This window comes from Myotis nattereri (genome assembly GCF_964212035.1).
Source record: "Myotis nattereri genome assembly, chromosome: 2".
Lineage (NCBI taxonomy): Eukaryota > Metazoa > Chordata > Mammalia > Chiroptera > Vespertilionidae > Myotis > Myotis nattereri.
Window position 1 is genome coordinate 197,014,168 of NC_138076.1, and position 125,089 is coordinate 197,139,256.

Below are 125,089 nucleotides of genomic sequence, written 5' to 3' on the forward strand. Positions count from 1 at the left end.
CCTCACACAAGATGGCTGCCACAAGATGGCTGGCAGGGGAGGGCAGTTGTGGGCAATCAGGCCAGCAGGGGAGGGCAGTTAGGGGCTACCAGGCCAGCAGGGGAGGGCAGTTGGGGGTGACCAGGCCTGCAGGGGAGGGCAGTTGGGGAGACCAGGTTGGCAGGGGAGGGCAGTTGGGGGTGATTGGGCTAGCAGGGGAGCAGTTAGGTGTCGATCAGGCTGGCAGGGGAGTGGTTAGGGGGTGATCAGGCTGGCAGAAGTGGTTAGAGGCAGGCAGGCAGGCAGGCGAGCAGTTGGGAGCCAGCAGTCCTGGAATGTAATAAGGATTCCTGTGGGATCGGGCCTACACCGGCAGTTGGACATCCCCCGAGGGGTCCCAGATTGGAGAGGGTGCAGGCTGGGCTGAGGGACTCCCCCCACAGTGCACGTATTTCATGCAGCGGGCCTCTAGTCTATACTAATAAAAAGGTAATGTGCTAATTAGACTGGGGTTGACTGGACATCTTCCGGTCGTCCTGCCTTCCTTCCAAAGCCATGGTGGCGGGAGCTGAGGCAGAGGTGGTTAGGGGTGATCAAGCCAGCAGGGGAGAACAGTTAGGGGTGATCAGGCCGGTGGGGGAGGGCAGTTAGGGGTGATCAGGCTGGCAGGGGAGGGCAGTTAGGGTGATCAGGCCAGCAGGGGAGGGCAGTTAGGGGCAACCAGGCCAGCAGGCAGAGGGGTTAGGGGTGATCAGGCCGGCAGGCAGGTGAGCGGTTAGGAGCCAGCGGTCTCGGATTGCGTAAGGGTGCAGACCGGGCTGAGGGACCCCCCCACCCGTGCACGAATTTCATGCACCAGGCCTCTAGTCAAATATAATAATGAATAAATTTAATCAAGACGACACAATACTTGTACACTGAAAACATGAAACATTGCTACAAGAAATTAAAGACATCCTATGTTCATGTATTAGAAGACAACATTGTTAAGATCCAAAGTGGGGACCTACAGATTCAATGCAATTCCTATTACAATCTCAATGACATTTTCTTTTTCCAGAATAAAAAAATTTCATCCTAAAATTTATATAGAATTTTAAGGGACCTCAAGAGTCAAAACAATACTTATATGAACAAAAACAACTCACACTTGATTTAAAAACTTACAAAATCACAAGTAATAAAAACATTGTACAGGCAAAGGACAGAGATTTAGACCAACAGAATAGAATAAAGAAAGCCAAAATAAGCCCTCACATCTATGGTCAATTGATTTTCAACAACAGTGCCAAGATCGGAGAGAAAAGAATAGTCTTTTCAACAAATAGTGCTGGGAAAACTAGATATTCACATGCAGAAGAATAAGTTGGGCCTACTTGACACCATATACAAAAATTAATTAAAAATGGATTAGGGCTCTAAATGTAAGCAGTAACAGTATAAAAACCTTAAACAGGAAAATATTCATGACCTTGGATTTGGCAATAGTTTCACAAATATGCCACCAAAAGCAGAGGCAACAAAAGAGAAATAGATACAATGGACGTCATTAGGATTAAAACTTTTGCACACCAAAATGACACCGTTAAGAAAGTGGAAGACAATCCACAGACTGGAAGAAACTGCAAATCATATACCTCCTAAGAGTCTAATATGTAGAATATACAAAAAAAACTACAACTCAACAACAAAAAGGTGACACAATTTAAAAATGGGCAATGGACTTGAATACACATTTTTCTCCAAAGCAGATATACAAATAACAGATGAAAAGATGCTCAACATCAATAGTTACTAGGGAAATGAAAAAACCACAAGTTCCCATTAGAATGAATCTATATATATAAAAGCCTAAGCGACCGTTATGACTAGATGACCGGCCAGTAGCTATGATGCACACTGACCACCAGGGGGCAGACACTCAACGTAGGAGCTGCCCCCTGGTGGTCAGTGCGCTCCCATAGCCAACCTCCCACGAGGCGGCCCTGATCAGCCCAATCACTGGCCAGGCCAAAGGACCCCACCTGCGCACGAATTTCTGCACCAGGTCTCTAGTACAATAATAATAACAACAAGTGTTGGCGATAGATGAGGAGAAATTGGAACTCTCACATTACCATTGGGAATGTAACATAGTGTAGTTGCTCTGGAAAACAGTTTGGCAGTTCCTCAAAAAGTTAAACATAGAGTTACTAAGTAACCAAACAATTCCAATCCTAAGTATATAAACTCAAAGAATTTGGTAAACAAGGACTCAACAAAAGCTTCCAATGTCCACAGCAGCATTATTCACAATAATCAAAAGGAGAGAAAAACCCAAGGTCCATCAACAGATGAATGGATAAACAAAACATTGTATATTCGTATCAGAATATTATTCAGCCGTGTAAAAAAGAATTTCTGACATGCTACATTATTAAACCTTGAAAACATTATGCTAAGTGAAACAGGTCAGACACAAAAGGATAAATACAATATGATTCCACTTTTATGAAATATCTAGAATATGCAAATTCAGAAACAAAAAGTATATTTGAGGTTACTAAGGACTTGGGGTAATGGGAAAAATGAGGGCTTATTTGATGGGTACAGAGCTTTTGTTTGGAGTGATGAAAATTTTGGAAATAGTGGTAATTGCTGTCCAATATTGTGAATCTAATGCCATTGAACTGCATATTTATAATGAGTAAAAAATAGCAAATTTTTTGTTATATGGATTTTACCACTATTAAAAAGATAGTAAAAAAACCCCACTAAAAACAAACTTTCATAAATTGTCTTGAATCCAAAAGATAATAATTATAGCATGTTAACAAGACTTTAAACATCACCCGATAAAGCACCAATAAAAATCCAGCTACTTCTATATAAAGTGACAAATTCAATGAGTCTATATTCCAGAAAACAACGTCACTTGGAAGAAAAACAAGTCATCCTGTTTCATCTTTAAGAACATTGTCAATTTAAGACAAATCGTAAGTGTTCAAGATTCAAAATTTCTGAGTTTCCAAAAAATTAATAAAGGAACTGCCTTATGACCCAGCAATTTCTGGAACTATATCTGAAGAAACCCAAAACACTAATTCGAAAGAATATATGCATCTTTATGTTCATTGTAGTGTTATTTACAATAGCCAAGATTTGGAAGCAGCCCAAGTACCCATCAGTAGATGAGTGGATAAAAAAACCAGTACATTTACACAATAGAATACTATTCAACTGTAAAAAAGAAGAAAATCTTACCTTTTCCAACAGCATGCAGGGACCTGGAGAGCATTATGCTAAGTGAAGTAAGCCAGTCAGAGAAAAACAAATACCTTAGGATTTCACTTACATGTGAAATATAATGAACAAAATAAATTAAAATAGAAACAGACTCATAAATATAGAGAACAGACTGACAAGTGTCAAAGGGGATGGAGGAGGGGGGAGGTTGGGAGACTGGGTGAAAAAGGTGAAGGGATTAAACAAAAAATCCTCACAACAATTTGGGTGGTGAACACACAATACAATATACAGATAAATATTTTTAGGACTGTACACTTGAAACCTATATAATTTTATTAACCAACTAGAAGCCCGGTGCATGAATTCGTGCACCAGTGGGTTCCCCCTGGGTGACCTGCAGGGATCAGGCTGAAACCTGCAGTCCAATGCTGCCTGCAGCTCCTACCTGCCGCTCCCGCTCATCCCGGCCCCACTGTGCCTGCCGTGGGCTCGCACCCTATCAGTCCTGATTGGGAGAGGCTTGCGCTGCTGCAGCAGTGCTCACCAGCCATGAGCTCTGCATCTGGCGCCCTCCTAAGGGGAGTGGCCTGCAGGATTGGGCTGAAACCAGATCTCTGACATCCCCCAAGGGGTCCCAGAGTGTGATAGGGCACAGGCCAGGCTGAGGAACCCCACCAGGTCACGATCGAGCCAGGGAGGGACTGCAGGAGGGCTCCAAGGTGTGTCCTGCCCATCTCACTCAGTCCCGATTGGCCGGACCCCTGCAGCAAGCTAACCTACCGGTTGGAGCATCTGCCCCCTGATGGTCAGTACATGTCATAGCGACTGGTCAACTGTCTGCCTCCTAGTGGTGAGTGCATGTCATAGTGAGCAGTTGAGCAACCTTAGCATATCATTAGCATATTACACTTTGGTTGGTTGGTCAGTTGTTCTACCGTTCAGTCTATTTGCATATTACCCTTTTGTTATATAGGATGTCACCCCAATAAATTTAAAATTTCAAAAAAATTTCTGAATTTCAATTCTCTTCATTAAAGAGTTTCTAGGATCTGAATGGTACTCAAGTATATAAAAAAAACCCACAACAACTCCCCAAAATACAAAACAAGCAAACAAAAAAATCCCATCAAAATTTCTTAATAAAATAAACATTCCTAAGACTTCCTAGGAAGAAGAATTTTACATAACTACTGGGTTATATTTCTTCACATTTTATATGCAAGAATCAAACTTATGACTATGTCAAATTTGCAACAAATCAAATATATAACCTCTGAAATACAATATATGACACATTATAATTGAATGCTACCCTTTAAAACTACAGTAGAGATTACTATAGTTTGACCAGGACATATATAAATTAAATATTAATGGCATGAGACTTCATTACCTTAAGAATGAGTCTCATAAAAACAAGTGATCCCATCCTACACCATAGCCTTTTCCCCCCAGAAAGAACTGTGACAACAAAACCACATCTTAACAACATGAAGATTTTGTTATTATAAATTTCAAAACAAAAGGGAGGAATTTCACATAATATTTATAACCTTCTAATACATGTCTGTCAGTTAGAAATAACAGCAGTTTGTTAGGCTACAGGGTTTAACATAAAACTTATTTACAAATGTGAAAAGCAGTAGTGGTCCAATATTCACCATTACACATAAATCTGTTTCTTCCAGAAATTTTTTTTAAAAAATTAAAATTTCACTATCATGAAATATTAAAATAACACCCTAAACATGCCACAATCACTATTCACAAATAAAGTTAAAATGAAATATACAAAAATTCACTTAATACTGTTAAATAACAATAAACTACAAGATTTCCTGAACAGAAATGGTAGGACCCCTGAATGTTTTACAGTGAATGAATATCAGGAAGAAAATTAAGTTATGACTATTTTCATGATATATAAGCCAAAAATTTATATGACCACCTCAAAATATACCAATTAAGGTTCGTAGTTTGTAAGATGCACTAAACAAATAGTCCTAAAAGTTAACACAAATGCTTAAAACATTATTACCAACACCAAGGTGTGTTTGTGATGTTCAAAGAGATGCATAATTAAAACTGTAATTTTGTATCTGGTAAACAGATAATATCTACAATGCTTTAAAACAATCCTCTAAGCTCTCTTTTCTCTCATTTGTATTTATCATGGCTCATTTCAAAGACATATTACAGCTTTCAGCTGATTCCAAGTGAATGTTATTAAAATACACACATACAGACAACCCCCAAATGAAATAAATTGTTCCTCAATGATATATCATCCTTTCTAATAAAAGAATTATATTTAAAACAAACAAGACCTCTCATGTTTGGACTTGTATGGTTTCGTCTGAACTAAATTAAAGCACGATGTAAAACAGATAAGTGTATTAGTAAAAAATATCCAATAATATGCAGTAAATATTTCTAAAATGAGGAAAGGTAAAAATAAATAATTTTGGTGCTTTAATTTTCTGGTATCTAATGTGAGATCCCCCAAAATGTCAGGTGTTCACTTGCTTGAATCAACTTCTGCATTGCGTTTACCTAAACATAACGTGCTCATCAATTTCTTAGCTATTCTATTTGCCAATGTTCAATAAAAAAAAATTATGTAGATTATATAGCATGAACTTAGAGTGTTCAAGATGGCTCACTTATTTTACTGTTAAGCAAAGCTGAATTTACATTCCAGAAAACACCGCAGTTTAATTTTAAAAACAAACAAAAATGCAGCAGTAAAACAATTCATGAGGAGAAACAGATGCATTCACATAATAAAGCCACTGCAACTTCTTCAGGCATTCAACTGTTGTGTTAAATAAACAGACAGTAGTTATTTAGCAGCAATAATTCCGCAATAAATAATGCACTGTGTTTCAGTCCTGCACAAAAATTGCAGCTAAAGTTACATCAATAGCTGTAACCTAATGGCTCTAATGGCAGAGAAGACCTTAAAACCAACTGTACAAAAAAATTGTCACACTGTGACAACAAATATAAAAACAATCTGTAGGTCTGAAATAAAAAGACTCCACTGTGAAGAGGACAGTGTAGACAAACGGAGATTCCAAGTCCACCAAAAGAAATAATTGCCTTCAGATCTGAGTCCTTGATTGATAAGAAAGGCTGGGGGCTGGGCTTGAAACCATGTTATCAGACTTAAAAGAGCATGCTCTGTCTTCTGTTCTTCCCATGTCCTAAAATATAAAGTCATTTTATGAGGCAGTTCGAGGTTCAATTTTATCCCACATACAGTATTTGGTGACTCTAGGATGCTAATGTTCCCACCAGCAAAGCTAATTTTCCACGGTAAGAGTGATCAATACTGTCTTAAATGACCCTTTTGTCGATGGGGTCAGTCTACAGCTTCTATGCTTCGAAGTGATGAACCTGATGACTAGGGAAGCACAAGATACGTCTTCTGCCTCAGGTACCAGGATGGCATGTGCAATGATCAAGCCAGGCCACTTGTAAAAGGTTTCTGTGCCATCTGCAGCTTTCAGGATCCCTGACTTGACTGAGTCAGATTTCTCTCTGAAGAATTACTGAGAATGTGCAATGCTAAACATACACAGTTGTGGAATGCACTGTACATTGGTTTTTACATCAATAATTTTACTGATCAACTTATAAACCAAAAAGTTGGTTCCATGCATAATTTCATGATCGACACGTGAAATGGTTTATGACAAACACACCTGTCTCTGGATAAGAAGAATTTCGAAAACCTGGGTCCTTTTGCAACTGAATCTCTTTCAAACTGAATATTGATACACCTAAAATGCATAGACAGGAATTATCAGGTGAGGTCCAACAGTATTAAAACAAATATAAACCAACTATAGACACATGTTTAAAAATGAATATTGATTCAACATGAAACATTTATACTACATTTACAAGGTTATAGCCCTGCTGAAATATTTTCCCTTTTGCCCCAATGTTTTAAGAAAACCAAAAAATAATCTCTCTTTAGGACCCCTCCCCCCATCTCTGCTTTAAATCATGCTTCAAGTATGTAGTTCTCTAAGGAGACTATACATTGATATTTCTAGGACCTACTGGGGTTGGGAGACCTAATCAAAATGTATTGCTTTTCCTCTCTCTGTCCTTTTCCTCCCTCCTATGATGGCATGAAGGTATCAGGTCCTCAAACTGTCTTCAGATTTTTTTAGATAAGAACAAGGATTAGATTTGTACATAACTGCCTACCTTAAACTATGAAATTTGATATTAATGAAATATAAGTATCATCTTAAAAACATCTGTAATTCACCTTCCTCATTTCAGTCTCTGCCAGAAAGATAATATTTCATTAAAAATTATATTGTAAATTCTAAGTGGAAAGTCTTGATTTCAATAAGCAAACTTTGATGAATCAATATTGTCTAGTAAATGAGAAATAATGTAAGCTTTTAGAAGCTCAGTTCCCAAATATTCTAATTTCCCAATCACCTTACTTAATTTTAAAGTAAAATATTGAGGTAATTAAAAAAAGAATGTTATGAGTAGAATCAAGCAGTTACCTCAGGCACAAGAAATGGGATGCTTTAGTAACTAACAGTAGGCTCACTACTGTCAGGGCAATAGTAAAGGAAAATCATCTTTATGTCTTAAAAAGGAACTCTACTTTCACAAGAAAACAATCTTATGTTTTGGTTGTGTTTCATTGTTGTTGTTTTTTTGCCTGAAATCCATTTTTTTAACAACTCTGAATCAAAGCAATACAGACTGGGACTAATGACAATGTCTATCATCAGATGGCATTTTCAACTTAAGTCCAATAAGATTAATTACTCTTGCCTAAGTACTATTGATTTCTTACAGAATAGTGGCAATGTGCTCAGTGTTAAATAAATTAAAACACAGGCAACCAATACATAAAGAAATTCTGATCTAATTACAAGAAGACTAGAATTTTAGGCTTAAAAACCAATAGCAATCTTGCCCTGGCTGGGTGACTCAGTTGGCTGGAGCAACATCCCGTGCACCAAAGGGTTGCAAGTTCCATTCCTGGTCAGGGCATGTACCCAGGATGCGGGTTTGATCCTCAGCTGGGGCTTGTACAGAAGACAACTGATCAATGTCTCTCTTTCACATTGATGTTTCTCTCTCTCAAATCAATAAAAACATATCCTTGGGTGAGGATAAATAAAAACAAAACAAAAAAAACAACAGCAATCTCTTCCTAATCCCCTAATTCACCTCAGTCTCCTACCCTGGACCAACGAAAAGAAAGAAGGTGTGGGGGAAGGAGGAGAACACTAAAATTTCTCTTACTTTCAGGTAAGGCATGTATCCTTGGTCCCAGACTTCGAAAGTACACATGTTTCATGGCTTCTTCTGCTGAGACTCTTTTCTTAGATTCATACTGTGACAAAGCAAAGAATTGCGTCATTAACTTTTTCTCTAAATACTGTTACAGGAGGGAAGTTAACACTACTTTACTTTGATTACTTGATACAATCACTATTTTCAAAGAATCAATTTGGAGGTGCCTCAGATACGCTCTAATTTGAGTTATTATTGACTATATCTCAGCCCCAAATTTCTAAGATAAAGTTGGAGCTTACCTAAAAATTTAGATTCCCCGTATTTTTTGAAGAGATGAAAAATTAAAATACTTGAATTTTGGTGTTACTTTTCCTCATGAACACCAAAGGATCACTGAAAATATATCTCTATGACAGACATTATTAAATTACCTATTCAATACCCATTTCCCCCTTTCCCTTGATAGATAACCTAGATTTATTTCAGGTGTCCATTGCTTCAACTCCAACAGATGGATCATGAATCATGACTGTCCTAGTTTGGGCTAATTATGATAATTCTGCTCCTCAATTCCCAGACTCTCTTATAATTAATGTTCTGGCCAACAAGAGTTAGTTTTGAAAAAAACCTTACAGGGATTTCTGGAAAAGCTTTGACTTTCCAAACACAAAAGGGATAAAGTGGCTGACGCAAGCATCATACTCTCTCTTCTCCCTGCTTTGAATGATGATATGAACGCTATTTGGAGGTGCAGCACCTTGTACAGAAATTAAGTATAAGGAAGGCAAAGAGAACATAAGAAAACACGAATTGCAGAGAACATGGCTGTGACATAGTTGATAGATGACAGCGGCTAAATGCCTCAGACTATTCAAGGTCACAATGAGAGACCCACGAAACACATTATGAGAGACCATAGTATTTTTACTTTAGCTTATACCTTAAGCATGCTAGATACTACAATAAATAATATTATTTAATTGTCATGACAAATTTTTGGAGGTAATACTGATCCCATTCTATAGATGAAGAAACTGAGTCTCAAAGAAGTTGAGGCATTTAACAATTACAACATAACGTGTAACTTACCTGAAGAAATTTTGTTATCAATTCGATTCCTTCAGAGTCTAACCTAGAAACAGCAAAAAACAAGTGGCAGTTTATTCTTTTATCTTAGCGTACAGCAACTTTTCAAACAAAACTACTTTCCAAACAAAACTACTTTCCAAATGTTTTAATCTGTGAAACCTAGTGCTCTAAAATAGCCACTCTTGTTCTTTCAAATAGACCAAAGCTGTCTTATCCTCAAAAGACCAATCTCACCACTTATTTAAGAAGAAACTATAAATAACCGGGTGCAACTTCAAATTTCCAATATTCAAAAACAAATTAGATTATTAAAAACGATAGAATTTTTTCTGGTATTGTTAATCTTCACCCAAGGATATTTTTCCATTGATTTTTAGAGAGAGGGGAAGGGAGGGGGACAGACAGAGAGAAACATCGATGTGAGAGACATACATCGAATGATTGCCTTCAGCACATGCCCCAACCAGGGCTGGTGATCAAGCCTGCAACCAAGGTATGTGCCCTTGACTGGAATCAAACCTGGGACCCTCCAGTCCGTGCGTTGATGCTCTATCTACTGAGCCAAACTGGCTAAGGCAAAAGTAGAGAATGTTTTTAAAAATCACCATTCTGTCTCAAACCAAAGTAACCACTATTTATCAGGAAAGCTTAAGTAAATTGCACCAATTTTCAGTGTTCCACTGAAGGCAAGAGTACAAAAGCATCACTTTCCTATTATATAGGTGACAACAAGGAGAAAAGTGATCCCACTATGTATCACTGTGGTCAAGATAAAAAGGTAGTCTGCTGAGCACGGGGTACTAGGAACTATAAAGTGCAATATAAGGATGTCTCAATAACTTCATAAAACTTAATTTACAGGGCTACAAAACCAATGAATGATACAGTCGATAAAGACAGATAATTATAGCGATGAATTTAATATAATAGGGAGTAGAGGATTTAGGGATTATCTTAATGGGATAATCTCCTGATCAGAAATCACAAGTTCTCTCTTGCTGCCTTTCACTTGCAAAAGCACAATTATGGACAAAGAATATTTTCCCACCTGAAGGCTCCTAGTGAGTATTGTGGATGCTGTGGCCTAGACATTTGCCAGACTCTTAATCCTCTGTAGTTTGCCATTCTGACAAATACATAGACCTTCTTGGACACAGACAAACTCAGTGCTAAGATCATGGAGAATCTGCTTTAAAGAAGAGCTTTAACCTTCTACACTGGGTATTACAATAGCCAGCAATAGATACATGAAATAGGATTTACGCTACTTGGGAAAGACACATACACAAAGTCCAGCACATAATATGATTCTTCCTAAGCAGGAATACTTAGAATGTTATTAGTTACTACAGTAACAATAAGAACATCAACTCACATAAACACTTTAAAGATATTTTTGGTTAGAACTGCATTGCTATTCTTCCATAGCCACAGAATAAATTAAACTAGATCAAGTGTGTTATGTTGTGTGCAATGTGAATAACGTTTGAGTAAAACAGACATTGGCCTTATTTGGTATCTTGGTGCCCTTTTTATATTTTTTTAAGGAAAGATGGAAAAATACAGTCACAGATATTATTCTGCGTTACTAACTAAAATGTAATACATTCTGCAAGTCAAATTTTATTGGGAGTCAGATGGGTCTAGGGAAGGGGTGGGCAAACTTTTTGACTCGAGGGCCACAATGGGTTCTTAAACTAGACCGGAGGGCCGGAACAAAAGCATGGATGGAGTGTTTGTGTGAACTAATATAAATTCCAAGTAAACATCATTACATAAAAGGGTACGGTCTTTTTTTTTTTTTTTTAGTTTTATTCATTTCAAACGGGCCGCATCCGGCCCGCGGGCCGTAGTTTGCTCACAGCTGGTCTAGGGGTAGGTCTCAGAAGAAACTAATTGAATGGCCAAATTGAGGATATGAGAGGTCAGAGTTTATATTCTTCAAATACAAATTATTATGTGATTAACTTTGACCAAAATAATGCTGAGTCACCTTTTGTCAGTGTCAAGATTTTACTTATAACACTATCTTAGGTTTTAAAAAAAGTATATATAGCCCTAGCCGGGTGCTAAGTGCTTAGCATTGGCCCACGGACCGAAGGGTCTCAGGCTCAATTCTGGTCAAAAGCATACAAACTCCCTGGTTGCAGGCTCGATTCCCAGCCCCAGTCAGGGCGTGTGCAGGAGGCAACTAACTGATGTGCCTCTCTCACATCGCTATTTCTCTGTCTCTCCCTCTCCCTTCCACTCTCTCTAAAAATCAATGGAAAAAATACTCTTAGGTGAAAATTAACAAAACAAACAAACAAAAAAGTAGAGCTGATTCTGTAAAAAGCGAAGCAGAAATTTCATCATGGCATTGAATAAGGAATTAATGCCTTCTTTCTGGTAAAGGGAACATCTATATATACTCTAGAATTCTAATATATACGTTCTATATTCACTTTGTATACAGCTCAATTCTGTGGTCACATAATTTGGTGATCCTTGGTCACTGAATTATAAAAATTAATCTGACACAGGAAGGAAGGCTCAATTAAATTAGTTACTAAAGTATTTAAGAATTGTGTATGTGTATTAAATATTGAATCCTTACTGTGAATAATGCTTCATGAGAGTAAAAAGAATCAAGTACATATTCCCCCTTTTACTTAGAGAAAATAAAAAAAAAATACCTGGGTGCATGGTTAATTAGAGGTTGTGGTTTATATTTTGGGAAGTTGTAGTTCTTGAATTCATCATTTGAAGAAACACCTGGCCAAGTTTCCTGAGATGGAGTCCCTAAGTTAAAAAAAATTATATACATATAAATATGTAAAAATGTATATAAATATGTAAAAACTTATATATATGCAAATATGTATAAGTAGGCAGAGCTAAGAAAGTGTTTTAAAGAACAATTTATATTTAGTAGATGATCTGACTTTCAACTGAAACAGAAATGACAGAAATAGTAAACATATGGTCTTTTTTTAGGAATATGCAATGATGCCATAAAAATTATGATGCCTAAATGACACCTAAGCTAGAAATATTTCCTAGTAATATGGTAAAGGTCAATTTTCAATATTTCTCTTTTCTGCTCTTCCACAAAGGTGGAATTCAGTAAGTAAAAAGTTACCTAGAAGGATTTGTATTTATCATAATTATTTAATTTATAATTTCATATAACAAATAGCTCTTTATGTTAGTCTCAGTATCAAATTTTTAAATAGTCTTTAAAAGATTTCTTGTTACCTAGAAGTCGGAAAATTAAGTGCAGTTCATCTTCTACAGTTGATCCTGGAAACAGAGGTCTTCCAGAAGCCATTTCAAAGAAAATGCAACCAACACCCCTTTAAAATATATCATAAAAAATGATGAGTAACCCATTTACATATTATGACACACAAAAATCTTTTTCTTAAGATGGCCTCTCAGGAGAATTTTGTAATAGTCTGCTTTTAGAAAACCTCCTGCAGAGATATTAACATTTATCCTATTTGTCTCAATTTCCATATTGCTATATCCATTTTTCACACATCAAATATCCAGCTATCCTCTGCATGATCCTTGAAGAGTAACAGTAACAATAGCTAACAGTGACTTAATGCTTACTATGTGTTAGGTAGTGGGTAGCAGTGGTAGGGAGAAGCAAATGATTCAAGATGTTTTTATGCAGAAAGCAGATAGAACAGGTAGGTGCAGGGTAGAGAGTGTTTGAGTATGTGTATGTAAGAGAAGGAAGAGAAATGGACGGAGGCTAAATGAATAGATACTCTCTTCTACAATTTGTGTGACTACAGCCCTCCCATTTAAGGAGTCACAATCTAGAACTGTATATAACATTTAATTTTATATATTAAAATGTTATATAGAAAGAAAATGATGGCACCATGATGGAAAAAATATGGTAGTTCCTCAGAAACTTTTAAAATAGAATTACCATATGATCCAGCAATTCCACTCCTAAGTATATACCCAAAAGAACAGAAAGCAAGCCTCAAAGAGGTATTTGTACACCCATGTCCATAGCAACATTATTCACAATAGCCAAAAGGAGAAAACAATGCCAGTGTCCACTGACAGATGAATGGATAAATAAAATGTTGCACACCTATCCAATGATTATTCAGTCTTAAAAGTCAAATATCTACAACATGGGTGAATTTTGAAGACACTTATGCTAAGTGAAATAGGTCAGTCACAAAAGGACTATATAATTCCATTGATATGAAGTACTTAGAAAAGTCAAATTCAGAGACAGAAAGTGGAATGATGGTTGCCAAGGGCCGAAGGGAGGAGGATATAGGGAGCTGTTTAATGGGTATAGTGGGAAGAGGATATAGGGAGTTAATGGGTATAGTGTTTCAGTTTTGCAAGATGAAAAAAATTCTGGATATGGATGGTGGTAATGGTTGTACAACAATGTGAATGTCCTTAATCACAGAGAACTGTACACTTAAAATGGATTAAAATGGTAAATTTTATTTACCACAATTTAGAAAATAAGTTTAAAAAAAGAAAACTGTTATACAAAACAAAATTATATAATTGTTCAACCTAGGACAACAGAAGCAAGTATATGATTTATCACTACATGAAGGCTATAGGCAATGAAATGCAACTGCATTTCAGAGGAAGAAATTGCCACCGGAGGCTAGGTTGTATTCAAGAAGGATTTATGAAAAATTGTGTTTTGAAAGTTCCTAGGTACAGGCCCATTAGAGAAAGAGCAGGCATTCCAGATGGATGGACTGGTGTGAGCACAGCAAAAGTGGGAAAGCCCAAGTTATGTTTCAAATATAATGAGTAGCCCATTTAGCTAAAAGGGAACATCTGTGTATAGGGATCCTCTGAAGTAAGTTGGAAAAGGCAGCTTAGAGACATTTTATAGAGACCATTATTAAGTACCAGGGTGAAGAACTGTACCTTATTCTAAAGGTAATGAATAGGGAAGAAGCAAGGGTGTTTGAATGAAGGGGTGTCATGATCAAAGTGGTGTGTGAGGAAGATGGTTATAATATTTTATTCTTTTTAGATTACCTTAAAGCAAGTAGATTTTGGTGACTATTAAATGACAATAAAAACAATAATTTTGTTTTAAATTACTATGTACCAGACACTCTTCTAAGTGCTTTATATGTATTAGCTCATTTGGCCTTAATATTATGCACAGAACAGTCATTTAAAGTCATTATTATTACTATTCCCATTTCCTTAAATGAGGAAACTAAGGCACAGGTCTATAATCTGAATAAGGTTATTATACAGATCTAAGTGGTAGAATTGGTATTTAAACCTAGGTGATCTTACGTGCCAGAAATCTTAGTCACTGCTTATCTCATGGCTCTTTAATATCTCCATAAAAGTCAAATATCTATCAGTATGCCCTGTATTTATGGCTACATTCTTTCAAAATTATAAATAGCAATAACATCCACATATATTTACCACATGTCAATCTGTGTTGAGTACTCTGAGGAACCGAGAAGCACATCAGGTGGCCGGTACCATAGTGTGACAACTTCATTTGAGTAGGTCTTTGTGGGAACTGACTTGGCTCTGGCTAGTCCTTCAAAGAGAAAGAAAAAAAGAAATAGCTATAATGAATTTCCCAGCCAATGTCCTCACCATGACTCCATCACTAGGATGCCTGAGATGACTACTCTGTAGCTTTTTAAAACTTCACAAAATTAGTTTTATAATTTTTTTTACCTGCGCATGGTGTAAGGGGTCAGCAAATCCTTACATAATTAAACTAAGTAATAGTAATCCCACAATAGGTATTATGCTTACTTTTATGCATATGAATGCACCTGGTACAGTGTCTGGTTTAATTTAAACTTAAGATATTTTCCTGTTATCCATGAATCATGCCAAAATTATTTCCTAGTTAAACTTAAATTAATGCAAAATGGACCAATGACATCGAGATGAACAATTTTATTTCTTATAGCTATAGGCTTTAGTCACCTTTAAACCTGATTCCAACTTTAATTTGCTACACCAATTTTTATCAAAAAAAATAAAGAGAGAGAAGCTATTGGTCCTAAACCTTTTTTTAAATCTCTAAACCTACTTTTTAAATATTTTTTTTTACTTTTCAATTACAGTTGAAATACAATATATTAGCTTCATGTGTACAACATACTGATTAGACATTTATATAACTTATGAAGTGATCACCCTGATAAGTCTAGTACCCATCTGACACCATTCTGTAGAGTTTTATTGACAATTTTCTTGCAAAAATCTTTTTAGAGAAAGTTCCTTAGAATAAATTACACTGCTTTTCTGTACTCTTTTTAAATTTTACGTTATAGGGATAATTTTAAAATAAGACAAACCTCACTGCCTTTAAAGGGTATTATTAATTGTTGTAAATGATATAAAACACATACCATTCCTTTGCTAATTTAATATGGAATTCACTGATTATCCAGAAATAAGGGTGAGTTCACAATTTCCCCTCTTGAGCCATTGGCATAAGAGAGTAATTTTTACTACCTCCAAGCCTCAAAATTCTGAAGAAGCAACTTTAAAAGATGTCTGAAGAAATATAAATTTATTTTAATATATAGTTTATTTCAAACAAGGAATAATTACTTTTTCAGGCTGCGATTTCTGTTATATATAACATATCTGATTAAAGTATTACATCTTTTAAACATCATAAAATGATAATACTTTAATAAACTGGATTAAGTCACTCCAATGAAACCAGAATTTAAAATAATAGGTAGCATTCATTCTATTTTTGTTTGATGGCTAAAGGATATAACTAGAACAATGTTGATAATATTTCATTTAATTACAAGTTTTATTCTACCATCCTAACTTTGAAAAATAAATTCAACAAATTATTTTCCTACCAATTTTGGTAATTAGCAAGATGAGAGCAGCTTTTTGATCGCTCTTCCTGATATGAAGAGTGGTTATATGAGGGCAAAGGACAGGGCCACAAGTTGACTTATTCTATATCCTATGGCATCAAAACAATTGCCAGTTATAGTTTCCTCAGTACCTTACTCTCCTACTCCTGAGAGAATTCTGAACTAGGGTGCTTGTTCACGCAGTGTCCTGGTTCATAATCTGAATTTCAGCATTGGCATGAAATGAAATAATAATCTCTTCCAAACCAAAGTACTTACATGTGATACAGTATTATTATATAAGCCATTTTCTATTAGAGATGAAAATGTCTATAGTAGTACTTACTAAACCTGAATTTCACCAACTACAGCAAAAAGAGTAGAATTTTCACAGGGATAAAAAAACAATTTACAGTAAAATATTCAAAGTTACCTGACCCTCCCCTACTTGCAACCAGTAAAAAAAATATTGGTTTTCCTTTTTCATTAACGAGGAGGTCTGTGGTTTCAAGTTTCAGTGCAACACATATGCATTACTAATGCAACCAATAATATACAACTAAAAGCAAAACACAAAATTGATTATCTTATCTTATGGAACAATCAGAATTTCTTGTTGGCTTGTGGAAGATAAGATTTACTTGGCTTGCTTTGTAGAATTTAGAAGCAAAATTTCAAGCACTGATAGTATTCTTCCCACCAACCTCGAACTCCCAAAGGTAAATTTTTGATGGCCCTTGCCATTCCTTTATGGAATTTCTAATAGGCAAGCTGGATTTCTCTATCATTGCCATTCATTTTGGGATTATAGAATAAAGAACAGTGAATGCAGCTTGGCAAAAAAGAGGAGAGAGTCTGAGGGGGTAATAACAATTATGAGGAAAATAAACCATGTGTAGGAGATTGTGTAATATATATAAGCCTATGCAAATAACTTGTACTTTCTTGTTTAAACACATGACCATTTCCTTTTTAAGGAAGGAAATACAAATAGCAACTTACCTTTCAAACAAATGGTAAAGGTTTAAATAAGTAAAAGTATAGAAATTTCTAGAATTTACCACTTAATAACAGTGAATTTGTAATTTGTTACTAAAAGACTACAATGACTACTACCAGGTAAGTACAGTTTGGTGTCACTGCCTTGATTTATACCAAGGCATTGGTAACATTACCCCTTATGCTTTTGGATCATCAATACAAATATTAATACAGTGAAAAAGGCAAATAACATTCAGTATAAATTTGATAGCATATTAGACTTTTGGAGACCTCCTGAAAGGGCCTTCGGGGTCTAGGGATCACACTTGAGAATGGTGCCTTTTAGCATTTACTAACATAACTCACCTACCAAAGTTTTTGTCAAATATCTTATTCAGAATTTCTTATACAGAAAATTTCCACACCCATATAAAAACAATTACAGTGTCAACGGTTGTTCTAACCACCTAGAACTATTTATAAATATCTCATACATTCCGTACCAAAATCGGCTAGCTTTAGTTCTCCTTTTTCATTAATGAGGAGGTTCTGTGGTTTCAAGTCTCGGTGCAACACTTTCCTTCTGTGGCAATATGCCAAACCACGTAGAATTTGGTATAAAAACAGCTACAGAAACAAATAAATAGAAATTAGTCTTACAGATAATGAGACAGACTTTGGTGTAAGTGTAAGTTATGGTAAAGAGAAAAGCAACTGGCTTAGAATAGCAAAAATATAAAAAGGAATCATATGCTTAAGTACAAAACCTTTTCCTTATATACTTGTTTTCTATTTGAAACATCAATCTATTTTTTTAGTCTGATAGTATCTATGCAAATAAATAAAAATAGCAGTTTCATAAAGTGAAATGAAACTTTGCATTAGAATAGTTTGCTTATTATAGAAAATGATCCTATATAATAAAAGCCTAATATGCAAATTGACCAAACAGCAGAACGACCAGTCGCTATGATGCACACTGACCACCAGGGGGCAGACACTCAATGCAGGAGCTGCCCCCTGGTGGTCAGTGCACTCCCACAGGGCAGCGCGATTTAGCCAGAAGCTGGGCTCATGGCTGGCGAGTGCAGCGGCTGTGACAGGAGCCTCTCCCGCCTCCTCTGAAGCGCTAAGGAGCAGCGAGCCTTACGGTAAGGAGTGAGGGGTCCTGGACTGCGAGAGGGTGCACACCGGGTTGAGGACTCTCTCCCCCCACCCCCCACCCCCAGTGCATGAATTTTATGCACTGGGCCTCTAGTTTAAAATAAACATATCCTTGCCCGGCCTGCCAGTGTGGTCAGTTGGTTGGAGAGTCATCCAATACACCAAAAGGTGGCAGGTTCGATTCCCGGTCAGGGCACATACCCAGGTTGTGGGTTAGGTCTCCATTTCAGGAGTAAGCAGGAAGCAATCAATGTCTCTTTCTCAAACATCCATATTTCTTTCTTTCTTTCTTTCTTTCTTTCTTTCTTTCTTTCTTTCTTTCTTTTCTTTCTTTTCTTTCTCTCTCTCTCTCTCTCTCTCTCTCTCTCTCTCTCTCTCTCTCTCTCTCTCTCTCATTCTTCCTGTCTCTAAAATCATTAAAAAAATATATAAAAAATTTAAAAAACAACAACACATATCCTCGTAAACTTATAGGCCTACCAAGGCTTACAGTTTGATTATGAAATTCTGGCAAAACAACCAACCAAACTCTATCCCAGCCATGGGCAAACTACGGCCCGCGGGCCGGATACGGCCCGTTTGAAATGAATACAACTAAGAAAAAAAAAGACCGTACCCTTTTATGTAATGATGTTTACTTTGAGTTTATATTAGTTCACACAAACACTCCATCCATGCTTTTGTTCCGGCCCTCCGGTCCAGTTTAAGAACCCATTGTGGCCCTCGAGTCAAAAAGTTTGCCCACCCCTGCTCTATCCTCACCACCTACCCTGCCAAAAAAAGAAAACCTGACCTGGGACAATGTCTTTTAAAGGTATTGGAATTGGTAGTTTTACAAAAACTCTGAGATGTCAAACAGAATAGTGCCTCACAAAGCTCTGGCAAATTATGTGCTATAAAAATAACCTAAACCAGCTTCTATCACCTACCTCCTGGGTATTTTACTTTCAGCACCTCCTACTCAGCCTTCAAAATCTGCTATGATTCAGAACAGGGAATTAGCACTATAGAGCTCTAAATAAATCTTTGTAAGAAGCAATTCCTAAGGCTAATGTAGACTTTTTGTGTTGATTTTGGTGGAAAAAGGGATATGAAACACAGAGGGTTTTTGACTCTTTGGGATTAACAAAAAAGAGCCTGAAGTAGAGGACTGAAGAGTGTATCCTTTGTTTACTTCAAGGTGAAAAATAAAGCATTAGAACAGTGATTTTCAACCTTTTTCATCTCATGGCACACATAAATTACTAAAATTCTGAGGCACACCAAAAGATATATTATATTTTGGGCTGATCTGACAAAAAACTTTGATTCATTCACACCAAATGAGATTGTTGTGTTGCCTGTTGGCAATTTTTTATTTGATAACCTAAGGGAAAAGAGATCAGTGTCCCTAACTAAATAGTCAGGTATTGCATGTTTTAACAATTCTTGTGGTACACGGGTTGAGAATTGCTACATTAGGACTCTGAGAAGCCAAAGCAGGTAAACAATACGCTTAAAGAAATTCTAAGTAGCAGAGTTTCTACACTACATATTTATGGGTTGTTTTGTTTGTTTAAAATTACTCTTTCCATATATTCCTGTTACTTTTTAACTTTGGACAAATAAAAGTAGAGAGTTAAATTTGCTACTTAAACAAATAAACAAAATACTTTAAGCCAGACATGCATTAAAAGACATAAACTTCTCAAATCTTTGTCAAATTATAACTAAGGACTTATTTTCTTTCCAATTGTTGCTAATCTGAAAGCAGGGGGGAAAAAAAATAAAAACCACAAAGAGAAATATATGTAAATGAGATTTACAACAACTTGCCAAATAAAATGCAAAATATGATGAAAACAATTCTCAGAGAATGTATATGGAAAGACACTTAAAGCCCTATTCTAAAATTCTTAGCAATGTGGTATCCAATATACTCTGAATTGTCCTTTAGTAGAAGAAACTGATTCTCCTTTATATCTATCAAAATTACAATTTTTTAAAAAATGTAAGTTTAAAGTTAGTATCTACAGAATTGGAACTGTCTCAAACCCACAGCCAAGACAGCCTATTTCCAGAATAGTTTCTCACAAATTGCCCACTAAGTTTGGATAAGTAAATCTTTGCTAAATTTAGCGCATACCACTTTGGTCAAAGAAACCTACTGTAAGAACACAACTGTATCAAATGTTTTTACTTGATTTTACTTTTCCCTTACTTTTGGGTTTCAGCTGACAGTGATTATTATGCCAAACTTTTCTGGCATTACTTGCATCTTTAGATATACAGGTAAGAAAACAGAACAATTATCTCTTCTCCTCCTGACAATAGAGTGGTATTTCCAGCTTACTATTCGTAATACTTGTGCATGTTAGGGAAGCCGAAACTGGTTTGGCTCAGTAGATAGAGCGTTGGCCTGCGGACTGAAAGGTCCCCGGTTCGATTCCGGTCAAGGGCGTGTGCCTGGGTTGCGGGCACATCCCCAGTAGGAGATGTGCAGGAGGAGGCGGCTGATCGATGTTTCTCTCTCATTGATGTTTCTAACTCTCTATCTCTCTCCCTTCCTCTCTGTAAAAAAAAAAATCAATAAAATATTAAAAAAAAAAAGAAAAGCCATTCTTAAATATATATATTAGGGAAGTTTGCCATTTAAAGAAGGGCTTTCACAGAATGAACTAATCATTTGTATTTATTTTAAATATTTGGATTTTTATATAATAGGCTTTTGGTTTTATTTTGTTTTTAAAGCAGATTACATGTGTAAATATAGTCTGTATATCAGTGTTATGATGTGAAAATATATGTCAAAAGTGGTTTTTAAGAGTTTTAAAAGAAAGCAGGTTCTACAAAAAAGTCTGATCTTAAGAAGTAGCGTAGTATAGTTAATAATAAGTTCTGAGTAAATTATTTAGAGGACAATAGCCTCTTTAAAATGCCAAACAGATCATTCTGAAGCAGAACAGTTATCAAGTTAGTATATTTCATTAAGTAATGTAGTTTGTTTATGCTTAGGGTTAGTCTCTGCTTTAAACAAAATTTAAAATTACACATTAAAACATACCTTCACATTGTGCATACTCATGATGTTTCCACAATCATCCATGTACTGTTTTAAGTCTTTATCCTGAAAAAATACAGCACTTTACTATGTGATACCGAGGAAAGATATTGAATGTACCACATAATTTAATTAAATACCAATAACTAAGCAAAAATGTCTCTGGGCCTGTTAGAAAATCCAATTTGCTATGTTTTATTAAAGCAAAAGTAGCCCTGCCCAGTGTTGCTCAGTAGTTAGAGTGTCAATCTGCGCACTAAAGAATTGCAGGTTTATCCCAGGCTCGGTCAAGGAGCACGCAGGAGAAACCAATTGATATATTTCTCTCAATGTTTCTCTCTCTCTCTCTCCACCTCCCACCCTCCCTTCTGCTCGCTCTAAAAAATCAATGGAAAAAATATCCAACAAAAAAGCAAAAGTAAATACTGAATTTTAATTAAATGCTTACCAGATACTCAAACACCAGAGTCAAAGATTTATCTGTGTGAACAATGTCATGTAAGGTAACTATATTTGCATGTTTTAGATCCTTTAACAGTGAAACTGCAAAACAGAAAAGAAAGTTAATTATTGGTCTATGGTAGCCTGTCTTTATAATAACCTGAAGTACGTTTAACATAAATTGATTATATTTAATAATCTCTTAAGTTTAAAACATTAATTCACCAAGGGGATTTGAAGTAGAAATTCTAATAGAGTCAATTTTTTTTCTTTTCTTTTATGATCCTGTGTTTGATATTTTTAATACTTAAAGTTGTCTCCAATATAATAATACTCTGCTTATTATCTTCTGTTTTTTCCCTCAAATGTTGGCTTATTGAGACTTCTAGGATTAATTACATATAAAGTACAAGGTACCTTTTTTCTCCAAATTGCTCATCAGTGCCTCAAACCATTTTCTGGATATCTCTCATTTTTAAAAAATGGTACCATGATAGAAATATATTTACATTCTGCATATACTAACTTATAGCTTTTCCCAATGTGCCATTATATAACAGTTCCCAATGTCAAATATTTGTCTATGATATAATACATTTTACTCACAAAAGATCAAATTATACCTTCTCTTATCGCTGTGCAGGGTGCACCTTCTTCGTGTTCCAATCGGATCTCTTTTAATGCCACCAAATTCTCTGTCAATTTACTTCTCCCTTTATATACTGTAGCATATGTACCCTATAAAATATATTTTTGAAAGACACAGCAAAAGATCACAAAGAGTATATCTATACCACCTACAAAATAAAGAGCACTAACCAAATTTCTAAGTTCTAAGCATATGTTAAATTCTACCTTGCAAGGAAAACTCCACAATGATTAGCCTTGGCTTTCCTACACCTAAAAGGACATTCAGTTCCATATGCACAGATTCCATACTTACAACCAGGGTGCCCTAAAATTATGAAATGTAAGAATATCTAATTTACTTTTTATACTTTGCATCAGATTAATAATTGGAAATCAGTAGCTTTAGAAACGAAGGCATTTTACCTGCAATAGTATGTGGAGATTGAGGAAACTGAACATATTAACTGAAAACTGAAATTCTAACTAACACATTGTTAAATTATAAAAATCTTACTGTTTTTAAAAAAAATATATTTTACTGATTTTTTACAGAGAGGAAGGGAGAGGGATAGAGAGTTAGAAACATCGATGAGAGAGAAACATCGATCAGCTGCCTCCTGCACACTCCCTACTGGGTATGTGCCAGCAACCAAGGTACACGCCCTTGACCAGAATCGAACCCGGGACCCTTGAGTCTGCAGGCCGATGCTCTATCCACTGAGCCAAACCGGTCAGGGCAAAATCTTACTGGTTTTCAGAATTTTTAAACATTAACTCTCCTTTAAAAAAACAAATAGAGTTTTGGGGTGGGGGCAGGCTAGAAGGGAACATATGTAATACTTTCAACAATAAAGAAAAAAAAACCCAACCAGAATTGTATTCTACAGGGGATTGCTTCTATCATTGCCAGGATAGCTCTCAAACTCTCTCAAGAATTCCCTGTTAACTAATTCTTATTTTCTTTACCTTCTCTCACTCTGGGGGGAGACCATTTCAAAATTAGTAGAAGCAATAGCAGCAAGTTCAAGAAAATCCAGGTCTTATTAGCCAAGAATTTCTTTCTGTGACAAGTATCTTTAAGATAGTATATTGGCCCTAATCGGTTTGGCTCAGTGGATAGAGCATCGGCCTGCGGACTGAGGGGTGCCAGGTTCGATTCCGGTCAAGGGCATGTACCTTGGTTGCAGGCACATACCCAAGAGGAGGTGTGCAGGAGGCAGCTGATCGATGTTTCTCTCTCATCGATGTTTCTAACTCTCTATCCATCTCCCTTCCTCTCTGTAAAAAATCAATAAAATGTATTTAAAAAAAAACACATAGTATTTTGATTTTTCACAGGTTTGAACTTATGCAATACCCATATGACAGCAGATTGTCAGGGAGCTAACTAACAAATTGATACCTAACTAACAAATTGCTACCAAGGAAGCTCAATATTTTGTGCTTCAATAAAGATTACAAGGCGATAGAAAATACTATTTTTTTCTCAAACTAATAGGGCAATTTTAAGAATTTAAGGATTTTTTCTTTCTAACCGTCTTTTCATAACAAGATATGAACTTTTACAGAATAATGCTTACATTTTTTTTTCCAGGTTGGGAAAAACTATAGACTAATAGAGAAGTTTAAGTTATAAAAAAAAGTCTTACATTTTTAAAGTGTTTACTTACCTCTCCAAGCTTCTCCAATTTGATGTAGGTTTCCATTTTCCCAAACCCAATTTCTGACTGAAAGCAAACAATCATATATTTAGTATTCTTAAAATTTCAATTAATCTCTTCCTCAATTTCTGAAATTCTCCTGCTCAAAACAGTGTCTTGGAATAGAAAAAATTGATTATAATTAAATTGTTGAACATCTGTCAAGTTTTGCCACATACCTGATTTTTAGAATATTCAAAGGTTCAAAAACATCAAAGTTCACAATTAAAATTTATACAGATTAGTTAACATTTTACTGTTTTAAGACTGAGATTTTAAGTTACCAAAGAATTTTATAAAAACACGATTTTTTAAACAAAACTACAAAATAATTTTTCTATATATTTTCCTTCGCTAATCTTTGTGTTCCCTAGGAATGCCAACAAAATACTATTTGTCTCAGTTTTTCCAACCAAAATATAATGAAAAAGACAACTGCAAGTTACAACCTATTATGGATCAGGAAATAGCTGACAGAGAATAAGCAATTTAAGTTCAAATCTGGGAGGGGGGAAAAGGCTTTAAAAAGTGAGTTTTCAAACTCATTGCTTTTAAACCTTGAACTTGTTTGTCTATTTTGTATGGAATCAAAAAATGAGATAAATGGAATGCACTGAAATATGTAATGGAAATTCAATATTTAAAAACTAAAAAACAAGACAAAAGTCCTAACACAAAAGATCTAGGAAAAAATAGAGAGAGATGGAAATTTAGGTATTGAGAGAGCAAAAATAGGAAAAAAGTTAAGCAGAAGAAGAAAATAAGAATTTTCTTAAAATTATTTTCTAGTACCCTTTATAGATAATGAAAAAGACAATAATGTAAAAAAAGAGAAGCTTCTTAGAGTGGTGCTAATATCCTTAAATAGACAGTAAAAGGACATAATGTTCTTTTATATGTAATCTCAGCAGTAAAAAGTGTATCAATTACATTAAATAGTATGTTTTAGTCAAATTCTGGAGGTTCAAATATGCAATTTCTTCTGGAGGTATTGAATAAAATCTGACAAGCAGATTTTTAACATCACTCACCAAACTTTGAATAGGATAAACTGCCTAAAGTTGAATGACCAAAAGTAGCAGAGGCACCTCAAAGGAACTGTTTTTATACTTTTTTTTTTACAATGATATATATAAAGTTAAAAAGACACAAGGAAAACTGCATGTTCAACAGTACTTAATTCAATTTTGATTAAATAATAAAAACTTTGGTCAGAGGAAGTATCATTGAATTAATGAAAAATTGCTTCTTTTTGCACTCTTGTAAGACCTAAATATAATGTTTCCCAAAAAAAACCTAACTAAAAATGAAGTTTTGGAACCAACATAATCCATCCATCAATATATGCCTCAGAGATATTAAGTCCTTGTTTTCTATTAACAACTATGCAAAACAATAAAGCAAAACTATAACATAAAACACTTTCCAAATACAAATGGAGTTTTTTAACTTTAATGTGGAAAATGTGGCAAACAACACCTGGTACATAAAAGCCTGATTCTTAACAACCTTTATTTTATGTATGATTTTTACAACCTATTTACATATGATTTTTACAACCTATTTACATATGATCTTAAATGATTTTTTTTTAAAAAAGACTAATTGCCAAGGTCACACAAACTGATAGAACATGTTTACTTTCTTATACGTATCTCTGGAATTCAGGTTCTTAAATTCACAAATATGAATTTTAACTCTTGTCATATATTAAAAACTGATATTGAGAATAAATGGAAATTAGTATGAACAAAACAATGACTGTCCCTGAAAAAAATAAAATATCATCATCTAAAACAATGATAAGCACATAGAAAAAATATGACTGAAAGCTAGGAACTTTTTCTTATCAGGAGTTAGAATACTATTTTCTTATTCTTTCATAAGTGAATAAATAGTAGCACGCGCTTAAAACATCAAATATACTTTGGTCCAGGGGTGGCTATGACAAAATGCTAAGGTTTGGTTTTAAGCAGGTGTGCTACGTAGACCACAAATTCAAGACCATAAGATAAAAATATTACAGATATTACTGTTATATAAAGTGTATAAGGAATAAATTGTACAGGGAGTATCAAAAATTAAGACAGCAAAGAGTAACTGTTCAAAGGATGACATTTAGTGAGATCATTAAAATATGCTGAAAGTCTGCTTTTAAAAAAGTAAATACTGTACTATCATTTATACAGCTAAATTTAAATTTTAATAATCCTATATAATAAAAGAGAAACATGTAAATTGACCATCCCTCCACTACGCTCACCAGCCAATCAGGAGTATGCAAATTAACCTGACAAAGATGGCGGGTTAACTTGCATATGCAGGTGTCAAGCATCCCGGGAGGCGACAGTGGCCACAAGCTCCCGGGACCATCGCCGGCCCCAGGAGGCAAGGCTGGCTGCGCCAAGCCACACCCGCTGGCTCCCGGGACCTTCGGCGGCCCTGGGAGGCGAGGCCGTAGCCACCCCCACGTGGGCTCCCAGGACCTTCACCGGCAGAGAGCAGAGCAGGAAAGTGGGCGGAGAGTGGGAGGTTTGGAGGACTTGGCAGAGCAGGAGGCTGCTGGATATAGAACAGAGCGAGAGAGAGAGGGAGGCTTGGAGGGCATGGCTCTCTCTGTCACTCCAGCTTCCTCATCACAGCTGTGGAAACTGACAGCAGGGAGGAGGAAGTCCCACCCCCACAGAATCAGCCAGAATCAGCGTTGGTCAGACAACTCTCAGCGGCCTAACAGCCAGGACTCTAATTCACCTGCATCTCAGACCGTGACAGTAGAGAGGTGGGACTATGTCTAAAGAACAACTGTTGATACAACGTAGCTCTGCAGCCGAAAGATGCCGGTGTCATCGACAGAAAATGTCTAAAGACCAATCAATGTGCCTTTGAAGTTAAAAGAAGGCGGTGACGACGACAGAATATGTCAAGAGAACAGTCATCAACAAGTACTACCAATACCGGTAGGAACTGCCTTCTTAGCAAAAATGGAGTACATGAGGATGCAATTCTCGAACATAGTTGTGGTGGAATGACTGTTAGATGTGAATTTTGCCTATCACTAAATTTCTCTGATGAAAAACCATCCGATGGGAAATTTACTCGATGTTGTAGCAAAGGGAAAGTCTGTCCAAATGATATACATTTTCCAGATTACCCAGCATATTTAAAAAGATTAATGACAAACGAAGATTCTGACAGTAAAATTTTCATGGAAAATATTCGTTCCATAAATAGTTCTTTTGCTTTTGCTTCCATGGGTGCAAATACTGCATTGCCATCAGGAAATGGGCCATACTGTTTTAGAATACATGGACAAGGTTATCACCGCACTGGAACTTTACATTTTTCGGAAGTTTGCTCAACTCTATATTTTGGATACAGCTAAAGCTACAAGTAAAAGATTAGCAATGCCAGAAAACCAGGGCTACTCAGAAAGACTCATGAACAACAACCTCATGCATGAAATAAATGAATTAACAAAATCGTATAAGATGCTACATGCTACATGAGGTAGAAAAGGAAGCCCAATCTGAAGCAGCAGCAAAAGGTACTGCTTCTACAGAAGTAACAATGGCAATTAAATACAATCGTAACAGTGACCCAGGTAGATATAATTCTCCCCGTGTAACCAAGGTTGCTGTTATATTCAGAAACAAGATTTGAATATGCTGTCATATTCAAAATGGAAAACCTCCTTTTGAAAGGGAATTGCTCATTCATTGTAAACCAGATCCCAATAATCCAAATGCCACTAAAATGAAATCAATATCCTGTTTTCTACATTAGATGAAATGACATATCCTATTCTTTTTTCACATGGTGAAAAAGGCTTGGGGAACAGATATTGCATTAAGACTCAGAGACAACAGTGTAATCGACAATATACTAGACAAAATGTAAGGACACGAGTCACACAAAAACAGTATTATGGATTTCATCTCTCTATGCGGGACACATTCAATCTTATTTTAAATGCAGGAAAATTAACTCAGCAGTTTATCGTGGATTCATATTTAAAAATGGAGGCGAATCAATAAATTTCATCAAAGCAAACCTATCTAAGTTGAGAGTTGAAAAATAGAGTGGTTTGATGAATTATCTCAAATTTAGATCTGAAAATGACAATGTGCTGATTGGTAAAATGATAATACTTCCATCATCTTTTGAGGGTAGTCCCAGAAATATGCAGCAGCGATATCAGGATGCTATGGCAATTGTAAGAAGTATGGCAATCCCGATTTATTCATAACCATGAGATGCAACCCCAAATGGGCAGATATTGCAAACAATTTACAATGCTGGCAAAAAGCTGAAAACAGACCTGACTTGGTAGCCAGAATTTTTAATATTAAGATGAATGCTCTTTTAAATGGTATCTGTAAATTCCATTTATTTGGCAAAGTAATAGCTAAAATTCATGTCACTGAATTTCAGAAATGTGCACTGCTACATGCTCACATATTATTGATATTAGGTAGTGAGTCCAAATTACATTCCTCTAATTAATTCCCTTTCAATGTGTGCCGGGGTCCAACACCAGCAGGTCCAGGGGTCCCCAAAGGTGTGGACGGAGTCGGCGAAGAAGGAATGACACGGAGACAGCGTTCAGTTGATCAGCAGCCTAGCCAGGATCTCCAGCCAAGTTCTGGTCCGGATCTCCAGCGAAGTTCTGTTTAGGATCTCCAGCCAGGTTCTGTGTCCATGGTCTCTTGCTAGGTTCTCCAGCCAGGTTCTCCAGGTTCTCCAGCCAGGTTCTGTAGCCATGTTCCCTCTAGGTTCTCCAGCCAGGTTCTGTGTCCAGGTTCTCCAGCCAGGTTCAGTCATCAGGTTCTAGTCAGGTCCTCTTGCCAATTTCTGTAGTCAGGTTCAGTCCAGGATCTTTTGCCATGTTCTCTCGCTAGGTTCTGTCTCTAGGTTCTGAGGCCAGTTTCTGTCCAGGATCTTTTGCCATGTTCTCTCCAGCAAAGTTCTTCTGTCTCTAGAGAACGTTCTGTGTAAGTTCTGTGCCTAGGTTCTGTCTCTCTCTCTGTCTGTCTTCTTACATCTGTATTTATATCAGTTGATTCCAATCCTATCAATCTCTATTACAAAGGTTAGGGCGTTTCTTATCTCCATTCCAGGGAGTAAAGATTATGTAGCTTAAGCATGATTGTTCATAGTTAAAGTGATTAATTACCCACCTGGCACTTAGTTAAGAGGTTTTATTCCCTCCCTAACTTCAGGGGAAAATCCCTACCTGGGGAAACAACCTTTCTCGGAGAGGAGACCTTGGTTAAAACACATAGTGCCAAGAAGGTGAGCAAACATTTTAAGAACAGTATGCCATATATTCCAGGTCCTTTGAAACAGCAAGCATGGACCGGCTCCCGGCAAATGTGCACCGATTTCGTGCACCAGGCCACTAGTTGATCTATAAAATAAACAGCATAACTGAATTCCACCCACGCAGGCAGCCATAAAATTCAGACAAAAGGCAGTTTACCAATAAATTGTCTGTCAGAAACAAATTCAAAGAGTAAAGCATACCTACTTCACCACCTATTTTAATAATTTCAAACACTTAGGATTTTAAAGTTATGTCCAAATATTACTTACTGAGTCTTTAAATGGAATTTTTAGAAAGTTTTGCTTGCATATTTATCTGCTGAACATGACAAGATTAACAATTGATATAATGACTAGCTTGTTGACATGCTCTCCTACAGAAATTATTCAGAGGACAGAGGACAAAGCTCATTTATTCAACATTCACCAAGCACAGTGCTAGGTACTGAGGATACAGTGAAGAAGACAAGTGTGACTCCTGTTTTTATGAGTTCCATCTTAGATTATTTTAGAATATTTTAAAAATTTTATAAAAATAGAAATAGGTAAAGGGATGAAACAACAAGCTTTTGCATTTTAATATAATATAAAAACTCCATTAATTGTGGTTTCTAAAGAAATGAAAATAATTTTATTTTTTTGGATACTTAATTATTCCAAGAGAATACTTAGCTTTTTGGCAGCTCCAAGCAAATTTCTGGTCAGACAGCTCTTACCAGAGTAAACACATAAAAAAAAAAATCCAAAATAAATTATAATTTATAACAGTCTTCCTATAATTCAGTGTAACTTGTAAGTGGCATTGAGCATTATGGGAGACTTCTGATTACTTTGGCTCTGTAATCACTGTAAAACAATTGTAATGATGTATAACATGCTGGCAATGCGGCTCTAACTGAACTTCAAAACAAATGAAGTATGTGCAAAAGTTCAATAGCTGCCATTCTAAAAGTGAATGTGCATATTAGAAACAATAGGGACAAAGGGAGCTTTTCTCAAACATCTCATTTCCCTCCCATAAGAATTACTGTTACTGTTAGAAATGTGTTCTTAGATATGAGGGGGGCTGAAAAGAGATTGAGAGAGCCTCTATTCTATTGGATCATTTTGTCTTAGAAAAAGTGCCATTACCATCATCATGACACTATCTTAATCCTGTAAATAATATGCCAAAGGTAAATTAAGTTGTGGGCAGACTTTGAACCTCATTTTCATACCCCATAATATATAAGGTGTCCCCCCAAAAAATGTATACACACACTTTGAATAATTATTCAAAGGCAATGTTTATTAAAATAGATTTTATTTTCAAAATTAAGTTAACAGCTGTTAAAGTATATATACATTATTTGGGACACCCTTTCTGACAACAGGACTTGACATCCTATTTTCTCATCTACTCTTAGAAACAAAAAGGACTACATACTATCTATAGCAGTAAAGCCATGAACGAGGAACCCAACACTCATTGTTTAGGAAGAAACAGATTCTTAAAATGTGTATAATCTATAATTCCAATACAATGACAAATTTTCATATAAACATTTTCAGTCTATTGAATTTGTATTTAATAGTATCACAAGCTTCCACTGGGTATGTTATCACTCTAATTCAAGAATGCTCACGTGAATCTTGACTACCTGCAGGTGGGCTTTCCCTGTAGTCTAATATTCCTTTTATTATCAAACATAAGTGAGAATTAAATAGGACTTTGCCAACCCAATAACCAGTATCTTTAATATGAGATATGATGACTATATGTAATGAAGTGCTTTAACATGAGATATGATCACTAAATGTAATGAGGCATCCTAGATGGGATCCTGGGGCAAAAAAAGAACCTTAGTGAAAAACTAGGGAAATGTGAATAAAGTGTGGGTTTAGTTAACACTAATGTGCCAACGTTAGTTCGTTATTTGAAATGTACTAAAATAATGTAAAATGTTAACAGTAGGGATAATTGGATATGCGGTATATGAGAACCTTATAGTACTTTCCTTTTCTTTAAATCCTCACCTGAGGATATGTGCTTTTTTTTTTTTTTTTTTTTTTAAAATGGTTTTAGAGAGAGAAGGGGGAAGAGAGAGAAAAAAAAAAGAGAGAGAGAGATATAGACAGAGAGAGGGGGGGGGAGGGAGGGAGAGAGAGAGAAACTGACTGATCAGTTTGCTTTCCATATGTGCCTGGACTGGGGATTGAACCCAAAACCTAGGTATGTGCTCTGACCAGAAATTGAACTCAGAACCTTTTGGTGTCCAGGATGATGCTCCAACCAATGGAGCCACCTAGCCAGGACTGCTATAGTATCTTTTAAGTTTTTCTGTAAATTTGAAACTATTATAAAATTAAAATTTATTTAAATAAAAAGTCAGAGGGAAGGTGGGGGTGAAGAGTAGGTAGGGAAAGATTAACCAAAGAACTTATCCTATATAATAAAGGCCTAATATGCTAAGTGTCCGATCGACCAATCAAAGCGTAATATGCTAATGATATGCTAAGGCTGCTCAACCGCTTGCTAAGACGTGCACTAACCACCAGGGGGCAGACGCTCCAAATGGTAGGTTAGCTTGCTGCTGGGGTCCAGCCGATTGGGACTGAGCAAGACGGCTCGGACATGTTCTGGAGCCCTCCCGTAGTCCCTCCCTGGTTAGCCAACCTCCCGCATCCCTCCCCGGCCCCGATCATGCACCGGTGGGGTCCCTCAGCCTGGCCTCACCCTCTCGAAATCCGGGACCCTTCGGGGAATGTCGGAGAGCCGGTTTCGGCCTGATCCCACAGGCCAGGCCGAGGGACCCCACTGGTGCACGAATTAGTGCACTGGGCCCCTAATATGCATATATGCTTAACTCATGGGCACAGACAACAGTGTGGTGAAGGCCTGGGTAAGGATGTGAGGGGGGAGGGGGATCAATGGGGGAAAAAGGGGACATCTGTAATACTTTCAATAAATATAAACTTTAAAAAAAATGAGAAGGATTCAGCTAAGAGGAAGACCAAATATACATGAATGTATAGGGATAACAAATATTCTAAGCCTCCTGAGGAGATAGGATAGGAAGGTCAATTCCTCAATATTAGAACCAGGAAAGAATAGAATGAGTATAAATGTAGGTAGATTTGTACATTTGTTACTCAAGAAATAATGGCGTCTTTCTTCCTTATCAAGTAGGAGAAGAGACTGTATGCTTCAAGCGAGAGGGGAAAAGTTAACCAGAGAAAGACAGTAGGGTAGCCACACAGTATTTCTGAAGTTGACAATCATCTGTAATAATAAAAGCATAATATGTGAATTAGACCGGACATCCATCTTAATGACCTTCTGGACAAAGCCGGGGCTGTGGGGGAAGCCCGGGTCCTGGGTGCCTTCTGGCGGCTGGAGGGAAGCCTGGTTCCCGGGTGCCTGCCGGTGGCCGGAGGGAAGCCACTGCTGGCAGCCGGGGGAAGTTAGGCCTATTCTTGCACCAATTTTGTGCATCAGGCCTCTAGTAAATTTATAAAAGAACCAATAAGCCCTATTTATGTCTTCTCCAACAGAAAAGAATTCTATGACTTGTTTCTTAATTCCTACCCAAACAAAGGATTTACGTTATTTTTACTAGTTTACTTATCATATATTGCTAATATTGAAAACAAAGTTTTATACTTTTAGAAAGACAAAACTAAAATTTTATCTTTTATCTTGAAAAAATATTTTTTAGATAAAGTGTATATTATCCATAGAAACATAAGCTCTAATACATGTGAAGAGTATTTTTCTTTTTCCATCTCCTTTCCATTTCTCTAACTGGCTCCTTCATACATAAACTTAGGTTGTTAAAGAATAAGAAAAAAAGAATATATTTCAAAAGAAACCACCTTTTTGTAGGTTAGGTGAATAATGAAAGGGATGCATTAATAGAAATCAAAATACACTGGCATGATTAATCTGAAATCTATAAGCCATTTCAGATAAAAAACCAAGAGAGGTGAGTGGGAACACCCAATCACAATAAAAACTAAAGTCACTTGTAACATTTATTAGAGGGCACTGTTTTCCTTAATTTCATGTAGACCGAAAAAAGCTTTAAAAATGATAGCTTTAAGAATTACATGGTGATCGAATCATACTTTTAGTCCCAATCTGAACATTTAATAACTTCAAAATGTATTCTAAGTACCAACCTTGGATAAAAAGTGATAGCCAAAGAACACTTTTAACCAATAATCAAATGACAAAGTTGTTTCGACACATTGATTGGTTGCTTCCTGCATGAGCCCCAATGAACCATACTGGATCCATTCTATCCTTTCAAGCCCTATTCTTTAATATTAATCCACATTTACCCTTCATATCAGTTATAATGATACCTACAATTATACCTTTGGTGGGTTTTATTCTTAACTTGAGGAAATGCTTAGAGAGAGGAAGGGAATGAGGGGAGAGGGAAAGAGAGAGAAACATTGATGTAAGAGAGAAACTTGGACTGATTGCCTTCTGTAACCTCCCAGTCTGGGGATCAAACCTGCCCTTATCAGGAATCGAACTGGCATCCTTTAGGTATATCATACTAGGATGATGCTCAACCAACTGAGGCACTCTGGCCAGGCTATACCACTCGGTTTTTTAATACGTGAAGTTTCCTCTGCTTAGAACACAACCTGACAAATTCCTACCCATTCTTCTAGAGCCAACTTAAGCACTATTTCCTCTATAAGCCTGAGATATGCAAGGACATTTTATTTGCTATTTTTGTTGTCTAATAGCACTTTATTATTACTTTTTAAATTTATTTTTATTGATTTCAGAAAGGAAGGGAAAGGGAGAGGGAGAGAGAAACATCAATGATGAGAGAGAATCAGTAATTGGCTGTTTCCTGCATGACCCCGACTGGGGATCGAACAGCAAGCTGGGCATGTGCCCTTGACCAGAATCGAACCCGGGACCCTTCAGTCTGCAGGCCAGCACTCTATCCACTGAGCCAAACCAGCTAGGGCTCTCACAGCACTTTATATGTACCTCTTCTATAGGACTACAGCCATCCAAAAGAAATCCTCACGTATACAATCACCTGCATTTATGTTGAAGATGACACCGCCCTTTCAATAAACAGTACAGTGGGGCCTTGACTTACAAGTTTAATTCGTTCCGAGACCGAGCTCGTTAAGGAGCTCGTTAATTCAAATTACTCTGTCAACTCAATGTAAAAAATCGGCCGAGAGACAGCTGGTATCTCAAAAAACTCGTTAGTCGGGACACTCATAAGTCAAGGTCCCACTGTACTGGGTCAATTGCTACATGCTATAAGATATTTGCAAGACATATAAGTGACAAAGGTCCTTTATTACAGAATGTATAAAAAATTCCCATAAATCAATAAAAGGCAGAAAACCCAATAGAAAAGAGACAATAGACCTGAGCAGTTAATTCACGAGAATATCTAAATGCCCAATAAACATCAAGAAACATTATAAAGTGTTCAACTAGCTGTACACCTGAAACTAATAAAAAGAAAAATTAACCCCTCCCTCCCAGAAATCTAATTAAAAGAAAAATTTTTTAAAGTGTTCTAAAGTGTTCAGCTTAGTTTATGGGAAATTGAAAAATAAAACCACAAATAACTCTCATCAGAAAGTCAAAAAGGGACCATATCAAAAATAGGCAAGGAGAGCAACTAGAACTATCATGTACTGGTAATGAAAGTATAAACTGGTACAACCACTTTGGAAACTGTTTTGATAGTATCTAGGCAAACTGAACTATGCACATGATCTTATCCAACAATTGCACTCCTAGATATGCACCCAAAAGAAATGCTTATATATGTTAACCAAAACACAAGTACAGATATGGTGATAGACGCTTTGTTTGGTAAGCCCAAAACTAAAACAACCCAAATATAAGTGCCCATCAACAGGCGACTGAATAAAGTATAATATATTCATACAACAGAGTAACATGTGACAATAAGAACAAATGAACTATAATTACATACAACAACCTAGATAAAACACAAGCATATACTGAGCCAAAGAAGCCAACCACAAAAAGAATACATATTGTATAATATATGTAAAAATCTTGTATAAATACACATTTATATATTTGAATTAAATGGGGTTTAATAATGTATATATTTTTAATTAAAGTTCAAGTCTAAATAAGAATCAGAAAAGGAATATCAAAAGCATTTTAAAAATAAGAACAGTCACACAAATGAGGATTTTAAGTTTTTCCAGATATTAAAATATACTATAAATGTAATATAATCAAACAGTGTAAAACATTAAGAACAAAATTAATCTTTGGCATTACGAGGCAGGGATAATGGCTAAAGTTGAGGAAGTGGGTCTCAAAAGTAAACATAGAGGTGGCAGGAGGGGGTTTTTGGATTTCTGAAATTTCATCAATCTGGGTACTGGTTATACAGGTATGTTAACTCAGCAAAAATGCGTTGAGCTACACAATTATGGTTTATGCACTTTTCTGTATATCTAGTACATATCTATATATAAAAAAGCCTAAGCTACTATTACGACGGGAACACTGGACAATCGACTGGTACCTATGACACGCATTGACCACCAGGGGGCAGACGCTCAACACAGGAGCTACCCTCTGGTGGTCAGTGCACTCCCACAGCCAACCTCCCGTGGCCAGCCAACCTCCCGCAGTCCCTTTCCCCAGCCGACCAGCCCTGATGGGCCCCAATCGGCTGGAAGAGACCCCACCCGTGCATGAATTCATGCACCGGGCCTCTAGTCAATATATATTTATATATCTAATACATATTCTGTACATCTAGCATATATCAATAAAATTTACCAAAAATAAAATAGAACATAGCGTAAACCCTATTCTAATATGCATCTTTAAACCCTTAAGAATGGAAAACAATAAAATCCAAAAGGAAATGTAGTAAAATTTAGCTAATCAAAAACTAAATATAAGAATTAATATAAAATGTTTACACCCCATAAAAATCAAACAAAGCGCATGTGATGGGGTAGGTTATAGGCAACTAAAAACTTACTAAGGAAGCTCTACGAGATCTTCGGCTCATTGGTTGGTCAAACGGTGGACTGTTTATCTGAAACTTTTCAAGATATCCATCAGGTATTCTGATATCTGCAGGCAGTGATAACCGTTTATTTAAATCCTAAAAAAAATAAAAATATTTTTGTAGGTAACTACAAACAGAAAAGGGCATTTGGCTTTTGAATTCATGAGCTAAAATATATTATTTCTTAGTGATATGTAACTGTAAAGTTTTATTGTAGTTACAAAGTTATCTGTATTGATTATATATACTATACTGAATGCAAGCGTATTTATTCTAAGAAAAAGTATACAATGCAGTTTTATAGAAATGGTACTCTGTAACCCAGCTATTTCTGAACTTCTTTCAAAATGGAATTTACCTTGACATTCTTTTATCATATAGTAGGAATTGGCAAAGAGTACCACAAAATGTGATTGGTTTAAATGAACTAATCAAGAAGATACTGTATGATTTTGTATACAACCCAGATACAACTGCAATTTTTTATTATTGCTATGTCAATGGACAGAAATAAGCAAAAGGCGTTTCTATTTCATTTAATTATAGAATATGAACTGGAAAAAACGCGAAAGGGAATCTTGCTTATATTATCACATCAACTAACATAAATCCTACAAAAATAAATCCCTATTAGTCATAATAGTAACAAAACCATGAAACAAAATTGAGATGTATAGAGACTGTGTAAATACTTGAGATATATGACTTAAGTATAGAAATATACCATGTTTTCAAATGATAAGATTAAATAATAAAGATAATGGCTCTCCATATTCCATAGTTTACATAACCCTGGACAAATCATAGTAAGATTATTCTTAGAACAAAACATTTAAAATTAATCTAGAAGAATAAACAGAAATATGCAAAAACATTCTAAAATAAATCAGAATGTGTATGTGAGGTGGGGAAATACTGAGAAAGAAATCTTTCCAAATATAAAATACACAATAAAAACAATATAATCAACACTGTCACCTTTAAGAAAAAAAAATATATAGCTCACTGGAAGAATGAGGAAGTCTAGATATAGATCCTGATAATAAATAAAATTTTAAAATATATAACAAAGAAAATCATATATCTATATGGTAAATACAATCAGGAATACTATTTTTATTATTATTGTGACATAAATTATACAGTGATATGAACAGTTATCAAGTTGACCTCAAGAGATAAAAATGTTAATTCATCATTTAGGAAACTGATATTGTTTTCCTTAACTGAATCAGAAGCAATCTTTATCAATGAAAATGCAATCAAAAGATACCCTAATCATCATCATCTCAACAGCACCGAAAAAAAGTTAACAATACATACTCACTTTAAAACATGCCCAATTTTTTTTTAGAGAAAACTATTTTAATTGACAGTATTGTGAAGTGATAACATTCATAATCAACTTCTGTCCTCAAGGTTATACATAACATTCACAAAGAAAAGGAAATGAGCTCTTCATTCTTCCACATGGAAAAATAACTTATATGTGCTACAGAGATTAGTAGGTATAATGAACCATAGAGGAAATGATACCCATATTTATAATGTGAGGCAAGAAGAATTGATGCTTATTTTATGTATGTATAACTTTTGAAATTTGAAATATTTATAAAATAAAATATAAAGTATACAGATGAATCTCAAAACTTAATTAAAATAATATTTTCCAAATAGAGTATTTTACTAATATAACATTCTGATTTCCAGAACTTCCAAAAATTCACATTTCCCTCACAGAGAACCTACACAGTGTTTTGAAAAGTGTTAAATATAATTAATGCATGCTTGCTTTGGGATAGTAGATAAGTAGAAAAAAAGAAATACAAAACTACTCTTCACTAATGCAGAGAAACAATTTTCTTTCAAGTTTCATTTGCCTTCATGAAAATTTTCAAATAGGCATTTAGACTGTTTGATATATACATGTATATTTACACACACACACACACACACACACACACACACACACACACACAGGGGCATAGTTATTGTCATTAATGGTTACCTCCATTGAGATCCGTCTATGTATACGATTCCTAAGACAAACACCTGTAGGTGATTGGACTTCATCAGATGATGTCCCAGAAGCTTGGTCACTCTCACCATCTGATCCCATTTTTAGATTTTCATGAACAATATCTGTATTAGAACGTGAAACATTTACTTTGCAAGAGAGGTATTATTACATAATTTATTACTACTACAGCAAGATGTAGATAGCAAACACATAAAGAATCATAGCATAAAAAGTCACGTACATTCTGGGTACCATGGTGTGCAGTTAATAGATTGAAACATACTAGTAAATGTCTTAAAACACTAGTAAGCACTCCTTTTATACTCTCAGATTATGAAAAATTAAGGGAAAACTAACATTCAAGATAATACCAAGGTTGAATAATAAAATTAGAGACTGGAAATAACAATGAGAATTATTGATGTCAGTTCTCTCATTTTTCAAATCTGGGAACTGAGGCCGTGAAAGATTAAATGACTTTCAAAGGTCACACAGCTTATAGGCAAAAACAGAAACCTGGTCTTTTGCTATTATTTAGTTTAGTATTCTTTCCATTAAAATAATGTGCCATTGGCTCCACAGCCAAATGAATTAGTTCTTTATAGTTACTCTTCAAAACTATGCTGATGTGTCATCACTCTGAAGTTTTTCTAGTGCTATGCTCACACTGTACCTACTGCACTGAACAGCATTTTGTGGTTCATGTAATTTTATACCAAGCTGTAGATGAGATCCCTGATGGCAGGATTTGGCTTATTCACTTTTGTATTCCAGGAATTTAACAAAGTGCCTGGAACTTACAAAGTGCTCAACAAATTCCAATGAATTAAATAATAACTAAAAATCAAGAAATAAACTAAACTGGGACTTTTTTTTACAAGTGAAATGTTATATAAAAGAAAATGCCAAACAAAAAAACAGCATTTTATAATAAATCTGAACTTTCATAAACAATACTTGCTCATAAAAATATGAGAACTGCTTAACAAAAATTAAACGCAAGGATCTCATCCAGTCTTAGAATTCATACATTTCTGTATTTTGCCTTTCATTCTTGAGAAAATGTATTCACACTAAAAAAAAAAGTTGCAAATGGCAATGGTTTTTAAAATATATTGACATGTACTTTAAGAATACACTTCTTCAAGTACAGAGATTTCTGGAAAAATTTTATACTGAGATCTGAACAAAAAATTAACTTGGCAGTACAAGTCAATGTACTGGAGACTGATTCTTGATCTTATGATATCTAACATCTGAGGCAACTATTCTTCAAAATCTGAAAATCTAAAGAAAACTTTGAATAAAAATAATACTTTAAAATGTATAGCTTAGTTTGCAAGAACGTATGCATAATATCAAGGAAGCAAAAACAGAGAACTGAAAACCCAAAATTGCTATGCACAAATTGACTGTCACTTTCTTAAGAGGGGCTGCTGATCTTGGTTAAGAAGGTGCTTAGGTTTAGCTGCCACATTGGAATAAAAGATGAAGCCCTGGTATCCAAGCTGCAAGTGAGAGCTTCCTGCAGAAAGGCACAATACTCCCGAAGTGCTACAACTTCAGTAAAGGGCAGTCTTAAAAAACAAATCTGTTCTACTGCACAAAGACTACAAAGGAGCATATTAATTTCAGACTATAAATAAATATTTGAGTACTCCCTGACTCAACAAAAAAACTGCTCATGTCATTAACAAACAATTGCAGTTCCAACATGAATACTGGTTGATATTTTCATGTCCGAAACAATGCAGGCTTATGAGAAAATTCCACTCATTTGTCATTGGTGTGAGCAACTTCTTTGCTGAATCAGGTAATAGTTTTTAAGTACTAGACGAATATTTATTTCTGAAATTGCTCAAGCTTTGTTCAATTTACAATGTAAAAGCTAAAGACAGAAGGCATTTTTTTAAATGTAATCTGCATTACTAACATTGTCAACGTCACTTTTTTAATTTTTAATTTATTTATTAATTTAAGGGGGAGAGAGGGGAAAGGGACAGAGGAAGAGAGAGAAGGAGAAAGGGCAGAAGGAAAGGTGGAAGAGAGAGGGAGGGAGAAAGGGGGAGAGGGAGGGAGAGAGGAGAAAAGGGAGAAGAAGAGGGAGAAAGAAAACATCAACCTATTGTTCTACTCTCTCTGCACCCATTGGTTGATTCTTATATATGTCCACAACTTTGACGTATCGTATCAAGACAACACTCTAAGTAACTGAACTACCTGTCCAGGACTTAACATCACTTTCTTAAGTTGAGACCAAGGGTCAGCAAACATGATTGTTTTGTATGGCCCCTGAACTAAATATTAAAAATCGTTTTTGCATCTTTAGAGTGCTATTTTAAAAGGAAGAATACGCAACAGAGACCATATGTTGTGCACCTGAAAAATTTACTATTTGGCCCTTGACAGAAAAAGTTTGCCAACTCTTGGTCTACCAGTGGTCGGCAAACTGCGGCTTGGCAAACCGCGGCTCGCAAGCCACATGCGGCTTTTTGGCCCCTTGAGTGTGGCTCTTCCACAAAATACCGACTTCTGTGCATGGGCCACGAAGTTTCAATCGCACTCTATGTGCGTGCCCGCACGTGGTATTTTGTGGAAGACCCACACTCAAGGGGCCAGAGCCGCATGTGGCTTACGAGCCGCGGTTTGCCGACCATGGGTTTAAACAATTAACAAAACAATAAATCAAGTCCTGATCTAAAATGTTCTCCAATTTCTGTCGGGTAAGTACTCCCTCCATACCAACTTCAAGCTACCAAGATGACATCATTTAACATGTATTTGGGAAGACATATGTAAAACATTACATAGTATTTTGACTATATATATACAATAGAAATGAATAATCCCCAAAACACTGGTAACAGTAAAGTACAATAAAGTAATTAGGAAATAAGTATTCATTCCCGTTGTTTTCCATTTAGCTTACCTAATTGTAAGTTTGTATAATTTAAATTTTACTAATGGCTATGTTTAACAATCAACTTGTAAAATTCCTGAAAATTTAAGTCATCTGTCATGAACTAGTGTGAATCAACTCCAAACATCATAGGGTTATACCTCTAGTGATAAAGGCCACACACAATTCCCATAAGTAAAACCTTCCAAAATTAACGAAATATATGAAGAAATAATCTACCAAGGCAAGAGTAAGCAGCAGACAAGAGCCCTCAGAAACTTCAGTAAATATAATTGTCATAAGACTACAAAATAATTACTTAGTTATTTTAGAATAAAAACATAATAAGCAACCACCAAACAAAGACCAGAGAAATAAACAGAACCTTGCAAGTATACATTTTTCCTAGATATTTAAAATGATAGTAACATAAGAATAACAAATCAGGTGCTACTCATATATACTAATTATTGTACTGGGTTATCATATGGTGATAATCTGGAGTTACCAGGTATAACCCTAAATTAAGCATCACCTCAAGCTGCCATATCTTTAAATCTTGCATACACCTCTCAAGGATGTTGTTTTCTTCATGGTGGACAGATTTTCAAATGTTACTCCTCTGTAGTGTCAGTACTACTACTCTCTAGAACAGCGGTTCTCAACCTGTGGGTCGCGACCCCTTTGGGGGTCGAACGACCCTTTCACAGGGGTCGCCTAAGGCCATCAGAAAACACATATATAATTATATATTGTTTTTGTGATTAATCACTATGCTTTAATTATGTTCGATTTGTAACAATGAAATTGGGGGTCACCACAACATGAGGAACTGTAGTAAAGGGTCGCGGCATTAGGAAGGTTGAGAACCACTGCTCTAGAACCTTCCATCTTTCTGCTCTCTCTCTTATTCTCAACTTGATTTTTATCTTACAAGACAAATCAGGTAATGCAAGACACATCAGATAATAAAGACTGGCTGACTTCCATATACCTAAAACCTACTAGCTATGTACACGACCTACAGTAAGAAAGTTAAAAAAAAAAACCCAACCAAAAAACTAGACAAATAATTAAATTACCTAATCTGCTTCCATTTCTGGGCATTGCCATGAAGGAGCCAAGGCTTCCTCCAATAACACTATGTGGTCTCCGCAATGGGGGCTTCTTGAAGGACCCTGTGTACTGGTGTAGGAAGGAATGCATGCTGTGAGAGGTTGGAGGCCTGCCATTCTTCACAATAGGCTCTGTGGTTCACAGCATCCAAAAATCATTCCATTAACAGCCCAAAGTCCAGGATCACATGAAAAGAATTGAGAAAGCAAAACAGAAAACAAAAGTTATAACAGAGATCATTACATTTAACCTCATTTCTTTGGCTATCGATACAAAGTACTAGAATTAAAATAATTTATATGAAAAATACTTACAGAAAATACTGATTTGAGATTGGCTTAGTATTGATCTATTTCTTATATAGTCAAAATTATTTAGCAATAACCACACTACTATAACCTATACATTTTTGATCCATTTGCTTATTTTAATATATCTCAAGACTATTTCCACACTATTCCTATATTTACTGATTGCCTATTGCATGCTGTAGGTTGTAGAAGATGAAAAAACACGGCCCTGGCAAAAAGGAACTTATATCCCTATTTGGTAAACATTCAAAAAAGCATGTCAGTTAGTGAATAAAACAGAAATACTTAAGTACAGCTCAATGCAGAGATTCTAAAATTTATTACCTCAAATTTGGGATTTTTAATATAGTTTAAAATCACAGACAAATAAACAAGCAAAAAAATTTTTAAATGCTTAAAAGTTTTTTAATTATAAGTAGGGGAAAATCCTGTTTTGTAATATTTACAGGGAATCTCATGACTCCTTCCCACCTCCAAAAATGAGTTCTGATATAGGTTAAGGACATGATGAAATCTTCTGCAACACACCATTAGTCTTTCATATTAGAATTATGTTTTTACTGACATAGTCAAGGAATTTAAAAAGGAAATGGTCTTCTCTGAATATCTTCTCTTCTAAAATGAAGCCAGCTCTTCTTTTGTAGCTGATAATCAGGAATAAGGGATTTTCCTACCTGTAAAGGATATCAGACACCAAGAACAAGTTGGCGGGAGTGGGGGCTTAGATCTACAGAACAAACCAAAGTATAGGCCTAGGGCAAATGAAACAGTGAGGCCACCTGGCCTGCCCCTCTACTGATAACGGCTGCCTAAAAGAAGAGTGGAGAGGGAGGATGAGGCAGAAGGGTCCTCGAGGCTCACACAAGGCCCAAGTCATCTAATATGGATAGAACACCAGACTGGAGGCAGAGAACATACCCAACTAGTTATAGAGAAAATCTGTCCAAAGTGTCCCATAGTCTCTACATTCTTTGGCAGTAGCTGGGCTGATCAAAAATTTGAGGATCATGCCCAGCCAGTGTGGCTCAGGGATTGAGTATCGACCCATGAACCAATAAGTAACTGGTTCCATTTCTGGGTTGCAGGCTCAATCCTCAGAAGGGGGTGTGCAGGAGGTAGCTTTCATAACAATGTTTCTATCTCTTTATCCCTCTCCCTTCCTCTCTTTAAAATCAATAAAAACATATTTTTTAAAAAAAGAATTTTGGGATCTTTACATAAACCTAGTAAGACAATCAATGACTTAATAATGAATGGGGAGGGGTATCTAATATAAATGCATAAATTAGTTTCAATAACTGTGGGATACAAGCTAGAACACCTAAGAAAATTTTTCTCTTTCTGGGTTATAAGATTTCAGATGTGGAGTAATAAAATATATAAATATTCTGTCAACAAACAACATTTGTTTTAGATGCTCTGTAAAGCTGTCCTGGTGAACATGCTTTACAGTCCTAGTGAATATAGCTAAAAAAATGAAGATCATAAATCCATTCAATTATTCAGGGGATATTTATTGTGTACCTACCATGTGACAAGCAATATTACAAGCCGTGGACATCAAGAAGTAAACAAAACAAATAAGATGCTACTCTTTGAAACTATAAAGTTTAATGGAGGTAAAGAAACTAATAAAAAATATTAGATACTGATAGGCAATATGCAAAGGATTAAAATAAAATAAAGAGATGTGATAGAAAATAAATGATTAGCTATTTTACACTAGCTATTGAGGAAAGTTATCTCTGCAGAGGTATTTTTTTTTTAACAGAGATATAAATGCAAGAAAGAGCCAGTCATGGGAAGATGGGTGAGTGGTGGGTTAGTCTGATATTAGAAGCAGTTATGGTAACTTTGAAGCAGGTAGTAATATATCTAATTCATGTTTTTAAAACCCCACTCTGAGGAATCAGGGCTGGCGGGGGGGGGGGGGTGGTGAATATAAAGGAGGTAGGAATGAATATAAAGGGGTAGTATGAAAGGGATCTTGGGCAACGGAATAGCTTCTTTATCATGATTACAGTGGTAGTTATACGAAACTACCCATGTGATAAAATGACATAGAACTTACTCAGACATTAATCCAATGCTAATTTCCTGGGTTTGATAACCTATACTAACAATAGAGGAACATGCAAATTATCTGGGACACCATCACAGTAACAGTAACAACTGAACAGCAGGCTGGCAGGCTGTGTGGGGTGACCAAGCCAGCAGGGGGGTTAGTGAGGGACAACCAAACAACTGAACAGCAGGCTACATGGGCAACCAGGCCGGCAGGGGGGTTTAGTGAAGGATGACCAAATGACTGAACAGCAGGCTGTGTGGGGCAACCAGGCCGGCATGGGGGGCAGTTGGGGGTGACCAGGCCGGCAGAGGAGGGAAGTTGGGAGCAACCAGGCCAATGGGGGGAGGGGGCAGTTAGGGACGACCAGGCCAGCAGAGGGGAGCAGTTGGGGGCAACCAGGCCAGCAGGGGGGGCAGTAAGGGGCTACCAGGCCAGCGGGGGGGGGGGGGCAGTTAGGGGCAATCAGGCAGGCGAGCAGTTAGGAGCCAGTGGTCCCGGATTGTGAGAGGGATGTTAGTATAGGGATGTCTCAAGGATCGGGCCTAAACAGGCAGTGAGACATCTCCCAAGGGGTCCCGGATTGGAAAGGGTGCAGGCTGGGTTGAGGAGACACCCCCCCGGGGCATGAATTTTGTGCATCAGGCCTCTAGTGTTCTATAGTTATGGAAGATGTAACCAAAGGGGAGAACTGAGAGAAGGGTATAAGGGACCTCTCTGGACTACCTTTGCAACTTCCTTTGAATCTATATTTATTAAAAGTAAAAATTTTTAACTTTATTCTGTTTACTGCTGGAGAACAGATGACAGAATCAACAGAAGGGAAACAGAAGAAGACTATTACAGTACCCTAAGCAATAAATAATGGTGGCAGAATCGGAAAATGGAAAGAATTGAGCAGCCTTAGGATATATTATAAATTAGAGGCCTGGTGCACAGATTCACAATCCAGAACTCCTCAGGGGATGTCAGACTGTCAGTTTTGGCCCGATCACTGCAGGCCAGGCTGAGGGACCCCGCAGGTGCATGAATCCGTGCACCAGGCCTCTAGTATGCATGTAAGATCTTTGGTTAATCTCTCCCTGTCCTTCCCCCTTCTCCCCCACTTCCCTCTGAGATTCATCAGTCTGTTCCATGTTTTCATGCCTGTGCATTGAGCATCTGCCCCCTGGTGGTCAGTGTGCTTCATAGCTACTGGTTGAATGATCCAACGGTCGCTTAGGCTTTTATATAAATAGATAGGCAGAGCCAAAAGGCCAGCAGACATAGCTGCAAAATTACTTTCACATACACTCTTCCACCCAGCTTTTAGTGAGGATCAATATTAATAACATCTATCCAAAGAATACTTTTTAAATCTCCAGCAGAGCAACTATTAAAAATATGAAATATGGTATGTGAAAGAACAATAATTGGACTCATAACAAGTATATAAATGGCTATCATTAATTGTGAGCTTTTCAAAGTTATTTATATAGCAATTAATTGGCAAGCTACACTAGCAGAGGAGGGGAGTACAGAAAGGTAAAGGAGAGAAAAGAATCAAGGATAATTGCTGAATTTTTAGCTTTAAGTTACTTCCAGGCTAAAGTGAGGGAAGTTGGAATAGAAGCAGATTTTGGGAGAAGAAAATGAAGAATTCTGGTTTGGTTATATTACATCTGACACTCCTATTAGACATCTCTATGCATAAGCTAAGCAGGCATCTGAATATGAATCTAGTGATCCAGATTAAGAGATACAGATTTAGGAGCTGACAGTCAGCATACACACATGCTGAAAGCACAGGACTGGATGAGGTCACCTAAAGACAGTGTACAAAGACGAGAATGGGAGTCATGAGAGAAATCATAAAATATTCTAATATTTCCAGATTATGACAGCACTTAACTGAAACAGTTCAATAATATATTTTTAAAAGTAATGGAAACCTTTACAACATTGTATGAAGTAAAATAAGTCAGACACAAAAGAACAAAACACTGTATGATTCCACTTATATGATGTACCTTGAATAGGCAAATTCATAGACAGGAAGAAAGTAGAAGAGTGGTTACCAGGGGTTAAGGGGAGGAGATAATGAGGAGTTGTTTAATGGGTACAGAGTTTCAGTTTGGGATGATGAAAAGGTTCTGGAGATGGACAAGTGTTGATGGTTGCACAATAATGTGAATGCCATTAAAACTGTATACTTCAAAATGATTAAAATAGTAAATTATATGTTATGTATATTTTACCATTATATTTTTTAAAAAGTAATGGAAATCTATATGAAAAACCACAGTAAATATATTAGTTCCAACTAAGGATTTCCAATGATTTCTACATTGTAACATAGCAATCAGTATGATTCCACTGAGAAATTTATTTGGCATCTTACTTATTTGGATCTTCCGATGATGTGAACTATTATGATCTGGAACATTCAATTTCATAGCCCACTCCATTTCCTGTTCCCAATCCAGTTCTTCTAAACACTTTTATTAACCTCATCCTATTCCAGACCGTACATAAATACAAGAGTTCGGTGCTGTTAATCTCATTCTATCATGGACTTTGTGCTGTTGGTAGGAATCAGCCCTACTTACAACCCTCTATCATCACTTTTGTCAAACACTAACTGTGACTGCTACCATGTATCAGATCAACAGGAGAAAGAAAGAAACCTGGGAATAAGAAGAAAGGCTCATAATATTAATTTATTTATGAAAAATTAATCTGACAGCTTTTAAAAATTTTAACATTCAATACCTTGTCAGTTACCAAAAAATTAATTCTGATGTGCTCAGAATTCTTTCTCCTTGCAGGTACTTAAAAAAATGTTTGTTATACTTTAATTTAAAAAATGTTTAAATTTGTGCAAATTTTCATTTCATATTTAGGAAAAATTGTATTGAGTTAAAGCCAGTATGCTTAAATCAACCAAGTTTGCAAACGGTCAACTTATTTTTAACATACTAAATAAAAATTCAAGATTTTTCTTCCCTGGATTCAATCTACCTATTAATGTGCAAACCACTAGCTTATCTAGACAGGCGCTCTAGTGCAGGGGTGGGAAAACTTTTTGACTCGAGGGCCACAATGGGTTCTTAAACTGGACCGGAGGGCCGGAACAAAAGCATGGATGGAGTGTTTGTGTGAACTAATATAAATTCAAAGTAAACATCATTACATAAAAGGGTACGGTCTTTTTTTTTTTTTTTAGTTGTATTCATTTCAAACGGGCTGGATCCGGCCCGCGGGCCGTAGTTTGCCCATGGCTGCTCTAGTGTGAACTATAATTATATTAAACATTTCTGAGTTAAAGTCTAAAATGACTAAATGACCAAAATGACAGAAATAATATATCAAATTCTATTTGGTTGGAGGTAGAATATGTATGAGTGACAGTATATGTGCATATATGAATAACCAAATGCACCATAATTTTTCCAAGATTTTTATACTATTATCCCCATATCCTCCATTCAATTTGTTCTAGAGTATGCATGAGAACCACCTACCTATACATAATGCAAAAGTTAACAGGATTGTGCTCATGAATGTGACTGAACAAGATATAGGAGATCAAATACAGGTTCAAAGTCAGTTTACGTAGGGAAATTATAAACTAATTCATCCTCCTCCCAAAGCTGGCATTGCCACTACATGGATATTAAACAAAGCTCACTTGCTTCATAAACTGGTTACATCGTATGTGAGAAGATCATTTAAAGAGGATTCATTAAACCATGTTCAGAAGTGGACTGTGTTTGTCATCTATTTTAGGAACTTTTTATGCTCTAAGATAAACTCCGTAAGGTAAAAATATGATGGAACCAACTATCAGGAACTGATAGATGACCAAAAAGTTAGAGAATCTTTGTCAAAGCTCTTGATTAAATCTATGTGCTGTTACACATAGGTAATAAGAAACAGCAGACTATAACTCAGAGATAGCCTATGTTACCAGCAAGCTCTGCAACTCAAGAGGAATCAGTATTATGACATCTTCAAGTATTATTTCAAGTAACTTGGGCTAAGAGGGAAACTCAAGAGAATTACTATTTTCCTTCGTTAAAGTTATTATAATAAAGCAAAGTGTTAATAAACAGTATGTACTACTGAAAAAAATATTTCCAACGTTTCACTGTTATAATTTAAGAATGTTTTAAACATTTTGACCTAAATATCCCACAAAATTTGCAATTAATATAAAATGTTAATTAGCTATATTGCACATAATATAAATGTGTCCCAAAAAGCATCCATCAAGATATATACTGTGCTTATTTTACTCCTGCACATCACTGGAAAATAGCTGGCAAGATTCTTCAATCATAAGAATGAACACATTGGGCTTAATTAATAAGAATTCAAAGAGAGTCTGAGAGAATGAAAAATTTTGTTCCTGGAAAGAGTAAAAGTTAAGACATTATAAAACCATCTTTGAGATTTGACCCAAATGCAAAATGTTTCCCTCTTAAATTTAAGTAAATTAAAAATTATTTTAAATTTTCTAAAATATTCATGTGTAACTCCTTTCCCATATTACAAAGAGCCACATAACCTTGAGTAAATAATGACCCTTTGGAGGAAAAGAGATACACTGAATATTGGGTAGAATAAATTACTTACCCAGAGTCACACAACTAATAAGTGTGTTAGTACACCCCAAATTCTAACCCATGAGTTTTAACTTAAAGTCCAGACAGAGCCTTTTCCATTTTCTTGTTGTCTCCCACAAGAAGTACATTTGCATTCAGCTGGAGGGGGTAAGGATATCCATGCTTTCACCCACTACCAGAAATCTCTCATGGAATAATTTCAGGCACAGACATAGAAGGCTTACCAAATAATCTTCATACCACAACAGCGGCAGAAATTACTGAAAGCTCCTTTCTGATTGTATAATGACTTCCTTAGGAATAGTTCAGTTTTGAGTATGTAGTCTTATTCTATAAATTTTAGCAGGAATTTGCATTTTAATCCACTCAATTTAACAAGCTCTTTTTATATCTACATCTGGGTACTACTTTACATTATAAAAAGAACTGTCAAATGTGTGAAACATTATATGCCTATCTACTATAAGTGCCCTCAATACTAGGGCAGATTCTATGGTAAATATAAAATAAAACAGTAAGATTCACTTATGTAATGAACTTTGTCTTCCTTTTTTTGTTGTTGTTCATTTCAGAGAGGAAGGGAGAGGGAGAGAGAGACAAAAACATCAATGATGAGAGAGAATCATTGATCAGCTGCCTCCTACATGCCCAATACTGGGGATCGAGCCCCAACCTAGGCATGTGCCCTTGAACAGAATCAAACCCGGGACCTTTCAGTCTATAGGCTGATGCTCTATCCACTGAGCCAAACCAGCTAGGGCTGAACTTTGTCTTCTAATAGTCAACATGCATACATACATAGTTATAAACTATAATGAAGCCTCAAACAGAAATTTCACATTCTTACTATGCACTTTTAAGCTGTTTTAACAGGTTACAAGAATAACAAAAATACTTAAACTTTAATTTAAAAATAGTTACTTAACTAGGATATTATTATACAAGGTATTCTTATGGAAGAATAAAAATGGAAAGATAAATGGGACAGAATTCATCACAGTTAGAGACCAGGTACAGTAGTACTTGGAGTAAAACTGGAACATTCCAATAAGCAAGCAAGCAAGTTGTGCAGTCTCGTTTCCTAAGAATTAGGGACCCACAGGGAAAAAATAAACAAAAGGAAGCTATCAGGAAAGTAAATTGCATTCTATTTATAAAGCAAAAGCATCCACACCCCCCCCCCCCTAAAATATTTACCATTATCCTTGCTGCTATTTTCTTCAATAGTCATTTGTTCAGCCAATTCAGACAATGATTCGTCAATAGTCTGGCTTCCTCGAAGTGTGAGGGATAGCCTTCTCTTAAATTTTTTCATCCTATCGATTGAATGTGACTTGAAATATCCTAAAAGAACAGAACAGAATGAACACAAAATTAAAGCCATGAATACTTTACAGCTCAAGAAAAATGTTCATTTATTAACAATTTTCAAAACAGAAAATAATGAGACATTTCCACTTCTGCCAAATATCATAAAATCCAACCACTTCCTTAAAAAATCCCCTCACTCAAATTAATATTATATTTATATAGAATCATCAGAAGAGCAAGAATTCTACAAACTAGAGGTTGAGATTCTAGTATCACAATTATTTTTAGTGTAGAAAATTTTCCTAAAACATGTTTTTTAAAAACCAAGAGAGAGAAAATATCAACACTATTCTGATGCGTAGGTTCTATCATCTTAACTAGTAAAGAGAGAATATGCAAATTGACCATCACGCCTTAACGGTCAAGATGGCTGCGCCCACAATGGAGGCAGGGATTCCAAAACACAAGATGGCTGTGCCCACAGTGCAGGCTGAGTTCCTGTAATGAGCCTTAATGAGCAATCAGCAGGGACCTGAGACTGCATAGCACTGGGTTGAGGGAGGGTCCTGAGGCTGCGCCCCCCACCTGGTGGGGCTTGACAGGGGACCTCAGGCCACGCACCCCACCCCGGGCCGGGGGACCTGAGGCTGCACCCCCCGCCTGGCAGGGCTTGAGGGGGACTTCAGGCCAGGCCCCTCACCCCAGTGCTGAGCCAGGCAACCTGAGGCTGTGCCCCCCACCCGGTGGGGCTTGATGGGGGTGGGGTTGGCCAGGTCTGGATCTAGCCCAGTGGCAATGGGGCTGGCTTGGTCTGGGTCTCGCGTGATTTTGAGGAGCATGTGGATAGGCGGGGACTTGATTCTGGTTCCCATGGCATGCCCCAGACTCTGACAGGAGGAAGATTTTCATATACATTTTACTAATTTTTCTTTCATCTCTGATACTTCTATTATAGAGAAAGGGAAAATAGCAATATTAAAATATTTCCTGTAATTATTTCCCTTTTAACGTGCACAAATTTCATGTACTGGGTCACTAGTTATAAATAATGATCATTATATAACCAGTCAATGGTATCTTTAGATAGGAGGAGGTGAAGGGCTAGGGGAGAGAATAATGAATGATGTTTGATACTTCTGTAAAACAGGAATTTTCATTTAGCCAAGATATTGGGGATTTGTTTTGTGGAGGGGTTTTTGTTTGTTTTTTTGGTGTGTGGTTTTGGTTTTTTGTTTTGTTTTGTTTTTTCTTTGATTGGTTATCAGGAGTCTCTTCCTATTATCATAACAATACCAAATGGTATCAAATGCCTCTCCCACACTTTCGTATTTCTAAACTCATGTAGTCTTCCTAACTCTAAGGAGTAGACTACACTATTTCATTTTTACAAATAAACAAATAGGCTCAAAGAAGTTCCCTGACTGAAGTAAAAAAATTAATGATAGAACTGAGATTTAAAACTAGAATTACCATTTACCCTTTTCCTCCACATTTTCACATCTCTGAAATCAGGATGTATCTCACAATTAACCCTTTGAGTACCAACCAATATCCTAGGAACTATGCTAAAATTGCCAAGGCATTTTTGCTGATTTTACAGCAATTTAGGGAAAAAATTATGAAAATTAGGCAGATAAATGCCAGTGGTCAATTTCAGAACTACAAACATTCGGAATCATAAGTAATCTGCACTTAGGTGCCGTCGGTCAATAAAGAGTGAACTACTAGCATCTAATAGTGACACTGCAGGAGGAGCGCAATAGCGCTCCCGGCACTTTGGGGGAAAGACAGGAGGAGCGCAATCGCGCTCCCCGGCACTCTAGAGGTTAATGGGATGTCAAAATATAATTGACAGCTTTCTTCTTCTTTTCTTTTCCCCCACAAATAGGATTTTTTATTTGTCACCAGTAAATGTCTGAATTTTAAGCAGAGTATTGGACTGGGGGCTCATACCCATCAATTCATTCAACTTTAGCACTTGTCTCATCCTTAATAACTTTTCAGAACTGCTGCCTTCACTATGAAGCTCCATGAATTTTCCCAATTCAAGCTTTGGCTTCTGCATTTTGACTTTTCTAACTAAGACATTATGGAGCAGATAGATTGACAAGCTTTATCTATGCCTTTTCTAATGCTATCTGGAATCAATTTATTGACCACTTCTTTCAAGTCATTTGTCTGCACCTCTCGGGTCATGACAAGATGGAACGTAGCACAGAGTATGTCTATCTATCTCCCTTCTCTCCTGAATCTTGTCTCTTCAACTCTTGATTGACTCAGAGGCTCTCCAATGACTTCAAACTAATTTTTTCACTACCTTTTCAACTATTCTCAGCAGAAGCCTCAGTCTAACACAAGTTGCTCCATCACAGGCAGAAATGGAGGTTTAGATGAGATAATATGTGTATTTCAACAAGCAAGATAAATTTATAGGAGGCAGTACATTTTAAGAGTTGTTTCCAACTAAGAAACCTGTACCTGCAGAACATAGTTAGCCTTTATAATCCTTACCATTTGTTTAAAACATACTTGGTATTAAAAGTGAATTGAGCTACTGCCAATTTCATCTACCCTTTTGTTCCTATAAGAATTTATACTAGAGACACCTTCCTTTGTAAGGCATCAGAATTTGTGCAGGGAAGGGGTAACTCTTCAAGCTTGGGGGCTCAAACTCTGCACATTCCAAAGAAAGGATTAACCTCTGACAGGTTTCTGGGAGATCATCTCTGAGCCCCTGGAATATCCTGCCTGATAAGTCTCTTTGTATACCTGAGATCTTGGGCCATACCAGATAATTTACGTCAATAATGTAAAATATGGTAAATGGCTGTTTTTGTATGCCTCAGGTTTGGGCCACACTATATCACTTTGACCTTTGGATAGAAGAGAGAAGAAAGAAGCTGCAAATGAACAACTAAAGACAATAATGTGGGTATGTCCATGCCTACGAAACTAACCCCCAATAAAAACCCTGAACACCAAGAACCAGATAAGCTTTCCTGGTTGACATCACTGCATATATAAGGTTATCACACAGGCGGCTGGAGGAATGAAGCACTGTACATGCAACTAAATCCACTAGGTGAGGATAACTGAAAACTCACATGCTTTTTCTTGGACTCCACCCTACATGCCCTGTTCCCTTTGCTGATTTTAATCTGTACTTTTTTGCTATAATATACGATAATCGTGAGTTCAACAGCTTTTCTCTGATTTCTGTGTCCATCAAGCACGGGTGTGGGTCTTAGGAAACCCGGACACGCTCTCATTCAAGAAAAGAATTAATTCACAGCCCTAGCCGGTTTGGCTCAGTGGTTGGAGCACTGGCCCACAGACTGAAGGGTCTTGGGTTTGATTCTGGTCAAGGGCATGAACTTCAGTTGCAGGTTCAATCCTGGCCTGGTCAGGGTTGGGGCATGTGTCAGAGGCAACCAATCGATGTCTCTCTCCCATTGATGTCTCTGTCTCTCCCCCTCCCTTTCACTCATCTAAAAATCAATGGAAAAAATATCCTCAGGTGAGGATTAATAAGAATTCACGTAACAAAGTAACATACTATTCCAAACTGCACTGTACTATAAACGCAAAATGCACACTGGATTTTAAAGACAGTATTTAAAAAGAATGTGAAAATAACTCATTGTTATACATTTAACATGATAAAAAATATTTGGTTAGTAAAATGTGTTACTAAAATTAATTCCATTTTTTACAAACCTGCAAAATATTTTTACATTAAATATAGTTTGTATTATATTTCTATTGAATGCTGGTATAGAACGTTAACTATATATGTATATATGTATGTATAAAGCAAAATAACCTTTATTCTTTTCTAGTTGTTAAAAAGATCTCTAGCTTTTTTGTCAAAGTTAGATCAAATTTTAAAAGGTAAAAGGGCAACAAATGATAGAATAAAACTCCCCCCCCCATCTATCTATATATACACACACACACACACACACTAGAGGCTCAGTGCACAAAATTTTTGCACAGGTAGCATCCCTAGCGGCTGCTGACTGCCTGCTGGGGCCTCCATTCCCTGGCTCTGGCCTGGGCCTTCCTTCGTTCCATGCCATCCTCTTGTGGTCAGCGCACATCATAGCGAGCGATCAAACTCCAGGTCCATCGAACTCCCATGGGGACAGTTTGCATATTAGGCTTTTATATATATAGACTAGAGGCCCAGTGCACAAAAATTTGTGTGCTCGGAGGGAAGGGGGGGAGGTCCCTCAGCCCGGCCTGTGCCCTCTAGCAGTCTGGGACCCCTTGGGAGATAACGACCTGCTGGCTTCGGCCTGCTCCCGGGTGGCAGAGGGCAGGCCCAATCCCTAGGTGCAGCCCCTGGTCAGGCTCAGAGCAGGGCCGATTGGGGGGTTGGGGCACTGCCCCCTGTCACACACAGAGCAGGGCCCATCAGGGGGGTTGGGGTTCCGTACTCTGTCACGCACAGAGCAGGGCCCATCAGGGGGTTGGGGAGCTCCCTCCTGTCACGCACAGAGCAGGGCCCATCAGGGGGTTGAGGAGCTCCCCCCTGTCACTCACAGAGTAGGTCCGATAGGGGAGTTGGGGCACCGTCCCCTGTCACACACAGAGCAGGGCGGATCAGTGGGTTGGGGCGCCGCCCTCTATCACCCACAGAGCAGGGCCAATCAGGGGATTGGGGTGTCGCCACTGTCACACTCAGGGCAGGGCTGATGGGGAGGTTATGGCTCTACCCCATCACACACAGAGCAGGGCCCGTGGGGGGGGGGGAGTTGGGGCACCGCCCTCTATCACCCACAGAGCAGGGCCGATCAGGGGGTTGGGGCGCCGCCACTGTCACATTCAGGGCAGGGCTGATGGGGAGGTTATGGCTCTACCCCATCACACACAGAGCAGGGCCCGTGGGGGGGTGGGGGAGTTGGGGCACCACCCTCTATCACCCACAGAGCAGGGCTGATCAGGGGGTTGGGGCGCCGCCACTCTCACACTCAGGGCAGGGCCGATGGGGAGGTTATGGCTCTACCCCATCACACACAGAGCAGGGCCTGGGGGGGGGGGGTTGGTGTGCCCCCTGTCATGCTGATCCCAGTGCTGGGAGGCATATTACCCTTTTACTCTATAGAATAGAGGCCTGGTGCATGGGTGGGTGCCAGCTCGTTTGCCCTGAAGGGTGTCCTGGATCAGGGTGGGGGGTCCCCACTGGGGTGCCTGGCCAGTCTGAGTGAGGGGCTGAGGGCTGTTTTCAGGCTGGGGGTGACTGAACCCCCAAACGCTCCTTTTTTCCTTCTTTTTTTTTATTCTGGGCCAGCTTTAGCTTGAGGCTTGGCTCCAGCTCTTAGGCCTCCGCTCCTGAAAGTAGGTTTCTGGCCTTTGCATACAATGTTGCGAATCTGCTGGCTGAGGTCCGGTGGTATTTGTTACAATGTTTGAAACTGCAGGCTCAGAGGCCTGCAGCAGCAGGCGGGGAACGTTAGTTAGTTCCTCATGTTAGTTTCAAGCTGCCTGGCTGCCGGCCGCCATCCTGGCTGACAGTTAATTTGCATATCTCGCTGATTAGCCAATGAAAAGGGTAGCGGTCGTATGCCAATTACCATGTTTCTCTTTTATTAGTGTAGATATCTTCTATCCTATATAATAAAAGGGTAATATTCAAATTGACCCTAACAGCAGAACAACCAGACACAACCGGTCGCTATGACACACACTGACCACAAAGGGGGCAGACGCTCAATGCAGGAGCTGCCCCCTGGTAGACAGTGCACTTCCACAGGAAGAGCACTGCTCAGCCAGAAGCCGGCTCATGGCTGGCCAACAGAGCGGTGGTGGCAGGAGCCTCTCCCATCCGCAGCAGCACTAAGGATGTCCAACTAATGGCTTAGGTCTGCTCCCCGCTAGTCGGACACCCCCCAAGGGCTCCCGGGCTGCCAGAGGGATGTCTGACTGCCAGTTTAGGCCCGCTCCCCCCAGGGGTAGAGATCCCTCAAGGGCTCCTAGACTGCAAGAGGGTGCAGGCCGAGCTGAGGGATCCCCCCCACAAGTGCACAAATTTTCATGTATTGGGCTTCTAGTATATATATAAAAGGCTAATGTGCTAAGTGTTCCTTTGCCCATCCAGTCACTATGACATGCACTGACCACCAGGGGGCAGACACTCAATGCAGGAGCTACCTAAACATGCACTGGACATTTAGAGAGAAATGGCAGCATGGACCTGGTACCGACAAAGCAACACTCAGCTTCCCCCAAGTGGGAGACAGGCCCTGCCACTACCCTGGAGCGACAGCCCACCAAATTTCAGCCAATGCTGCCATGGCGCAAAATGCAGCCGACAGCCCAGCCCAGAAACGGTCGCTGTGGGCACCAGGTAGTGTTGTCATGTAGCAATACCTGGCTTCCTCTCCCTAGCGACTAGCCTCCTTGGAGTTTCTTCAGCCCAGGAACATGGCTTGCTTTATAGCCAGGTGCAAACATTTTACATTGTAACCAAATGTCTGTGAAGTGTTTTCCCCTGCCTCATCTCATTTGATTTGATCCTCACAGAAGTCCTGGAGTAGGTAGACAGGAGACTTGGTGGAATCCTATTTTCTTTTCATTAGCCAGAAAATGGAGACTTAGAAAGTTTAGAAACTTGACCCGACTGAAAATAATAAATGGTGGACCTTGAAAATGACTTCAGGTTTTCTCACTGCACAGAAAATAGTCAAACACTGCTGCAGTTAAATATTTTACCCTTTGTTCTCCCTGCGTCATCTACAATAATAATTTGCTTCATGTTGATATTTACAGCTGTGTTGCTGACAATTACCTGAAAGAGAAGTTGGGGTGCTTCACTGGGCTGGAAATAGTTAGCTAAATCCAAAAGGAGGTCTAATTAAGCAAGTTTATTCTATATCTATAAAAGGCTAAGTAGACTCGCACATGCATGATACATATAAAGCTCTTGCTAGCGCCAATTGTACACGTGTATTTTGATCTGTCATTGTTGATCGTGAATTTGGTTGACACTTTTATTATAAAAGGTGAATAGCAATATTAAACTATTTCTTCTAATTAATTTCCTTCCAATATATATACTAGAGGCCAGGTGCACAAATTTGTGCACTGGTGGGGTTCAGCCAGCCCACCCTGATGGGGGCTATCGGGGGCAGGCCAGCTGAGACGAGGGGCCGTGGGTGGGGCTGACCAGGGCAAGGGGCCACAGGCAGTTTGCCAGCTGGTCCCACCCCCAATCAAGGTGGGGGTGCCTGCTCCAGGGTGGGGCTGGCCAGGGCAAGGGGCCACAGGCGTTCTGGTCGTTCTGCCGTTCGGTCGATTTGTATATTACCCTTTTATTATATAGGATATATATATCTCTGAAAATGTTCAAAATCACTTCCCAACCACAAGTGTTTAAAATAAACTCGTCTGGGACTAAACTTGATCTGGAACTGTACTGTACAATTAAGAAACACTTTCATGGTTTTTATTTTTAATCCCTGAAAATGTAACTATTCTATTTACTTATTTACTTACAGAATATAAATATATAGATAACCATTCTGGAATGACAACTGAGTTTTGTCCTAGGAATAGGAAGCACACACATACATATACACACCTTAAAAAAAAAAAAAAAAAGACAACAGCTGCAAAGCTCTAAACACTCCCAAACTAGTCTGCTATGAGTATTTTACCTGTATAAATACTTCTCTAATATTAAAGGACTTAGAGTAGCAATTATCTGCTTATGTTTTTGAAAGTCATAAAACAATTTCTTGTTAATAATTGCATAAGTTGGAAAAAAAACTAAACAGTGTCTGTTTTAAAAAAGTCTAAATTACTTCTCTTTAGGTAAAGAAACAATTTTACATGTACAACAAATTGAGCATTTTAAAGTCTGGATTAAAATCCAATACTGAAGTGGCAGACTAGTACTTTTCCACCCTGCTGTTGTCAATCTTTTCAAAATATCAAGTAAGAGTAATATTACTTCACAAATATGGCTTTAATTATTTATTTCTAACATTTTCTGCAGTGACTATGGCTTTAAAGTAAACCTGTTCTAAATGAGGTGAACTCATTAACTGACATGTAAGCAAGTTTTCTATTATTTTTTCCCACAAAAATTAAGTCATGATACACTTCTAATGCTCTCTAGGACACTTAAACTAACCATACTTAATTAGAAATGACATTTAAAAATTAAGTTTTTTCACTAGAGACACAAATTTTTTATTTGCATAAAATACAAAGACATACAAAACACTGATGACTGAATTAAAATTTCAATCATGATTAATAGGTTTTCCCACCAAACACTTAAATATCTTAATCCTTTGGTTGAAATCTGAGGCTGATTTTTTTCCTTTAATAATAGTGATAGTCAAACACACAAACCAGAAAGGATTTTCCTCTATCCATTAGAAAGATAATGTAAGACTACTGTGACACGTAAGATGCAAAATTAGGGTTAGTCACTGCACCAAAAGCAACCAGAACCAACTATCATGGACTCTGCCACCTGACTGGACACTTATAACAACCATGAGAGTGCTTGCTAAAGGCTGCTGATCTAAATAGGAAAACCATATATGCAAACCAGCTAACATTGCCCATTCCTCAGTCCTGTCCCAACAATAGAGATAGTAATCCACATTCTTAAAGCAGCTGCTTGGTGCCAGGGCAGACAGTGAAGAACCTTCACATCAAAAAATTTGGGGTGAGTGCTGCACATTTTAATCAGTCTGGTAGATCCCTTGTGAGACTGTAATAAATGGAGACACTTGCCTTCCTTTAGGCCCTTTCAGACTCCAGGGATTCCTGCACCAGCAATTATTGGAAGACTAGAGGCCCAGTGCACAAAAATTCATGCACTCGGGGTGGTCTCTCAGCCCAGCCTGCACGCTCTCACAACCCGGGACCGCTCGGGTAGAGTCCAATCCCATCACAGCATGGCTCTGGTTCCCTGGGCCTGTGGGCCAGGCAGGAGGTACCAAGAGGCCAGTCCAATCGCAGCATGGCTCCGTTCCCACAGCTCCCTCCCGCTGCCATGGGCAGCCTGGACCCAGGACTGACTCCCGCCAAGGGTGGCCGGGACCCTAGCCTGGTGTTCGGTCATCTGTCCGGACGTTTAGATCCTGGCTCTTTATATATTAGGATATAGAGAGGATAACAGTTTTTTGTTGTTGTTTGAACCAGATATTTTAAAACATCTTTGTCAGGTCACTAGTTGACTGCAAAAATAACTGAATAAAAATACTGGTGACCACACACAACCAGGAATACACATTTGCAAAAATAGTTTTGTAAAGTCACAAATGGATGGCAGCCATGAAACATCAGTGTAGTGGGAGAATCTGGTTTCCAGAGTTCGCACACAATGTTCAAGTCTCAAAAAATTGACAAAGCACACAAACAAGCATGGCCATTCACAAGAAAAAAAAAAAAAAAAAGCATGACAGAAATCATTTCTGAAGAAGCTTAGAAATGAAATTAGTAGTCAAACATGTTAAATCAAGTGTCCTAAGTATTCTAAAAAGACTAGAGGAAACCAAGGACAAAGAACTAAAGGAATAAGAAAAACATATTTAAAAAATGAAAATATCAATAAAGAAACAAGGATACCAAGACTATTAAATAGGGAAAGATAATCTTTTCAACAAATTGTGCTGGAAAAACTGGATATATTCATTTGAAAAAGAATAAAGTTGGACCCTTACCTATGCCATATTAAAAATGAACCAAAGTCTAAATCTATGTAACTCTTAGAAGAGAACATGGAAGAATACTACTCATGATATTGGATTTGGCAATAATTCCTTAAATATGGCATCAAAAACACAGGAAACCAAAAAATAGATAAATTAGGACTTCATTAAAATAAAAACCTTTTGCATATCTAGGGACAGTATCAAGAGAGTGAAAGGATGATCCACAGAATGAGAGAAAATATTTGCAAATCATACATATACGGGTTTAATATCCAAAATATATAAAGAACTCAACAACAAAAACAATTTGAAAAATGGGCAATGGACTTGTATAAACACTGTGCCAGAGAAGGTATACAAATGGCCAATAGTGCATGAAAAGATGCTAAACATAAGAACTCATTAGAGAAATGCAAATCAAAACTATAGTGAGATACCACTTCACACCTACTAGCATGGCTTTCATAAAACAACAACAAAAACAGAAAAGAACAGTGTTGGTGAGAATGTGAACAAATTGAACACTAGTGCATTGCTGGTGGAAATTTAAAATATGCAGCCACTGTGAAAAACTGTTCCTCAAAAACTTAAACACCTAGGAATATATCCCCTCCCCAAAGAAAACAGAGACTAAAATAGATACTTGTACACCAGTTAATAGCAGCATTAATAATCTATCTATCTATCTATCTATCTATCTATATATATATGTAAAAGCCTAAGCAACCATCACAATCGAACAGACAACCAAACAGGCAGCGTGGGACAACCAGACCGGCAGGGGGGCTAGTGAGGGATGACCAAATGACTGAGCAGCAGGCTGTGTGGGGCGACCAGGCTGGCAGGGGGGTTAGTGAGGGACAACCAAACAACTGAGCAGCAGGCTGCAAAGATGGTGGCGCACACAGCCAATAAGGAGGGCATATGTTAATTAACTGCCATGCCCTCAAAGATAGCAGCGCCCACAGCCAATAAGGAGGGAATATGCTAATTGACTGCCATGCCCTAAAAGATGGCGGAGCCCACAGCCACAAGGTGGCCGGCGGGGGAGGGAAGTTGTGGGTAATCAGGCCAGCAGGAGAGGGCAGTTGGGCGGTGACCGGGCTGGCAAGGGAGCAGTTAGGCGTCCATCAGGCTGGCAGGGGAGTGGTTTGGGGGTGATCAGGCTGGCAGGCAGAAGTGGTTGGGAGCCAGCAGTCCCAGACTGTGAGAGGGATGTCCAATTGCCGGTTTAGGCCGATCCCACAGGGCAGTCAGACATCCCCTGAGGGGTCCCAGATTGGAGAGAGTGCAGGCTGGGCTGAGGGACAACCCCCCCCCTCAGTGCATGAATTTCGTGCACTGGGACTCATCTACACTAATAAAAGAGAAACATGCAAATTGGTGCACTCCACTACGCCCAGCAGCCAATCAGAGCAACTATGCAAATTAACCCAACAAAGATGGTGGTTAATTTGCATATGCAGGCGCAGAGCGAAGACTGAAGGCTCTGGTTGGAGTGAAAACTGAAAACTGAAGACTGAAGACGGAAGAGGCTTGGCGGAGAAGCCAAGCCTCGCTGCAGCCGGACCAAAAGCCTGGGTCCCGGGTGCCAGAGGAAAACCGGTGACAGCAGCCAGGGGAAGAAAGGGCCTATTGCGCGAATCTTCCTCCCAAACGGCCTGATGGGGGTGGGGCCAGCCGGCCAACTTCCCCCAGCTCCTCCCCCAGCCAGCTGGCCCAGATCGGGGTGGACTGGCAGGACCCCACCCATGCACAATTGTGTGCACCAGGCCTCTAGTAATAGATAAAAGGTGAACACATTTTTTATCAACAGATGAAATGATAAACAAAATGTGGTTATCTATCATCTACCTATCTATCCTATCTATCTATCTATCTATCTATCTCACAATGGGATACTATTCTGCCATAAAATGGAATGAAGTTCTGACATATGATACAACAGGAATGAACCTTGAAAAGATTATGCAGGCACAAAAGGTATTGAATATATTGTATGATTCTACTTATATGAAATATCTAGACTAGGCAAATGGATTCAGACAGAATTTAGAATATGCCCTAGCTGGTTTGGCTCAGTGGATAGAGCATCAGCCTGCAGACCAAAGGGTCCCAGGTTCGATTCTGGTCAAGGGCACATAGTACCTCGGTTGCCGGGTCCTCCCCGGCCCAGGCCCTGGTCAGGGCTTGAGCAGGAGGCAACCAATCAATGTGTTTCTCTCACACTGATGTTTCTCTCTGTCTTTCCCTGTTGTCCATTCTCTCTAAAAAAAATAATGGAAAAATATCCTCAGATAAGGATTGCGAAAAAAGAAAGAAAAGTAAGAAAAAAAAAGAAAAAAAAGAAAAGAGGAAAGAAAAGAAAAGAAAATAGAATAGAGGTTATGGGAATAAGAGGAAGTTGGCAATGAGGAGTTGTCTAGTGGATACCGAGTTTTTGTTTGGGATGATGAAAAAGTTCTGGAAACAGACAGTGGTGATGACTATATAATATTTTGAATGTATTTAATGTCACTATATTGTACACTTAAAAGTGTTAAAAATGGTAATTTTATATATAGTTACAATAAAAAACATTTAACTATTTTGTCAGCAGGCATTTATATCAGTTTTCCACCAAGCCTAAATACAGCCAATACCTCATTTCAGTAGAATTTTATTTTTAAAACTGTCTAAATATTTTCAATGTGAATAATCAGCCTATACCAATTATTTAAGAGACAGTAGAGGAGAATATTAGGACTAATGCTTATGATTAGTACGTTCAAACTCACAATAAATGACTATTGTTTCTCCCATTTTAACAATAAGAACACATCGGACAGACTATAAAATCATAGTTTTTTAAAGTCAGAGAGCAGAGATGCAAAGAAATAAATGAACTAAATTCTAGAGAGAATAAGCCCTTTCTAGAAATGAAGACATGTCTGGGGTCATGATGAAACGAGTAAACCTGCTACAGATGGGGAAAACCAGCCTAACTTTGGTTTTTTTCCCTATTACATGCCTAACTTTTAACCAACTTTTGGCAAGACATTAAAATCCTGAGCGGCCCCATTCACAATGCAAATCTGCACTTTCTCAAAAGGATGACAAGTACTGGAGCAGCTTGCGGGGCTGGGGGGAGGAATGGGCAGGAGCTTGAGGAGGTAGGGTTGCAAAATGCTGGGACCAGGGCAGCAGACCTAAGAGAAAACTCTGTCCTCAAGGGGCACAGAGTCTTCACCAAACGCAAAGTCATGCCCATACAAGAGGGAGTCAGGGTATTAGGTGAATGACTTCTCTAGGTGTGAGAAAAGCCAGGGGTGGGGCTAAAGAGAAATGAAAATGACCCAGCTGCTCAAAATCCCAGCAGCTGGGCTGCAAAACACAGATAGATCTTTTCCAGTTTTACTAACTGTTGGCTGAGCTGTAAACACATGAAGAGATTACCTGAGTCTCACAGGTGCTCAGATCCCAAGCCCTAATGAAGGTCAAGTCCTGATTCTGCACTCAAAATGTTTTCCTATCAAATATTATATTTCAGCTTTTCCCCCTCAACTATGTCATGAAGATTCATTTATGTAAATGAATGTAGCTATCCTTTTAAATAGGTGTTTGCTATTCCACTGTATGGTTGTACCATGCAGCAGAAATGTTTATGCTAATTGTTTTATCACACAGAATATTGAGAAAAATAAGTACTCAAGGGTGAGATTTAAGAAAATTAATCTTTCACACCTTTATCAAAAAACCTTTGTAAGTGAAACTGTTTCTTTCCTGTAAATGTAAACAAAATGTCATTGCTATGATTTGAAATAAGGAGCCAGTAGTTTTACATACCAATGCATATGCAAATGTTAAGACAGTTAAAAAAAAAAAAAAGGCAAATAATGTTTTAGTATTATGAAAATTTAATTTTGACCTTGCAGGCTCCAAGAAAGGGCTTTAGGATTTCAATCACACTACGATCTGATAGGTAGGCTAGATTCCAAAATTTAATTCTAATTAACCTATTTAGCAAACAACATTATAATTCAATAATGTTAATGGTCAGCTTTAATAATAGGCATATAATCATATTAGCAAAATTAACAATTGCTGAGCACAGGAAGAAGAGCAAGTTTGGGGTAGGATGATGAATTCAGGATTGAAATTATTGAAACAAATTTAAATGAGTCTGGAACTCAGAAAAAAAAAGTTTAAAGTGTGGATTTGAGAGTTATTTTTATAAAACTGATTGAAACAAGGAAAAATAGGTGTAATAAGAGAGAAGGTCAGAAATATGAGGAATGTCTATAATAAATAAATGGGTAAAGGAGAAGCCATCAAAACAGTTCCAAAAAAATAAATGGATCAAGAAACAAATTGGGACAAATGAAAGGATGTCAGAGACAAATATGGGCCAACCAACTCATTTTATGGTTAAGGAAACAGTTTGAAGAACCTCAAAATATGAAGTGATTTGACAAAGTTTCTGAAAGTGAGAGTCAGGTCTTAAAGTTCTACCTTAGGGAATCTCAATTCAGTTTTTTTCCCCCCATAATACCAAATTTCCAGACAGTTAGCAAACAACTCTTTCCTCTTCTAACTACAGAAAAATTAGTCTAGCATCAGGGACAGATATCAAGGGGGGGGGGGGGGGGAGGAATAGCACATGTACCTCCACTCCTCCAAACACTGCTCCTTTTGCAGTCTTCACTATCCCAGTAAAAGCCTATCATCCAGTGTGATTGTCTTCCCTTTCTTCACACTCTACCATCAATGCATCACCAAAACCTGTAGGCTCCTCCTTCAAATTATATCCAGAGTATTACCACATCATACCATGTGAACTGCTAAAATCCTGATCCAAGCCACACTATCTTTACCTAGAATGTAAATTTAGACCTAATCAAGCATGTCGAACTCGAAGCCCGTAGCGAGTTTGACATGCTTGAGTCCTAATTGGTCTTCCTTCTAGATTCTACTCAAATATTATTTCTCTGGCCACCCTGTATGAAATAGTGACAGCTCTACGCCCAGATTACATTCTATCCCCCTTGCCTGTTTTAATTTCCTCCATATCCTTATTGCTTGACATTCTAAAAATTGGTTTATTATTGATTCTCTCCACTAGAATTTAATCTCCTTGAGAACAGGGACTTAATGTTTTGTTCATTGTTGTATTTAATACAATCTAGAGTTTAGTACAAAACCTGGCACTCAATAGTTGAATGAATGAATGGAGAGAGAGAGAAGGAATAGAGATTAGTCATCTTTTATAACATAAGATCTTTTCCCTATTTAAAGCCAATCTATTCATTGTCTCATCTGACAGCTCTGCTTAGGCTTTCCCCTTTATGTTTTGCATTTATTCATTCTACAAACATTCACACAGAGGCTATACCATGTCCCAGGCAATATAGGAGGCACTGAAGGTAGAAAGATAAATGAAATATGAATTCCGCCCACAAAAAACTTGGGGAGATGTTATATATTTTCCAGTATGATGAAGCTGTAGTATTGCAGATGAGTATAACTCCAGGTTAGTACATAAATGTTGTTATAATTGTTACAAAGCCAACCAATTCATTCAACAAAGAGAATATTCAAAATGCACTCTTCCTGAAAACTGTTTCACTAATGTGGTAACTTTCATAAAATTTATTTTGATTGGCTGACTTTAATAAGGTTGTAATTCCTACAGGTACATGAAATGAAAAAGCCTACATACACATTATCCCTGGGATTCAATAACAATTTAGACAAAACCTAAACCAGTAAATGAGGAGCCTCTAACAGACTTGTTAATATTATATCTCAGTACATTCATTGGTATAAATATTCCCCCCAAGCCTTCTGGCTGTTAGAAGGTATTTTTACACTAAAAGTTATATTAACTACTTTCTTTAAACATATTATTTCTGCATATTGGCTGTTGGGCTATACATTAAAATTAAAAATATAATTAAAATCTGATTTCAAAATCACTCAAAATGTAGATATTTTCATCACGAATAATCATCAATTGATCTACAGATGACAAATCCCCACAGAAAGGGCGTTTGTTTGAAACAGCTGTTTAGTTTCAGTGAATTCAAAAAGTCATCTATTAGAAATGTCATCTGATACTTTTGATAATAATGGTCTCACTCAGAGCAGAACCAAGAGAGCAATTGTAATCACTTGAGGTAATGCCTCAGCTTGACAAACAAATGGTTATATACAAAAAGGAAAAGGTCCAGTGAAAAAGCAGCAAAGTTTTGGAAAGAAATTGGTATCAGAAAAATGTAACACTTCATTAATTTTTATCTTTGTAAATGGAATAAATTCTCTTTTAACATAATTATTCACTGCAGCCAAATTTATTTTATCAAATTCTCTGATTTTTAAAAAAGTTTTAAATTGTAAAGCTAGGAGAGATACAACAAACTGTTTCTAAAACACTTGCTCTGCCAATTGTCTCTAATACTTAAGAATCTTCATCTCTGGTGACTCGTGAAACATCAGTATTCTAACAAAATTTAAATTCCTCCACTGAAATTCAAAAACAAACAAAAAAAATGCAAATTATTATTCTGTACCTCAGTTAAGTGATGAGAGCTCCTGAGTTTGCATATAAGTACTGTTATTTCTCAAAGTACAACTACAGGAAGGTTATAGAAGACTGATTACTCTTGGCTTCAAATTACTTAACCTAGTCCCTTGAAAACTAGTATTTTAAACAATAAAGGAAGTGCTGGGAGTTTATAGATCTGTGTAATACCTGACCTGTCTTCTTTCTAGAGCAATCTAGCTTATTTTATTTGGTTAAGAGTGAACTAAAGATAATATTGGAATAACAGCTTCAAATTCTTCTTGAGGAAGGTAAAGTTTATATGAAATGTTTCCCAAGCATTAGTACAGAAAACAAAACAACAGTATCCCAACAACTTTCATGAGGCAATAATGCTATATTTTTAAAATTAAAAAATAATGGCATAGAAACTAATGAAAGAAAAACAAAACTGACCTGGGCATTTTTCAATTGCAAACTCAGAAAAAGTATGCACTTATACCCTGATTCACATACAGGCCAGAAACCCAGAAGTCATTCTGTACTTTTCCCACTCTCTCTCAACTGCCATAGCCAATTGAATTATCAAGTCAGATCATGGGGCCTTCATATCCCTAACATTTCTTAATCCCATCCTCTTCTATTTCTACGCTTAAGCCTTTAGTTTAAACCATGGTAATTTACCTAATCACTACAACAAGCCTCATAATTAACAAGCCTGGTTCTTTCAAAGGATTAATAAAATAGACAAACCTCTGACAATCCCGGTTAAGAGAAAAGTAACGTAAATGAACAATATTATTTTAACAATGGTGGAAATTAATTAGGTAGTATCTTGTAGAGTTAAATTAAACATTACATATTCTATGATCCTGCAATTCTTATTCTGGGTACATATTCAAGGGAAACTTTTGACACATGTTCACCCAGATGAACAAAATGCTCATAGCAACATATCTATAATAGCATAAATACTGGAAACACCTCAAATGTCTACAGGCAGAAAAGAAATTATGCAGAATAGAAGATTATACAGTGGTAAAAATGAATGAATTACAACTATATGTAACAAGAATAAATGTTAGTAACATGATATTTAACCAAAAAAGCAAGTCCAGAAGACTAAATTTAGTATATTCTTTTTATAAACAAAAAATAATATATTTTTTAGGCAAACATATAAAACATTTATAAAATGCAAAAGAGTGAAATACAAAGTTCATGATGTTACCTACTACAAGGAGAGACAAGAACACATAGGAAGATGTTAGTTACTGATCATGTGGTTTGGACCCTTCCCTGGCATGTTTCCTCCCCTGGCAGGTTAGACCCTCTTAGAGGGGGAAGGGCCAAAAGGGGGGAAGGGGTGGAGAATAGCTCTTAAGCATTAACCCCAGGACAATGAGGTTCTGACTAGCATCAAATACATCTAGGCCTTAGTGAGTCTCAGCTCTAGGCCCAGGAAAGCAGCAAAACCAGACAAATGAGGCCATAGGTGACATTAGGACCAGCTGCACTGACTACTAGTAAAGACCCCTGACACAACAGAGACCTCAATCTTGAAAGGACACACCTGGAAAGCTGATGAATAGTCTACTGGGATCCTCCCAGATAAATACCATCAAGAAGGAGGACCCAGCATGCCTTTCCTCACCGCCCCTTGCCGCCCCCCCTCCCCCTTCTCACCCTAGGTGCTTTTCCTTGCCTTTCTCTTCTAAGCTCCAGCCTCTCTAACTTGTTCCAAGCCCACGCAGCTCAGAGGCACACTTCTTCCACCATTCACTTCTACTTTTGTAACTTTCTAAATAAACTTTCTCCTCTAATTTGAGGGTTGGCTCTGAATTCTTTCCTAGCCAGAACTCAAGTACTGAGGTTGCTGAACTGAGGTCCAATCACTGGTAACTGGTGCCAACATTATTTTTTTTTTAATTAAATCTTTATTGTTCAGATTATTACATTTGTTCCTCTTTTTTTCCCCCCCATAACTCCCCTCCTCCCAGTTCCCGCCCCACCCTCTGCCCTCACTCCCCACCCACTGTCCTCATCCATGGGTGCACGATTTTTGTCCAGTCTCTTCCCGCATCTCCCACACCCCTTTCCCCCAAGAATAGTCAGTCCATTCCCTTTCTATGTCCCTGATTCTATTATAATCAACAGTTCATTCTGTTCATCAGATTATTTATTCACTTGGTTCTTAGATTCACTTGTTGATAGATGCATATTTGTTGTTCATAATTTGTATCTTTACCTTTTTCTTCCTCTTCCTCTTCTTAAAGGATACCTTTCAGCATTTCATATAATCCTGGTTTGGTGGTGATGAACTCCTTTAGCTTTTCCTTATCTGTGAAGCTCTTTATCTGACCTTCAATTCTGAATGATAGCTTTGCTGGATAAAGTAATCTTGGTTGTAGGTTCTTGGTATTCATCACTTTGAATATTTCTTGCCACTCCCTTCTGGCCTGCAAAGTTTCTGTTGAGAAATCAGCTGACAGTCGTATGGGTATTCCCTTGTAGGTAACTGAGTTTCTTTCTCTTGCTGTTTTTAAGATTCTCTCTTTATCTTTTGCTCTTGGCATTTTAATAATGATGTGTCTTGGTGTGGTCCTCTTTGGATTCCTTTTGTTTGGGGTTCTCCGCGCTTCTTGGACCTGTAAGTCCATTTCTTTCACCAGGTGGGGGAAGTTTTCTGTCATTATTTCTTCAAACAGGTTTTCAATATCTTGCTCTCTCTCATCTTCTGGCACCCCTATAATTCTGATGTTGGTACGCTTGAAGCTGTCCCAGAGGCTCCTTACACTATCCTCGCATTTTTGGATTCTTTTTTCATTTTGCTTTTCCGGTTGGGTGTTTTTTGCTTCCTCGCATTTCAAATCATTGACTTGATTCTTGCGCTCCTCTGGTCTGCTCTCGGGAGTCTGTATAATATTCGTTATTTCAGTCCGTGTATGCTTAATTTCTAGTTGGTTCCCCAGTATAAGATCGAGGGTCTCATTAGTTTTCTTGTAGATCTCATTAAGTTTATCGGCGGCTTCTAAACAGTTCTTGAGAGACCTTAAAAGTGTGGTTCTGAACTCTATATCTTCCATTGACAATTTTGTCCTGTTTCTTTGTCTCCGAATTTTGTTATGCTTCCTTGGTGCACCCCCTAGTGGTCTTTGTTCACAGTCTTATAGTTAAATCTTGATTGTTGTAGCTAATTCCAGGGAGGGTTTGACCTCCAGGCCGAGTGGCTATGAGAATCAGCTGTGTCAGCAGTGAGAGAACTTCTGTCCTCTAGGGAGGTGCTAATCTCGCCTTTGCCTGAGGCTATCCGGCAAATGCCTCTGTGCAGGGCTTGGGCGGGGCGGGTCTCACAGGATCAACAGGGTGGGCCGGAGAGAGCAGTGATGGCGGCTCTCAGTCCTGTCCCCAGGGGCTCTGCCTCTCTGAGTCCCAGCACCCGCTGCAAAGCTCAGAGAGAAAGCTGCACTCGCTCTGACCGAAGCCAGACAGTCCCGCTTCTCCCGTTTGAGTCTGGGTCCCTAAAGACTCGCCCGGATCTGGAGCTCAGAGTCTGCAACTCCCTCCCGATTGAAAACGCCAACCGCGCCCTCCGCCGCCAGCCCGCTCCACGCACTCCGCACCTCGGAATTTGACTTCAGCACTGTGCCTCTTCTGAGTGTCTGTATGCGTTTCTCTTTCCTCCTAGTTGTAGGACTTCCACTCAGCCAGCGTTCCTGTGGTTCTGGGTGATGTCCCTTCCGTTTTTTGGTTTCACTTTTGAAGTAGTTGTTCAAAGCAGCAAACTCCAGCGTTAACCTATGCCGCCATCTTGGTTCTCCGGGAATAAAAAATCTGGTGCCAACATTCGAAGTTAGGAAGTGACTGAAATTGTTCCCCCTTTCAAAGGTAGGAAATGAGAGGCTATCCTCAGGCCAGAATCTTCTAATATGGCTCTTGATTTAAATTGTGTTAACTTGCTCTGCTCCAGGATGAAAGCAATTACAACCAGATCAATGTGCTCTGCAGCTGGTTAGTCAGCTGCTCCAGAGTAGGCAGCCAGGAAAAAGCTTTGGGGCCCTCTCTGGGCATTGTGCCTCCAAAGATACAAGTGCAGGCCAATCCCTTTGCCACGAATTCTTAAAAGGTATTTTCAGGTCCCTAAGATAAGAATTAAAATAAACATAAATAAAAAATATCCTATTAATTTTCCAAATAAGCTACAACTGTTGAAGTGTTTCACATTTTAATCTAATATTTACTAGAAAATGAAATATTTTGACTCCTGTATATGAAACTATTATATTGACTCAAAAGTCAGCCTTAGAAACATCAGCTGATTCCTTGGAAGAGGAAATTTAAAAGAAACCAAGTGTTTTCAAAAGAAAGGGGGCAAACAAGATTAGAAGGATCATAAGAGGGTCCGAAAATCTAGGTAACTATAAAGTCTTCCTAAAGGATATGGCTTGAATACAAAATTTTATGACCATTGCTGCAAGTAGTACTAACTATGCAATCACAGTATTATTCTAATTTTACTACAAAATCTATGTTAAAGTCTGAAAAAGTGCTTCAGTCCTACTACTAACCTTTCTTCAAGTTAGAGTTCAAGAAAAATGCCTGACAGAGGTATATTCAATAAAAATAAAAACTGATGAATCAACTACTTAGGACCAGTCCACTAACCAAGTCAGTAATTCAAGAAAATCACAAAAAGGAAAAAAGATTACACCTATGTACCTTAAGTACTTTAACTTAAAACATTCAAACGTGCTTTACCAATCGTTTGCTGTGAGACAAAGGTCATGATAGGAGTTCCTTATATAAACCAGGTGCCAATATACTCTACAATTTCTCATGTATCTCTTACAAAATAAAGGTACAACTTGAAAACACATATAAAGCACTAAATGACAAAATCTTCTATATTTGTATGACCTTTCCAGGCTTTTGGTTGTCTTCCTTACATCTAAGTCCACAAGATTTTTTTAGTGAGTCTTCCCAAAATTTTCACAGAAATAATTCTCCTTATGCACTGATTTTTTTACTGGTTTAGTAATATGCAATTATATTATGTAATTCCAATAATAAATAAAACTGGCAAGAAAAGTCTACAAGCCACCAGTTGGTATTAAACATGTCATGGCTATCAATCTCTAGTCTTCCAGAGAGAATGAAGGCCACAAAGTAATCAGAGCCTCTACTATACCCTTACTTGCCTTTTAAATGCTATATACAGAAGTCTCTGCAAGCATGCAATCCTCTGTCTTCAGAATACTTTAAAACAAACTTGAAACAAATTTCATAATTGTAGTAGAGGCAGATCATTTGAATTTCCCTTCTATATGGAGTGCTGTTGAACTGTAATAAAATTTCTATGCAATTTTAACTAATATTCATAAACTGGAAAAAAGTTAAACAGAAAAAAGAAAAGGGAAAAACAAACTATTACAATTAAACAAAAATTTTGTTGCATAATCTTCCCATCAGCCCACCTCTGTGAATGTGATTTCCTTAAAAAAAAAAAAAAAAGATTAAATTCTATTATGAAAAGGTCTTTTCTTATTTAATTCTTACAACAAATACCATTTGAAATATGTGGTATCAGCTAAGATTTGATGATTGTTTTATATATAAACTAGAGGCCCGGTGCACGACATTCATGCACTGGGGGGGGGGGGGGGTGTTATCCCCTCAGCCCAGCCTGCGCCCTCTTGCAGTCCGACCCCTCAGGGGATGTCCGCCCTCCGGCTTAGCTGGCAGTTGGACATCCCCCAAGGGGTCCTTAGCACTGCCACAGAGGCTCTCGGGAGAGACTCCCAACACCACCGCTGCACTCACCAGCCGTGAGCCCGGCTTCTGGCTGAATGACACTCCCCCTGTGGGAGCACACTGACCACCAGGGGGCAGCTCCTGTGTTGAGTGTCTACCCCCTGGTGGTCAGTGCGCATCACAGCAACCAGTTGTTCTGCCATTCAGTCAATTTGCATATTAGGGTTTTATTATATAGGATTAAAAATAAATTTTTATTACAGAATTTGATCTGATGCTAGAAAATCAATTTTTATGCTTTGGGCAAGGTTTATAGTGAACTCCTAGCAACTTAAATACATATTCACTTACATGACTGATTTTATAATAGCAGGCTGAAAATTTGATTAAAATACAAGTAGTATGGATGTAAACAATCAATAGGAAAGAAAACCTAATGGTACTCAACAAGGCTCTACAAAACTTATGAGTAGTAAGGTACAGTAAAAATGGGTATAAATTCATTAATACTGAATTCTGCAATGTATTTTACTCTGATCAACTTTACTCACATATTGAGGGAAATGGGAAAGTGTCACTTAATCACAGAGAATGTTCATAAAGTATCTGGAGCATTAAAATGCTTCTCAAGGAGTCCAAATAGACCCCCTGTATTGTGGTTCCAACTACATCTACAAATATGTTATTTTACCAAGGAGAAAACATCTTTTTTTTAATATATATTTTATTGATTTTTCACAGAGAGGAAGAGAGAGAGATAGAGAGTTAGAAACATCGATGAGAGAGAAACATCGACCAGCTGCCTCTTGCACATCTCCCACTGGGGATGTGCCCGCAACCCAGGTACATGCCCTTGACCGGAATCGAACCCGGGACCTTTCAGTCCGCAGGCCAACGCTCTATCCACTGAGCCAAACCGGTTTTGGCGTATCTTATTTTTTTTTACACACATTTAATTTTTTATTTAGAAATTAAAAAGTGGCAGAATAAATTTCTTGTTCTAAGTATGTTACTACAATTAAACCTTTCCTGGAACCCTACTGTGTACTTAACTTCTGTGTACATATTTCACTACCATTACTATCTTTCTGATATCCTCAGTGAAATAAAAGGACAAAGGCTTCTATTTTTTTTACATCCAAAAAATTTGATATTAAGCCAAATTATTTGATTGTAAACTTCTAAATTAACACTATACTTTATCCCTAAATTAAAACATTCTACAATACCACATCACCTCAAAATGAACTGAACAGGAATGTCAGTCTACAAAAGTGAAAAGATGACACTTCACACGGTGACAAGTGATGGCTTCACTAACGTAAAGACATTCTGTGAGGATCAACAAATCATCCACTCTTTTAATTACCTCCTACCTCCAACAATAAGAAATTTAAAGAGCATTTTTAGGAACCTCACTTTCACAGAAAGAATTATGTAAAAATATACATCTAGATATTTAGAAGGTCACATTCTTGTAATTGTAAGAATGAAACTTCAACTCCCGTCAAAATAATTTAATCCTGTATCACATGACACATTTTCAAGTACCACCAAATAAAGGATTATGCATTGTCTTTCATGTTTTCAAAATACAAATCTCACAAAATCTCCTACTTTCTAAATATTCATGCAGGTTTTCTTTGAGAATGTTCTTAACATACTTGGCACAAGGTAATTATAAATTTGCTCTTCATGTTTAAAGAAAGTAGCCGAAACCGGTTTGGCTCAGTGGATAGAGCGTCGGCCTGCGGACTGAAGGATCCCAGGTTCGATTCCGGTCAAGGGCATATACCTGGGTTGCGGGCACATCCCCAGTAGGAGATGTGCAGGAGGCAGCTGATCGATGTTTCTCTCTCATCAATGTTTCTAACTCTCTGTCTCCTTTCCTCTCTGTAAAAAATCAATAAAATATATTTAAAAAAGAAAGAAAGAGAGAAAGTATGTAGGCAACCTTCTAGCCTTTCACTCCAATAGACATCTGAATTGGACAACTGAATATGCTATTTTGTCATTCTGTAACTGATGACACAATAATAGTTTATCACATTAAAAAAAACTAACACTTTATCAAAGACAAATTTTACTGGATAGCGGCCAACTTTCCTTGGCAACATGTTAAAAATGCCAGCACTCATCAAACTTCTGGTAAAGTTTTTATTTGGTGAAGGGAAGGGCTGTTTAGGAAAAAAAAACCAAACTTTAAAACAGTCATCAGTTTGTTTTGAAGATATTGGAAATACCTCCACAAAAAGGTTTTTCCTAGGGCTGAATCATTTAACAGTTGACCTCAAAATTTAAAAACTATCATCACCTTCAGGAAAGCCTTCTTGTGATCTTGGAGGAGAAAAAAAAATGAATCCTCTATCACATTATTTGCTAAATAGAAAATTAGAAACTGCTCACATACCAATCTAAGAGGGAAGGAGCGTAACAATGAGCCCATTAACAAATTCACTTAATTTACTTCTGTAAGATTTACAGGATAAGATTTCAATCAAAAGATTAAGAAAATTTGAACCTAACTAAACTCTATAGCCACGCTTTTTTTCCTCAAAAATTTTCATTTTTACTTCTAGTATTTTCTATTCTACTAATTTTACTTATTTAGGAAACCTTGGGATATCAGAAATAGGAGAATTGAAGCACTAAATTAGATTAACACAAAATGAAGAAAAAAGAGGGTAAATGTGTACACACATTACAAATGACAAATTTTTTTAGGTTCAAAGAAAGGTTTTCTGTGAGAATAAAAATACTTGAAAAGAATAATACCTGAATTAACCAGAATTCTGACATCATGATGCTGTTCTGTAACCTGAATGTCTCCCTCAGGTGAAATTAAATAGACTCTATTAAATCAAAGATTGAGTATATGGACCTAGATCCTCTCTTTGCTCAGTCTTGATCCTCAAAAGCTGAGAGATAACATATATCTACATTTAATGAACACCTTTGGTGAAATGTTAATTACATACAACTTTAGAATAGGTGGATAAAGGGTTTACAACATACAGAAGTCCACTTGGGGTAGCAGAGATTGAGAGTAAACCTAACATAGACTCAAATCCTGATTCATATGGGCCTTGGGGGGAGTGAGAAGTATGACACAGAGAGCCACCTTAGTTTCTTCTTTGAAGGAGGGACATAACAATACCTCAAAAGGATGTGAAATCTAGAATGTATGTATTGTGCCTAGCCCATAGGATGCATTCAACAAACGTGAGTGCTTCCACTATACAGTTCCATATTATGAACAGCAAATATATACTATATATAGAATTGCAGGCTGCATGCCACTGACCTCCTTCCTTCGATCACAGTGAAAATTAGAAATTAAATAGCTTTTATGGGGTGATGTGGGAGCAAGTTGGTAAAATTATTTCTAAGCAAATATTCTTAATAATTTCAAATAGCTACCCAGCAAGCAAAACTTCCTACTAGGAAATTCTTAAGTGAAGAATGTCATGACAGACTGAACGGCTCCGTAAATAACCAATAACGTGCGCACGCACAGCACTGCTGAGGAAAAACCGCCACTGAAGCCAACAGGTCTTTCTCCACCAGGCACGCAGGCCTCTGTGTTCTCACCCCACCACTGCCTTCAGCCACATCTCAGGGACACACATATTCCCGGTTCCCTTCCAGCCTCTCTGGCCACTCCTCTGCTGGTTTACGCACACACAGAAGGAGCGGGAAATGAGGGGGTAAACGGAACAGGCACAGAGAGACAGGCAAAGAGACAGACACCAGCATAGCTGTTCAGTACTAGACAGAACTCTGAAGGCCCCAGTGTTTTTCTTCTCTCTCTATGCTTCCTCCTTAGGCAAACTCAGCTAGGTACATGGATTCAATCTAAACAACAACTCCCAATTTTCTATTTCTGATCCTTTTCCATCTCTTTTCTAAGTTACAGACTCATATCCAACGGCTTATTTGGGTACCTTGAACTCCTTAATTGTCAAAGTTAAGCCTCATTCCTAGGGGGAAAAAATCAAATGTCAAATTCCTCACATAAGAGAATGTACTATCTTTGTAGATGGGCCTAAGAATTAGACTTTTTATAAATACACTAGAGGCCCGGTGCACAAAATTCATGCACCTGTGGGGCCCCACCCCCTAATATTCATGTATTTATGTTTATGTGTGTATGTATGTATATATTTTTGTTGTTGTTAATCCTCACCTGAAGACATTTTTCATTGATTTTTAGAGTAGAAGGGGAGGCAAGAGACAGAGAGAGAAACATGGATGTGAGAAAGACACTTCAATTGGTTGCCTCCTGCACATGCCCTGACCAGATCGGGCCAAAACCGCATGGATGACAGGACCGACTGCTGGTGGCCCGCTCGGGCTCAGGTGCTGAGCGTATGGCGATTTTCTGTTTCTGCTTCCACTTCTGTTAGAGGTCCCACTTGTAGAAGCTATAGATGTGGGCACAGCTCACCTGCTGGAACGGCCTCAGCCCCACAGAGACCAAGTGGCCAGGGGGAGGCAGACGTTCAATGCCTGAGCTCAGGGTGCGAGGGGGGGAGCATCAGGGGCAGGGCTGGCAAGGGGGAGGGGCCAGAGGTAGTTGGGGGGGCCGATTGGGCCCAGATTCGGCCAGTTGCCCGTAGCAGTGCGTATCATAGCGACCAGTCACTCCGCCGTTCCAATTGCTGGAATTCATGCAAGAGTAGGCCTTCCTTCCCCCGGCTGCCAGCACTGGCTTCTCTTCGGCACCCGGGACCCAGGCTTCCCTTGCAAAGGTAGGCCCCACTCACCTGCCGCAGCCCGCTGGTCAGGGCCTGGGCCTCCCTCTGTGGGGCGATCATGGAGCAATGGCCTGCACCCGACAAATTGCATCACACCCGCATCGGCTGGCCTGGCACCAGTGGATGTCATAGTGTGGTTCCGGATGGTCATTCAGATGGTCTGGATGGTGGTTCCGCTGTTCAGCCATTCGGTTTTATTATATAGGATAGACTAGAGGCCCAGTGCATGAAATTCTTTAACTGGTAGGGTCCCTAGTGGCTGCTGGCCAGGTACTCCCTCTCCCTTCCCTCAGCTGGCCCCGCCCCTGGTTGAACTCCCAGACAACTTCCGGTGGAGGGGACAATTTGCATACTATGCTTTTTTTTGTTTTTGTTTTTTTTTAAAATATATTTTATTGATTTTTTACAGAGAGGAAGGGAGAGAGATAGAGAGTCAGAAACATCGATGAGAGAGAAACATTGATCAGCCGCCTCCTGCACATCCCCCAGTGGGGATGTGCCCACAACCCAGGTACATGCCCTTGACCGGAATCGAACCTGGGACCTTTCAGTCCACAGGCCGACGCTCTATCCACTGAGCCAAACCGGTTTCGGCCATACTATGCTTTTATTATGTAGGATTTTCAAGTTCACTGGTATTGAATAGGCATTGAGAAATTAAACCATCTGCACCCAGAGTTTACATCTACATTAACATCACTGTCCAGCTGTCTTCAACTACAAGACTTTACTATTCCAGGAAACCCTTGCCCAGGCAGATAAGAGCTGCAAATAACTTCATTGTTCATTTCAGGAACTTTCCCAAAACCCCATATAAACCAACATCAGACTATTCAACTTTTCAATAAAGAGCAGTAAATGATTGTTCACTTTCCAAGACTTTGAGAAATCTCACATCAAAACCCTTGCTTTGCTATGCTATCAATCCTAAACCACTATATCATGATCATTACTAATTCTATTCAAGTTCTTGCATTGAAATACTTGCTTCAAAGACTCCATATTCTCAACAAATGTCCCTTTGCTCTCCCTTTCTACTTTGCTATTCTTCTCTCTCTCTTTCTCCCTCCCTCCCTCCCTCTCTCTCTCTCTCTCTCTCTCTCTCACACACACACACACACACACACACACACACACACACACACACACACACTTCACCCCATGGATCCTACTAACTCTGTAAAGGTGGTACTCTCCTTTACTACCCTAACCAATAAACTTACCAGTTCCTTTTGGTGGTATTTACCAGGAGCCAACATTCCACATCATACCACATAGTTTCCAAAATATTTGTCAAAATTCATCTCAGCACTACCGGTTTCATCAGTAGTTTTATAAAAAAAGGTTATAAGAAATCTTCACCCTACATTAGGCAGCATCCACTGATATTACTGGTTCCAGTTTCTTAATGAGTACTAACATCAAAGGGGCCATTAAACCAGTAAGGAGTTCTAAGGAAGATGGGAGCTAAATTACAGACAGGTTTACCAATCTAAGCAGGAGTCTTAGGAGAAACAGAATGGGGGGAAAATGAATTAATATGTACCAATACACAACACTAATAATCAGTAGAAGAAAAAAAGGACTGTTAAATATGTTAACAATGAAAAAAACTTTAAAGAAGTTTTCATTACTGTAAAATTATTTTTAAATCAAGATTTGGAATTTAGACACAGTGAAATGCTAAATATGTTTTCTAGAAAATTTGAGACTTCTAATACACCAATAATAAGTACACAAGCATTTATGTTCCTTTAAAGCACCTATAAATGAGTGGAAGGAAGGATTCAAATTTTAAGATCTAAATGTAAAAAAGGAGACCACAAGTACTGGCAGAAAATATGAATGAACTCCTTATAATCTTGGAGTAGTGAAGTTTAACTATATTTCAAAATCCAAAAACATAAAAGAAAAAATTATTCTACCATATGGAAAAGGAAAAATTCTACGTTATAAAGATTCTAAATATATAAAATATATTACAAATATATATATTACAAATATAGGGCTAGTCTCCCTATAGAGAACTGAAACCAAGAAAAATATTACAACCTAATGGAAAAATAAACCAAGAACGTGAGAGTTCAAGAGTTGGTGGGGAGTAGGTAAGTGCCCATTCAACATATAAAAACACTCAATGTTATTCATAATGAGAGAAATACAATAGTCTGAGTTACACCAGTTCTCATCTGTCAAAGTGGCAAAATTCCCAGTGTTTGACAACACATTCAGCTGGTGAGGCTATGGAAAAATCAGCTTCTCATATATTCAGGTAGTAGTACAGAATGACAATTTGGCTACATCTAACAGATTACAGAAGCATCTACCTTTCCTAAATAAACATTCTATTTTTTAATAGTTTTCAATTTACAGAAAAATTGCAAAGATAGTATGCCACACACCTATTTTCTACTATTAAGATCTTGTATTATTAGTATGGTACATTTGTCACAATTAATGAACCAAAACTAAAACATAATCAACTAAAGTCCACTCTTTATTTATTCCATTAGTTTTTACCTAAAGATGAGAGGGAAAGGGTGCGAAAAGATAAACCAAAGAACTCATCTTCATATATGCATAACCCACGGACACAGACAATAGTGTGGTGTAGGCCTGGGGGTAGAGCGGGGACAGGGTGAAGGGGGTCAATGAGGAAAAAAGGGGGACATCTGCAATACTTACAACAGTGAAGATTAGAAAAATAAAATAAATAAAATAAAATTAAAGCAGGCCCTGTGGCCAGTTTTTTTAACTTTGATTTTTTAATATAACCCAATGCAATTTTCTACAATCATCATTTTTAAATAAATAACTTACTAGTAAAATTATGTTTTCAAAAATAGTATTTTTTAAAAAAAATCTTTGTTGAAAGTATTCACACAGAAAAACAGACTTCCTTGTTGTAGGTGACCATGACAGTTTTGAGCAGTGCTGCTCATGATTTTCTAAAATATCACTCAACTAGCATTTGTCTTGTGGTGTTTTTTTGTGTGGTTAGACTGGGGCTATGGTTTTTTGGGAGGAAGATCATAGAGGTGAAGTGCCATTCTCATCACTTCATGCTATCAACATGATTTATGACTGTTAATGTTAATTCTCTTAGACTGTTCAGGCTGCTAAAACAAAATACCTTGGACTGCATGGCTTATTAACAACAGAAATTTATTTCCTACAATTCCAGGGGCTGGGAAGTCTAAGATCAAGGCCCCTGCAGATTCTGGGATCTCTTCGAAGGGAACTAATCCCATTCATGAGGGCAACACCCTCACAATGTAAGCACCTCCCAAAGGCCCCACACCTTCAAATATCATCATATTGGAAATTTGGTTTTAACATATGAATGGACACAAACATTTGATCTATACTATTAATATTACATATTGATATGCTGGGGCAGACTGGCAGACCCTGAGTGACGGACGGATGATTACTCTGACACACGTTTCTGTGAAAGAGAGGGCTAAGGGACTGCCTGGCTAAAGGAATCAGACAGCTCCTTTGCCTACCTCCTTAGGATTTTATTGTAGCAACAGCTTGTACTAAAATTAACAATTAGATACTATCAGCAGGGTAAGCATCCTTGAGAAGACACATGCATCTGTAGTGTCCTTTAAGCAAGGACGGTTTGAAGTCTAAATATAAAAATTCTAGTAGAACACCTGGGTGCTTAGACTTGTTTGGAAAAGTCAAGGCAGGGTCTGCTGCCTTCAGCAAGGTCCCCCTAGAGGCCCCCGACCTTTCGAATATTCCTCCTTACAGACTTTCCAACCAAGTCCCGTGCTTCCCCACTTATATTTATAGCATCTATAATATATTTATAGATCGTATTCATAACATATAAAAGGCATATAAAATATATAGTATAATATTTACAGTATTAAACTTTGATCACATGGCTGACATAGTATTTGTCAGGTGTTGCTTATGTCAAGTTACCCTTTTCCCGATTTTTCTACTCCTTAAATGGGGAGTATGTTATACCTCCTTGAGAGATGAGTATCTACATAAATTATTTGGAATTATTCTGCACAGGAGATTTGTCTATTGATTTTATTTATGTATTTACTTATATCAGTATGGACTCATGGGTATTATTTTGTATTTTAATTAAAACCCAATACTATCTTATTTTGTTGCTCAAATTATTTTAGTATGAGCCATTGGGAGCTCTTTCAGTTGGCTTCTGTGACTCTTTTACAAACTTCATTCACTGTTTTGTTTGAATACTTCCTTACTTTCCAGCATTACATTTCCAGTATCCAGGTTCACCTTGCACAGCCCTGGTTCCTTTATGGAAGAATGGTATTAGAAACTAAGAAACGGGCACCAGGTATGCTCACTGCTACTTGGGATGTTGTTTCTTCTAAGCCCTCTCAGCTGACAGAGCAAGGAAATACACATGTGTACAGAAACATTTATCATTAACTTAGAAATCCTTGCTCTTAGAATCTAATTTTTTTCTGCAAGTACAAAATACTATATGTATGTTATTCATTCGCCATTGTAATAGGAAAAGGTAGGAAACAATCCGAGTGTCCACACAGGACTGAGTGACTAAATCATATACCCATGCAAGTACTATTCAGCTGTTAAAAATAAAGAACTTCATCTAGATACTAGAGGCCTGGTGCATGAAATTCGTGCACTCAGGGTGGGAGAGCCCCTCAGCCTGGCCTGTGCCCTCTCGCAGTCCAGCAGCCCTTGGGGGATGTCCAACTGCTGGCTTAGGCCTGATCCCCTTGGGCAGCTGGACATCCTTAGCGCTGCCAGAGGTGGGAGAGCCTGGCTTCTGGCTGAGTGGCACGACCCGTGGGAGCACACTGACCACCAGGGGGGCAGCTTCAGGGGGCAGTGCTTGTCATAGCGACTGGTTGTTCTGCCATTCAGTCGATTTGCCTATTAGCCTTTTATTATATAGGATGAAAAAAATCTCCAAAATAAAATATACATTTGTTTATATTTCCAAAGAGAAACATTGGAAGATTACACATAAGAAATGCTTATCTATAAAAATATATCTAATACTAAATCAAAAAGATGTAAAAACCTAAATACTCTATAACCACTGAAGAAACTAAATTGGTAGTCAAAAATCTTCCCACAAAGTAAATGACAGGGTCAGATGATTCCGCTGATGAGTTTCATCAAACTCTCAAAGACCAAGAATTTCAATCTCAATTTCAAATAATAGAAGGAACACTGCTCAATTGATTTCACTAGGTTAGCATAGTGTTTGATCAAAATCAGATAAGAGTACTATAAGAAAAAAATTATAGGATAATCTCTTCCATGAACTAAATGTAAAAACCCTAAACAAATATAAGCAAATTGAAAACAGAAATATATAAAAAGATTTATGAAAGAAACTCATTGTTTGCAAATGATATGATTGTATATATAGGAAATATAAAAGAATATAGTTTTAGCATTTTCTTCAAAAGGTCTTACATTTTATTAAATTTTGGAGATTTGCTACTTTTTTAATGTATAAAAAGGATACTAAACTTTATATATCAACAAAAGGGGAATATTTTAAGATTATAACCATTGCTAGGGAATTTAGATAAGAATATATTTTAAAAATAATTTTCCAAAACTTAAAATTGAGTTCATGCAGTAGAAAACAGTAAGACACTGGGAAGCTTAACAAGCAATCATGCTCTGGCAGTTGTTTGGAGCATCCTACCATGCCACAAAGGGTTGTGGGTTCAATTCCTGGTCAGGGAGCATACCCATGTGGGGAGTTCGACACCCCCAGTCAGGGTACATAGGAGAAGCTAAATTCAATAAAAAACATATCCTCGTGTGAGAATTAAAAAAAAAAAAAAAAAAGGACCAGTCACAAACCGTCAGCTATGCTTTCCCAAATAAGGTAACTGCTTAAGCTATACCAATCAAATAATTTCCTTACTTTGCTTCCACATCTTCTATATAAAAACCTTCCCCCATCTATTGATGCACTACTAACAACCTTTGGCTTAGGGTTCCCCAATTTGGCCTTTATACATAAACCTAAGAAAAACCCCCAAAATATAATAAAACTAGAAAATTCAGTTTTTAAAGAGAGAGAAAAATAAGATGGAATGATGGAAAGTTCTAATCAATTTGCCTTAACTTCAAATTTAATTTATATGTGACTGGTTCCTCCCCTTCACACTGCTAACCTCCAAAGTGTTTCTAAAACTCAAGGATTGCCTGGAACATTTATAAAACCCAAACTCAGAGATTCCAATTCAATTGTACAGGGACAGAGCTTGAGATTTTACACACGCAGGCAGGTATGCACTTCTAGCTTGTTTGTTTGTTTGTTTGTTTGTTTGTTTGTTTGTTTTAAATCAACAAGAGTGCTTCTGAAGTTCAGGTTAAGGCTATTGACCTAGAAAAATACAAAATAATAAACAAAAATGTAAGATAATAAATAGCAAGCATCCAAGCAAATTTGATAACAAAAAGATAAAATGCAAAACCAATTTCTTCTTTTGATGGATAAGTTATATGACCTGTTATTCTACTTTAACTTCAGAAACCTGAGTCACAAACAAAAATCATAAAACAAGGAAAGCAAATACTGTCTAGACTATTAAGATGTCAAACAAGTGGTACAGTACAGGTCTGAAGAAGGGGAACAGAGAGGGTACAGTTAAAAGAAAAATTTGAGTATCAATGCGCTCCTCAGGAAGATTATGACAGCTTTATTTCAAATTGGTCATTAGGTAAGAAACAATGAATATGCTACATTATTTAGTCCACTAGTCTATACTAACTACTCCTCATCCGCCAATACACCTCAAGGATGCACTTACACCCATTAGTAACACCAACTCACCAATACATTCATTCTCAAATTCGGAGAGAATAGGGAGGCATTACTAGAAAATCTATGAAGTATGCACAGTTCAAAAAGCCACAGGAATTATTTTGACATTTTGATTCAACTGTCCTTGTGAATCACTTATTTAGACATTCACTGACCCGAAGGAATGGATCAGCTAAACATTCTAGTACCATTACCAACAGTTCTCCCCATTATATTTCCCATAATATAACTTTTATTACTCTTTAACTGTGTGAGTACCCACTAGGTGCCATGTACTTTGCGAAGTGTTTTACATGTTATCATTTCATTTAATTCTCACAATCTCATGAAGTAGGTTCTAGCATTTCCCAATTTTATCGAAGAAACTGACCCTTAAGAGTTCAAGTAACTAGCTCAAGTTCACATGGATTATCATTTACTATTGAAGCAGTCTTTATGGAAAAAACAAACATATAACCAATTCTAAACTTTATATAATAAAAATGAGAGCTGTAGATTTTTTCCAAAAAACAAAAAACTATACCTAAAATAAAAACTGTTGTCAACCATTTTAGACCTTTTGGGGAAGAAAAGGGATCAGAGAAAAATAGAAATGTAAATAAAAATATATGGAGAAAATGGAGGGTCAAAAATCCATGCTCATAAACTTATGAACAAAAATTACTGCAAAATACTGTTCTGAAAGTGATAAAATGTAGGTAAATAAAAATCATGACCTTGAAAAATTAACTGATATAAAAAATTTAATGTTTTAAGACCATATCATAAATTGAGGAATATGAAAAACCACAAAATCTCACAAATTATAAAAACTCATTTTTAAAATGTCACATCTCAAATGTTATCAAGCCATGCTGATTTCTAAAACAAATCTAGTTATATAAGAATCTACTATAACAGAGGTATAAGTTAAAGCTCAATTACAAAACTCAATAAAATGTCTTTAACTTAAAAATTAGACTAGTTTTTATTTAGTTAATCCCAATAAAAACTACGCTCCTAGTTAAACTCTCAGGGTAACAGGAAAACATTAAATATACTGTCTATCCATTTGAGTGCAACTCTGTAATTCACTTCAGTAAATGCATTTAAGTCTAATACTATACTATATAGCTAAAGTGTTAGATTTTATTAATAAAATTTTAGCAATTAAACCAAATTTTACTCGATTATTGACCAATGTTTTTAGACCTTATGAAATAATTTACATATAATTTGTAATTTTATATTTCCAATTTGTCAAAAAATAACAAGTTAGTACAGCTTATAGGTAATTAAAAAGGCCCAATAAGTCCTGGCCAGTGTGGCTCAATGGTAGCATGTGAGCCTGTGGACCAAAGAGTTGAATGTTCAGGGGCATATACCTGGGTTGCAGGTTTGTTCCCTGGTCCCGGTGAGGGTGTGTGCAGGAGGCAACTAAGGTGTCTCTCCACATTGATGTTTCTCCCTTTCTCTATCTCTCCCTCCCTTCCACTCTCTATCAATGGAAAAAATATCCTCAGGTGAAGATAAACCACAAAAAGAGGCCCAATAATGCTCTAAATTGGCCTATAAACTGCTTCCAGATTACTCTCACACAAGTAATGTCTATGAGTACTCCAATACTCAAAAACCTTTGATGGATTTTTATTTTCTACTGTATTGAAATTAATTCTTGGCTCTTTCCAATGTAGGCCATAATTAATTTGACCCTAATTTACTAACTCAATGCTGTTTCTCCTAATCTCATCAATTCATTCATGCAATTGAATGAGAAATAATTTGGGGAATATACCAAAATTAAAAAAGCATAGTCCCTGTGAGGCATAAAGCCAGCCAAAATGGGAGAGATTGGTAATTAATTACAGTGCAATGTGTCAAGTACCATCGTAGACATAAGTGTTATAGCCAAATTACCATAACTCTGCCAGAATGGATCAAAGACGACTTCAGAGTAAGTGACATTTATCTTTAAAAATGAGAACTTATCTCCAAGTGTCACAGCACTGTAATATCAAGACATTTCCTCATCTTTGTATCCTAGCACTGACCATAGTGCTAGTACAGAGTATGAAGGGCACTTGAGATATAGATGGATGGATGGATGGATGGATATCCGGAAGGAAAGAGGAAGGATAAAAGGATAAAAAGGCATACACAAATATAAATATACAGAAAGAATGAATACTTTTTAACCTAAAATGGGGAAAAATCAAAAGTGGTAATCCAGATGAAGTTTTCAAAACCCTGACATATGAAAATGATGATAGGAAAAGATAAATATAAAAGATATTTAGGGAAATAAAATCAACAGGATTTGGTAACTGACTGGACTGAAGCGGGGGGGGGGGGGGGGGGTGGGGGGGGGAGCACCTTAGAAAAACGTAAGCTGCTGCAAGTGGTTAGGCTGATGGTGCACTCACTGTGATTAGGAATGGAGGTAGGGCACAATAAAAGTTCAACTTAGGTAAGGGAGCACTGAGAGGCAATATCTGGGAAGTATAGTTAGAAAGGAACTCAGAAAAAAAGGTCTGGATTGAATAGAAATAAAGATGTGGAGCTCGTCAGCATATAGGTGATAAAAACAAAGCACTAAATATGGATGAAACTGTCCAAGGAACATGTAAAATCTAAGGGTTGGGCCAAACACAGAACATCCCAGGCAACCAATACTGCTGTTATGTCATATTATAATACTGCCACATTTAATTATATTTTTATAACATTTAGAGGTACTAAACACAATGTTGTGGACACAAGAAATGCTTTAAAAGTACTTACTGATTACACCCCTGAGTAAATTGGAAAATCAAATTTATTAAGTAAAGTAAAGCCATAAATAAAGGATGTCTTAAAAATAATTCAGCAAAACATGCTCAAGGGGCTAAAGGAATCCAAAATTTACTTCAAAAATCAATTTACTTAAAAAAAATCAATGAAGCGCAAACCAGTTAAAATACTGAAATCTGGAGTTATGGTACGTTCTTTTAAAAGTCTATTTTTAAAATAATACATATTAATTAATTTAAAGGATAATGCCTCTAAATTTGGAGTGTTAAGAGTCCCAATATTATCAATATTTACCAAGCTGTTTATATCATTTGACATTAACACACACTAATAACAAATATTAACCACTAACTGTAAGAATATGTAGCAGTATTACATATATCATTTGAGAAGAACCAAATGAGTTAGTAACTAACCTAAAATATAGTAAAAAATAAATTATTCTAGGGTCCTTTTCCCATTCTTTACAAATACTCATACAAAATTTAGAGTATTCTTGAAAGTACTTACGTACACTAACAAGTAATTAAACGAAAACAAGAATATGCTATTAAAAGGTTGACAAATCTTTTAAATTAACTTTTATGACAACAAAAAAGAAAGCAAATCTTTGTTTTTCACTTTAATGGACTACTGTCAGGTCAGTAAAATTTTCTGTTGTTTAAATGTGAACAAGAAATAAGATATATATCAACAGTTGGGGGTTAAAGGGGGGGATGAGGACACATTTGTAATACCTTAACTAATAATAATAAAAAAAAAAGATATATATCAACAATATTAATTTGCAATTTTTATATCATAAGGGTTGGTTCTCAGTATAAAAAAATATGCCCCAAAATGCACAATCTGGTTTTAGTTCCATTTTTCAGGGATATATAACCATATATCAATAAAAACACAATATCAAAATTTACAGTTTAATTAAAATACGCAAGCAATACCAAAACCAATAGGCAATTATACATATATACATGTGGACATAACATTTATCTACTTTAAGGCAAAAATTTAATCCAATACTGAAGTAAACTACACAGAATGCCTCTGGGCTATCTTCTTTTTTATGGTATATGCTCAAATAATGCAAACTAATTTTAACACATGAAAAAGCAAAATAAGTAAACATATAAGTAAAAATAAACATATTTGTATCACAAGGCCAAGTATAATTTTTCTTTTGCTTTTCAGCACCCATATTCATTTTATGCCCATGATAAATCCATGATTAAAAATAACTCTACAAATACTTTAAATCTTTTTAGCATCTTGATTTTAATTCATTTTGAGGTATAAATATATCCTCCCTTATGCATTTTGTATAATTTGATATTTTTATGAAGTAGAAAGAGAATTTAAAATCTAATTTTGATGAACTTTTAAATTTACCACGTTTTAGACCTCTCTACAGCACTCAACAATCACATCCCCCTAGAGCAGTGGTTCTCAACCTTCCTAATGCTGTGACCCTTTAATACAGTTCCTCATGTTGTGGTGACCCCCAACCATACAATTATTTTCGTTGCTACTTCACAACTGTAATTTTGCTACTGTTATAAATCGTAACGTAAATATCTCATATGCAGGATGTATTTTCATTGTTACAAACTGAACATAATTAAAGCATAGTGATTAATCACAAAAACAATATGTAATTATTTATGTGTTTTCCGATGGTCTTCGGCGACCCCTATAAAAGGGTCATTCGACCCTTAAAGGGGTCTCAACCCACAGGTTGAGAACCGCTGCCCTAGAGGCAGTGTAACATGGTTTGAATGCCCAAACAGAAATCTTCAACCTGAAGACAATTACTTAACTAAGGCCTCTGCTTCCTCATTTAAAAACAGCCACAATCAATAGAGAATGAAAGACCCAAAGCACAGCTTTAAAAGAATGTACTTTGTTTCTTACTAACAAATTAGAGTACTTGGTAGTAATAAAAAATTTCAAAAAGCAAGAAAAAAAATACAGGCACAATACCTACAGCAAGCATGTCAAACTCGTGGCCCACAACAAATATTTTTGCGGCCCAGGCAATATAACGGTATATAAGAAATGTTTTAATAAAAATTTTTTAACTTAATTTTTACAATATCCTGTTATACATAATAATGAACTACAATGTTCACTAATGACTGATTACTATAATCATGTTGCTTGCATTTCCCTTACACACCTTACGCACATGCACACCATTTCTCTTCACTAATTCTAGCAGCAAACATTTTAGCAGCTGATTGCCAAGTCATTAGTCTTGTACTGACTTGTTTGGTGTGCGCAACAGGAAATTTTTCACTTTTGGAGAACAAGAAAAATAGGTTTATTTGCATTACGCTTATTAATTTGTGCAGTTATTCAGTGTCTGGTAAGTTAATGTTCAAGAAAAAATATTATTTTTTATTAAAATGTTCTATTATTTTATGTTAATGATTACTCATTTATTTCAGCCCTTTGTATTCAGCATGTCTCTATCAAAATAAACCTACGTTTCTATGAAAATTGAAGCTTTTTTTTTTTTTTTGCGACCCACATAAACTTAAACCTTGTTTATTTGGCCTGTGTTAGCCTTTTGACATGCTTGACCTATAGAATGGGCTTATTGTATTTAACAAAGTAACACTTGGCAATAGTACCTACCAAAAGATATTAAATAAGGTTATTTCTTTCACATAGCTTATATCAAAACATTTTTTTCAATAGATTTTTATTCATTACAGAGAGAAAGGGAGAGGGAGAGATAGAAACATCAATGACGAGAGAGAATCACTCATCAGTTGCCTCCTGCATGCCCTCTACTGGGGATGGAGCTCGCAACCCAGGCATGTGCCCTGACTGGGAATTAAACTGTAACCTCCTGGTTCATAGGTTGACACTCAAACACTGAGCAACACCAGCCGGACCAAAACATGATTTTAAAAGGAGACTTTGGAGAGCACGATAATTTTCACTCATCCAAATATGCCATAGATCTGTAAACCATTTCAAATACAGTATTTAGTATCATATGTTACTGCAGAGCACATTATATACAACTAGTGGCCCAGTGCACGAATTCATGCACCGGTGGGGTCCCTCTGGGTGGCCTGCAGGGATCGGGCCAAAACCCGCAGTCCAATACTGCCTGCATCTCCTACTTGCCGCTCCCACTCATCCTGGCCCCACTGAGCCTGTCGCAGGCTCGCGCCCAATCAGTCCTCAATTGGGAGAGGCTCGAGCCACTGCAGCAACTCTCGTCAGCCATGAGCCCTGCGTCTGGCGCCCTCCCAAAGGGAGTGGCCTGCGGGATCCGGTCAAAACTGGCTCCCTGACGTCCCCCAAGGGGTCCCAGATTGCAAGAGGGTGCAGGCCAGGCCAAGGGACCCCACCGGTGCGATCAGGACCAGGGAGGGGCCGCAGGAGGGCTCCAGGGCATATCTGGACCATCTCACTCAGTCCCGATCAACTGGACCCCAGCAGCAAGCTAACCTACCCGTCTGAGTGTCTGTCCCCTGGTGGTCAGTGTACGTCATAGCTAGTGGTTGAGCGGCCTTAGCATATCATTAGCATATTATGTTTTTTGATTGAACAGTTGACCAGTCACCAGACAACCAGACACTTTGCATGCTAGGTTTTTATTATATAGGATAGCACTCCATCTACTAGATTTATAGATAGACGTGTGTTGATTTTCCAATCTGGCCAACAGAGTGAAAACAAGCCAGAGTGAAAAGGTAAGCCATACTCAGATATATTCAATACATTTTGCTGGTCATTGGCAATTCCTCTTTTCAGGTCAATATTCTGCAGATATCAATGCAATTACCAACTAAAAAGCCTGGGAGCAAAATAATAACAAAGAATCCACTCATGACAAAATTCTTGGCTTATTATTATAAACATTTCAGAATTATTTTTTTATAGCCACTCTAATAGGTCCTCTTCCTACCACTTCAAAGAAATTACCCACATTATAGATCAAATGCTAGTAAGCTGAACAGATTTTCCACCGTAGGCAGTTTTCTACCTCACACATAATGATATGAACTGTTAATTTCAAAGCTCATTTTCAAATGCCATAAACTTATTTTTTAATGTTCATTTAAAATGCAAAATTCCTAAATCAGTTTATAAACTGCATTTTAAATAACTCTTTCCCATGTAAAAATTTAAGCGAAAATTACACATTTAAAATTCAGGGAACATAAAATTATTCTTCCTTCACATGTATGCAAGAAGGCAATTTTTTAAGTAGATAAAATACTCTAAAGAATATCTAATAACCTGGATTTAACATGTCTCCATTTTTTTTTTTTAACAATACATTCATTAAGGAAGTATCCACCGTGGAAGTATAAAAGCTTTATAAGAGAATGCCATAACATGAAGCTATCCACACTAATAAAAGACAAAGATGCTAATTGACTGTACATTTGCTACGCCCAAGCCACGCCCACCAGCCAATCAGAGCGACTATATGCAAATTAACCCAACCAAGATGGTGGCGGGCAACCACAGAGCTGGAGCAAGCAGGAGGCTTGGTTGCCCCGGCGATGGAGGAAGCCAAGCTTCCCACCCGCCCTGGCCGGCTGTGGCCTCCGCAAAAGGCAACAAAGTTTCAATTATATAAGATAAATAAATTCCAGATACCTGCTTCCAGCCAGCCTCCACTGGGAGCTTGGTTGGCTGGGGGGTGTGGCCAGCCTGCAAACAGCCATCAGCCACTCACCCAGGCTGGCCAGGCACCCCAGCAGGACCCCCATCCTGAAGGGTGTGTGGCCAGCCTGAAAATGGCCCTCAGCCCCTCACCCAGGCTGGCCAGGCACCCCAGCGGGACCCCCACCCTGATCCGGGACACCATTCAGGGCAAACCGGTCAGCCCCCACCCATGCACCAGGCCTCTATCCTATATAATAAAAGGGTAATATGCAAATTGACCCTAACAGCAGAGCGACTGGGAATGACTGGTCACTATGACACACACTGACCACCAGGGGGCAGATGCTCAATGCAGGAGCTGCCCCCTGGTGGTCAGTGTACTCCCACAGGGGGAGCTCTGCTCAGCCACAAGCCAGGCTGATGGCTGCCAGTACAGTGGTGGTGGTGGGAGCCTCTCCTGCCTCCTCAGCAGCACTAAGGATGTCCGACTGCAGCTTAGGTTTGCTCCCTGCTGGCAAGTGGGCATCCCCCGAGGGCTCCCGGGCTGCCAGAGGGATGTTTGACTAACAGCTTAGGTCCAATCCCCTGGGGAGCGGGCCTAAGCCAGCAGGTGGTCATCCCCTGAGGGGTCTGACTGCAAGAGGGCGCAGGCCAGGCTGAGGGACCCTCCCAAGTGCACAAATTTTTGTGCACTGGGCCTCTAGTAATTTTTATAAAGACTTGAGAACAGTAATAATGATTCAAAATGTAGTGCCTTATAAATATTCAGGGCTATTAAACAATATGGACACTACTATCTTCACTACTGAATATCTAGCTCAGTTGTCATTATAGCTTCCATTGTCCACAATAAAGTATTTGTAGTTTTATAGTCATTCATTTCACCCGTAAAAAAAAAAAAAAGGAGATAAATTAAGAAAAAAACAAAAGCCTTAACAGCATAAAGTATTTTAAATGCCATCTCTTTCCACCATTAATTGTAGGACTGAATCTATCTGAAAACTAAAAATATCAACAAATATATCCATTAAAATCTGCATAGTCAACACAGCTATTCTGCTACAGACAAAATAAAACTTAATTTCTCTTTTTTTTTTTTTGTATAACCAATGACTTATTAGAACAAGATTACTGGTGTACAAAGCTTACCATACAATGAATCAATTCTTCTAATTTCATCACTCTTTACTACATATCTCTGTTTCCTACTAGTAACCAGAGAACATTTGGCAACCTACACTGTTTCAAATACCTAACACTAAAAGTTACTTTTTTGGGCCTGAATCCAAGGATGAGAATAAATCACACATTTTACAGAAGCTTCTTTTAATAATAAACAGATTGGGATATTAACAAGACTTTAATTATTCATATACTTTTTCTCTGATTGTAAAAGTATGTGAAAATCTGAAAAATACTGAAATGTATATATTTTTTATCTACCGATAAATCTTTAACTTTTTGGTAGATTACCTTCTAGTGATAATTAAACTTCTATTAGCTAATCCAGCGGTTCTCAACCTGGGGGTCGACCCTTTCATGGGGGGGTGGGGGGGTGCCTAAGACCATTGGAAAACACATATATAATTACATTGTTTTTGTGATTAATCACTATGCTTTAATTATGTTCAATTTGCAACAATGAAATTGGGGGTCACCACAAAATGAGGAACTATATTAAAGGGTCGCGGCATTAGGAAGGTTGAGAACCACTGAATTCTAACCAGACACTAATAAATATGGAGGAAAAAAAGTGTATCCTCGATAAATAAATGTTATATAAAACATCAATTATTAATGATATGAACTGTTAATTTCAAAAACATCACAAATATGTTAAGTGGTGGTGACTGGAAGGGGTGGGGTTAGAGAGTCCCACAATTCAGACATTGGTTCCTAAACTGAAATCCTTTCACAATTTTTACAGTGTCAACATTTTAATGGTAGCAAGCAACAAGATATGACTGTTCTTACGCAATATCAACACTGATGCCCTGCATCAAACAGGCTTTACTTTTATTTTCTTTCCATTCACATTTCAATGATTTTATTTTTGCTGTAAAAAAAATCAATAATACATTATATCTGCATAGTAATCTTAAAACAGATAAATTCAAAGACTGAGCTATTTTCTTTAAAGCCCCGCGTTTAAATTGTTAGTGTTTCTGGCACATGAGATGGTTTATCAGATAAAAGAATAACACTTTTTCTATTCCAATATTCTCTCATAAAAACAAGAATACTGTATTCCCTAAATATAGCCAGTTTTTCCTTTTGATCCAACTGTTGTTTATGAAACAATGTTAGAATTATAAAGACTAAAATGTCTTCATTAACAAAACATCATCCCAACATTTCATAAGCCAGCTACTTAGTATCAGAAGAACAAAACCAATGAATGGTATTACCACGAGCTAATTTTTTCCCTTAATATTTGGTTGAACCTTGTTTCTAGCTTAAAAGGAGGATTTTCCTCTACTCAGGGCATCAAAGGTCTTAAGATCCCATTCATTCTCTTCTGCCCAATGATTAACAAATAAACCTAACATACAGTAAGTCAGCTTTGTTCCTCTGACCTTCTTACACAAGCATCCCTTAAAAGAAATTCAGAAGCCATCAGCAAAGTTTGAGGAAAGAATTGTCCTGTCTCTAACTCAAGCATTTCCTGCCAGTGACAGGTCGGGCTGCTAGGAATACACGTTGCCGACCCTCGAAATCGCCAAAACTCCCAACAAAACTGGCCACTTTTGTATCTAGGAAACTAATTTGCCCACTAAAGAGGTGCCAGGCCATCACCAGCAACGTGTCTTTGGTAGACATCGCCATAAAAAGGACGGACGAGCGCCACACATTGCAGCCAAATGCTTTTGCTTTTTTTTTTTTTTTTTTTTTTGAAGAAGAAGAAGAAGAAGAAAAGCTAATTGTGAACGGCCATGTGACACTGTAAGATCCCAGAAAGGAAAGGGTGGGAGGAAGAGAGAAGAGTTCAAGGCAGTTCAGGGTCACAACAAGCTCAGGCATCCTGTCATTAGCAAACGTTCCCCCAGCTGAAGGCAAAACACCGCTTACCCGAAAAGGAGCGGGTGAGCAGCAGGGGGAGAACGCGGGGAAAACCGCAGGCGAGCCGCTGTGGCCGCGCGGGGGTGCGGGGCGGGCGGCGATCGGAGCTATCCAGCGGGGCGAGGGCGCCCAGGCACTGGGCACCGAACGCCGAGGAAGGCGGCTGCGATGGAGACAATACTTGGCAGTCCCCCCCATTCCCCCTCCTCTTCGGTCCCTGCCGTTTCCCACCTTCCCTCCACCTCTGCTCGGGACCAACCCTCGGGGGTGGGACCCGACAGCGGGAGGGCGCCCCGATCTTTGTCTCGGCCCCGCGCAGGGCCGCTCCCCTCCGCCCCCGCCTCCGCGCTCCCACCCGCGCACACCCCCCGCGTCTCCAAGGCGCCCGGGGCGCCCCGGCCCGCGTCCCTTCCTGCCCCTCGGGGCTGCGCCGCCACCCCGCCCCGGAGACCTTTGTGTCTCGGGGGACTTTCTGCCTCTTCCCCTCCTCGGCCTCGCGGGGAGCCGGCCTCCCCCGGAGACCAACGCGGCAGCCAGCGCCGAAGGCGGCGGCCCGAGGCGCCTCTCGCCGAGGAGCCCGACAGACATCCCGGCCCCGGAAATGCCTCGACGCCCCGAGGCCCTCGCTGCACCCCAAAGGCGACCGGCACCCGCGAGCCCGCCGCGCCGCCCTCCCGCAACTTCCCGGCCGGGCCTGACCCCCGCCCGCCCGGCCCCCCGGCCCCAACGCCTCCCGCCCCGCAGCCCCGGGTCGGCGGGCAGCGGGGGAAGCCCGCGCCGCCGCCGCCGCCAACTCACCAGCAAGTGCGGGGGCCGCGTCCCGCGGGAGGCGAGGCGAGGCGAGGCGAGGCGCCCGGGGAAAGCGGCGCCGCCGACGCCCGCGGTGACCGGATGCAGGTCCGGGTCCCGGCAGCTGGCAGAGCGAGGCGCCTCCGAGGCGCAGGCCTCCCCGCCGCGGCCGCTGCCCACTCCGCCGACGAGTCCGGAACCTCGGGAGGGGCCGCGCGGGTCCCTCACGCGTTGCCAAGTCCCCGGGTCAACATGGCTCCCGGGCCGCGAGCCGCGCGGGCGGCCACTAATCCCTCGGAGGGGCCGCGGGATCGAGGCGGGCGGACGGGCGGGCGAGAAGCAGGCGCCGAACCGGCGGAGGCGGTGGCCGAACGCGGGCAGCTTCTCGGGGGCCGGACGGCGAGGAGCCGAGACCGCGGCGGCTGCTTGGCTCGCGGCGTGTGCGTCGCTTTCTCACTAGGCGGCTGCGGATGGACGCCTCCGCCTCTGCCCCAGAGGAGAGCGAGAGCGAGCGAGCGAGAGAGAAAGAGAGAGAAAGCGAGGGGGGAAAAAGGACTTATTGGAACGATCCAACCAGCGGTGGCGGAGAAAAGCGACCGGCCGCCGAGCTCTCCCCACCCCCGCCTGAGACGCTCGCTGGGGGCAGCGCGACCCCTGCCGGCGGCGGCGGGTGGAGGCGGGGCTGGCGGGCCGGGGGCGGGGCCTGGCGGGCAGGGCGGGGTATCCCCGGAAAACCCCCGAGCTGGGGGCCTCGGCCTCGGCGGCCGCCTCCTGGACCGGCCGGGACCGGGTAGGAAGGGCGAGAAGACCCCGCGGGACTGAGAAGCCCAGGCAGCAGGGTCTGTCCACAGCTCCCGGGGAAGAAGTTATCCGAATAGGCCAGCCCCTTCCTCTTCCTCCCCCCCAGCCCACCCTCCAGCCCCCACCAAAACAAAACCCTTGCTTTCCATTATGCTAGTAATTATGTAATTAAGACACCCTTGCCGCAGTCCTTCACTGGTTTTCTAGAGAGCTGGTGTCAAAGGGCGCACACGTGGGCATGATGATTGCTGCACCTTTTCTCCGTGATGGTGCGTGGGCACCAATGCAGCAGTCGCTTCCTCGCGCAGCATTTATTTATTTAAACTTCGAGTGTCTTTATATTCTGTTCTTGGCGATAAACTAGATCCTCCAAGGACTGAGGGTCTAGCTGGGATGAAAGATATTCCAGGAGCGACTATAATGACAATCGGAGCCGTATGAGAAGGAGATGCTAGGTGCTGTGACAACGGAGGAACTCCTGCGTGGGTGGTTAGGTTTTGTTTTCTTGGAGGAGGAGAGCTGCGGGGACATTGGCCCAGTTTCTGTAAATGTTTTTACTTTCTTCGTTTTCCAGAGGCTAAAAGCTGGTTCAGCAGTGAACAGCAGAGTGAAAGTGAAGACAAACTGAAGTAATACTGACCCACTTTGTTCCAGTAATAAGGATTAAAAAAAAAAAAAAAGTAAAAACAAACATAAACGCCCTGACCGGTTTGGCTCAGTGGATAGAGCGTCGGCCTGCGGACTGAGGGGTCCCAGGTTCGATTCCGGTCAAGGGCATGTACCTGGGTTGCGGGCACATCCCCAGTGGGGAGTGTGTAGGAGGCAGCTGATGGATGTTTCTCTCTCATTCATGTTTCTGGCTCTCTGTCCCTCTCTCTTCCTCTCTGTAAAAAATCAATAAAATATATTAAAAAAAAACAAAACATAAACGCCTAGAGGGAGATAATGAGAAGACTGAAGAGAATGGGGACCCTATGTAGACATCCTCAACAAGAAAGAAAAAGTTAACCACATAATAGGCCTGGTGCAGTGAGATATATTTTTCCCATTTTAATACTAGGAAATAGATTTTAATAAATTTTAATGCAATTTCAAATCACATTATGATGTAAAGATCAGACAATTATCTTCTTGGGTTCCTAGATGAATCCTTTCCCCCTAAAATTAATGCCTGCTGACTTTTCCTGTTTTGTTGGGCAAAGTTAAATGTATATACTGTACTATCCAACAGTTATACATTTTTCAATCGGACTTCTTCCATGCCTCTAAAATTACCAGGATCCATAAATTATCAACATTTATGCTCTATGAATATTTAACACTTGCTTATCATCAAGAATGCAAAGGTAACACAAGCTTTTCTTTAGAAACTGCTTAAAAGGAAAACCACAGACACTGTTAATGATGCTTTTTGGTTTGTCTAAATCCAAGAACTTTATAATATAGCAAGAAGAAGCATTCTTCTCAGAGGTCTTTTAAAATTAGAGAGATATTTATATAAGGCCTACTTGTATGGCACATATTTTTCACATACTTTCCTTATTTAAAAAATAACTGTATGCCTTTTAGGGCCCCTTAGTAAGTATTAAAAATTAAAATAAGTGAGGCTACAAATTGGCATCCTGAGTTTCACATTAGTAATTCCCCATACATACCATTAGGTTGGAATTCCTTCATTAGAAATCAAGATTGTTCTAATTGCCTCATCTAGAGCTGTTAAAGAGCACTGTTTCCTCTTGCTATATCTTTATTACTATAATAAAGATTTCATAATTAGAACTCAGGTGCTTACTTTATGATCTATTTATTCTTTTCATCAGAAAATATTTATTGACTGCACATGATGGGCTATGTACTATGGCACTGTATATAAAACTGAATAAGACAGCTAAGGGAACTGTTTTCTAGGGGTAGAAACAGACAATAAACATGTAAACCACTTAGGGAATCAATAAGATAAGTTAAAATAATGAGGAATTTAATGAAGAAAATGGAACAGTCATGAAAAAGAAATGAGGATGGGGGAGAACAGGGGTATTTTAGGTGGTAAGGTCAAGCAAGCCCTGATATCAGCAGAGGCTAGAAGCCCTAGGTTCTTCTTTGTATCACTCAGGGAAATTATTTGAACAAGAAAAGATCGCATGAAAAAAGAAATGTGGTATATACATACAATGGAATATTATTTTGCCGTAAAAAAGAAGTGGTGCAACACCAATGTATGAACCTTGAAGACATGCTAAATGAAACAAGCCAATCACAGAAGGACAAATAGTGCATAACTCTACTTACATGAAGTATCCCAAATAGTCAAAGTCAGAAGTAGAGAATAGAAGGGTGATTATCAGGGGTTGTAGGGAGGGAGAAATGGGGAGTTGATGTTCAACAGTGTGAGGTTTCAGTTATGCAAGCTGAGTAAGTTCTAGAGCTCCGTTGCACAACATTGTGCCTATATTAATAATACTCTACTTAAAAATTTGTTAAGAGGGTAGAACTCACGTTGTCTGTTCTTATCACAATAATAAAAAAAAAGTAAAAGTCACCATCAAAAAAATGGGTGAATGCATTTATTTAGTTACTTTTCTAAGTTGATTTAAAGTTTATACATCATGTTTTTGGCATGTTATCTGGCCTTTTTCCTAGCTTGTAATACAGATTTTTTTAACATTGTAAAATAAATTTAAATTATAAAATCACAGCATTTCCCAAACTGTGCTTTAGAGATATTCTCTTGCACTTGGTGGGGAAAAGGAGCTGAGAAAGAATTCCAAGATCAAACCCACATGGGAAATGCCCCATATTTTATCTTCCTTTGGAAAATTCACAATGCACATTTACCTATTAAAATCTGAGAAGTTCTGAGATTAAAATTTTTTATAGTATAAAAATATTTTTGTAAGAATATAATATAAAAACGTTTTTATAAATATAAAAATGTTTCCAGTTGAACCACTGCTTCCCAAAATGTTTTGACCATAGAATAGCTTTATCATGGGGTATATATGAAAATATTGAGGGACCCATGTGCTGATGAGCACAGTCTGGGAAACTGTTCTCTGGGAGCATTAGGCATTTACTCTTCAGCCTCGGGAAAGGGGGCCCTTGAAGGGGAGCATTTGAAGGTCATTGAATTTTTGGACAGAGCAGAAGGAAATGAAGCCAGAAAGTCTTTGCTGTGATTCACACTTTGAGAGTGATATAGCTTAGGAAACAAATGTGAAACATATCTGGATAAGATACAGAAAAAAGACACTTAACGCTGGTTTTCAGTTCTCTGTGTCAGTGGTTCTCAAATGAAGGCCCTTGAACCAGCAGCAGAAACACACCTGGGAATTCCTCAGAAATGAAAATTCTCAGGCCCCACCCTAGACGAACTGAAAGAGAAACTCTAGAATAGAGCCTTGCAAACTGTTTTAACAGGTCCTTGAGGATTCTGCTGCACAATAAAATGTGAGAACTACTGCCCTACACGGCATCTATGCATTGGTTTATCGGCTTACAAAACAATTTTTCACGTTTGAATTTCTGAACCATTTCCAATTATTAATCACTGTAAACAATTTTTTTTCAAAGAAAGTAGTGAGTTTACCAAATTGGGAAAAAGCTTTTTGTCTGGTTCTATTCCCTATTTTGCTAGGCTGAACCATATACTACACCTATTTGCAACCAGAGTGAAGCAAATCAAGCTAAGGGCAGCAATCCACTATCTTCCCTCTAATATCACTGGAACAAAAATAATTTTACATTTGGTAAAAAGGACACTACAAGCATACCTTGGAGATCTTGCAGGTTCGGTCCTAGGCCACTATACTAAAGCAAGTAGAGCAATAAAGCAAGGTGTAATCTTTTTCCAGGTGGAGGGTCTTGCCTTCCATGTGTAAAAAAGGTTAACACTTGTACAGTGCAATGGCGTGCAGCTCAATAAAGTGAGGTATGCCTGAACAGGTAAGAAAAAGAGTATTCTCAAAGGATTTTTAAAACTTGCCTTAAAAACAAAACAGCTATCCTCACCCTAACGTTTATTTTTTTATAAATATTTTATACCATCCTAACATTTGCAAAACAGCTGCTTACCATTCCATAATATGGTTGTAGCCCATCACTTAAAGGTTAATTATAGAGATTTTACATAGCCAGATCTATTTAAAATCAATATTTTCAAAGGCATATAAGTTACAAATTTGGGGTGGGAAATTTCTTCCGCCTACATCGAACATTTCAAATTTGCAGTCCTGGATTTAACTGTCAAGGCTTGATAACATCCGAGATATTTGGTCCAGCCCTGGGAGCACTAGGAACGTGATGTCACGTGTCCTTACAAGGAAAACCAATCCAGGAACCAAACCAGTCTTGGCAGTTAAGGACGACATAATTTTCAAACATTTCATTTTAAAATAAAATTGTTTTCTAGTTGCTGACAAAGTGTTTAAGGAGTGTTAGTCTCCTGGCTTCCAGGAAGGCTCCACATAAGGCACCATTAAGAGACTAAGAAGGGATTAAATCATTTTTCTTTTTAAACCTTGTGATATTAACTGCTCCTCACTAGATTCAGGCTCTGTCTACTGAAAAAAAAAAAAAAAAAAGGCAGAGGTGGACTCTTAATCAAATAAAATACATTTAAAGCTTATTTTAACTTCCTAAAAATGAAGCACAACATGAAGCCACCTTTAAGGTTTAACAAATTCCTCCTTTTTCTTTTTTCAAGAAAATAGGCTTGAAAACTGGGAGCCAGAGGAGTAAAGGTTTTTCGCTCTTGAACAGCTTAAGAGGAAGGATGTGGCAATTAGCCATTTTCCCAGGGGCTTGTCAAAATGGTCACTGGACTCTTTCCATCCTTTTAAAGAATGAGAGAAGGGAGGGAGGAGCAGTGGCCTTCTGGTTTTGTCATCTTTGAAATCTGGCCCAGTGATTTGTTTTTAAGGAAATTTATCAGACTGAGTTGTAGATGTAATCCTTCGAGTCTTTAGCTAATAGTTCAGAAGGGCAATTTTTCCAGTAAACTAACTTTGCCTTGCCCAAGCCAACATCACCTCAGGAACATTTTAGAGTTTGTATGACCTGTGAAGAAGAGATTAGACCAAATATTTTGTATTTAACATTGGAAAAAAATGGAAAGATAAAAAAAAAAAAGTGAGGAAAAGGAAAAAGACAAGAAGAAAGGTAAAAAGCAGGGGCAGAAGAGAAGGAGAATAATTTAAGCCCTGTAAATGTAATTGTATTTCAGCAATAAGGAAGCCACAAATGTTAATACTATTAAATGTCAGGTAATAAAAAAGTAAGTGTAGAAATACGCAAAGCTGAGCAGGGCAGGGGGCTAGCCCAGCAGCAGTATTGCACTGTAATCAGTTGTATTGGGCGGGAGTTACAGCTTTGTCACTGTGAGATTTTGATAGGTTACTTAAGAATTTCCCTGTGTGTAAAATTAGGATAATAACATACCTGCCAGGTTGTAAGGATTAAATGAGATAATGAATGTAAAGCACCTGTATCACAACTTTTTCTTTTTGAAAGTGACCTGAACAGCAACTCAACCTATACAAGAAGGGGCTTGTTTTTTTACATAAGTTCCAAGACCAAGGGTAGTGTAGGCTTCAGGGATATCTTATCCCACAGCCCACGAGATGTCATCAGGACCTGGTTTCTCTCCTTTTGGTTCTGCCTTTGGCATCCTTGGCTTGTCCGCCCACTAAGTCAAAAGATGGCTGCAATATTTGTCGCTCTATCTATACTTTCTGTTTCAAGTCCTACAGAAAAGAGGGCGCAACATCCTCAGTAGCACAAACATTAGCTCTAATTAGCCCAGCTTGAATCAATAAACTGTTACTGTAGCCAAGTTAACTGAGTGATTGGCCACATATGCTTTACCCTTAAAGCCCGGGTAGAGTTTGCTTTACCTGGATTACATGCCCACTATACCGGGGTAAATGCCAAGTGTATAATCAAAATTTCTAATCAGGGAAAGTGATTTTGATAAGGAGAGTAAAGTGAACCAAGAAGGGGAGCCAATGAATAAATGGATAAACAAATTGTGGTGTATTCATGCTCAGCATCGGATATGGCTCAGCAATAAAAAAATGAATTACAGATATATGCAACAACATAGATGAATCCCAAAATAATTATACTGAATTAAAGAAGCCAGATCAAAAAGGAGTACACACACTGTATTGTTTCATTTTTGTAAAACTATAGGAAATGAAAACTAATCTATAGTGATAAAAAAGCAGATTAGTGATTGCTTGGGTCTGGGAAAGGTATAAAAAATCATGAGGACATTTGTAGGAATGATAAATGTTTTTTTTTCTTTATTATGGTGATGGTTTTATGGGTGTATACATATGTAGAAACTTATCGTATTGGACACTTTATATATGTGCAATTTATTGTATGCTAATCATACCTAAATAATAGTGTGTGTGTATGAGAGAGAGAGAGAGAGAGAGAGAGAGAGAGAGAGAGAGAGAGAGGAGAAAGAGAATGTGATCCAAAACACTATCCTATTTAATGGCTTTTGAAACTATTATCTGACCGATCTGTACAAGTATGCATTTTCCAACATAGTTATAAATGTAGTCTTTCTGTAATATATCTATATAGAACTCATACCACTTAACCCGCAGGTAGTTTCTAGCCACAGGGTCAAAGAACAGGTTAATAAAAGCTACAACTAAGATGACATTTTCCTTGACAGATTTCTCTCCACAGTGCAAGTGTTAGCAGTGGGCAATAGTGAGTGAGTGTGCCATGCCTGAAACCTGCTTGACCCTACATAAAATATTGGCCTGGTGAATTAGAACATCCTTTCTAAGCAGATTGTAGTGCTCAGTAAGTGTCAGCTCCCTCATCCTCCACCTCCTCAATGTGAAAATAATCCAGAAGGTTGGAAATGTTGTTCATTTCATTTATGTATGGAAAGTATTTCCTGTTTTTATACTTCTGATATGTAGATGATCTACACAATTCAAGATACTTTCCCTCAAAGTAGGGAGACACTTGCTATGGGGCCCAACACCCTGTTTCTTTGGGCACCCTGAAACTCAAAGCCATTAGGTAGATCACAGAATTGCTTTCCAGAGCTCATAATAATTACCTATCTTCGAATTCTAGTTCGATAGGAAGGCATCAGAAGTGCTATTTCAGTATCACCTCGCACACACCTAGAAATACAAAGACATTTTACAAAGGCTATTTTTGTTGGTTGAAAGAAAACTTTCTTCCAATATAGCCTATTACAAAAAGTGATTTCACATGTTTGGATAATTCAAATCATTTAAAATTGACCAATAGTTAAGATTGTAGGTACCTTTCTGTGTGCATTCATGCTTTATTCCTTCACTACCTTCTATTCACTGTTAGGCACAATGGAGTAAAATATTCCAACCCTCTTTTATTTTGCATAAATGTTCACAAAAATTTTTAGCAGGTTGCAATAAAAAAATATAGAATTTGCAGTAAAATAAACCTAGCTTTGAGTCTTAGTTCTACTACTTAGCTCCACAATGAGAATGATTAACCTTCCTGAACTTTAGTTTCTTCATATATAAAATGAGCACATCTCATAGGGCCTTTCATGAGGATTCAACGAGACACCAAATATAAATATAATAATATTTGGCACTTAACAGGCAATGGATAAATGTTAGTGTTCTTCCTTCCACTCCAGCACACCATGACTATAAAAGTCATGGAAAAATACTCTGATGATAATGCCTCTAGGAAGGCAGAGATCTAAGTTTATAATGCTCAGGAGAAATAATCTGTCTTCCAGGAGAGGAACTACAACATTTAGAAGAGAGAAAAATAAACATTTTTGCTGGCTGATGATGAGCAGCCCCATTTGGAAAAAAAATTAGATATTTATAACTAGTATATTTCATATTAGATATTCCTTAACATTTAGAATGTGAAGGGTCAGTACTAGCTATTTTGAATAAAACACACGTACTGCATGATCTTTAAAGAGCTTCCTGCAACGCTGGCTGGTGTGGCTTAGTTGGATGGAGCATCATCCCATACAACAAAACGTTGAGGGTTTGATTCCTGGTCAGGTCACATACCCAGGTTTTGGGTGATCCCAGTTTGGAGAGTGTATGGGAGGCAATCAATTGATGTTTCTCTCACCTCTCTCACATTGATTTCTCTCTCTTAAAAAAAGGAAAGAAAAAAAGAGTTCCCTGTAAAGGGAACAACAACAACAACAAAACCATATGAGTGCAGATTCTTATTTATCTACTTTCTATACCCTGTATTTACAAGTACAACTACAAACCTCAATTTATTTTATCAGAAATACACGAGCAATTTTAGGATTGGGAGCTGGAAGTCTTCCAACTCATATTTACTTTTCAACTATTATTTCATTCAAGTACTTGAGGCCTGGTGCATGAAATTCGTGCATGGGTAGGGTCCCTATGCCTGGCTGGTGATCAGGGCTGATCTGTGGGGCAACCGGCGGGTGGGGAGATTGCGGGGGACCCCCACTGGCACCCACCTTAGCTGGCAGCCCTCCCCGCCCACTCACTGGCCCTGACTGAGGGCAGCTCCTGTGTTGAGCACTTGCCCCCTGGTGGTCAGTGTGTGTCATAACCACCAGTCATCCTGCCATTCGGTCAATTTGCTGTGGCGAGCCGGCACGGCCATGGCATACTCAACCCCACGTTGGCCGCCTTATGTGCCAAGCCAGCTCAGCCAGGTTCGGTGAGCCTGAGAGGGGGCGGTGAAGGATTGAGAAAAGACAGACAAGAGAATAAAAGCTGGGTCTGGGTGGGACGCTGTCCTCTCTGATGGAGAACCTCTCTGCTGGAGAGTTAGAGACAGCGCCACTTAACACATTTATTTTATAGCCAGATTCCACAAGGCAAAGTAAAGGCGTGGTCAAGATGTTTACAACATTCTCGTGGGTTTCGATCCTACTCAACTACATGCACCTGAACTCTATCAAGCCCACATCACTCAGACATGTGGGGCCACGTGTTCAGACCATAGGTTCAAGCTTACAACTATAGCTGTTGGCTATAATTGTGCTGGGAGGGCTTTGCCCTCCAAGCTGGGACTTGCACGTGGCCATGAGAGGACTGTGCCCTCTCATTAGTCCAAGGCTTGAGCCTGTCCAAACACTGTAGCTGCTCTCCACAATTTGCATATTAGGGTTTTATTATATAGGATTCCTTCAATTAATGTGTTTGGTGTCTACAATATACTAGGCACTGTAAGGAACAAAAAGATAACAGGCAATGTTTTTGTGCTCAAAGGGCCTAGTGTCTATCAGAGGAGAAGAAGGCCTGGCCATAACTCAGAAAGAACTAAGGAAATAAAATAAAAGTCCAAATATGCTGCCCAGGTGAAGAGGAGGACTTGTAGCTGGGAGCAGTAGAGGGCATAGAAAATCAAGGCAGGTTACACTGCTTACATAGAACAAGTCAACAAGTACTTATTGGTGACTAATTCGGAGTCTAGCATTAAATGCTAGAGAACACAGAAGTACCTTCAGTGGTAATCGCTGGCCACAAGGAATGTCTTTGGCAGAATTTGCAAGGTAAGCAGGCGATCTCTACTCCTATAACTTTTGGTATGTTTATTTCAGATGCCAATTGTTTATTAATAGTAATTCTATGACTTTTGATATGTTTATTTCAAATGTCAATTGGTTATTAGTAATAATTCAGTTATTAATAGTAGTCCAGTTTTTTAAAAACAGTGAGCCTGTTCATACAGAGATGAAAGGCAGATGTCTCTTTATGGAAGTGGTTTGGTAAATAGATGATAATAATAAAGAAAAATAAATCAGGACATTTTGAAACAGCCTTAAGGGTTGTTTTTTTTGCCAAATTATGAATGGGCCATCCCATTCTTTATGAATCTTGGCTGCCTGGAAATATTTTGAAAACTAAAATTTTAAATTAGTTATTTGGTTACTGCCTACTAGGGCCTTGTTTTTAAAGAATTAATGACATAGTTATAACGGTAGAGTCACATGAAATTTGGGTCTTGTGTTTTTGCCTGGCAAGACTGAGAGGAGTACTAAACTTTTATTAGAAAGGTTAAACATTTTATTTCACAATAGATATGCTGTAATTCTTAACACATTTATTTTTAAATAATCTTCATAAATAAATTTAGTTTTTGTTTATATTACAAGTCAATTAAATGTGAAGTAATCTATTTCTTTCCCTAGAATCAAGTTTCCAACTTTCCCATCTAAAACAATCTGACTCCTCAGGTTTGGCATCTAAGTTTTTTATTTCTTCACCTAAGAAACACTGTCCTTCCTTTTGTATCTGATTCATACCTTCTACTGAATTACAAATTGATTTCTCAGGAATTGTTTTTTGCAAGTCATGTACTTCCAACTCAGATTTAGGCACGTCCATATGGCTCACTCAAGTGACACCTAAGCCAGCAGAGCACAATAGGCTCGAATTATGTCATAATTGAGCCTGAGGGGGGAGTGATCTGTTTTATTCAATTTTAGTATATGTCCTGCTGTATTGAGCACAAAATAAAGAAGGAATTGGAATGAGAAGAAACTTGAAGACAGACTTTGAAAAGATGACAGAGGAAGGACAAAAGAAAAAATTATTAGGGTGTTTAAGAACTTTTTCTGTTGTTTACAGAATATAAAAATGTTAATTAGATGTTCTCTTTACCCATTACCTATTTTGATAAATACTCTTTAAAAATTATAATATAACAATATTACAAAAGGTTTAGAAAGAAATTAAGTAACTCACATAACTCTTCAACCCCAAGTTTGTACCTTTTATTGTTTGGAAGTATTTCTTTTTAGCTTTTATTTCATATTCATATATGTTTTTTTTCTCTTTATTGTTTAAGGTAGTACATATGTGTCCTTTTCCCCCATTGTCCCTTACCTACCCCCCACTCATGCCCTCACCTCCCTGTTTTCTGTGTCCATTGGTTAGGCTTATATGCATGCATGCAAGTCCTTTGGTTGATCTCTCCCACTTACCCCCACCCTCCCTTACCTTCTCTTTGAGGTTTGACGGTCTGATTGGTGCTTCTCTGTCTCTGGATCTGTTTTTGTTCATCAATTTATGTTGTTCATTATATTCCACAAATGAGTGAGATCATGTGATATTTATCTTTCTCTGACTGGCCTGTTTTGCTTAGCATAATGCTGTCTAGTTCCATCCATGCTGTTGCAAATGGTAAGAATTCCTTCTTTTTTATAGCAGCGTAGTATTCCATTGTGTAGATGTACCACAATTTTCTAATCCATTCATCTACTGATGGGCACTTAGGCTGTTTCCAGATCTTAGCTATGGTAAATTGTGCTGCTATGAACATAGGGGTGCATATATCTTTTCTGATTGATGTTTCTAGTTTTTTGGGATATATTCACAGAAGTGGGATCCTGGGTCAAATGGGAGTTCCATTTTTAGTTTTTTGAGGAAAATCCACACTGTTTTCCACATATATGTTTTAATAGTGTGCAGGTAATTTCATGTCATGTTCTTCATTTGTGGTTATCCCAAACACTGGTCCCTGTTGTCTTCATGATTACCCTATTTATTGGCTGCCTCACACTCTGTGACCTGTGTTTCATTGGCCCTCCCCACCTCTCTGAAAAGTCTTTCCCCAAGTGTGCCTGGGAATTGCTGCAGGGAGGGGATTCCTTACTTGTGTTCCTGACCTGTCAGCTGCTGTATGTATTATTTAATTACTAGTGGCCCAGTGCACAAAATTTGTGCACTGAGGCTGGGGTGTCCCTCAGCCCAGCCTGCACCCTCTCCAATCTGGGACCCCTTGGGGCCCCCAACTGCCTGGTCACCTTCAACTGCCCTCCCTCCCCTGCAGGCCTGGTTCCCCCCAACTGCCCTCCCTCCTCTGCAGGACTGGTCCCCCCCAACTGCCCTTCCCTGCTGGCCTGGTTGCCCACAACTGTCCTCCCCTCCTGGCCATCTTGTGACCACATGGGGTGGCCATCTTGTGCGAGGGTGTGATGGTCAATTTGCATATTACCTCTTTATTATATTGGATTCTTCTCCATTGCCAGAGACCACCATGTTTTCAGGCAAGCTGAGTTTGCATAAACTAATGCTGCCTCTGCCATAATTTCTCCTATCAACTGTTGCCCTACTAGATAGGACTTTTGTTTTAGTTTATACTCTCAAGTCGCCTTTAATAGTGTGCAGTCCCCACTGCTACCCCATTCTAAAGGGTTCCTGCTTGCTGAGAGGGGAAATTGGGGTGGGGGCCAACAAAGGCCCTTAGTTCCAGCAAGAGACACACATTTTTCCTGAACTACTTATTTTTAGGGATAAAAGAGAAGTTGTGTCTCTTTGGACTTGATAGGAATTTATTTTTAAAATATATTTTATTGATATTTTACAGAGAGGAAGGGAGAGAAATAGAGAGTTAGAAACATCGATGAGAGAGAAACATCGATCAGCTGCCTGCTGCACACCCCCCACTGGGGATGTGCCCGCAACCAAGGTACATGCCCTTGACTGGAATCGAACCTGGGACCCTTCAGTCCGCAGGCCATCGCTCTATCCACTGAGCCAAACCGGTTAGGGCATTGATAGGAATTTTTTTTTTTAAATCTTTATCCCAGGTAATATATAATATTATTGTAAGTGGCAAACCTACTTCTGCCCTACCGTATTGATTGGGATAATACTTTCTACTTTGCAGAATGATTGCAAGGCCTAGAAACATTGTGGTTTGCAGTATCATATTTGAAATTGATAGCTAGTATTGTTATTATTTATTGTTCATATACTAGAAGCAGAGTTAATTCAAGTGGCCTTTCCCATCTTCAAAGTGGCAGTTTGGAATTATGGACTAAGAATCAAATTTTCAACTCTGTTTTATAGTTTTGATTATCAATTTAAGAAAAATTCTTGAGCTCAAAATAGTTCATGTTATAAAAAAGACACTTATTGAATTACATGTGAAAAATATATGACTTTCATATACTTGAAAATAAAATGTCTTTAAATTAGCTTTTTCCTTTCTTTTCTTTTTAAAGTTAAGGGTCCATGTCAGCATATGGCCACAAGACACTCACTACAGACCTCACTAAACTCTAGTATAAGCTATTTTCTATGGACTGAATGTTTATGTCTTCCTAAAATTCATATGTTAAGTCCCCCTCCCCCCAATATTATTAGGAGGTAGGACCTTGGGTAAGTGACTAGAGTGACTTGGGTAAGTGATGAGAGTGGAGGCCTCATGGGATTAATGACTTTATAAAAGAGACTCCAGAGAGCTTCCTCAGCCTTTCTGCCTTGTGAGGACACAGTAAAAAGATGGCTCTCTATGAACCAGGATGTGGGACTCTCACAGACACTGACACTACCGGTGCCTTGATCTTGAACTTCCCAAATATCAGAACTGTGAAAGATAAATTTTATGTGGTTTAAAAGCCACCCAATCTATGGTATTCTGTTAGAGCAACCCAAATGGACTAAGACAGTGTTATATACAGAGTTCAGACAATGGCAAAATAACACAGCAAGAAAAGCCATGGTTTGGGTTTAGAGCAGTGGTTCTCAACCTTGGCTGCACATTAGAATCACCTGGGAATCTTTTTAAAATCCAGATTTCTGGGCCTCATCCTCCAGGAATTCTGTTTCTTTGTTACCAATGTTGTGGCCCCACCCCATAATAAAGAAACAGAATTTTCGGAGGATGAGGCCCAGAGATCAGGATTTTAAAAAGATTCCCAGGTGATTCTAATGTGCAGCCAAGGTTGAGAACCACTGGTTTAGAGAATAGAGACACACCCAGCTGAAGGCTGGTGTTGGTTATTTAAGATGCGTAAGTCTGCTAGTGGATTTAAAACCGGGACACCTGTCATTAAAGAAGAACAACAGGCAGGAACAAGGTGGGGTAATTGGCAGATTGATTTTCCAAGCGGCTGGCAATCAGTGCAAGTCTAGACAGGTAGGCAAGTCTATGTTGGGAAAATCTTGTAGTAACACATTTGAAACAAAAGCTTTCATTTTCACATGTTTAAAATGTGTAGTTGGTATACAGTATTATATTTAGTTATATTAGTTTCAGGTATACAATATTCACAAGTGATTTTTTTATTGGTTTTGTTTTGTTTTAGTTTAGTTCCAAAGAACTTTCCTGTGTAACTGTGGGATATCCCTCTGAGGACGAGCTGGAATCGTAGTACAGTGGCCTTAGACACAAGAGAGCTGGGCTCAGATTCCAATTCTAATACTTAGCTGGGTGATTTGGGGCAATTATTTCATGTCCCAGAGTCTCTACTAATTCACTGTAAAATGAGATGGCTCTGTTGGATCCATGATTCTTAACTATTTTGGGGGGAAGAGGGTTTGTGGTGGTGGTGGTGGTGGTCATTCACCTTTTTTATCTGATAAAAGAAAAGGATCATTTTCTTTTCAAATAAATACACATAAATATTCCCTCAATTTTGGGCACATGCTTTGATTTATTGCATTAGAAATTAGTTTCATTCACATAGAAAACAACTTACAAACATTTTCCTTCTTTCATTCTTGGTTATTCACATAAACGGAGTGATTTAAAATAAATCCAAAGTGTGCAAATAAAGGAGAATAAGAAATTCTTCCTCAAAGCAAATTTAAATAAGAAGGCTGCCATCGTTTGCCTTGAAGAGAAAACATTATGTCATTTGTGCTAGTCTATAAATTTTGACTTTTAATTTTGAGAGCAACAAGTGAAAGAAGCTCCAATGAACAAAGTGGTTTGTAGCAAATGCATAGGCTTATGTCAAGACACACTGGCTTTCTCTCTGGCTCTTCAAGCTGATCCAGTTGCATCATTTCCTCTGCCCCCAGGCCAATTAATTTAGTCATCTTTGCAAAGTCTGCATCATCAATGCTGTACATGTCAACAAGAAAATGGTCAAAATCCACATTTCAATCTTGAAGTCAAGTGAGTATAACTAACCTTTGGAGAAGTTCTGCAGTGTTTGCAGGTGTCTATAGATTTCTGCCCTGTGAGAAACTGACAAGTTTCACCACTCTTGGATAGAGCCAGGTGAATCTTCTCCAGCAAGGGAAGGGAAGCTCATATTGGTCGGTTTCCAATCTTTTTTTTCCCCGCATAGTGGCAACATGGCCAAAAGGGCTCGTGGGTTCTCTCTCTCTCTCTCTCTCTCTCTCTCTCTCTCTCTCTCTCTCTCTGTGTGTGTTTTGGTTAGCTTCCAAAACACACACACTCAGGATCTTATGCTGAACAAAAGCCTTACCTTATTCACGTGATCAAATAAATCAAAATGCAAATGACTTTCTCCTTATGGAATTATGTTAGGAGAGAAATCTAATGAATAACTTCATATCCTGCTTCCATTTCTTGACAAAAAGTTCTTTACACCCCAATGAGTCAAAGTCCTGAGTCTGGAGACATTGATGACTTCTGCAGCAATAGGCAAATCTTCTTCAGCACTATTGGCAAAGGCTTTGATGCCTATGCAAGGTGATGTAGAAAGCCATGACTCATGGCTGTCTTTCTTCATCAAAGCAGAAAAACCAGATGCGTTGCCAAACACGGCATAGTTCCAAAGTTTTACTTACAATAGGAGTTTTTACTTGAAGAAGTGTCTCTTTACCATTTCAAGGAATTCAGGGCCTTTATGGTTTCCATTCGGGACTCATAAAGTAAAATTCTTTTGAAAATATTACAACACATGTTTGACACATAAACATCAGAAAATGACTGGCAATTTTTTTGCTAAAGAGAATGGCATAATTGCAAATTCCTCCATGTTCTGATTCAAAATAACAGGTGAAGTATCAGTAAATCTAGAATAGAATATGTCACTTGGCAAACGCACTGGTTCCATATTATTCCATTATTCCAAGCCATAATTTAACTCGATCATTTAAAAGCACAAGGCTCAGGTGTGACTTCGTTTGCCTAGCAATGCAATTAGAAGCCTTCAGACAGGAAGTGTTTGGGGGAAAATGTAAGCTTTTGGAAAATTCCAGCTTTTCCAAATGGTCATCTTCTCAAAACAAAACAAATAACAACAACAAAACCACCTCATTTTCTCATGTATTTTCAGGGTAGAGAGATAGAAAGGTGTTTCTCCAGCTCTTTGCCTGCTAGCTGTCATAAGCCAGCATCAAGGTGCACAGAAGGCAATCTGGCTTTCACATCTCATAACAACAGGGCACAGCGTATCAAGCTAAGGATGCATGCTTTGAAGCACTTTTTTCTTTCAATTTCAGCTAGATCCAATACAAACAGATATCTGTCAATATATCAGGAATCATTTTAATTTTTAATGGTTGGGCTAGGAGGGCAAAATTAAGAGTTAGTGCATCTTCCCTTAGAATTTCTAACTTTTTCATAATGCTATTATATTATGTTTAGAATATGATTATATATTAAAATGAAACATAATATTGGAAGAATAAGACTTGCAGAAGTCAAGAAGATTATATGCCACTTGGCTATGAGAGCTGATACTTTCAGAATAATGGTTGTGTTAGCTGTAACTAATTGCCCTAGCTGTTTTACATATATTATCTCATTTGATTTTCATAATAATCCTGTAAGACAGGTACTCTTACTGCTCTCATATACGGATGAGGAGTTTGAAACTCAGAAAGGATAAGCAATTGCCCAATGTCACACAGCTGGTGACTGAGTCAAAATTCTAACCCAGGTCTCCTTCACTCCAAATACTGTGCTCTCAGTTACCACACAAATGTGAAGGAATCGGAGCTACAGGTGAGAAAATAAATATAAGCAGAGTAAGCAGAATTCTTAGCTGAAGGGTAAATATCAGATATTCGTGGGAAGGACGGTTAATTTAAAGATAAATGAATAGAAGTATCTTTGGAGGAGGTACCATGATACAAACAAATCCAACTCCCTTTGCTCTAAATCTGTCTTCCCCAAGAGTCTGCTGATCAGTGACAGGCCCCACAGTGAGTGTTTGTCAGGAATGGAATCCCAGTTCACAATTCAGGTCCTTAAAATTTTCCATTACAGACTAATGAATCTCTTTCATGTCAAACAAGCTCTTGGGGGTTTGAGCAGTATGAAACAGTTTTTCTGATCAGACCATCTGCTTCTCAGAATTCCTTCTTTTATTCACCCCCCCTGTCCTCCCAGGCTGGCACAGCGTCTGGTGGTTAGTGGCACCCAGTAAATGTCAGTTGACTGATAAAGTAATGAATGAGGTTTTAAAAGACTCACCAAGTCGAGTTGGCAGACTCTAATACCTCAGCGACTTGTTGAAAGTGTGCTACAGGAGAAATATTTAGACAAAACGGATGGTTTACTTCCCCCAGCCCCATCCCATTAACAACATCAAGTTTGACAATGGGCAGAACCATCTGGCCAATTCCTGCATGGCAAACCTTTGGACAAGCATGTGGCTAAATTGTGCAATCCTTAGTGGTGCTGACTCATGCACATCTTTTGGGCTTTTTTGCAACCATCTTATGCCATCATTTTCTTATCTTTAGAAAACATATTTTTTCTACTGCCCTTGGCCATACTAAAATTTGTCCATTTGAAGCCTGATCACTTTGATAATATGCTGCAATTAATTTGTGCTTTTTCTATGAATCCCTTCTAAAACGAAAGAGAGAATTAAATTTTCTTAATTCTTTCCCCTCCCCAACCCCCCAATAATAGTACTAGGTAATCTGAGGAACAGATAAGCAAAACACATTATGCTGTAGATGCGCAGATTTTTTACCTTCCTCCTGAATTATTCTTCAATAATCCGCTTTTCATTGCTGTTTTCTAATTGCATGTTGGCTCGGTAAGGTGACTGCAGGTTTTTTTTTTCTTTCTTTTTCTTTTTTTTCTGGGGAAACAGCTGTTCTTCCTGAGAATAAAAAGCTATTGCTCTCACTAAATGAGTTCGAGAACCCTGGGAGGATTTCCTTCTGTGGCCTTGTTTGTTCCTGAAACAGGTTCTTCTACTTAGCTTTCTTGCTTCTGTAGCTTTGGTGAAGAGAAATATATTTTGCTGGCTTTTTTTTTTTTTCAGTCCTCAATACAGTAATAGCCCTGTTTTCTTACTAGTGCTCATATAAGGCCTTGTCATGAATGGGAAAAAGACTGCCTTGAACACTGCCCTAAAAGATAGCATTTGCCTTGGGAATAAACTCTAATAATTCCCTTCTTTCTATAAATTATTTCCCCCAAAATGCAAAAGCAATCTTGGCTGACAGAGGATGCAGTTATTTAAGTGTTAAATGACATGAAATCCTTCTGATGAGCTCAACTTGAGTGTCTGAAACAGCCAGGAACTCATGCTCCAATTCCCTATTGGGAACCGGTTTTATATTAAAACATGGCAAATATTATCTAAGGAATTTTACTGCATTGCAGCTGAGAACTGTCTCTTTGAAATTTGCTGCAGTGTGTTGGGCCACATTTTGAACTTGACGGTTTAAGGGATTCGTTATTCAAACTCATATTCTGGTAAAAATTAAAACCTTTTTACCTCTTAAATTTTATTGTGTATTAAAACTGTATAATAATACTCCATCATTTGGTTTCTACTCATGTATATCAAATGTTTAAAGGGTTAGCCTCCTCTTGGTATATTTTATTATAGCACCAAATATGATGATGTGTGAGATAGGCAATCAACATATGTTGTATTTTATTTTTTTAATTCAATTCAAATAATTTTATGTAAGTATACATATGCATATGTAAGCATAGGGATATATTTTTCTCCTCTTTCCTGAAATTCTTTTAAGAGACTCATAACACTCTACATGGTGAAATATTAAAAATATAGCATAGTGGGGCAGTCAGATGGACTGTTCAATGCAGGCTTCAGTACTTGCTATCTCTCTGACATTGTTCTAAGCCTCGGTTTTGTTTCTTTCTTTTTCACTGTAAGACTCAGGGTTGTTGTAAAGGTTAAATAAGAAATGTAAAGCACTTGGCACACCGCCTGGCGAACTGTGATGTTAATCATTATCAAGAGAAAAATCATAATTTCGAAAAAGGAAAATACAAATATTATAAACATAGAGATAAACATGCTGCTTTAATTGTTCCAATTAAATAGTCAAATTGATTCTTAGTTTTCTAGCTCCCAAATAGTAAGGTGAAACATAATCCATTATATAAATCTTGGGTTTAGAAAGGAAGAGGCAAACTAGTTCAGAAGTAAAATTTTTGCTAGCACTCAATCCCAAAAGGAACTCATAGAGGGTACATTGAATAATATACTGAATGATGCTTTCAAGAACATTTTATTGCAAATACTGTAATGACTTTAATATGGCTGTTATAACAACCATTGGTAAAAACTAAAAGTAGTCAATGAAAATGTAGCTCAATTAAAAGATTATGTAATACATGGCCCAACTATGTTGTCTTATGGAATCCAAAATATACTTACTGAGCATCTAATTTGTGCAGGTACTGTCTGAGGCACTGTAGATGAAAACATAGATAAATTAGACTCAATTCTTGCTGTCAAGAATTTACTAATTATAAAGCATGGAAACAAGAATCCTATATAATAAAAGGCTAATATGCAAATAGAATGAATGGCAGAACAACCGAACAACCGGTCGCTATGACGTGCGCTGACCACCAGGGGGCGTGCGTTGAATATGGCAGGTGTCAGCCGTGGCGGGATGGTGGAGCAGGTGAGTGGGGACACCAGACCAAGGTGGGGTACTGTTTGCTGCCATTGAGGTGGCCCCTGGTGGTTACTGAAAATTCTTTGCTCCCGTGCCCCAGGGTCCCTGCCGGTGCTTGCAACCGCTGTTGGTACCGGCACCGCCGCTTGCACCTACTGCCGGTGCCAAGCGCTGGCCCTGATCATTCAGTACCATCAGCGGGTGTGAGTGGTGGCTGCTGGCCCCAATCGCACCTCAGGGCTTCTCCATCTCCCCCTGCTCCCAAGGGGAGATTGGGGCCGGCAGCTGCCTCTCGCATCCGCTGCCGGCGACAGCCCCACTCACACCCATTGCTGGCACTGGCCCCAATTGCTCCACAGCAGCGGGAGTGGGGCTGCTGGCAGACAGGGGACAGGGGGCTGTGACGGGAGGGGCTGGGCAGGGGCACAGAGGATGGGCTGAGACCCGCCCCTTTGCCTACTGCAGTCTTGTGGCCCACAGTTCCTTTTAAGGTGCATGAATTCGTGCACTGGGCCCCTAGTAAGAAAATAATAACAAGGACTATGATCAAGGGAAACTAGAGTAAATCCCAAAGGAAGATATAAAATACTCTGGAGGTTCAAAGGAAGGAAGGGTCTGTTTCTCAAACATATCAGACTCGGCTTCACCCCATGGCTTTTGCACATACTGTTCCCTGTGCCTGGAATGATCGTCTTCCCACTCTGCATGCACATCCCACCCTCTTCCTTCAGTTCTCAGCCTATGTTTTTATCTCCTTGTAGAGGCCTTCCCTGACCACCCAACAGAGAGGACACTCCCCACTACAATTCTCTGTCTCAGCTCCTTATTTGTTGTTGTTTTTCTTCACAGCACTCATCTCAATTTATGATTTTGTACTTATTTGTTAAATTACTTGATTTTTATCTGTCTCCCCATGTAAAATATAAACTCCATGAAGGCATGACTATGTCTATTTGTCTTGTCTGCCATTTAATCTTTGATGCTTTGAACAATGCCTGGCATGTAGCAGGCTTTCAATACATATTTGTTGAATGAACCAATGAACAAGCTAATTATTACATTTGACTGGTAGAATCAGGGCAGGTTTCATGAGAAGAAGGAAGGAATCCTTAAAAAATGGATAGGGTATAGGTAAGGGTAGGGAGAAAAGAGATATTCCAAACAGAAGGAATGACATAAGCAAATGTTTTGGAGTCCAAGAAAGGCAAAGCATTTTCTGAGAGCAACAAATACTGTATAACTTTAAACATTAGATGCACACTTCACCCCCCTTTAACATTTTCAAGTTGGTATAATTGGTATGTGTCTTATAATCACTATCTGAACGTGCTATAGTTGTAGCCTTTTTTCTCTCTAAAATGTTATTTAATTGATGATGTGTCTTATAATCATCGGGTGCATTTTAGAAATGGGAAAATAAAAGTAAATCAGTTTTGCCAGAGAATAAAGTATGTGTAGGGAAGCCGAGAAAGTTCAGTTGTAGAAGTTCTGCCATGGGCATATATCAAGGCCAGAGTGGTGAGTTTATAGTATACTTAATTTATTGGCAATGGGAAGGAGTGTCTACTGAAACTGTAATACTATACTGTCTCCCAAATTAGTTGCAAATCTTTCCAAAAGATATATTTTTTCCCCCTTGGCCTTTTACATTTTAGTATTTAACCTCAAGACAAAAACTTCTCTGTACAAGGCCCAGGAAAATAAAAATCCTCCCCCACTGGACTGGGAGCTGTTTGAGGGGGTGTAGATGGTGTTTCTAGCGACCATGTTACTACCCGGTATGGAGTAGAGCCTCTATCAATAGTTACGGAATATTAAATTAATAAATAATTATTGAAGGAATGACAAGTGGCATTTTAACATTCTTTTTTTAAAATTTTTTTTTTTATTGATTTCAGAGATGAAGGGAGAGGGAGAGAGATAGAAACATCAATGATGAGAAAGAATCCTTGATCGGCTGCCTCCTGCATGCTCCCCCACCCGCTTCCAACTGGGGATTGTGCCCTCAACCATGGCATGTGCCCTTGACCGGAATCGAACCCAGGACCCTTCAGTCTGCAGGCCGATGCTCTATCTACTGAGCTAAACCAGCTAGGGCACATTTTAACATTCCTTATAGGAAAAACATTTTCTTAAGTGGGTAATGAACATGGAGACAATGGTAAGAATCTTTGAAGCCAAATGGAGTTAAGGCAGGAAAAACCTTTGGAGGAGGGAAGTGTTTAGCCACTGCTTGGAAGCAGGGGAGAGATACAGGTCGGCAGAGAGAAGATATAATTGTCTACTTGGGAAACAGGATATTTAAGTGCTGTGAAGCTTTATGCAGAGAGTACTGAAATATGTGTGGGAGCCAGAGAGTGCACCAGGGAGAAGGAAATATACCAAGTGAGGGCAAGGAGAGGAGGGAAAGGCGAGTTGTGGAACAAGAGAGAGCCTGAGTCTGTCATGACTGACTTTTATTAAAAGTCAGTCAGTCATGAGGCAGAAAATATGTGTGGATATTGAAGTCATCCAGAATGTAGGCAGGGCATCGCTTGCATTTGTCATGGACAGTCTCCCTGACCCTGAAACACACGGGATATTTCAGCCCTCCTTATACCTGACCTTTTAGTTGCATCTGGCTCTGTTTGCCTCTCTTTGTTTTTAAAAAAATGTGGTAAAATGCACAGCACACAAAATTTACCATGTCAATCACCTTTACAGCTTAGTAGCATCAAGCACATATTGTTGTGCTACCATCACCACCACCCTTTTTATCTTGCAAAAGGTACCTCAAGACTGATCCATATAGTGAACTTTACTAAACACCACTTGACTTTCTGTGTCTGTGACTTCAACTACCTAGGCACTTCGTAAAAGTGGAATCATAAGTGTTTGTCCTTTGGACACAGGCTTATTTCACTTAGTATAATGTCCTGGATGTTCATCCATGCTATGTATGGGTTAGAATTTCCTTCCTTTTTAAGGCTGAATAATATTCCATTGTATGTATACTAGAGGCCCGGTGCACTAAATTCGTGCATGGGGGCAGGGGTCCCTCAGCCTGGCCTGCACCCTCTTGCAATTTGGGACCTCTTGGGGATGTCCGATTGCCGCTTTGGGCGTGATCCCTGGGATTGGGCCTAAATCAGCAGTCGGACATTCCTCTTGAAATCCAGGATAACTGGCTCCTAACCACTCACCTGCCTGCCTGCCTGATCACCCCTAACCACTCTGCCTGCCTGCCTCATTGCTCTTAACCACTCGCCTGCCTCCCTCATTGCCCCTAACCACTCGCCTGCTTGCCTCATCACCCCTAACCACTCGCCTGCCTGCCTGATCATGCTAACCACTCTGCCTGCCTCCCTGATTGCTCCTAACTGCCACTGCAGCTACCTCGGCCCCCGCTGCCATAGCTTAGTCGGGAAGGTTGTCTGGAAGGATGTCTGGAATGACGTCTAGAAGGTCATTGGGCTGTCCAGTCTAATTAGCATATTATGCTTTTATTATTATAGATATCACATTTTGTTTATAATCTCTTTTTACTTGGTTTCTTTCCTGACATCTATTTCTCTGCTTCCTTCCAGGCTCGCTCTCTTCCACTTGACCATTTGATGTTGAAGTTCCCTAAAACTTTGCCTTAGGCATCCCTCTCCTCTTACTCACTACTCTTTTCTTAAACAAGCTCACCCAAGACCATGGCTTCCCTTGCGGTTTGTTTGCCAGTGTTTTCGTGTGTACAGATTCAGGGGGTAGGGGTGCACATGAGCAGCGAGGAAGGAAGAAGGGCATTTGCCCCACCAATCAGATCAGTAGAATCAACACTGGTGAACAAAGAGGCAACAGATGTCTCAGCCAAACTGTTCTCACATCTGGATCAGGAGTTTAAGTATGATTTGAAAAGCGTGAAACCAAATAATGCTTGAGAAAATTGGCTTGTGCTGTGATTTCATAGAAAAGAATGGAGCAAGAATAGACTTGGAGATGGTTGTGGTGGCAGTTCAGCCACAAGGTGACTGCCATACAGGCTGTCTTTGATGATAGGATTGGATTTGAAAGAAAAATATGTTTATTAGAAAAAAAGTACACAAATTGGTGGTTGAAGATGAAGGAAGTGATAAATGGTGAAGTTAATGATTTCTCTAATAAGGTTTTTGCCTATAGATGCAACATGAAATCTCCTTTCTGATCATGCTTGAAGTAAACAAACAAACAACAAAAAACCTCTCTCTAAAGATTAAACAAAAAGACCCAATTAGACCATTGAGATGTTTTCCTACCAAGTCCTCCTATCTTTTTTGTTTTACTTCATCCTCTAGGGCTGAAATCTATGCAAAATTCAGAAAAGGATGAAGAAGACAGGCTGACAATGGTATTCCCAATAGTCTATGCTTTCCTCCATTGTTTTCCTTTAATATTGATATTTTTTGGTTAACAACCTCACCTTTACTTTGCTTTTCCTGCCCTTCAAAAACAACTTCGTAATATCTCTTTATACTTATCATTGACAGACTTCCTGAGCATATATGTGTTTTCTTTTGGATCGAGCCTTAAAAATAATCAGTGCTATAAGTCACATAAGAAAAACCAACCAACCAACTTTGAACATTGATAATGGTTGAATTACTTGGATAATACAAAATCCTTACCCTGTAAATATCATGCAACAAATATAGACTAATCAATGTAGTTAGATTTTTTGTTTTTCACCATATCCCTTCTTCTGGTGACAGCACTCCAAATTTGTTTGGGGGCACTATTGAAGATAGGCTAGTGACACCATTAACCAAGGTACTTTTCCAGCCAAATCAAGAGGTTAGTATGACCCAAGCTAAGCCAATCAGATGCTTGCTCTCAGGGAGTTGACTCTTGAGTGGAGGAATGAAAAGACTGAAAAAGATCACTTTCTCTTTGCTATCTGGATCCCCAAGCCTGCCCAGGTCCTTCTCTTTTCTGAGCCTGGTTATCGAACTGGGCTTTCCATCCTATGAGCTAATACACAGAATGGAAATTTCCTTTTTGGACTACCTTAGCTAGTTTCCTTTACTTCCAATTAGCATTTTTTATTCAACGCTTACAAGTGCCAGGCACTATTGTAAAGGCATTGTGTGGATGACAGTCATTTGATCTTCATAACAACCCTACAATTATTATTCCCCTTTGACAGATGAAGCTGAGCCTTAGAATTTTAAAGTAGCTTGTCAAGGTTTACACAGCTAGCAAGAAATGGACCTGAAATTCAAATGTGGGTAATATGACTCCTGGTCTATGGCATCCAATCTCCGAGAAAGAATTTTTTTTAGAAAACTCATTAAGTGGGCTTTTTGGTAATGAAGTGGTGGGTCCGACCCTGGAGGCTAGCTGGGAGACGCTGAGACACAGGCAAACTATTTGTTCTCCATAGAAAAGTAATAGAATTTGTTGTTCTTTGACATTCAGAGAGAGTAGATTTGGAGAACCTGGGACTCAAAGAAGGCTGCAGATGTGAGAAGAGTGAATGCAATAGCAGCAGACTGGGATCTTAGAAGAGAGAAGCGAAGTGTCTATTAGAATACAAATGACAGAAACCTGTACATGAAATGGATATAAGCATGACACTCTTATTCCAAGAAGTCCAGAGGCAGGAATGTTCAAGACTAAATATTTTGATGGGCTGACAATAAAGACCAGGTTTTTTCCTTTTTGCATCCTTTGCTGTATTGTCTTTGTCCTCCGGGTAATCCCCTCATGGTTATGAGATGCCACAGCAATTCTATGTATTACCTTTGGACAGGACAGTGATCAGGGACGAGACTACCTCTTTCCGTGTATCTCTTTTGGGAGGAGGGAACTTTTCCTAAAAAAGCAGCCCAGATTTCCTTTTATATCTTACTGGCCAAAATGCATCACATGCCTGTGTCCAAGCCAAAAACTGCCAACCATAATTGCTAAGAAGAACCAAGAGGGGAGGGGGGAGCTTAGAGAGGGTGAATTCCTGAACAAAATTAAAGTTCTACTAGTATAAGGAATGACAAATGAAGTAAACATTGCATAGCTGACCAATAAAATCTACTATATACAAGAAGAGATTTTTAGAAAATGAATTTTAGAAACAGTAATGACTATGGCAGACTGTAGAGCAGAAAGACTTGGGCTTGAATAATGGTTCCCTAACTTACCAGCCGTATTATAGTAAGTGTAAGGATGCTCTGAATATTAAATGAAATAATGCATGTAAAATGCTTGACACTCTCTGTGACATATTAAGTGCTCAATAATTGATAATTATTTTGATTAGCGTATAGCATTTTAATCACTGTCTGTCCTAGGCTCCATCATTCTCTATTATTCCCAAATGTTTAGTAAAATTTCACTATATGGAACAGCCTTTGTGTTAGTGATGCTTTAAGGAATGGAGTATAAAAACGTATGTTTCTTCTTATGAAAAAGGAATGTTAAGAGAGGACTGCAGACACAGGAGGCAAGATCATAAGAGAGGATCAAACACTGAGCTGTGGGTAGAGGTTTGGAGCAAAAGGTGAGAGATGCAGTAAATTCAAGTGTTCTTCTCGGGAGAGCAGAGCAGTGCAGTAGGAGTTTGATTTATTCTATCTAATATTGAAAGGAAGGCTGAGGTCTTGGAAACATCTGGGTCACATGCACATTTAAAAAGACTAACAGTACAAGGCAAACATGAATACTGAGGAATGCTATAGGAACCCAAAAGAAAGAGAAACCACCATGGATTACAGTGGTCAGAAAAGGCCTTACGTGACATGTGAAACTCAGGTCTACCTTTGATGAATGTTTAAGAGTAAGTTAAGGGAAGGTGAGAGAGCATTCTAGATAGAGAGAACGATAGTAAAGTCATAGAATCAAGAACATGCAAAAGATACAGAAATACCAACGGGGTTTATTGCAATGGTCATAGTATGAAATGATAATGCTATGAACCAAGAAGCTGGATACTGAGGAACTAAGTGAGACTACTGAGGAAATACAGTTCTGCTTTTGCAATTTAACAAATCTGATTGTGAAATTATAAAGATGAAACTAGGTACAATGGTTATTTAAAAATAATTCTAACAAATAGAATCTCAAATTTAAAATATCATAGTTACTAAATTTGTCAATGTACTAAAATCTATAGCACCAATGACCATTTTCTGATAACTTTTTTTTAAAAAAAAATGTTTTTATTGATTTTAGAGAGAGAGAAAAGGAGAGGAAGAGAAGGAGAGAAACATCAATGAGAGAGAAACATCTACACCAATCAGCTGCCTCCTGCATGCCCCCTACTAAGGATCGAGCCCACAACCCGGGCATGTGCCCTGAGCAGGAATCCAACCAGTGACCTCTTGGTTCATGGGTTGAAGCTCAACCACTGAGCAACACTGGCCAGGCTGATAATGACTGTTTTTAATGGTACTCATTACCACCATAAAGTCATAAGACTATAGAAACAATAGTTAAATAGCATAAAAAAGGCTAAAGAAGGTAGAGTTTTAAAATGAGGCCCCATAGAAGGTGTCAAAATGTGAAAGTAACATGATGGGTAGTTAATTTGGCTACATGTCCAGGATGGGTTAGAGGGTGGAAAGACCAGAGAATCAAAAAATGTGTAAGATTCCAAGCATAAGGTAGCAAGGATCTGGGCTAAGGGTTCTATCTGGAAGAATAGAGGAAGGAGTGGGTTTCAGAGAGGCCTAGCTCTGCACTGATTCTTTATGCTGTCAGTCCCACTCCTGTTTAACACAGTCAGAAGCACATTAAGGGCAGCCTCCAAGAATTCCTGGGACACACTCCCAATCCTGATTACTTCCCCAACCTGTTTCCCACACCACATTCTGACATGCTTTTGGCCCCCTTCCCCACTTACTGCTCCTCTGGTAACGAACTGGTGGTTTCTACCACTTACAGGAGGTTTTTGTTTTCATCTACAAAAAACAGACAAGCCAAGACCATGCAGATATCTGTTGCTTACTTAACAAGAAGCCTGTCTCAAGGCTGGTTTGGTAATTCAGCAATGTTATCAGGAAGGCAGATTCCACCCTGCCTCCGCAGTGACTCAGCCACCTCTCCTCTTGTGATGTCAAATGGCTGCAACCTTTCTAGGAACTATCCCTCCCACAAAAGCATTTGCTGGAAGCCAAGAGAAGAAAGGCAAAGGGTTTTCTCCTCAGTGTATTTTATCAGGCAAAAAAGTCTTTCCTACAAGCTCTCCAAGGACCTCTTACATTGCACTGGTCAAGTCAAGCTCATCTACCCACTCCTAGACCAATTACTGGCAAAGAAAAATGGGTTCATATAATTGGCTTAGACCAGTCATCATTTACCCTGTATGTTGGGCATTCTTTTTTTCTGAACAAAGTTGAGGCTTGTTAGCAGGCAAGAAGGGAGATGGCACTTGGGCAGGCAGCTCAAGGTGTCAGCCATGGACTCAGAGTACAGAACCTCTGCTGCCTATCCCAGTTTGCCCCATGTACTCACTTCTCAACTAATTCTTGGAACCTTAACCTCAGTGCATCCATTCCCTATTTTCCCTTCTACTCCAATGGGAAGTTCTTGACCTGATTTGTCCTGAGTCCTTAAGGAAGCAAGATGTAGACATGGCCTAGCCTAGATTCTCAGGACAAGGCAGGATGATGCTTTAGTTTACTAGTGAGGTCATTTGAACCTCTGTTACTCCTTTTACCTTATTTGTAAAAAATTGGGGACTGAGCTCTTTTGTTTTTAGGCCCTGGAGTCAGCAGCATGTTGGATTTTAAGGAGATGGATAATATAAACATCAAGGATTAGAGGAGAACAGTTGAGGAGGAGCTGAAAGAAGAATAGCAGGTGCCAATGTGTCTGCACATGACAGAGCTTTTGTAAGTTTCTCTC

The 125,089-nt window shown here is 38.4% G+C and overlaps 1 protein-coding gene across 1 annotated transcript; it reads right to left on the minus strand.

Moving 5' to 3' along the window:
* Positions 1-4,683: 4,683 nt before the first annotated feature.
* CDK17 (cyclin dependent kinase 17) lies at positions 4,684-96,481 on the minus strand. Its single transcript, XM_081084457.1, has 17 exons — positions 95,865-96,481; positions 50,967-51,113; positions 42,753-42,917; positions 38,760-38,893; positions 36,722-36,847; positions 24,360-24,416; positions 22,683-22,797; positions 22,067-22,161; positions 21,622-21,684; positions 17,918-18,041; positions 15,013-15,133; positions 12,817-12,914; positions 12,255-12,360; positions 9,580-9,622; positions 8,497-8,587; positions 6,915-6,992; positions 4,684-6,413 (listed from the first exon to the last, which is right to left on the minus strand). The coding sequence occupies exons 2-17, from the start codon at positions 51,082-51,084 to the stop codon at positions 6,376-6,378; spliced, it is 1,572 nt and encodes a 523-aa protein (XP_080940583.1). The 5' UTR covers positions 51,085-51,113; positions 95,865-96,481; the 3' UTR covers positions 4,684-6,375.
* Between the last annotated feature and the right edge of the window lie 28,608 nt (positions 96,482-125,089).

Bases quoted from the DNA above. Each gene is read 5' to 3' on its own strand.
- CDK17 (XM_081084457.1), bottom strand. From the start codon at position 51,084: ATGAAAAAATTTAAGAGAAGGCTATCCCTCACACTTCGAGGAAGCCAG. The intron at 36,848-38,759 runs GTAACCATTAAT...TATTTTTTTTAG, and splicing joins ATAGACGGATCTCAATGGAG to GATTTAAATAAACGGTTATC. The intron at 18,042-21,621 runs GTATGTTTTAAT...TTGTTTCTGTAG, and splicing joins TGAGTATGCACAATGTGAAG to CTGTTTTTATACCAAATTCT.